The sequence below is a fragment of the Setaria viridis genome, chromosome 9, assembly GCF_005286985.2.
Source record: "Setaria viridis chromosome 9, Setaria_viridis_v4.0, whole genome shotgun sequence".
NCBI classification, from domain to species: Eukaryota; Viridiplantae; Streptophyta; class Magnoliopsida; order Poales; family Poaceae; genus Setaria; species Setaria viridis.
In genome coordinates this window covers 41,397,583-41,539,703 of record NC_048271.2, presented here as the reverse complement: position 1 = coordinate 41,539,703, position 142,121 = coordinate 41,397,583, and the positions used below count along the sequence as shown (strand labels likewise).

The 142,121-nt window shown below is 44.2% G+C and overlaps 9 protein-coding genes, 2 long non-coding RNA genes and 4 pseudogenes across 13 annotated transcripts; 8 read left to right on the top strand and 7 right to left on the bottom strand.

Annotated features, from left to right (window-relative positions):
* Positions 1-20,304: 20,304 nt before the first annotated feature.
* LOC140221213 (uncharacterized) lies at positions 20,305-26,572 on the bottom strand (annotated as a pseudogene).
* A 3,164-nt stretch (positions 26,573-29,736) lies between these two features.
* On the top strand, positions 29,737-32,263 carry LOC117836114 (small ribosomal subunit protein uS2y). Its single transcript, XM_034715489.2, has 5 exons — positions 29,737-29,976; positions 30,599-30,861; positions 30,947-31,144; positions 31,248-31,452; positions 31,901-32,263. The coding sequence occupies exons 1-5, from the start codon at positions 29,829-29,831 to the stop codon at positions 32,014-32,016; spliced, it is 930 nt and encodes a 309-aa protein (XP_034571380.1). The 5' UTR covers positions 29,737-29,828; the 3' UTR covers positions 32,017-32,263.
* A 3,122-nt stretch (positions 32,264-35,385) lies between these two features.
* On the top strand, positions 35,386-42,586 carry LOC117836113 (3-oxoacyl-[acyl-carrier-protein] synthase II, chloroplastic). The gene is made up of 13 exons (XM_034715488.2): positions 35,386-35,892; positions 36,680-36,885; positions 36,980-37,183; positions 37,276-37,386; positions 37,492-37,587; positions 37,663-37,708; positions 37,840-37,919; positions 38,088-38,156; positions 38,250-38,334; positions 38,447-38,601; positions 38,696-38,776; positions 41,641-41,700; positions 42,101-42,586. Exons 1-13 carry the CDS (start codon positions 35,712-35,714, stop codon positions 42,215-42,217), a joined length of 1,491 nt encoding a protein of 496 aa, XP_034571379.1. The 5' UTR covers positions 35,386-35,711; the 3' UTR covers positions 42,218-42,586.
* A 4,732-nt stretch (positions 42,587-47,318) lies between these two features.
* On the bottom strand, positions 47,319-48,671 carry LOC117835671 (uncharacterized). The gene has a single exon (XM_034715016.2). It carries the CDS (start codon positions 48,617-48,619, stop codon positions 47,453-47,455), a length of 1,167 nt encoding a protein of 388 aa, XP_034570907.2. The 5' UTR covers positions 48,620-48,671; the 3' UTR covers positions 47,319-47,452.
* A 9,349-nt stretch (positions 48,672-58,020) lies between these two features.
* LOC140221212 (chaperone protein ClpB1-like) lies at positions 58,021-60,819 on the top strand (annotated as a pseudogene).
* Positions 60,820-63,574: 2,755 nt separating this feature from the next.
* Positions 63,575-67,285, top strand: LOC140221211 (chaperone protein ClpB1-like; annotated as a pseudogene).
* On the bottom strand, positions 65,440-66,050 carry LOC140221413 (uncharacterized; annotated as a pseudogene).
* Positions 67,286-68,089: 804 nt separating the features above from the next.
* Positions 68,090-69,489, top strand: LOC117839574 (uncharacterized). The gene is made up of 2 exons (XR_004636851.2): positions 68,090-68,568; positions 68,997-69,489. It is a non-coding gene; the product is annotated as an uncharacterized lncRNA (long non-coding RNA).
* A 7,784-nt stretch (positions 69,490-77,273) lies between these two features.
* LOC117835056 (uncharacterized) lies at positions 77,274-78,519 on the top strand. Its single transcript, XM_034714406.2, has one exon. The coding sequence runs from the start codon at positions 77,447-77,449 to the stop codon at positions 78,104-78,106; it is 660 nt and encodes a 219-aa protein (XP_034570297.1). The 5' UTR covers positions 77,274-77,446; the 3' UTR covers positions 78,107-78,519.
* Positions 78,520-84,188: 5,669 nt separating this feature from the next.
* LOC117839921 (protein TIFY 10a) lies at positions 84,189-86,742 on the bottom strand. Its single transcript, XM_034720357.2, has 5 exons — positions 86,391-86,742; positions 85,934-86,066; positions 85,015-85,250; positions 84,867-84,924; positions 84,189-84,773 (listed from the first exon to the last, which is right to left on the bottom strand). The coding sequence occupies exons 1-5, from the start codon at positions 86,506-86,508 to the stop codon at positions 84,629-84,631; spliced, it is 690 nt and encodes a 229-aa protein (XP_034576248.1). The 5' UTR covers positions 86,509-86,742; the 3' UTR covers positions 84,189-84,628.
* Positions 86,743-91,890: 5,148 nt separating this feature from the next.
* On the top strand, positions 91,891-94,201 carry LOC140221411 (uncharacterized). Its single transcript, XR_011897187.1, has 2 exons — positions 91,891-92,550; positions 93,372-94,201. It is a non-coding gene; the product is annotated as an uncharacterized lncRNA (long non-coding RNA).
* A 1,377-nt stretch (positions 94,202-95,578) lies between these two features.
* Positions 95,579-98,730, bottom strand: LOC117839090 (uncharacterized). The gene is made up of 7 exons (XM_034719338.2): positions 98,572-98,730; positions 98,312-98,462; positions 97,341-97,423; positions 96,882-96,968; positions 96,602-96,750; positions 96,273-96,404; positions 95,579-95,978 (listed from the first exon to the last, which is right to left on the bottom strand). Exons 2-7 carry the CDS (start codon positions 98,439-98,441, stop codon positions 95,789-95,791), a joined length of 771 nt encoding a protein of 256 aa, XP_034575229.1. The 5' UTR covers positions 98,442-98,462; positions 98,572-98,730; the 3' UTR covers positions 95,579-95,788.
* A 3,306-nt stretch (positions 98,731-102,036) lies between these two features.
* LOC117836785 (3beta-hydroxysteroid-dehydrogenase/decarboxylase) lies at positions 102,037-108,562 on the top strand. Of its 3 annotated transcripts, none has more exons than XM_034716282.2 (9): positions 102,037-102,362; positions 102,799-102,888; positions 102,982-103,019; positions 104,005-104,136; positions 104,785-104,907; positions 105,836-105,915; positions 107,347-107,551; positions 107,654-107,722; positions 108,417-108,562. In XM_034716282.2, the coding sequence occupies exons 1-8, from the start codon at positions 102,092-102,094 to the stop codon at positions 107,711-107,713; spliced, it is 999 nt and encodes a 332-aa protein (XP_034572173.1). In that variant the 5' UTR covers positions 102,037-102,091; the 3' UTR covers positions 107,714-107,722; positions 108,417-108,562. The 3 variants fall into 3 exon arrangements, with proteins under 3 accessions (XP_034572173.1, XP_072147209.1, XP_034572170.1); XM_072291108.1 differs by having other exon boundaries at positions 102,982-103,114; positions 103,977-104,136; XM_034716279.2 differs by having other exon boundaries at positions 102,982-103,115.
* A 16,834-nt stretch (positions 108,563-125,396) lies between these two features.
* Positions 125,397-131,138, bottom strand: LOC117836879 (3beta-hydroxysteroid-dehydrogenase/decarboxylase). Its single transcript, XM_034716397.1, has 10 exons — positions 131,002-131,138; positions 129,994-130,909; positions 129,815-129,904; positions 129,448-129,581; positions 129,031-129,189; positions 127,564-127,686; positions 127,401-127,480; positions 126,440-126,647; positions 126,281-126,351; positions 125,397-125,707 (listed from the first exon to the last, which is right to left on the bottom strand). Exons 2-9 carry the CDS (start codon positions 130,268-130,270, stop codon positions 126,292-126,294), a joined length of 1,131 nt encoding a protein of 376 aa, XP_034572288.1. The 5' UTR covers positions 130,271-130,909; positions 131,002-131,138; the 3' UTR covers positions 125,397-125,707; positions 126,281-126,291.
* Positions 130,919-137,741, bottom strand: LOC117836880 (3beta-hydroxysteroid-dehydrogenase/decarboxylase). The gene is made up of 9 exons (XM_034716401.2): positions 137,460-137,741; positions 137,239-137,328; positions 135,737-135,870; positions 135,310-135,468; positions 134,566-134,688; positions 134,408-134,487; positions 131,527-131,731; positions 131,356-131,429; positions 130,919-131,279 (listed from the first exon to the last, which is right to left on the bottom strand). The coding sequence occupies exons 1-8, from the start codon at positions 137,722-137,724 to the stop codon at positions 131,361-131,363; spliced, it is 1,125 nt and encodes a 374-aa protein (XP_034572292.1). The 5' UTR covers positions 137,725-137,741; the 3' UTR covers positions 130,919-131,279; positions 131,356-131,360.
* Between the last annotated feature and the right edge of the window lie 4,380 nt (positions 137,742-142,121).

The window sequence follows — 142,121 nt, the reverse complement described above, 5'->3', positions numbered from 1 at the left end:
CGCCGCTTTTTCCTCCCCCATTTGTTTATCTCTTCCAGCCTTGGATCTTCTGCCATGGATAATGCTGCAATACTGCTTTCTCTGCGCACAGTCCCAGGAATCAGAGGCGACTAATCCACGGTTTCGCAGACCGGCCGGGATCGGCGAACGGCGACGGATTTTATCCGCCGGCTCCCAAACCTGGAGCACACACGGATTTGTTGGGCAATCTCTGAAACTGCTAGTCCCTGGTTTGCCTAAACAAATACGCGTTGCTGCTTCTTCCTGGACGAAGCACGGCGCCGGCCACATGCACGGCTGTATTTCGCAGTGAATTTATAAATGGGGATCCTGTCGGCGGCATGGTCTGCGCACATGAAGCGAAGGCCATCAGTGTACCCATCTGTATGCTCTTCCGAGAACAGGAATAGGATACTGTTTCTTGGGAAACAAGATGTAAACGGTGGGAAGCCCGTTGCTTGGAAGGATCTAGGAGCATCCTTTTGCATTGTTTCTTGAGGAGCAAGATGGAAATGATAAAGTTTGAGGAAAGGGGTACAGCCTTAGCTGTTCAGAGTGGAGTATTCAAGTCGATGCTTAAACGTAGGAGCATCTTTTTGTGACAAAGAAATAATGTTTGCATGGTATAAACAATGGGCTTTTCGTTGTATTTACAATGTAGCTTAAATCACTATCTTTTAGCTTAAAATCATATGAATTATTTATAGAGAACTATGAAAAGAAAACGTCATGGTAGGCAAAAGCATTAAGGTCTAGAGTGATAAGCAAATTTCATTTTCCTAAAGATTGGACGTCATGTTGCGAGGTTGACATGCATGGACAACCGTGCATCAGAAAAAATTTGATTTTCTATGAATTCAATAGATACCAATGAGAAAAAAAAAGAAAGTGAGATTTGACCGGGCATCAGGACGTAGTAGGGCAAAGATGTGATACGAGGAACACTTGAAGGTGCATTATGTGATGCAAAAAAGCTTGGCCATTACCATAGTAGCCACTGGTAGAAAACTGACCTTCAGTCCCGGTTGGTATGAGTCAAATCTCCCTAAAAACCATCCAAGATTAAATGTTCGAGACAAAAAGGGATCCTTTAGTCCCGGGTCATCCACCCGGGACTAGAGGGTCTCATTAGTCCCGGTTGGTGTTACCAACCGGGACTAAAAATTTTTGAAAAAAATAAACAAAAGTGCCATGCCTTCCGTCTGGCCGCGCCCGCGCTGCCGCTCGGCTGCTGCTGGACCGGCCGCCCGCCGCCGCCCTCTGCTTCGCCCGCCGGCGCCCTCTACACCAACTTTGCCCCTCTGCTCCACCGCCCACGCCCTTCGCTCCGCCGCCGCCCCACCCTGCCCGCGCGCCGCCTCCGCTCCGGCCCTAACCTGTCGCCCGTGACCGCCGCCGCCGTCCGCTCCGCTGCCCGCGACCTCCACTTCGCCCGCGCCACAACACGCCGGCTCCGCCGCCCCGCCTGCCACCTCGGCTCCGCCCCGCCCTACCGCTGACGGCGCCCACCTGCATGGAAAAAGGAAGAAGAGAGGATAAGGAAGAAGGAGAGGATAAGAAAGAAGGAGAGAGGGAAGAGAGGATAAGGAAGAAGGAGAGGAGGAAGAGTACCTGTGCGCTGTGTACTGCCGATTAGTCTGAGAGAAAGAAAGATTGAGGAGGTGGAGGGGTTGGGGCGTGGAACAAGGGGGTGGTCCTTTTCTCCCGGTTAGTTTTCTCCTGGTTGGAAACACCAACCGGGAGTAAAGGGAAGTCTTTACTCCCGGTTGGTGTTTCCAACCGGGAGAAAAGGACCATCAGGGCCACTGGCCTTTACAACCGGGACTAAAGAATTTCTTTGTCCCGGTTGGTGAGCCCCCGCCAGTGGCTAAGTTTTAATCCCGGTTGGTGAACATTTAGTCACGGGCTAAATATTAACTGGGACAAAAAAGGGTGGATGGAAGGTCGGTTTTCCACCGGTGAGCCAAATACAACTTCTAGATCACCAAGCACAGGGTTGGAGGTGCGAGCGCAGGAGCAAAACTTAAACGATCTACCTGCCATGACAAAACCGAGGGCTTGGCACATAATTATTAGTTCTAGTCCAATAACATCACACAACAAGGTTCAAAAGTATGGCTGAGGGTTTCCGTGGAGTGGCCGAGAGTGGTTGCTTTTTCTTTATTATTTTTCTCTAATTGATGATGGTGTTGTAGTGTCATAGAACTATTTCCAATGAGTAGAGTTCAATCTCGAACCAACAATCACCGACTTATTACAATGCTGGACAATAGTGTACAAAGTACTGGATCATCATCGGATACTGGTAACAACTCTCAACAATAGCTTTATTAATACTCCATCCGTCCCAAATTATAGTTTATTTTGGATTTTCTATGTTCATATATTTTACTATACATCTAGACATAATATATATCTAGGTGCATAGCAAAACATATGAATCTAAAAAAAGTCAAAATGACCTAAAAAAGTTAAAATGACCTATAATTTGGAACGAGCGAGTATAATCTTATAGGGTGTGTTTGGTTGCATGCATCACATGATGCATGCATGGATGATCCTGGATGGGGTGGTTCAACCAATTTGCTTATACCATATGGTTCACTCTAATTAGTAGAATAATGTATTAAGTGGGATGGCCTTATCCTGGATGAGTTGGTCCAATTCACCCAGCCAAACAAAAGGATCATTATTATTTTGAATTATTTTATACATGAATCAAATGATACTGAAGGACCGAAACGGCGACCAGAAGGGGGGGTGAATGGGCGCAAGTTCAAAAAATAAAGTTTAACACTTCCCCTTCCTCTCAAAACCTAATTAAATCACGTTTTTCAAATCTGGACAGAATACTGTTTCCTTAATAAAAAAGATATGGACGAAAATCCGTAAGACCGATCAACCTAAAAATTTGACAGAAAAATCCATACAAAATTATGCAACTAACCCAACTGGAATCATGTCAATCGGACTTTCGGATCTTGAGATATTAAAGGAACAAGCAGACTGTATCAGACAATGACGAGAATAGATTAAGCTCTAATAAGATGCCCTAGCATGATTTTAGATGGATCAAATCAATCTTAACCTCAGCACAACATGACGCACAAGCACATAGATTAATTCACTAATATGAAAAATTGAGACAAGTAATGCGCTTACAAAAGTGCATCTAGCCTCCGCCCAAACATCCTCCCTCTCTTAATTGGAGAGATCAATAAAAATCCCTCACTTAGATTGAAACCCTAGGCTAGACTAGAGAGATGAACAGTACCTGCGACGATGAACAGTACCGCGCGTGAACAGTAACCGCGATGAACAGTAATCGCGAGTTACTGTAGCGCCGAGTATTGTAGCGCCGAGTACTGTAGCGCCGCCTGTAGCAAAAGGGCTCAAACTCTCTCAACCCTAGGTGCCACGTATTTATATCCTTAGGGTGGCACGGCCTATTTACACATAACCCCCTACGCTAAATAAATTTAACGTAGGTGCGTAAATTCCAGTTACGTCCTCCATGACAAATTCCGCGATGTCCGCGATTCCTCCATCTCCGTGATGTGATCCTCGCGATGTCGCCGCACGAAATCGTATCGCGATCGCCGGAATTTCCATCTTCGGCCAACGCTCGCCGCACGAGCGTCCCGGTACGATGCATGGCTTTATGGCTCAACCAGTGAACCCCGGATTTTGTGGTGTAATCCGAAAACCTCCCTTGACGTCCTCTCGCCGTGTAGCCAGGTACAGTAGACGTACACCGCACGATCGCCTGTCCCTCGAACGCGAGCCTTGATCCACCCTTCACCGTCCCACGGTTCGTCGGCATGGCATCCTATCCCCGTTCTTCACTCGTCGCCGCATGTACCTCGTCTCCACCTGTCACCTGCAACCACACCTGCCAAGAGACACGTCACACGCACACCGTGTTGTCAATCGCTCATCACCAAGGTACTAGCCCACCGGCATCTCAATCTCCCCCTTGATGAGTGCATTGACAACACCACACCGCACAAATTTATTCGAGCTAAAAAAGAAAATAGAAAGAAGGAAAAAGAAACAATCTTGATCCCCAAAGACATGGGCTAGAGAAAAAACTAGGCTCAACACAATCAAGATAAAAAATCACTCTCCCAAAGTGAATCAAAAACCATATCAATCTTCAAAAAGCAATCTCAGCAGCAAAACTCAGCAGCAAAGCTCCCCCTCAAAACAAGCACGTCAAGTCTCAGCAAAAAACGAAATCAAACTCCTCTTGCAAAAATGAATTTGTGCTACTCACTCTCCCCCTTGTTGACAAAGCACTCCATCAAGATTAAAATGCAAAGAATCAATTTCGAGAACTATGTGAGAGAGCACAAGTAGAAGCTTCTGAGACATATGTCAAATACTTATAATAGCCAACTAACAACACTAGCCATCCAGAGAAGCAACACAATGCCACGACCAATAGAAAGTTAGAATTAAAGTCGTTTTGAAAACCAATTAACCAGGCAAAAGCATGCATATTTCAAAATTAGTGCCAAGCTGAAGACAGAAACATATATCAAGCTCACACGACGGATACACAGCTTCAATCAAAGTTCACTTCAACGCCCACAAATGCACTTGTCATATTTAATTCTGGCTTTTATGAGCATGACAAGCAGGGATATGGGAAGCAAGAATTGTGCTCAGCCAGGTTGTTTAATTTTGCTTATGAGCGAGAACCAGCAGAGACATGGGAAAATCAGAGTTGTGCCCATATGTAAATTCTCAGTAAAGTAAGCAGATCATGAGCGAGATAGCAGAGATATGGGAATTCAGAGTTTTTGCTCACAACCATGGTATGCACTTCCGAGTTAAAACTTGCATTGTGAGTTACATTTGCAGTGAAAAATCATTAAAAGAAGCTGACAACCGAACCATGAGCAAGATATATGTCTAGTATTCAACAAGTCACTAAATCCAGAAAAGCAAGTAGAGCCCAACATAATTTTTGAAGTATATATATATATATGTTGTTTTCAAAAAAAAACTGGTCAAACAAAGCATTTAAACCTCTCCAAAAGCATCGGTCGCAAACTAGCCAAAACAAGTATAAAGCATATGTAACCGAAGCAACTCATAATGATACTAAAATGGGTAACACACCCCGAACTCACCACGCAAACGTGCAAACGTGGTTTGATCGAGTGGTTTAGTTAGAATATCAGCAAGTTGCTGACTAGTATCAATGTATTTTAGCTCAATATCACCCTTCTCAACATGATCCCTCAGAAAATGATGACGAACCTCAATATGTTTCGTCTTAGAATGAAGCACAGGATTCTTTGCAACACTTATAGCACTAGTGCTGTCACACAAGAGAGGAACGCGAGAAAATGACAAACCAAAATCGCGAAGGGTAGCTATCATCCATAAAAGCTGAGAACAAAACTAGCAGCAGCAACATACTCGGCCTCTGTAGTAGATTGAGCAACATTGGATTGTTTTCTAGAGGACCAAGAAACAAGCGAAGAACCCAAAAATTGGCAAGTACCCGAAGTAGACTTTCTATCCAAACGACATCCAGCAAAATCAGCATCCGAATAACCACACAAATTGAGAGTCGAAGCAGCAGAGTACCAAAGGCCAAATTCAGGAGTAAATTGAAGATACCTCATGATGCGCTTCACCGCCTGACGATGAGAAATCCTGGGGGACGCCTGAAAACGAGCACACATACACACAGCAAAGTGTATATCCGGCCTTGTTGCAGTCAAGTACAGCAGTGACCCGATCATGCTTCGATAATCCTTCTGATCCACGGGCTCTCCGTTCTCATCAGCATCCAAAGCCGCGCTAGTCGGCATGGGCGTAGAAATTGGCTTTGCATCATCCATCGCAAACTTCTGCAGGACATCCTTCGTGTACTTTCCCTGATGTACAAATGTTCCTTCCGAAGTTTGTTTAATATGTAAGCCAAGAAAGAACTTCAGCTCGCCCATCATAGACATCTCAAATTCTTTGCTCATCACATCTGCAAACTTTTTCACAAGAACATGAGAGGAACCACCGAAAATGATATCATCCACATAAATCTGAACTATTAAAGTGTCATTGCCTTGCCTGAGGAGAAAAAGAGTTTCATCAACTGAACCCATTTTGAATCCGTTTTTAAGTAGAAAAGTTTTCAATCTAGCATACCAAGCACGAGGTGCTTGCTTCAAACCATATAAAGCCTTTTGCAACTTAAAAACATGATCAAGAAAATTGGGGTGTTCAAAACCAGGCGGTTGTTTGACATAAACTTCTTCTTCTATAAAACCATTCAGAAAAGCACTTTTTACATCCATTTGATAAAGCTTGTAACCATGTGAAGCAGCCAACGCAAGCAAGATACGAATGGCTTCTAAACGAGCAACAGGAGCAAAAGTTTCACCATAATCAATACCCTCCTTTTGACAAAACCCCTGAGCCACTAATCTGGCTTTGTTCCTGACAACATGACCATCTTCTCCTTGTTTGTTCTTAAAAACCCATTTAGTCCCAATTGGTTTACAAGAAGGAGGAGGATCAACCAAAACCCAAACTTGATTTCGTTCAAAATTTTCTAACTCCTCATGCATGGCATTGACCCAGTTAGAATCAGATAAAGCATGTCCAACATCTCGGGGTTCAAAAGAGGCAACAAAAGCAGTATGAGCAAAAACACAATAATTTTTGTTTTTCATACCTCTGTTCCGTGTCGTTCGCTCATTCAAGTTACCTATCATTTTTTCAGGAGGGTGGCGATTCTGAATGTGGCGTGGTGCTGTACGTTCTGAAATCGCCTCTCCTTCAACTGCAGCCGGTACCTGATCAAAAGTCGGTGAGGCTGCAGGCGTTGCTTAGATGTACGTGTAGGCAATGGTCCATCCTCCAAAGTGGTGGAGGGTGCCTGCTCGAGCTGCGCTCCAGGCTCCCCCTGCATCACAGGCGGGGCGTCATCGTCGTCGTCATTGTTGTATCCATCTTCCTCTTGCTCATCCTCAAAAATATCCTGCCCGATCTCATCATCACCTGCACATTCAAAAGCAGAAGAAAAACAAGGCATTGTCTTGTCGAAGGTGACCTCACATGTCTCCTCGATGCGGTTAGTGTCAATATTAAGCACACGGTAAGCACGCCCCTGCAAAGCATACCCCAGAAATAACCCATCAGAAGAACGAGACTCAAACTTATCCAAGTTTCCCTTTTTTAGAATAAAGCACTTGCAACCAAATACTCGAAAGTGGGAAACTTTGGGAGGACGTCCAAATCTCAACTCATATGATGTTTTCTTCAGGAAAGCTCTCAGAAAAATTCTATTAGCAACATAGCAAGCGGTGTTGATTGCCTCAGCCCAGAAACGTCTAGGGGTTTTATGTTCATCTAGCATTGTCCTAGCCATTTCAACAAGCGTGCGATTTTTCCTTTCAACAACACCGTTCTGAGGAGGAACATAAGGAGAAGAAAATTGATGATCAAGACCATGTTCTGCACAAAAAGCTTTCATACGAGAGTTCTTGAATTCCGTACCATTGTCACCGCGAATTGCTCTAACGGCATTATTTGACAACTCATTTTTCAGCTTTAGAACAAGATCATGAACATGTGAAAAGGCGTCATCCTTAGATTCCAGAAAGAACACCCATGAGTATCGAGAAAAATCATCCACAACTACGAGCACATACCACTTCCCACCAGCAGACCGAACACGGGCTGGACCAACAATGTCCATATGTAACAGTTCACCCGGTCGTCTCGTCATCACCTGCGTCACAGGTGCATGGGAAGCAGCAACCATTTTTCCATGTTTGCAGGGAGCACAAATTAAATCTTTTTCAAACTTGAGTTTTGGCAAACCATCAATTAAATCCATCGAACTCAAGCGACAAAGCAAATCAAAGCTCAAGTGGCCCAACCGACGATGCCACTTCCAAATATCAGGGAAACCACGAGCAACCAAACAACGAGTCTGTCCAAAAGATTTAGAAAAATCAACCTTAAAAACTCGTCCAAAGGGAGAAATCATGCAAACAAGGTTGCCAGTAGAATCAAGAACTCGCGAATTGCCTTTCTTAAAATGCACTTCAAAATCATCTTCAAGAAGTTGTGAGACAGAAAGCAGATTATAGTGCAAATTTTGTACTTTCGCGACATCCTTTAGTATGAATTTATCAGTTACCTTGATGCAGCCATGCGCCAAAACCTTACCTTTACTATTATCCCCGAATGTAATATATTCCTTACCGCTCGCGGGGGTGAGGCTGGAGAACCATTTGTCATCTCCGGTCATGTGGCGCGAACAACCGGAATCCATTATCCATATGTTCTCCTCGCCTCCATCCTGCAGTCAATGGCGAACACAAGAGTGAGCTAATGACTCAACACTGGGGTTAGGATAATGCAGAGAAAACCAGTGTTGGGCCACTTGCTCAAAAGAGGCATTAGCAAAATCAAACCTCTCGAAAGAATGACGAGAACCACGAGGGGGAAAACGTGGCCTGTCATTCCGACGTGGGGCAGGAGCACGAGTATGTGGGCGAAAACCAAAAGACCAACTAGCAGGTTCACGACCCAAAATAGGACGATCATGAGTACCACGTGCAGAGTACTGTTCGCGTCTCTCAGCACGCTTCCGACGGAAGCAAAACCCATAGAGATGACCATCACGATCACAAAAATCACAATGGTAATGCTTATGTGAAGGAGCAAAAGAAGCCTTAGCCTTAGAACCAGAAGCAACAAAGTTATGCTTAGGTCTAGCAGTGTGAACACATGGCGAAGTAGATGGCTTAGCGTTCTGTGCAACATTGAAGTGTTTAGGTTTAGGCACCCAAACCTGCTTTTTTGGAACAGATCTGGATGGTTCAACTAACAACCCCTCAGATGTGACACATGGACCCTCTTTCCTAGGAGGTGGTCCAGTGTACTTAGCCAAAGGTGGATTCTTTTCAGAAATAGGAGGTCCACTCTTTTCACCAAAAACATGTTTCAAATCATATCCAGGTCCAAAACGCTCACTCCGTTTAATTTGAGCAATTGACATACCAATCTGAGGTTCACGAATAGAGCACCAACCAAGAATCACTCTCAAATGTTTATTTTCTTCTTCCAAAGTAGAAAACTTCACCCTCAAATCATTATTTTCAGCAACAAAAGTAGGGCAAGTTAAACAGGAAGGCAAAGCAGGACAAGAGTGTTTCTCCAACTCAATAACACGAGATTTAGCATTATTCAATTCAGATTTCAAGGTTGGACAAGAAGCACAAGCGCCAAGTGAAGCCGAACCAGAGTGAAGTTTTTCTAACTCAATCTTAGCATTTTTCAAATTTGTCAACAATGAAGGCATGCTTAGATTGCAATTCAGAAAGTGAAACCATATGCACAGAGCACTCTTCACATTCTACTTCAGCAGGAGTAGCATCTTTTAAGTCTTTTAATTCAAAGATGACTCTATCATACTCAGCCTTAAGTTTTGCTAAAATCTTGTTTTGTTTATCAATAATTTTTGTCAATTCTTTAATTTCTTCTTCTGCTGAATTTTGTACCTCATTGTCAGAAGAGTTGTCGCTGATATTAGAAGCTTCATCATCTTCTAAGGCCATGGTGCACATCCCTCCCTTGATGTCGGCGAGGAAGCAGAGTCCGTCAGTTTTCTTTTTGGGCAGCTCATTCTCGGAGTCTGAATCACTTGAGTTCGAAGAAGCATCTGAAACAAAATCACCAAGAGAAGAAAACAAAACATGTGCAGCCCTTTTAATTTTCTTATCAGTGTACTTCTGGCCATTCTTCTTCATGCGCCTGTCACCCTTCTTATTCTTCTCCCTTGGTTGTTCCTGGCGCCTGGAGTTGTTGCCCTGATCAAATGTTCTCTTGTTCGGGCAATCAGCTGCAAAGTGGCCTCGCTCACCACAGCTGAAACATCCTTCTGAGCATCTTCTGTTGCGTCGGTTCTCATAGACTAGCTTGAATTTGTTGGAGAGCAGCACCAACTGATCATCATCTAGCGTCTCCAACTCATCATCTGCAACATGACACAAAAAAGACAAGGCAAAGCTTGGAGGAACTGGATTAGTGTTAGCGTTAGTTTTACTCCCAGAAACCAAAGCCATAGGAACATCGAAGAAGCGCTAGTGGGATTTTTCAATTTGCGCTTGGAGAGGACATCAATCTCTTTTGACTTAAGCTTACTGAAAAGCTCGTCAGTGGTAAGAGTCTCATAGCCAGCGGACTCAACGATTGCCTCTACCTTCATATCCCACTCATCAGTAAGTGAATGCAACAATCTGAGAGCCCTTGCATGATCATTGTAAGGCATATCCTTATTAAGGGATTTCATTTTGTTTACAATCACTTGAAACCTTGCAAAAAGATCTTCAATAGATTCACCAGGCAACTGAGAAAAAGCATCAAATTCTTTTCTATAAATTTCAATTTTCGTGTTTTCACAGCGTTGGAGCCTTCATGATATTTCTTTAATTTATCCCAGATCTGAAAAGCTAGCTCCTCACTGGAAATACGATCATACTCGGGTTTACAAAGAGAAGCTTGCAAAATGTCAACAACCCGATTATTTGCTTCAAGAAGAGCAACAGCAGCAGGATCAGTAGGGTCCTCTGCAGGAATCACATATGTAGAGTTTTGTGTGATCCTCTACAGATTCATCCCCTTCCCCTTCAAATAAGCTTTCGTACGTGACTGCCAATAGTCATAATCAGTACCATCAAAATGCGGAGCGCGTGTATCGAATTTTCCGGAGGTCGCCATGGTTTTCGTAACCGATTAAGATATAGAAAACCTTAACCGGCTCTGATACCAATTGAAGAACCGAAACGGCGACCAGAAGGGGGGGTGAATGGGCGCAAGTTCAAAAAATAAAGTTTAACACCTCCCCTTCCTCTCAAAACCTAATTAAATCACGTTTTTCAAATCTGGACAGAATACTGTTTCCTTAATAAAAAAGATATGGACGAAAATCCGTAAGACCGATCAACCTAAAAATTTGACAGAAAAATCCATACAAAATTATGCAACTAACCCAACTGGAATCATGTCAATCGGACTTTCGGATCTTGAGATATTAAAGGAACAAGCAGACTGTATCAGACAATGACGAGAATAGATTAAGCTCTAATAAGATGCCCTAGCATGATTTTAGATGGATCAAATCAATCTTAACCTCAGCACAACATGACGCACAAGCACATAGATTAATTCACTAATATGAAAAATTGAGACAAGTAATGCGCTTACAAAAGTGCATCTAGCCTCCGCCCAAACATCCTCCCTCTCTTAATTGGAGAGATCAATAAAAATCCCTCACTTAGATTGAAACCCTAGGCTAGACTAGAGAGAGATGAACAGTACCTGCGACGATGAACAGTACCGCGCGTGAACAGTAACCGCGATGAACAGTAATCGCGAGTTACTGTAGCGCCGAGTATTGTAGCGCCGAGTACTGTAGCGCCGCCTGTAGCAAAAGGGCTCAAACTCTCTCAACCCTAGGTGCCACGTATTTATATCCTTAGGGTGGCACGGCCTATTTACACATAACCCCCTACGCTAAATAAATTTAACGTAGGTGCGTAAATTCCAGTTACGTCCTCCATGACAAATTCCTCGATGTCCGCGATTCCTCCATCTCCGTGATGTGATCCTCGCGATGTCGCCGCACGAAATCGTATCGCGATCGCCGGAATTTCCATCTTCGGCCAACGCTCGCCGCACGAGCGTCCCGGTACGATGCATGGCTTTATGGCTCAACCAGTGAACCCCGGATTTTGTGGTGTAATCCGAAAACCTCCCTTGACGTCCTCTCGCCGTGTAGCCAGGTACAGTAGACGTACACCGCACGATCGCCTGTCCCTCGAACGCGAGCCTTGATCCACCCTTCACCGTCCCACGGTTCGTCGGCATGGCATCCTATCCCCGTTCTTCACTCGTCGCCGCATGTACCTCGTCTCCACCTGTCACCTGCAACCACACCTGCCAAGAGACACGTCACACGCACACCGTGTTGTCAATCGCTCATCACCAAGGTACTAGCCCACCGGCATCTCAGATACAACCAACCAAACACACCCATAGTGCACGACTCATTCACAATGAGCTCTCTTTTCTTTGAGCTAATTAAAAACCCATACAATGTGCATCAACAAACGACCAAGCTGAGAAACCCAAAAGAGGTGTACCCTTTATTTCACGTATGCGCTCGATGGAATTCGAATTTTTGACCTCAATGCTGCATGAGCCCACCTAACCAACATATTTCAATGGATTGTTTACTGGAGTAGAAATGCATTCCTTTTTACTCTCTCTTTGGCATATGTATTACTTTTGCATAAAAACTTCATGCATCATAACTAATCAAAATATATATTTAGTACTTAAGCCACATTTGAAATTTGTGAGTGCATATGAGATATTATCACTATCAGTTCGATTTTAAAACCTATAGTCTATTATCACTGATGATTCCAATTAGGAAGACTCTAACTCCTGGCTCATATTACTAGTAGTAATTTAAGTTTAACAAATTGTTTGTGCTTTACCTCGCAAAAAAATGTCTTTGCTTTATACTAGAGTATGGGTCCAGCAGATGATTCGCTAGATGTTATAGGCAACGAAGGAATGAATACTTGTGCCTCACTCCAACAATAAATTCACCATGCATGCGTGGTGGGGATGGAGTATTTGCTCCCATGCATGAACAGGTGAAAAGGTAGTTGAAATTAAGATCCCCATGTGGGCTTAGCCATCCAGTTGGAGGTTGTTGCTTAGACTTTGGAGCATCTGAAGTTATCCTGACCGAATATCTGTTTCATCATTTGTGTAGTACATAGTGAATTGAATTCTCTACTTGTAATGTTGCGAGTTTCCACACCAACCAATCGAGTTGTATCAATTGAAAAGGTGGTTTGATTTACCACCAATTTTCCAATTCAGTTACACTTTTGAGTAATATAGTTTCACAAATTATCATATGAAATATGAAGTGTTATAACAAAATAATTTGCTTATATATGTCCAATCCAGTTCGAATTGATGAGGTGTTTGTATAGTTTAAGTCGTAGGGTTGTACTTGTAGCAATGCTTCCAAAGAAAAGATCGCACTGAAGTTGTTTGCATAAGAAATTCATTGGTATTATGCCCTGTGCCTGCATATTTAATTTGTTTTTTATTATATTAATATTGTTGAGATTTAGCAGGCGGACTGTTGATATGTATTGCATACATTAGAAATCAGTCCACATCGGTTCTATTTAGGATGACATATAGTGTAGTTCTTGATGTTGATGTAGCACCAACCGGGGAGCTGTCGCATTATTACCAGAGAAATTAACTAATCATTTAGTACTGTAATATTGTGTATTAGCCTATTAGGCCACATTCGGGGACTTTGTGCTGGTAAAGGAATTGGTCTATATCAATCACATTTACCTTTGTGGCATAAAAATGCCAATTGTGGATCCTTAAGTGTAGGGATCCCATCGTGGTGCAAATATTTTGCTTTTCCTTCTCGAGGCAAGAAATGGAAAAAAGACAAGCGAGCTTTCTTGGTGAACTAGGGTTACTTTTATAGCTAGTGATAATTAATAAGATGTCATGTTGCTAATACATTATTAAAGAGCAGGTACTACGATGCTATATCTAAATGTACTAATGTATTTTTATCAACTCTTGTGTGCTTCATTTACCTAGCTACCTTCTTTGAGAATAGGATGTAACTATATCTTGATTACCATGTACGTATGCATAACACATCAAAATGTGTACATCCCTCTCCTTGATGAAGTCATTTGTCATGCTTGCAGACTGGCAGTTTTCTGTTTGTTTGAACTGCAAAGAATCATAATGTTGGGCTCTACATACATAAATCAACATGTCCTTTCATTTTATTCCCTCTTGCCCCCATACTTGTGAGTTGTGACTCTTTGGGGCCCAGTGTATAATCTTCACCTATTACTTTTCAAAAAAAAAAATCTTCACCTATGGGAACCGCAAAGGGCTCAGTGACACATTAAGCTTTGCCTCTTTTTCAGCCTCAAGCTTTAGATAGGGTTGAGTCAAGTGGCATATGCAATATCAAAATCTTAGGAGGGGGAGGGGGATTCTTTGCTTTCTTAACTGAAATTGTAACATCACTAACAAGGCAGGTGACAGCGACTCACACTATTGTTCATTTCGTCAGCATCATCTTGTGTCATCTATTTTTACTATTTCCAAAGCGTGGACCCGCACTCTAGGGTTCACCGGATGTGTTTGAAACTTTTTGAATGTTGATAGCAAAATTATGTATATGGTCAATGAACTGCCATTGGTTAATTAAGATTCAAATGAATCAAAATAATTCAAGAGAGAGAAATTTTAAAAAGACACTTGGTCAAATTTGTTTACTAACTGAAGTGTTATCCGGTAAGAGGTAACATGGTATGTCCTGTTATGAAAGTTACATCCAAGCATAGTCCTGTAACGACTCCCAAAATTCGAACAATACAATCCTATAGGGCAGGCTGCTTGTGTGTGGCAAGGCTGCAAGGGTGTTGTTCATGGCAAATAGTGGATAGGTGGCGGCAGAGGAGCTGGAGGACAGCCATCTATATTTGATCTTAATGGAGTTTTGTTTTAAAGTAACTATTACAAGGCAACACGATGCAAATGATGATCCATCCATAATAAGAGGTTCGGACCTCGCAGCCATCAAATTAAAGGAGACAAATGCAAGCATGAAAAGTTGTATAGAGATATATGTAGGTCATACCATTGTATATAGGTGGGACAGTATACAAAAGCAATGGGAAATGTGTTCGTGGTTGGGGGACGACCGACAGAGGAGTTGATTGTGAAGGAAGATGTAGGTTAATGGGATGTTCTAATATGCGTGTTTCACCGACTAGCAGATTTTTGCTTCACATACAAGTGCAAATCCTATTTGTTCAAAATTTCACTTCAATCAAATTATTCAGAGCGAATAGCTTCGATTTCAAGAAACCGATGGAGTAAAAACATCCTGGGCCGTAAAGCTAGGGGCCCAGCCATGGTTGGATTATAGCTCAATTGCATCTAACACAAACCCCAAACCACCAACTAATTGACCTCTAGATCTAAAAAGGAGGGAGTCAGGGAGCAGCTCGTGGCTCTCCCAGGAGTGAGAGTGGACCAGTTAGGACCCCATATGCTAACCTTGCTTCCTAAAGAGTCTTCTGGATGCCCCAATACAACTCAATGACTTCAAATATCGTCACAATGCAAGGGTCGTCAATTATTAGCTGAGGACTCAATTTCAGCTAAATTGGCCCTTGATACAGAAAGAGTCCTTGCTAGATTTATAAGAGTAAACAAATAGATATTTCCACGGAAGCTAGATCGTACATCTCTTTCTGTTGGTGAGCAGATGGTAGATCTGAACCACCACCAAGGAAGTAATGCTGTACTGTCTGTCATCTTAGCAAGCCTGCAGTGTAGTTTGTTTGTGCACTGCAATGAATGGTTTTTGTTTGAGTAAGTAAGACGTTTTAGATCGAGTGTCTCTAGCTGGTGCACATACACAACAACCAGATGGATTGGTCCCCTTCACCAAGCATTGGTCCTCCTTTTTCTACCATCTCCTTTGAAAAAATCAGACCAAACAGATCTGACATTAGCAGTTCTTTTTCCTATTTGTTTATCTACTGGATGGATGTTTTATGCATGCTGACTGTCCATCCTTATCCACTAGCTAGGCTCCTACAGTCCTATTGGCCGTGGAAACCAAGAGGGAGAACCGAAGGCCTGTTTGGCCATATTAGGTGCAGTCAGTCGCCAGGCATCTACTTCATGGCAGCATTGATCTACTCTTTTGATTCCTTGCACGAACCAATTGGCCTGTTTTTCACCCTGCTATGTATACCTGATGATTAACCTGTATGTGATGTAATACTAGCTAGCTTTAATTGGATCATACCGTGTGTTAGGATAGGATATGGCAAAGTTGGAGGGTATCTCGGCGTGTTATATTTGGAACACTCATGACAACACAACCCGGCGTAATTGTCTCAACAGTGCGGCGCCATCTGAAGTTACGCAGGTGATGGCGCTATGGACGGAGGAGGGCATATTCGTGTGGCATCTCTGCTTCGATCAGGGCGGCACCAACTTAACAAACCTAAAGACTATAGTTATATACATAAGATAAACTTATAAAGGCAACCACTTATCACTGGCGAGAAAGTAGCATCGATCGTGGTCTCAACAAACCCCCTCTATACCATGTAAAGAAAAAAACTACTTCATCTCTGCTTCCGAACGAAAGCTAAGAGAAATTTTATTGCGTATGATGCGCTGCGGTGTGAATTGTGACCTACGCAACGCGAGTGAGCTGAGTAGTGCAGCAGGTGAGAGCGAGGGGGCTGAGGGAAGAACAGGAGCAGAGATCGATGGAGCACGCACCGACACTTGTTACCGGGCAATGCAATAACGCAAATGCTAGATGGAGAGGCCTCTCGATTTAGTCACGAGAGCCCTCTTATTGGTTACTTCCGTGAGGACATCGAAGGTTATTACCGGTGAAAGGAAGTAACTCGTCGTCCTCTTCCTCGGTGAACGAAGAAGGCCACACCTTAGCACCCGCCGGAATTGGGGAAGAAAGATTAGGGTTAGGGCTTTCGGGTTTGGGTTGGGTTGGGGTCGCAGCAAGACTAAATCTGCTGGGCTTAAAGGGAAGCCTAGGGTAGTCGCCTCCATGCAATAATGTCCGGGGCTTAGCTAGCGGCTGGCGTTCGCCGCTGGGATTTCACGATCAAATGAGTGGCTGAGCACAGGCACAGCGCGGTGGGTGAGGTGACTGACTGCCGCTGCCGCACCCCAGATAGATATGCAGCAAACCAACCTGCCAAACTGGCAAAATGCATAGCAACAAAGCAGGCCTGCAGGACGGCAGGGAGGTACAGGACGGCTAGCTGCTAGGACCACCGTTCGGCAAGGGATCTCGCTAAACCTATGGATCCACAAACTCCCGGATATCCGCAACCGCAAGGGGGCCGGGAGAGAAGGCCGGTTGGTGAGCTAATAATGGACTGCACTGTGTGACTGTGTGTCTCCTTGTAGGTGGTTTCGATCAGTTCGGTCTTCTTTCGCGAGGAGTAACGCTACACTGAAACAGCACTAGATGAGAGTAGTATTTCTCAACGGCTCTTTAATTTCTTGCATATCCGCCTTCTTTGCTTGAAATCTGTTTCGTATTTGTTTGGCAGATCCTCTTATTGGAATTATTGGATATTCCTACCTCCAAGAGCTTGTGGAGTTAGGGTTCAGGATAACCAAAATAAAGATGCCTAGCAAGATGTCTTGTTTTCATTAGACTAACAATACATGAAACGGCGCTACTTAGCGCTCGGACTTCCGATGGGAAATTTTCCATCGGACTCTCCGACAAAACATTAAAAATTACCTAGTGCATCATTAGTGGCTACTGTTTGCAACACGAAGAAAATAATACTTAAAAATGACTATGTCGTTCAACTTTAGGATAGAAAATTCCCGCTGCAGCATGAACACTATGTTTCATGCAACCTTCATTGTGAAACATGCAGAAATAATAGTTGCAACATCGATGCTTAACTATTGCAACATATGTCGAGCAATCGGATTTTTTTAAGATTTCGGAAATCTGTTCTATAGCATCACCATACATGAAAACAAAACTTAATTTCCAAATTCAGAGTGGAGTCAGAGAGGTGAGCTGGTGAAGATGTACCAAATGAGCCCTTCGTGTGTCACAACTAGATGAAAAGAAATATCCGTCTTGCTTTTTATCAAAGAGTGTAAAAGGTTGTACCAAAAGAGTCGTAAAAAGTTAGTTTTACCACATTTTAGGGCACCTGCCTTGCTAGATTTAGGGATGGTGGTAGGCCCTATCTCAACCTCTCAATCAATAGGTGAAAGACCGTCTTGTACGCTCGGATGCTTACATTTTCAGCAGCAATTCCCATCCATCGCGATCACCAGTATCACCTCCATAGTATTAATCAATTTGTTGGTATCGTGTCCTTGCTCCCTCCACCACCGGCTCAACAAATTGTTGCTCCGTAGGAGACTATTTCTTATCAATTTAGTATGAAAAATTGCATCGATAGTCCTAAATGTTCATTCCTTTTGCGCCATAGAACCGCCAAATCAATGGTAACATATCAAGAAAATCAATCTTTTTGGAGATGTATTTAAGAAAATTTTACTACTACGTATTGAAGCATTGAGTTACTTATTATCATAAAAAACATTGAATTACTCCCGTGTCAGGTAGTAACACAAACTTTCATTTTTGTGATTGGGCGAATATGCTGATTGGAAGAGCACGGTATATTCCCAGGGGGCAGGAGGCAAACGGTTGATGACTTGATGCGTAGGGTGGGAACAAGATGGCCCGTGCACGTGCAGAGCTGTACGGCCTGGCCTTTCAATTGTCGTGCTCCGGTCACGCACGCGCTGTCGAGTCTGCCGCGAGCCGCAACCGTCCAGTCCAGCCTCGGATGGGTCATTTGCTTCGCACGGGCTGTGCCCAGCACAAAATACGCTCGAGAGGTACAGTACTCCTCTGGTACGGAGTGAATAAGAACCACACATTCTGGATATTTTGCAAAGAGGGCAAGAGGGCAGTTTCTCCTATGTCTTTGTCCTTTGATAGTAATAATTCTAAATTTTTTTTCAAAATGCATATTGTTTTGATGTATAATTTTTGCTATGCACTTAGATATAGTGTATATAAAGATATATAATAATATTTATAAATCTAAAAAAGTCAAAACAACTTAGGGGGTGTTTGGGAGGGGGTGCTAAAATTTAGCACCCCCATGTTAGTCACTTTTAGCCCCTAGTGCTCCCAAACACCTAGGTTAAAATGGAGGGGCTAAATTTTAACCCCCCATAATCCATTAGCCTCTCAAGAGGTGCTAAAATGGACTAAAAGTGCTAAAAGTGGTCCTCATCCAAAATTCCACCCGGTACCCTCCCCTCTCTCCTCCCCCGCGCTCTTCTCTCTCCTCCGTGCCAGATCCCGCCGCCGTCCTTCTCCGCCCGCCACCGCCCGTCTCTCTCTCCCCGCCTCCTTCGCCCGAACCGCCGCCCGGACCTCCGCGTCGGTCCTGCCGCCTCCACCTCGCGCCACCGCCTCCGCCTCGCCGCCGCCACTGCTGCCTCCGGCCAGCCCCGCCGCCTCCACCTCGCCCGCCGCCTCCGGCCGGCCCCCGCCTCCTCCGGCCGGATCCGGCGGTGGCCATGCCGGCGCTGGCCATGGCGCCGGCGTCCGCGGCCGCGGCGACCGGCGCCTCACCGGAGGGCAAGCAGCAGGGCGTCCTCGAGGTGGCGCCGGGCGCCGACGTGTCCGCGTGCGTCGCCGAGTACGCGCGCCGCCGTGGCTGCGGCGTCTACGTCCTGGGCGCGTCGGGCGCCATCGCGGACGTCGCCGTGCGCGGCGCCGCCGCGCTGCTCCGGGGCCGGTTCGAGCTCCTCTCTGTCACGGGCACCGTGCTGCCGCCCCTGGCGCCGCCCGAGGCCGGTGCAGACGGGGAGTCGGGGATGCCGGCGCGAGCATGGGACGGCGTGGGCAAGATTTGCACTTAGAAGGAAGAAATAGAGGAGGGGTAGAAAAGAGGAGAGAAAACAGGGGTAAATGAGTCTTTTATCAACATATGTGCTAAAATTTAGCACCTTACCCAAACACCCCAAAGGGCTAAAATTTAGCACTCTATTTGGGAGGGCTAAAGTTTAGTCCAGGACTAAATTTTAGCACCTTCCTCCTAAACAGGACCTTACAATTTGGAACGGAGGGAGTATACAGTAGAAGTAGAGGTAGGAGTAGAGTAAATGCTCGAGCAAATCCTATTTAATTGGATTTACAGAACGTAAAGAAAAGAAGGGGCATGTATCAGGATCCATGCATGTGTTCCAAGGTTGGATGCAGGGCACAGAGGCAGCAGGTGTACGCGTGCTGATGGCATTGTTGCTCGAAGTACTCCGTATGTTCCAAAGTGCTTGGTTGGCGATGAATACGGCGACGCGCAGCATGGCTTTTGTAGTCTGCCTGGGCATTGGATCTGGAGCTCACGCATCGGAATACAGTCCCGTGAGTGCATAGGCACATGCTGCAGCTGCAGAGGATAGCGACAGGTCAATGATTTCCACTTCCAACGGGGAAAGTGTGCCTTGGCTGAGAGCCTGTGAGATGCTGCATCTGCAGGCGGTGACCTCGGTTTTGCTGGCCTGGGCCTTTAACCACGCTCGGCTGCTGGCTGATCCGGCCGGGTCGGGCCGAGACGGTCGAAATCCGGAGGCGGCTTGCCAGTTTTGCTAGGCCCGCCGGCTGCGGGCTAGCTGGTGCCTCATCAGCGGGGTCGTGTCGGTGCCACGCTTGCAGCTCAGAGGCAGCTGCTCAGGTCCGCGGCACCTGATGGCCATACGGCATGCAGAAGAGCAGCTCACAACGCGCGTGTGCGCTGTCGAAAAGAATCCTACCAATACAATACAGGTATAGTAGTTTGTAGTATTTCAGTACGGCGCGTAGTATATATGCTGCCTGCTGCGCGGAAAGGCACGGATTATTGGAGCATCTATCCTTCTATCGGCTGGTTAAAATTAAGCGACGGATATGCCCGTTCCAGTTCATGTTTTCTTTTTTTTTCCTTTTTTTTAAAAAAAATGAGTATTGTATGCTCTCTTCTCAATCTCAAGCGACTTGTTTACAGGATGTCTGCAGGGAAAAAAGGAATCGGCGCCTACCTGCACCGGTACCAATACCAAGAAATGCTGATGCTGACTGGCAGTATGAGTTTCTGGTTTTTTTTTTTCCACAGCAAGATTTTGTGCTCTCCTCCTCGGATGACCTGTCTGCTTCTGCTACTTGCTACGTAGTACTAAGTACATATTCATGGCATATAGCTCCTTTGCGAGTGTAATTTGTGTGTCTTCCTCTGATTCATGTACTAATATATAAAAAGCCTTCCCCTCTTTCACCTTTTTATCCAAAGCATACCAAAGTGGCCGGATAGTGCCTGAACTGAAACTGAACTGAATGAAGTTCCTCCACCACCGTGAGATGTTGACATGCACATGTAGATCCCTATGCATCTCCAGATACATAGTGCGTGACCACGAGCAACGGCCCTCGATGGTTTCCTCGTGTGATTCGGGGATCGCATTCACATGCTCCGCTCCACTCCATCCATGCAGTCCCTACCTGTAGCTAGCCACCTTGTACATCAGATTCCAAAACAATGAATTTTTTTATTTTTATATATTTTTTACGATTTTGCAGAAATAAATAATCGAGATTTTGCAGAAATAAATAATCGATCAAAAAATTTACAGAAATGGACCAATGCCGCTGGTTGAAACGGTGGTAACACCGCTACCACCAGTTGAAACGGCGGTTGGAGGGCCGGATCGCTGCACAGCCTTCTACCGCCGTGTGAAACGGCGGTAACCTGTTACCGCCATACGAAACGGCGGTATCTGGGCTACCGCCGTTTGAAAATGGCGGCAGGCTCCAAGGGTCTGGTTTAGCCGGGTTTATTTGGGTGTGGGATGCTATAGCCGGTTGAAACGGCTATAGCTGTTTAGCTCTGTTTTAATTTTTATTAGTTATTTTTCGTGTAATTTTGTCTGATATTTTAAAAGTGAAATATGTAGTTTCGTTGCAATATGTAACTTCGTAATTTGAGAGAGGTAGAGTGAATGAACGAAATAATTGAAAATGATTTAACTCCCGACCATTAGATACATAGCTGTTTCCAGCGAGATTACAACAGATAGAAACGAAATTCGTGCACAACTTACGAACAACAACGACTCTAGGGTGGACAATTAATTATAGATTGCAGTGGCATGTGCGGCTGCGGCACGGATGCTATCCTAAACCAGTGCCGTTGCTAAACCTAGCATATCTTAGGTAATTAAAATAGTAGAGGAAAGAGCCATATCTACTTCCTAGTAGAACTAGCTCTGCGAGAACTGCAACGGCCCAGCTCCATAGTAGCCAGCACCTCCAGAGGATGGCGGAGACGGGGGGCGATCCTTGTTGTGGTGGTAGGAGCACTTGCACCATGGATCGGTACAAAATCAAATCACCTGCGATGTTAACCGCCCAAGGATTTGCATCAACTTCGGATTGAAGATCCTCTACCTTACGCTCCAGGTCAAAGATCTTGCACTTGAGGTAGTGGGTGTACTCTTGAATTGGCTCAGGAAGTGGTGGATCAACCCACTTGGCATAGCGGCAGTTTCCTTCATCAAGATAAGACTGAACGTAATGCTAGTTTGTAGCACGAGAAGCTTAGGAAGAGTAATAAAGTAAATACTTGACTCACCAAGCCATACGGGCATCGAAAGAAACACCGACTTCCATCACCGTAGCCATCATAGAGCTGGACGACACAAGCCACGCCATGGTGACACATTGGCCATGCATCATGGCGGTCGTCATAAGGCATGAGGAAGTTTGGAGGGCCGTAGTTAGCCCTATCCTCCAGAGGGAACTCGTCGAGGGATGCCTCATACTCCGTTGGGCCAAAAGAACCTGGCCAAGTGATGGTGGGAATAGGAGCATCCCCTCCTCTTTCCCTCCTCCCACGACCTCTTCCTCTTGCAGATGCCATTATTCTTCCTCGTGCTCAGTGGTGTGGAAGGATACGGGAGAGGGGTGTCGAATATAAGGAGTGCTGAGATGGAGATGCACTGCGCCCCCATGTACTCAGTACCCCGTCGTGTTCAATCATCCTGAGAAATGGTACATATAGGCTTTGCAGGTGCAGGGACGTAGAGGTCAGTGTGGAGTCCTATCCACCTGAGAAGGCTTCACGTTCAGGGTCCTTGCAGTCTATAGTGTAGGTTTTTCAGTGACGATTCACGTCAATAGTGGAAACCACTATTTTAGTACTGTACTGGATGCAGAGCAGTATAATGGGAATAGTGTGGAATCTTAGTACTCGAAGCATGTAGATGAAATGTTTTCACAGTACAAACAACAGTACAATGGCATCCGAGGCGCCCAACATGATAAACCTAAAGAGCACCTTTCCTAGGATAAAATGCCTTAGGTAATGTAAATCAGTGGAGGACAAGTAACGTTCTACTGGGTGAACCGGGGAAGTTTCCCCTTCCTCGCATTTTTGGAGGAACATTCTGCCTCCTGTTTCTTCATCTTCTTGTGTCGCTCTTCTTCCTGTAGGAGTTGCGCCTAACGAGCTTTGAATTCTTCCTCCTGTCATTTTAGTGCTGCCTCTTGAGCACCTAACTGGTCGCGCCTCCTCTGCATTTCATCCTCCTTGCCCTTCAAACGGATCTGTTGTTGGCGGACGCGTCGTTCTTCCTCGAGCCGAGCAGCACATGCCGCGTCTCGAGCCGCTTCCATCCTTCCATAGTATTGGGCTTTCTTCTCTAGCACCACTGGCTAAATGGACACCCCCCTATAGGTCTAGCGTCGATCCATTCCATGAATGTGCATGCCTACATGTTCATTCGTTATTAATTCAAGGCCTGTATACCTGTTATCGAACAAAAAAAATGTTATTGTCAGTTTCTTTCTGTATTTAAAATGGAATGGAAAGCATGTATTCATGACACACCGAGCTCATGTAGCTCTGTACTCGGTGGAGCTGAAGACAGTCCCACTACACTGTAAGCTCGGTACTGGTGCGGACCTGTGTTACGAAATTATACGTTAGTATGAGGAATTGGACAACATTTGGGCAATGCAAAATAACAAAATAACGAACACATACCTGTCAGGGTCACATACTGCAGAACAGTCAATGTGCCGGGGGGGAGGGGGGTTTGCCCAAGATAGTGGACGGGAACAGTCCACAGCCCAGGGGGTGGGTGCATGTGCCTGCGGTGCACAAGAGGAGCTGGGGCACGGCGAACGAACGGGTGTCAAAGAAGACAAACCGTGCTGCTGAGTAGGAGCTAGAGAGGATGAACGGGGGTAGGCAGCCCGTGGTGGAAGCACGACATCCGCATGACCACGACGGCAGCTCACGGCCCTCATGAACCTACTGCAGACGCCCAATGCCCTCCTGTACAGCGTCTTGTGGTCCCTCGTAGTCATGTCCTGAAAGTGCTCGACGTCGTACCTCAATGCCGTCTCTACCTCTGCAATAACGTCATACTTTTGCCAAGGACAGAGTTCAAGTTAGGCACACCACATGATGCAGTTTGAGTAACAAATGATGCAGAAACTTACCGCGACATCGAAGTTCACGTCCCTCGAACGCGGGTAGGTCTGCACCACAGGCGCAGTCTTCGTCGGTGGCTGCCTCGGAACGTACATGACGCGCGCACGTGTCCTCGGCAAGAACCACCGCAAGTACACTGCGAAAGCGTCATCGTCGTGTAGACGGTCCTCATGCACCACCTCCTCCAAAGCGGCCGCCCACATCTCGATTCCACAATCTAAGAAATATAGGAGTCTCTCGATATACAACAAACATCATGAATTACATTACATATGATAAGGTTCACCTAACATACGAGTTCATAAACATGCAACACAACGAGTTCACAAATATACAACACATAAATCACAGAAGCCCATCATTGTTGCTACGCGCACGACAACCCCGATCACGCGCTAGAGCATTTGCGCCACCGCTTGATGGCCCAGCTTGGCTACTCCCGCCTCCATATGTCGTTGCAGAGCAGTTCTTGTAGGTGTGACCAGCTTTATGGCACTTGGAGCATAGGCGGACATCAGGATCGGCTTCAGATTAATCCATGTTGTTCAGGATGCGTCTGTTCTTACGTCGCCCGACCGCTTGGAACATTTCTGGATCAGGGTTAGGAATGTAACGCACGACATTACTAGGATTGTTTATGAAGTTTCCTAGTAAACGATATCCATAAACGTCGTTCCTTCAAGTGTGCCATATAGTTTCCTTCAGGAAGTAATGTGGCACAAATAGACGAGGCTGAAGTCCCCCTACCTCGATGCATGCAGCAATGACATGGGTGCAAGGCCTGTGCAGCAACCTTGGCTTCTGGCAAGAGCAAACACACCCTTCATTGGTGATGATGCACTCTTGTGTGTGCTTCTCGTAGCTCCCCCCAATCGACCTTTGTCCCTGCAAACAACCTCAAACCGCCGTTCCACGGCTCCCACTTCATTAACACGATGCTTATGAGCCTTCTTAATCGCCTCCTTCATGTACTCTGTCATCTTGTACTATAAATTTGTGATTGTCGCGCATTGAGTTATCAGCCACTGCGTACCTTTCCCTGAAGTACTTCATGGTGTGGTACAAGAAGAATTCCATGATACCAACAAGGGGCAGTCTCCAAACACTGCGTAGGACCCAGTTGTAAACTTCAGCTAGGTTTGTAGTCATTATACCTCACCGAGCACCTCCCTCGTCATAGAGTAATGCCCACTTTTCCTTCAGTTCATGCTTAATCCACTGTGAGAAGCTCTTGATGGACCTTCCACATCTTTGCCTGACATTCGAACCATCGAGTCCGACATCCTTCAGAGACACAGGGTGGTCGGCCTCGTTGTTTACGGACCTCTTGCCTAGCTCTTCGGATTGTTTCTTTGTAAGCTCATCAAGTTTCTTCCACATTAGGTTGAATTTTCTCTCCTGATTCTAGGTACATAGCCGCTTGAACATTTTCATAAGGGTCTTATTCTTAAATTGACTATGGAAGTTTGCCCCCATATGCCTCATGCACCACCTACTCTTCATGTTCGGCCATATCGGCACCCTGAAATGCTCCACACTGCCATTCTGTAGGTCTTCAATTGCTTGTAGAATGCCTTTATGCCGATCATGAATTAGACAAACACCCTCCACATCCTTCACAATCATCTGCTTCACCCTCTCTAGGAACCAATACCAACTATCTCCAGACTCCTCCACAAAGGCGATCGCCAGTAGCAACACCTAATTGTTACCATCGGACCCAATAGCTGTCAAGATTGTGCCTTTATACCTTCCAGTCAGAAATGTGCCATCAATGCAAATGACTGGATGACATTGCTGAAAAGCCTCAATGTAAGGATCCAAGGCCAAGAATGACCGCTGCAGGACCTGTTTGCCTGGAAACTGAGCACATGGATAGGCTTTCAGGTCGTAGTAGCTTCCTGGGTTCCTTTGACATATGGTGTGCAACAGGAGAGGGAGATTGTCATACGATGCTTCGTACGTACCCTACTTCATCTCCAACACCTTCTGCTTGGCTCGGTAAACTTTGTGGTAGCTAATCTTGTACTTGAACTTCTCCTCTATGGCACCAACAATCGACTTGGGCTCGAAATTGGGATTCTCCACTATCTGAGGATACATGTATTGAGCAACAAAATTAGCAGTGAGGTTGTAGTGTATTTCTTCCAATTCATCCAGCAAGCATTGGTGCTCAACCACTCTAGTCACCTCCTAGTAATCCTTCCACTTCCCGTTGTATGCATGCACCCTAAACGGGCAATTGCTTCTCACACAGTAGACATCATACACCGTCAGGTTGCTCTTCACTACCCTGAACTACCGCTACAAAGATAAAGTGGACCATCGCTTCACAGCTACCTTCACCTCATCCCCATTAGGGTACAAAGCACCCACGCAGACCTCATTCTCCTAGTACTCCCAAGAGACATTTTCCCCTACATTGACCTATAGGGCAGAATGGTCATAAGTTGACCAGTTCCGCGGGACAGGGTAAGCATCTTCCTCATCCGATGAGTCATCATCCATGACACCATTGGCCTCTTCTCCTTCCTTCTCCACCTGCTTAACTATCTCAGGGACGTCTGATTGAATGATCTCTAGTGGGTTCTATTACCATGTGTACCCAGCCTGCTTCCTTCTTTTCTACCAGGCTCTCTGCTTCTGTCAGTATAGAGGAAAGTCTTCAATCCCTTGAGACTACTTCACCACAGCTACCATGATCATAACTCACTAACTGGAACCTTATCCTAAGGGAATTAGAGGGGTAAAAGGGAGACCCAGAGATCTAGAGCTGGCTTACATAAATGAATTTGTGGACTCGAACAACCGACTCGATTCAAGCCCTAGCCCCTCACAAAGCATCCCATGGTGCGTTACGAGGGGAAAAAGTGCCTTCCCCCTCATCAGCCTCCCCATTTGGCTCACGGATTGCAACATCATCCTCTGCATCTCCCTCTTCCGACCCATCTTCACCATCTTCTTCATTCGGGCCATCAGTACTCTCCACACCTTCCTCGGCTTGAACTTCAGCACCTCCCACTCCTTTCATCTGACTTCTAGACCCAACCTTCGTGAATACTTGAACATACAATATGAGCAGTAAACCGAGCTTCGTGCAACCATTTACATAAGCCCGGTAGTTCTAGATTCCTTCAAGCGGAATCAGCTCCTAAAAATTTATGTCAGGCCGTCGCCTCATTACAGCCCTAATAGACAAATCCATTTGATCTGTATTAAGATCGAAAGCCTTACAAAGCCACTTGCATATTGAACCCCAAGTCCTCTCTCTTGCTCTTGGTAAATTCTTGCAGAACAACTGAAATTCAGATAAATCTACCCCTTCTGAACCATATCTAACCTCCCCTGACCATAGAACACTTGGAAAAATAAACTTTCCGACATGTCTGCCAATATACACGACACGAATAGTGGAAATTACTCTCAAGAATTTAAATTAGTAACTCCAATGACACCTACATTTCAATATAAGGTACAAACATCTAACTCTATCATCGATAGTAATAACCATTTTAGAGTTATCCAAAATTATGAACTAATTCATTTCATTTTACCCGGTCAATATACACGATACTACCATAAGCAATTACTAACTAGTACTAAATTAATCTAACCCTCAACAGCGGGTCAATATACACGACAAGAATAAAAATTCTAACTAATCTAATAATTTCAACTACCCCTAAAACAACTATATTCTGAATACCTATACATAATATAACCTTAACATTGCAAATAATATTCATCTAAAATTAATCTACATAAATCAACAAACTAATTTTACTATCGACTAAATACCTAAGCTAAATCTACTAAACTGACTAAGCTACATTTTTCTATGTCTCAAATCCACTAGACTAACTAAGCTACATATTTATATGTCTCAAATGCACTAAACTAACTACTAGATCTATCTACTACGAGCTAACCTAAACTAGGGAATTAGAAAAAATACCTCTAACGAAGCGAGAAAGTTTAGGTAATTAGAAAAAATACCTCTAACGAAGCGAGAAACGGAGCTTCAATCTTCCCTCCTCCCCCCTTCCTTTCTTTCCTTTCTCCTCCCTCCCTTCCTTTCTTTCCCTTCTCCTCCCTCCCTCCCTTCCTCTTCTCGCGTGGGCTTGCTCTCCTACTTCTAGGTGGGGGGGGGACCAAATGAGTGGGCTTGCGCTTAGGGGCGGCTGCGCCGCACGTTTTAAAGGTGCTAGGGAGGTACCACTGTTTGAACTGGCGGTAGCTTTCCCGCTTCCGCCGGTTCAAACGGCAGGGCCCGCTACTACCATCTCGAACGACGGAACAGCCTCATCCCCGCGCCACTGGAATCTGTGTGCGGCCCGCCGGATGGGAGGGCGGTAAGTAGGATTCCACGCTGATGTGGCGGGTGCGGGGAGCTACTGCCGTTTCACCCAGCGGTAGCTCCTCTTACCGCCGGGCACCGGTTGAGACGGCGGTAGCCCGTTACCGCCGTTTCAAGCAGCGGCATAGGTCTATTTTTGCAAATTTTTCATTCAACTATTTATTTATGCAAAATTGTAAAAAAAATATAAAAATAAAAAAAACTCCAAAACAATCAAGATGCCATACGCCCCGGCCCATGTAAACTGCATGCTTGGGCGGACAGGTAGACAGACAGAGCTTCCATTGACAAGCTTTGTGAGTAATGTAGTGCGTCCCTTCCTCCCCAACGTTCTTTAGCCTCTGTAGTACTAGGTACTAAACTACACATGTTAACAACCTCAAAACCTAGCTGATGAGTTTTACAGTGACCAGTACCCCTGTGGTTCAAAAAGCCACACAGAAAAAAAAATATATCATGAGTTTAAGTTAACTTGACAGCTCTCTGTATGTGACCATCGACGGTAATCACGTCTGAGCTCTTTAATCAGAGGCTTCTTGCTTGGGCCAATGAACAGCCGTTTCGGAGAAGGTGGACGGCTTGGACTTTTTACGGCCCATAAGGCCATAACGGAGCCCGAGGCCTGTCTCGTGGAATGAAAGTCAGCCCCCCACACACACAGCCCATGCGCACACGCTGTCTGAGGTCCAGCCCACGCCTTACCTAGGCCCCCACTGAAGTTATGTTTTTTTAATTAATATATATAATAATACACTTAAAGCACAATGTATAGCTTTTTCTGGATGTGATTTTCAGCTTTGCTATTGCTGGCGAAATGCGAAAAAGAGTGCAAGACATCAAGTTTTAGTTTTGTGAATGACTCAACCGAGTGAAAAAATGGTCTCAGCATATCATCGATTGCATTGACTAATTCTATGAGTTACCTGTAAGCAGGAATATGCTGATGTTTAACTCAGTTCACGGTTAAGTGAAAATTATTTGCAGAATTGCTGCTACTGAAAATCCTCCTTGTCAGCGAGTCTTTCCATTCCCTTTTGTTTTTCTGGCATTGTTAAGCAGAGCAAATAATGGCAAGTTAACCACAAACACAAGTGTTTTTCTAGAGGAAAAAAATAGCATAATAACCACAAAATACCAGGCCTAGGGTTTTAGCAGCCCAAAAGGCCCAAATATAAACCTCCCAGCTCCAGCCCCCTCCCCTCCCATCGCGCCGCCGCCACCTCCTGTCCCCCTGCGCACCCGAAACCCTACCTTCCCCCATCCCCCTTCCGGCGGCGACTGCGACGATGGCGACGGCGGCGGCAGGCGGCGCCCCGCGGGCGCTCTCCCAGAAGGAGCAGGACATCCAGATGATGCTTGCGGCCGACGTGCACCTGGGCACCAAGAACTGCGACTTCCAGATGGAGCGCTACGTCTTCAAGCGCCGAACCGACGGTATATCCACAGATCACGCGTCTCTTCTGTCTTCCGCGTTCTAGATTCGCCGGGCGCGAAACGAAACGCCGTCTTGGCTGATGTGTCTAGATAGATCCGGCTTTGCTGGTGTGTGTGATGCTGAGGCGTAACGTAGTTTTCTCCTGCTTGGCTTGGATGCATAGATTCGTTCGTTTAGGTTGCTGATATTGGCTTATGATCCCGCATACATGTCAGATGCCCTGCGCATGAGGATTAGATCTTCTTAACTATGAGTCAACACAGTAACATGAGTGTTATTTTTCATATAACTGCTGTTCTCTAAGGGGTTGTTAATATGAATGAGATGAAGCATTACTGTCATATTGAGTCTCTTGATTTTAACTATCGAACTCCGACTTTAGAATATGCTAGCTGCACTAGCAGTTCTTCTGAACAAAAAGGTCAGAGGCGAAAAGCATTTCTAAAAAAAATATTTGAACAGGACAAATCTTGGGCATCAGGGAATACCTGATATGATTGTTACTTAGTGAAAAAGATGGTTGGATAGATAACACTAGTCTCTGGTTTTTAACATGCAAATGATTAAGAACCTCCTTTTTTGATTGATTGGGAAATAAATTTCCTTGTAATTTGTGTCTAGGTATTTTTATCATCAACCTTGGCAAGACCTGGGAGAAGCTTCAGCTGGCTGCCAGAGTGATTGTTGCGATCGAGAACCCGCAGGACATCATTGTGCAGTCTGCTAGGCCTTATGGTCAGAGGGCTGTCCTTAAGTTTGCACAGTACACTGGTGCTCATGCCATTGCTGGCAGGCACACTCCTGGTACATTCACCAACCAGCTGCAAACCTCATTCAGTGAGCCACGTCTTCTCATCCTGACTGATCCAAGGACTGATCATCAGGTACCCTTCTTTTGATTGCAAGCTTTTGAATAATGGGTTCTTGGAAATGAGCCGTCTTGTAAATGATGGTTTGGTTTGTGTGCAGCCCATCAAGGAGTCTGCTCTTGGGAACATTCCCACCATTGCCTTCTGTGACACTGATTCTCCCATGCGATATGTTGATATTGGCATTCCTGCAAACAACAAGGGAAAGCAGAGCATTGGTTGCCTCTTCTGGTTGCTTGCAAGAATGGTTCTGCAGATGCGTGGCACAATTCTCCCTGGACACAAGTGGGAAGTCATGGTAATCTTTGATGTCCTTGACTTCTTGATTGCTTGCTGGTCCGCTTATTTCATATGACTTGTTCCTTCATGGTCTAACTTTGGACTTGTTCCTCCTTTTCTAGGTTGATCTTTTCTTCTACAGGGATCCAGAGGAAGCAAAGGAGCTGGAGGAAGAGGAGGCTCCCGTTGCTCCTGACTATGCTGCAGTGGCTGATTATGGTGCTCCTGCAGCTGATACCTGGGCAACTGAACAATGGGGTGCTACAGAGGCTCAACCTGGTGCCCTCCCTGCCGCACCTGTTGGTGCTGAGTGGGGTGCTGCTCCAGGTCAGTTCGTCTTGCTGTGTCTTAGTTATTTTACTTCAGTCGTTACTGAATTTATTTCGAATGGATGATGATGCATTTTTGTAATAAATTTATTTTTCACCTTGATCTGCATGGTTTGGCTGGTAAAAATATAATGTAGTTTGAATGAATAGAGTCAAAGTTGTAGTATGCGTTTGTTGCAAGAACTTTGTTGAGTTTTGGTGCTTTTCCAGAATTTACCATGTTGATCCATTCAATTGTTTACAACTTTTCTGTTAAAAAACAATGTAGCATTTTCCTTGCGCCTTGTACCGGTTCTTTTTTTCTTTTTGAACTGGGCATAGCCTTCTATCTGTTTTAATATCATATTTATGAGCAAAGGCTTGGTTGTTTAATTTTTGGGCCTGATGCACATAGCTCATCAGATGTTGTGACCAGTACCTAAGGCTGTTGTTCATTTGAATTGCAGCTCCTGCGGGTGCTGATGGATGGGATCCTGCTGCTGCTGTCCCTCCTCCAGCTGCCGCTCCAGCTGCCACTGGTTGGGAAGAAGGCAGTGCCCCGGCCCCCACCGGCTGGCAGTAAGCGGTTTCCGCATGGATTGTCCTTCATCATCAACAGGAGGGAAGCAGAGTCACTTGACTTTATGTTTGTGTCGGTAGATCTGTTTTGAGTAGCTCTAGCTATGTTGATCATGGTGTAATGTTTAATGCAAGTCAGTTTTGGAGGTTGACATAGCTGGGCACTGCCAGTTTACTCTTTGTTGCCACCTTTCATGGATAGTGTTGCTGCAAGCGCATTTTGCTAATATATGCCTTTAGCACTGGCGTAATTGTTTTGGTCTTCCACATATCAGTGCATAGCCATCCTATTTCGGAGGTTCTGGAAAAGGTAACTGGAAACAGGGGTGTGGAGGTCATTGAAGATTGCTGCTGTTTTGCATGCTTGGTTTCGTATCTCTTCTAGTCGCAAAATTTAGCGGAAAGATAGAAATGCCTTGTGCCTGGGCGCCTGATCATCGAGACATCCTTTATAACCCACTAATTCTGTTTCATGTTCCCGTACCATCTGGGTCAGGTTTTCTAATCCCATCTGTAGCTTCGCTGGAGTGCTTGTTCCTCGGACTGTCGGAGAGCTGATGTTGGCCAAATCATAGTGGCCTTCCGAACTACTTTTCCTGCCCATTGATTTCCGTTGGGGTCGTCGCAGTCATGTCCATTTTGTCGAGTTCCTGCTACTTGCTTGGACAAGCATTTTAGTGCCTCCTATGTTTGGTGTGGACGTGCCTGTTCATGCTCTTGTCTGCTCCCGTACTCATCAGAATGATCGGACACTAACCACTGTTTGCATCTCCATTTGAATCCTGTACTCTTGGACCAGAACCGAGATGCAAATGGTATTCGTATGAGGATGGGATTTGCCTGAAGGCAGGAACAGATCTGAAGCATGGAGAGGTGAAGTAGAACTGATCCCAAGTGAACGTGCCTGGCGGATGAGATGGTCAGATCACAATGGACCAAACGGGTTGGATAGCGTCGCGTATTTGCTAGGCAATTGAAGATGATCCGATTTGCCGGGACTGGATGCAGGACCGCCTGGGTTTTGAGTTGAGTTGCAAGCTGCAGCTGCAACAACCCAGAGAAGATGTGAGCTCAATGCTCATCAAGTGTGCATGAACCATGAAATGCTGCAAGGTTTCAGCATTGCTTAAGCAACAGCTTTCAGCATAACAGGGAAATCAAATACTGTATGAGCTATCTCTTTTTTGTTTTCATTTTCTGGGAAAGCGAAAGAGTTTGGCTATACCATCTGACAAAGAGGAATTCTTCCAGAGCCGTAAAAATCTGTGGGTTGATTCGGAACCATGGCTAGTAAATACTCCTTTATGGAATCTGATTCGCAGTTGCTAGTATGATGCTTGCAATTTCGACTTGGGCAGGTTACCTGAAACTCGGAAGGCAAGGAGGACAACAGTTACATGTGTTTCTTTTGTTCTTCTGCCCATGGTGTGTAGGTGGTTCTCGTCGTTATCATTTATCAAACAGTGAGTTGGTGCCACTGGTTGTGCAAGTTTGCTCTTTAGCCTCCAAATCTTAAGAACAGATCTAATCACGTTTTCAAGGTGTCAAAAGGTCAAGGTTCAGCATGCCATTCTCTCACTCCTTTTTCCAATTTCGTCCGTTGCAAGCTTGATGTTGAAATTTTTAATGGGTTTGTTTAGTTTTTGTCATGACTCATGAGGTGTGCGAGATCACCATTCTAGACTGTAACCTATAAAATTATGCGAACATATCATATTTAAATAGAGACCAAGCTCAATCTGACTCACTATGTGCTTACTTGCTCGATCCAGTGTAGAATGAAAACGCTGCATGATTCCGTTGTCCAAAAGGACTAGTCATGTTGCTAGCTTAAAATGCGGACAGACGATAAATGCAGCAAGGTGCATGAAGTTTGTGTGGGACATGAAGTCCAAATTGGGCTTCCAACCATATTCATGCTTTTAGCATTGCCAAGAACGCAGCATCCCGATGTGAACATTCGTAACGGCCCCACGAATTTCATGTAGTTTTATGGCCTGCGCTTTGAAGTTTAGGATGTTTACCGAGCACTATCATAGTTCATAGAACTTGACCTCTATACTAGGCAGTAAGCACTACGTGCCACCAGCTTTAACCACTAGTGATTCCGCAGAAAAGGCGCACAGAACTTGATTTGCCCCGGTTGTTCTTGCATTTCATTTCATTTTCAAGAAGAAAACTTTAGTCCCGAAGGAAATTGCAGCAGGCACGGCTGTTAAGAAAGTGGAATTTTAGGTATGAAAAATCGGATGATTGTTTTCCATTTCATTGAAATGAGGAGTACAGATCCAAATTTTTGTGCCAGGCAAGAAAAATACGTAATTGTGCTATTAAATTTCCAAATAATACTCTGCTCATCTAAGAAAGTACTCTGTTTTTGTCCTCTAAAATAATGGCGTTGTGTTGGTGATGCTGACCACTTTGTCGCTGTTCTAGCCACCTTAGGTCATCCAAGATTGATTGAATTCGGTGTCCACACCTGCTCCCCAACATCAAAGATTGATTGTGAAATAGATACTTTTACCTCCTATTTGTTGATAACTTTTTCAAGAACCTTTTCCTTCAATTACAATTTCGTTTTCTTTTACCTCATACATGTGCATAAACTTTCTTTTATTGCTGGCCAAACAACCTTTTATGAATATTTCTGAAATTTTACTATTAGAATATAGGATATATGTATTTGCCCAGTCTACATTAGATAGTAAAATGTGGGTGTTTAGAAGCCTACAATGGCCAAATACATATTCATACATATAATCCAATAATTCCATTCTATTGATAAAGTCGTTGACGCATGAAATTGTTAATGCCATGGCACCAATAAATTATCTATAATTGATCATGATGTCATTTGTATTATTAGTTACATGTAGAAATTGTATTGTTAAGCGTGCATGTTTACTCTGTAATTAGTCATACTTTGGGAAAGGGATATGAAAGCCAGAATAAAAGAGAAAGTTTTATAAATTATTAGTTGTGCACAATATAACTCATGCTCACTTTGTTTGATGTGCCTTACTTTCTCTCTCTCGCACCGCATGTATTATCTAATTCCAATCCATCCATCTCAAAAGCAATTTTGTGGAGCATCCAGAGCCCTAGCTGGCCGCATCAAAATCCCAAACAAACCTCGCCACCCAGTCGCTATCTCTCTCTCTCGATACTCAAGCTTTCAGTTTCCACACACATACCACTACAGGCCAATAGAGAAGTTCTTATAAAATCCCTGAAAACAATCCAAGAATTCCAAAATCTCTGCCCTTGTATTAAAAACCCTCGAGAAAGCTTAAAAACTCCAAAAAGTTTTGCCATCTGTTTTTTTTTTTTGAGTAGAAGTTTTGCCATCTGGCTGTGTTGGATTTCCTCGCTATTAAAACCATCTAGGCTCCGCTTCCCCTCCCCACCACCACCACACCTAGCGCCGAGCACCTGGCAATGGCGGCTTCCGCCCCCTCCGCCACCTCCCAGATGCGCCCAAGCCGCCGCCTTTCTCACTAGAGCCCCCCACCCACCGCCCGCCGCGTCCCCCGCTCCCACGAACTCCCCCGCCTACCCACCCCAACCCTCGCTCGCCCGCCGAACGCATCTCGCGCTCTGCTCCCCGGTTCTTGGCGCCGCCGTTTCTTGGGCCGGTGGATGCGTCCCCGACCCCACCCGTGCCGCGAATCCAGGCCGTCAGGATCCAGGCCGTGAGCAATGGCGGCGCCGGTGGCGCCGCCGCTGTGCACCTGGCTCGTCGCCGCCTGCCTCTCCGCGGCCTGCGGCGCTGGCGAGAAGGAGAAGCATCGAAGGCACCGCGGCGGCGGCGTTGGCGTCGGGGGTCTGTTCGGCACGCGCCACCGCCCCGGCTCGGGGCGCCGTGGCGGGGCTCGCTCTGGTGAGCCCATTTCCCGTTTCCTCTTCTAAAGGCTACTTTCATTGTTGCTTGCCCGAGCGTAAAACCGTGAAAATTCGCTGCAATGGATGGGTTTTACCGCATACCGCATCGGTAGTGACATCGCGGCGATTTGGAGGAGGGTTAAAGGTGCGATTTTTATACGGTTCCAGGTGTCACATCGCTCGTGCGCGCGCCCGGGATGTAAGGGGAGAGAGGATTATACCCTGCTTGATCCTGGCATCTTGGGCTAGTATTTTTGCACGGTTTCGGGCTCGCCGTCAGGTCCTGCTTGTGAGTGAATTGGTGGGTTTGCAATTGCTAGGTTTGGTTGCCTTAGTTGCTTCATACATATCATAAACCAATGATTTTTTCCCCAGCAAGAGTAAAGTGTGTGTACAGGGGAATTCAGAACCTGTTGCAAAATCTGGTGTTGACAAGATAAAGAAAACTGAAATCTGGTTGAGGAAATTGTCCACTCTTGAACTTCCACTAGCTTGCTTTTTTTAACCGTTGATATTTCAGTAATCATGCCTGCTTTATTCTGTGCATCTGTGTAAGCTTACCAAATGAAATGTGTGAACTGTGAATAAACCAACATATATTATCTGATGATTTTGGCGTTTTCTCCTCAATCCGTCACTTAGATGACCAATAGGTGGTACTTGAAGAAGGATCCAAATGATATAAGGGATTTTGTGGGTGACACTGCCTTTTCTTGTCCTCTTCTATTTGTCATACATGCTGACTTCTGATAATGGTACACTAATGAAATTCTCGTGAACTGCAGGAATGTCCATGGCTGTTGCCTTGCATCCTGAAAGGGGAGTTGTGGAAACTAAGAAAGCTGATGTCAAAGAAAGGAGAGTGGTTGTCACTGGCATGGGTGTAGTTACACCATTAGGCCATGACCCTGATGAATTCTACAATAACCTTCTACAGGGTATCAGTGGAATAAGCGAGATAGAGGCGTTTGATTGCTCCAGATATCCCACGGTATTTATTTTCTTCATCTTAAGGATAATAATTTGAGGTTCACTGTGCAATTATGTTGAATGTTGTACTCTTTTGACACATTATGTTCACATAGAGAATTGCGGGAGAAATCAAATCATTTTCAACAGATGGTTGGGTTGCACCAAAGTTAGCTAAGCGAATGGACAAGTTCATGCAATATTTGATAACGGCTGGAAAGAAAGCATTGGAAAATGCTGGAATCACTGAAGAAATCATGAATGAGTTGGAAAAATCAAGGTGTGGGGTTCTCATTGGGTCTGCTATGGGTGGCATGAAGGTGCAGATTCTTGCAGTACATTATGTGCTTCCTTAATAGAGCAGTTTTCCCCCCCTTCTAATTAGCTTCACTTCTGATGATATTTTGATCAGGTTTTCAGTGATGCGATTGAAGCATTAAGGGTTTCCTACAAGAAGATGAACCCATTTTGTGTACCTTTTGCAACTACAAATATGGGTTCTGCCATACTTGCTATGGATCTGGTATGGTACCTTATATGAGTCATCTTCTAATGCTATTTCATTGCTTCCCTTGTTCGTTGATAGATATGATGATTCTTGATTACTTAAATTGCATCTCGTATGCAGGGTTGGATGGGCCCAAATTATTCAATCTCTACTGCTTGTGCTACTAGCAACTTCTGCATTCTGAATGCAGCTAATCATATCAGAAAAGGGGAAGCTGTAAGTAACTTCATTTTCTTGTGATCTTTGCTGCAATGAGTAGTGCCTAATTGCAGTTGTAACCTAAACATACAGGATGTGATGCTTTGCGGTGGTTCTGATGCACCGATCATCCCTATTGGTAAGGTGCACTCTGATTATTTGAGGCATCTTCACTCCCAATTGCTATTGTTTCATTTTGACATGAACCTCAAGTTTTCTTATGCATATATGGAGTTCACTGTTTTGATTATTGAAAACTGTTAAATGCAGGATTGGGAGGTTTTGTGGCCTGCAGAGCTCTTTCACAGAGAAACAGTGATCCAACAAAAGCTTCTCGGCCTTGGGACGTGGTCAGTAAGAATATTACATACTTTTTTAGCCAAATAATTGCGTTATATGTTAGTGATACATTTATCAGTTATACTTACTGGTTTGGTGCATATATTTCTGTGCCTGTCGAAATTTTGGAATCAATTTGTTTCTTATCTGTATCAGTATTCTTATCTTGTGTGTCACAGGATCGTGATGGATTTGTCATGGGAGAAGGGTCTGGTGTGCTTGTTTTGGAAGAACTTGAACATGCAAAGGTTTTATTCATGCAATTTTCTCGAGTCCATTGTCTTGTTGGTTTAGGCTGATATTGTTCAAATGCTAAGAGCTTCTAATTTGGATTTCTGCAGCAAAGAGGTGCACAAATATACGCTGAATTTTTAGGAGGAAGCTTCACATGTGATGCGTACCACATGACAGAGCCTCATCCAGAAGGTCATATTTTTGTTTAATGCTGTGGTGCATTTGTCTTGCATTCTCCTGTGTCGTCATCTTGCTGTCCTGATGCTATTATGCTAATAATATGTTCATGCAAATACAATATCAGGGAGAGGGGTTATTCTTTGTATTGAAAACGCACTAGCAGATTCAGGCGTAAGAAAGGAAGACATTAACTATGTAAATGCCCATGCAACATCTACGCAGATGGGTGATTTGAAGGAATTTGAAGCTCTCACACGTTGTTTTGGCCAAAATCCTCAGGCAATTTTTGTATTTCAGAATCTTATGTTTCAGAACTAGAAAACTTGTGTCCTCAATTTGGCCGAGTAAATGATTTGTCCTATATATATGGCAGCTAAGAGTGAACTCAACAAAGTCGATGACGGGCCATCTCCTAGGTGCTGCGGGTGGAATAGAAGCTGTCGCTGCTATACAAGTAAGGAGGCTAATATAGCTTTTTCTATCAGGGTTGTTTTTTTACTGAAAAGTTGTGCTGTTTGGTTCAGGAACTGTAGTCTATATCTTTATAGGGTCCATAATTTTTATATGTTAGTGCCATCTGCTAAGATATGATCTACCATTCCATTTATCATGGGCAGTTGTTGCACATATCCAGAGTTCCAGACTGCAGTGCTTGTTTTTGTTTGAACCGATTGGTGTTTCTGCACCGTGCAGTGGAGTCAAGTTAGACAAAAAGAATCTTGCCTGTATTAAATCTGAGCACAAACTTAGGAAGCACACTTATGTGGTAGCAGTACGGTAATGTGCAGATGCAAAATTACCAGTCCCTAATACAGCTATACAGTCACTATATACGTAGGAAAAAGACAAAAGGTAGCTGATAGCCTGATAAGCCTGATCGATAATTTCAAGTGTCTACTCTCAATTTCAACCGATACAACTAGGCAGCATAATAGAGTAAATCATGATAGGATGGCCTAGTCCATAGATTACATAAATAAATACAAGGTGAATGTCTAATTCTTGAGTTACTTAGATATTGTACTCCTGAAGATTGATTTTTGCTGGTCACACCATGTGCAGAGGAGTATTGGGGAAGTATCCATTGATATTCTAGCATCAGTTTAGTGTCAAAGGTTTATTACTTATTATATGGTGTCCAATACGGATAAGCTACCTAATGGCAGTATTCGTGCTGAAACTGTGGCATAAGAAAGCACCACACTACAGCATTTTATTTCCTTAGTCATACAATTTCTTGGTCAAGTGGACTCTGATGCATGTACCAAGTTCATAATTCACAATGGTTCGCAAACTATCTAGATCCAGTCTACTGAGACTTTTTGGGTAGACCTGTTTTCTAAATACTTACTACCTCCAGATGTTTTTTTATTGGAGACGAATGGCGTTTTTGACAAACAAATAACTAGTTTTACTTTGTTTTGGTTGTCAAAAAAACCATGTAGTAATGACTTGTGGGAGTACTATTTACTCAGGTACCAGACAACGTGGGTACCCATATTAGTAGCAGAAAGTGTTTTTAGACTATATTGTAAACTTATAACCAGATGTTCATTCCTTCTGATCAGCTTTGTGTGTCAATTAGAACCGCATGATAATATCAGCGGTGTGACAAAGCATTAATTTAACACTCTGGTTTCATAATAGATAACTTAATGCTGTGACTGATATTCAAGTTTCTATTAGATCTAGTGGTTGCCCCATGGATGTTTGGTCTTTGGATTTTCACACTATGCGCATGATGCACCAATTGGAAATGGGGTGGAAGTAGGTGGGCCATAATTGAAAAAGGTGGGGATTTTTTTAAGGAAAAAGTGTATTTTCGTCCCTTAAGTATTGTAAAAGTGTGGCATTCATCCCTGATGTTTCATTTGGTGCAAATCAATCTCTTAACTAACTAGACCGATGCATTTATCATTCCGACCTTTTTTTATCAATGGTTTAGTGTCATATAATATCGGTTTAGGCCATGTAATCATCTTACTAATCATCGATTATCCATGTCTAATTTTGATTCAATTACTATAATATTTCGGTGTGAATCGGTTCTGTTAATTTTTCCAATAAAATCTTTTTGGTAGCCAATTTAGAGCACTAAATTTTTGTGGGCTTTTTATATCTTCAACTCAGCATATACATCACTAAACAGGGATTAGTCAGATGATTACGTGTTATAAACTGCCATTACTAAACCATTATTAAACTAAGGTGGGGATGATTAATGCACCGGTTTAGTTAGTTAAGGGGTTGATTTGCACCAAATGAAATGTGAGGGATGAAAGTCACACTTTTGCAATACTTGAGGGATGAAAAATACCCTTTTTCTTTTTTTAATAAAAATACCCATGAAGATCCATGCGCTTAAAGGTTGACTGCCTATGTGATGCCTTGATAAAATTGGGTAGCACCATCTCACACTAGTCACCATTTTCATCTTTAAGGTAGTAATGTCAATGACCAGCTTCAGTTCTTTTGTTCTATCTATAAAGTTGCAAGTAACACAAATAATCGAAATATTTTTATTTGCTAGTTGTTTGAATTTAGTAAGTTCTTTTGATGACATTTTGTCGTTTTTGGCTTGGGTAAGAAGAGAACAATATTGAGAACATCAATTGTTTTTAGATGAAGTGCCTAAATATATAACATTTATTAGTTCATCATTCGTCATGATATTCTTTAGTCATCTTGACAAACATAATTTCGAAGTAAGGGGTTTTGATGTTATGTTCTTGAAAAGACTATTTTCCAAAGTAAGTACCAAGGTTACTGCCAGGGTTCATTCTATAGTCTAGCCCTTGCAGAGGATGTATGGGTAACTTTTTCCATGTGATTTCTTGTTTGAGCCTCTATAAGAAATGCAATTTTATGCCTCCAAGTGGAAGCTTTTAACTCTTACGGGTTAATTTTTGTTCATGGCATCTATCTCTGGGGTGCCATCATACATTTTCCTTGTCATTTAAGGAAACTGGTATGATGCATGGGCTTTTTAGACAATTCCACCCCCACCACCCCCAAAGATGATAGATTAGGTTTTCATCAAAAAGTACTGAGGTAACTGTTTCTAAAAGCTCCAAACCTAGTGTGTGATGGCCAACAACCAGCATTTTGCTACTTGATAGCATTTTACCATGGATATCGATAACATGTTACGCTTTCAGTTGTTTTTGTTCTTTATTACTCGTGCATTTTTATTATAGGAATATGCTAAGAGTCAACTTTAGTGTACTTGATGCATGTTTTTGTTTTTGTTTTTTATCAATGCTATGCTGGATCTATCATAAGTCTTGATGCAATTTCTATTGCTCTGTGTACTTGCAGGCTATAAGAACTGGTTGGCTACATCCAAATATCAATTTGGATAATCCGGAGAAAAATGTGGTAATTTTCTCTCTTACTGCGAATTTTCCATTCTTGAATGTTGAATCTGTTTTGAATCTTTTCTTTATAACCAAATCTAACATGTGTTGGACCATCTCCATCAGTATATGGAATGGTGGTGCCAGGTTGACGCTGTTCAGTTGGGGCATTCTTGTTTCTAATGAAGTTGAAATAAAAGAAGAAACCTGGTGAATCTAATATGCATAGGTTCATTGAACCAAATCATGTTTAACTTCAGAAAGCATATTTTCAATTCAATAGCCTTGTTCATAAAAGCTAGTCTCAAATCCTGAGCCATCGACTTGTTCAATTAAAGCCTAACATAAACCTGTTTGTGCTGTTCTTTTACCCATCTATTTTAAATTCTATATTTAATATGCCTTTTCCCATCTTGACTTAGGATGTCAGCTTGCTGGTGGGTCAACAGAAGGAAAGGTGTGATGTGAAGGTGGCACTGTCGAACTCATTTGGATTTGGCGGGCACAACTCGTCGATTTTGTTTGCGCCCTTCAAGTGATTTTTGTTGATGATTTTCTTGTGGTTATGCATCATCGAAAAATTAAGACCTTATAAAACCACCAGGCTCAGCCACATTTCTGTACTGCAAATTAGATGAAATCCAAAAGCTTAGTAGGATATATTGCTACACAACCGAGGGAAGATAGCAGTTGGGTTCATTTGTAATAGCAAAGCAAAAATTATCCCGAGCCAGAAGAGCATCAATTCAGATGTTCCATGTACCCCTTGGCTCATTCTATTTTTTGTTTCGGATGCTTATTGTATTTGTCATATAGGAACTTTGGTTGGGGGCGGTATTTTTGGTGTAGCCGTCCGACAGATACAGTTGTTTACTTGCAGATCTAGCACATGTTGCCTAGTTCATCTATTGTTGCAGAGCACACTAGCGCTGTGGCTTTATACTGTAGTTATGAGTTGGTAGCTGTAGCGATCTGATGTGACACGAGTTCTGAGTCTCTATTTTGATTTCCTATTCTCTCGCCCGCATACATAAGCCACAGCGCGCATGGTTTGTTGATTTTCTTTTTTCTTTACTTTTGCTTTAATTTCCAGGATGGGTGTGCCGTGTGCGTCTCTAGTAGTATCGTTGCCAACTATAAAATGCATCTCTTATATGAAGGCATAAAACCTTCCGAGAAACTATAAAACATGCTCTCAACAACCACCAAACAAGAGTTGAGCATATTCTACCCATCTATACACTATATTTTTTTTGTTGGGTCTATTTTGTGGTTTTTTGTAAATAAAGGATTTATTCATTAAAGGCAAGTCACAGATACGAGGCTGAATGAAGTCACCCCCATTGTACATTTTGCAAAACCTGTTGAATTGGGCAATGCATTAGATATGGCTTCAATGCGATTACAAGAGTACAGAGTAGTCAAAGGAGTTGAAGTGTATTTCCATGCCTCCTTGGCTAAGTTATGAGCTATCTTGTTGGTTTTCTCAGCCAATCTTTCTGCACGCGTATTTGTAGCGGGAGAGCTTACCACTATCACAACACTCATGCACTGGCTAGCATTCACGTGCGCAACACATAGAATTACAAGGTTTTTGATGGCTTTTGCAAAAAAAAAGAAGCATCATAAAACATTACAACCTAACAAATTTATGCCGAATTTTGAAAAATGATAAATTTGCAATGGAGGCCAAACAAAAAAAATGTCTCTAACTCGTACACTGCAGTTTTGTGACAAAATAAGATGTTAAAAAATGTCACTAACTCGTACACCACAGTTTTGTGACAAAATAAGATGTTAAAAAAATATACCTGATAAGGTTCACATGTAAGTATGAGGTGAAAAAATAAGGAAGCAAAAGAAAAGGAAAACTGTTTCGCCCAAAGTCAAACTTGTGACCGATTGGATTAAGAGAGAGTGAGTTATTAATTGAGTTGAGCCCTTGCCATCTAATATTTTGTATAATCGGTCAAACTTGTGACCAATTGGATTAAGAGAGTGATTTATTAATTGAGTTGAGTTCTTGCCATCTAAAATTTTGTTTAATTTGTATAACTTTACTAATAAGTGTGGCCCATCTAGCAATTGCAAGTCAGAGCCACAAGTATATTGGTTTTGGACATGTGGTACTCTACAATAATCATAGAGAGATGGTGGCCGGAGTGCTCTCGTGGCATAGCAAGAGGCGTTGATGCGCAGATCTATGACTACCCGTGGTGGGAATGGGTTCAGGTGAGCTCCCAGTTTTATTGCCGCTTCTGGCCCCCACGTGTGGATCCTAGTAACATGTGCAAACCTAGGTCGCTAATCAATTACAAGGTTGTACTATCCATGAATTAGTTATACAAATAACTCTGTAGATTTGGTTATACTGTTGGAGACGTCCTTAATTTGTTGAAATATGGTTCATATGTGGACAAAAACCAAAAGTGGACCACAGGGTCCATGTAGATGTAGGAGTCATAATCTACTCCAGATAACTTATGTATGGAAATTGGGATATCTTGTGCTGCATAAATATAGGAGAGGTGGTACTTAGCTGTACACATCAGATTTTATCAATAATGATATTTCTCTACTATACTTTTTTGCTTTTTATAATAATTTTCTCGGCCTGATAATATTCTACAACAAGACTAAACTTATTTTTCACGAGAATAGACACAACACACTCACACCCTACCTCAGCATCTCTAAGAGGTTGGATACTTTTTTAGAAACGAAGCATAGACATAGATGCTCATATATATACATGCACACATGCCTTACCCTAACATTGAGAGAGACTAGGCCAACAAACCTTAAGGTACTAAATCTCATCGTTCGAATGTATCAATTTCGGTATGTGAACTGACATAAGCAAGCCCTAAATAACAATATTTTGACACTATATAAAGATTTATGAAAACTTTAGGGTAAAGAGGAAAGTTGGAAATTTTGAAGATAGATGTAGTTTTAGGATAGACAAAACTGAAAAGAAATAGAACCATTTTTTATGAAAGACAAAATTGAAATGGAACTCAAAACCTCACCGCACCCCTCCATCGCCTCAAACTCAATCTTGTGCAAATTGAGGGACTGAACCTCAGAAATCTGCCTCCACATTGCGAAGCAAAACCTGCATTCTCGTAACTTATGAAGCAACTCATCCATTGATGCAAAGCAAAGCGCAATTAATTCGAAATTTTATGAGGGCTAGCTATTGATCGAGTAAAAGCCACCGAGACGAAGGAAGAACCCTGTATATTGATTGAGGCCTTTACAATCGCATAGATGCTGCTATGCATGCATTTCCGTTCTGATCACGCATGCCGGCATGCCTCGAGCCCTCCCCATGTTTTTACCTCTGCATGAATTTTTCTGCCAGCATCTGCTCCTCTAGGCTCTACGTGCTTTAAAGTGTTTACCAATTTACAGCCGCCCTGAAACGGCATGCTGTAATATATCTATCAGGAGTGTCAGTTAGGATGCATTGGACGACGGCAACAACGGTGTTTGCATTGACATGCACAAGTCACCAGGGAACTAGAGAGGCATGGTGCAGTTTGCCAAAACCTAGTTGTTCGCTGACATATCCTACGCATGTTGTGGCCAGAACTGGTCGAGTCGTTTGACGGCAATGGAAAAGCAAATCTAAGGCATCTTTTCCTTTTTTCCTTTCACTTTCGGTCCGAAGAAAGTGTTTCGTGCACCTCTCAAATTCTACAAGTATTTTTCCAGTTGGCTACTCCGTGTTCTTTGACAACCCTGTATTTCAGGAGTCACCAGGGACGCAAACCATGATATAAAATGAATAGCACAATTAGCCAACTTTGTTCATGCTATTGTGTGGCGACCGTCATAACCATGGTATTCTAGTGGCGGACCTAGGATTTCAAAGTTGGGTATTCCCAACTCAAAAAGAATGTTAGAGTTCACGGTACCAATATAGCATAAAGAGTACAAAATGTTCAAACTAAAATGCTGACTGCTAACTGCTGAGAGCATCCCAGGCCCAGAGGGGGAGGTGGGTATCGATCCTGGTTGGAGTTGATTTATGAGCCAGGAATTGATGGACTTCTTGAGTTTTAGGCTAAGAATGTACATTATATGTAGCCTAGCTAAAATATACACATGTATATACCCTATGTACCTGATTGTTTGCCAAAAAAGTAGGGTATTCCCCAAGCATCTATACTGGGTCCGCCCATGCATGGTAGCACTTACGCGGTGGACGGTGGCAGTTTCTTAGGATGTGAAAGCCGAATATTGCATAATACTCCTTCCATCCATCTTTACAAGGTATATTTCGTCAACTTAGGAAAATCATTTGACTAACAATTATTCTATAATATACTCTCTTTGTCCCAAAATATATCTACCTTTAGATTTGTCCCAATTCAAACTGCTCCTAGTCTGACCAAATTTATAGAAAAAATATGCACATCTAAACACCAATAAATACACGACTAAAATATATTTCATGATTGATTTGATGATACAATTTGGTGCCATAGATCTTGATATATTTCCATATATCAAGATTAAACCTAAGTTGGTTTGACTTAGGACAAACCTAAAAATAGCTATATTTTCAGATAGAGGGAATATAAGTCCTGTGACACAAAAGTTGATGCTATTAATTCATATTAAAAAATTACTTACCTATGACAATTACTTTGTATCGCATAAATAACATAATACTGGAGTTATTGCCAATCAAAGCATTATCCTAACGAAACTAAATACTCCTTGTAAAGATGAAGAGATAAAGTAATGAAGATAATAACATATTGTTAAGTACATACTGGAGTAACGAAACTAAATACTGGAGTTAAGTACATATTGTTAATTATTAATAAAGAGTTAGTTCATTATTTTTTTGAATTATGCTTAACATATTCCATTTTTCTTAATTTTGTAACCATCAGTTAGAAATTGTAAAGAAAAATACTATAATTGTCATTAGGATTATATTATACCATTCATTCTTATTATTATATTACTATAATTATTATCATCTATTTTTAAAATTATAAAGATTGTTATTTTGAACCTAAATGGAAAGTATCTGACATAAGAAAAGGAAGTTTGTTCAACTAATTGACCTCTTAAAAATGCTCAATATGACTACTTACTTTATGAGAAGAAACAAGATGAAAATACATATTTTACACTTCAAACTTTATATTTCACTAAATTTTATCCATCAACACCACATCTGAAGTCAAAATTTTAGACACAATACCAAGATGATGAAAATACTGCATTTGTTGATTATCGTAGATAACACTGTAAGTACACCAACATGGATCTTACAAAAGGCTGATACCATCTAGAAATGTTCTCAGATCAATGCTACTCAACACATCAAGACACACTCCTCGGGATCAAATTTTTGACATTTCAATCTATTACTACTAGCCCAGCCATTTATTATTAGAGATACAGCAAAAGCATGTCAGAAAGGGGGAGCAATTTTGCTCAAAACTTCGATAAATTGCTTCCCATATATGACAGATCAATCAAGATCAAGAGAACCATTCTGCATCCCATCCCTCGATTTCTCCGATGTCCATACTGCAAATAAGAGTCATATTCATCATATTTTACAAACCAATGACACATCACATACATGTTTCCTTCCTACAATATATAGCAGCTATCGATTCCAACAGATACATTTTTGCATATATGCCTCCTCTTATATAGTGTATATCGATAGGGAAAAGCAGAATACATATAATATTTTTTTGTATTTCGCAATAATAAATATGATATAAACTATCAGTTACTTACCCGGGCAAGGAGACATCCACGTTGTGATGGTAGTAGTCGTTCAAATGCATCCCAGGGGCGTCAGAGCTGCTTTCTTCGTTAGCCTCATGGCCAAAGTTATCGCCAAACCAACCGGGCATGTCCACCAACGGATCCTCCGCCGTGTTCGCAGCACCTCCGGCGTGTGCGCTGGCGTTGCCTTTGTCTTCGATGCTCTCAAGGAGCTTGCTCCACCATGCTGAGGTGACCAGGTTCATGGTGTCGCTCCACTCGATGTCGTGCTGCTCCCCGATGGAGTAGATGGCCGCCATCTCCTCGTCGTCGAGCACTCGGTGCAGTGACGCATCTGCTGCCAGTGAAGTGTTCTCCATGGTGACAGCCGACAGGTCATGGCTCGCCATCGTCACCGACGGAGAGGAGTAGACTGAGTAGGAGGAAGTAGGCGATGGTTGGAGCAACGGAGGATCGAAAGAACAAGCACTGTTCTTGGTATCATCACCGACGAAACTATTGAATCCCTGAAAGCTAAGGTTTAGGCCTAGTGGCTGTGCAGGAAGAGGGACCAGATGATCTAAGTTATGCTCAGAATTAACCAAGGGCGCGACTGGTGTTTGGTAAGTGAGTGGGGATGAATAGCTGCTAGGACTAGTGAAATGTGAAAATGGAGAATTGTACAAGTAATCCGAGTAGGAAGCGTAGCTCGTAGGCGCAGAAGCTCTAGTCGCTGCTTGGCTTTGCTCTTGCAATAGATGAACCTCTTGTTGTTGCTGCAGCTGCAGTTGCATCAATTGTTGTTGTTGTTGCTGCTGCTGCTGCTGCTCTTTGGCTTGTCTCATGGAGGCCCTATGGATCTTGAGAGCTGTGACAATCTCTCTCCTGGCCTCTGCCATGTTGAGCAGCCTCTCCTGGTACGGCCTGCTGGTGTGCAGCCTCCTCCTCACCTGCTTCTTGTGTGGCTGCTGCTGCGGTGGTGGTGCTGTTTGGGCTTGTTGCTGATCTTCTTGTTGTGGTTGGGCATGCGGTTTGGCGCCCATGGTGCCGTGGTCTTTGGATCTTGCTGCAGATGAGGAGCTCAGCTGTTTCACAAGGCTCCTAATGTAAGCTCCTGAGAGGTGTGGCTGCTCCTGGACCTTGTTGTTCTTTGAGGAGGAGGAAGGGGTAGGAGCTAGCTTGTGGTTCCTCATCTCGCCTCCTAGCTATCGATCAGGTTCTCTTTCTTGCTAAGGAAACAAGAGACGTGTGAGAATGGTAGGGTGTAAGCCAGGGTGATGGGGTGATATAAATAGGGTGGTACTAGGAAGCACATAGAGTTTGTTAGGATGCAATGTTATCCTTTTGGCAATGCATGTCATATGGTCTTGTGGTGGTAGGTTGGCAGGTAGTGTAGCTAAAAAAGACAGCACACAACGTTGAGTCATCTTTTTGGTACTTGGGGTATAGCATTGACTCTTGCCTCAAGTCTGCAGGTCGCGAGAAAAAAAAAAAGAAGGAAAATGACTCCGCTCAAGTCTGAAAAGTACCTCCCCCCACATACCAGGGATGAATGGATAGTATAATGTACAAGATGGTCTGGGATTTCATGGTCAAGGTTTTGGATAGATTCCATTGGAAGGAGTTGAGGATTCATATCCTTTTTGTTGGAGCAAATTAAAAACTCATACCAAGAAAACAAAGCTACAATCAATATAGAAATCATATAGCAGCTGCCTACAAAAAGATTGCACAAGTTGTAGTGGATTGCAGGTGGCATCATGCGTGCGCGAGTGAGAACGAAGGTCCATGCATGGAATTCAAATATGGCCAGCTCCTTTTTGTTTTGCTGCCTGGCTGCTGCTGGGCTTGCTAACGGACTTGAGAAGGCGATAAGATTCACCAATCAGTCACATAAAGATAAGCAGGTGGCCTACAAAACAGATAGCAACGTAGATGTTCATGATTTCTTCTTCCACGATAGGAGATCAACACGGGCATTAAATATACAGACGATCGACGGTATCTTTAGCCGCAAGTGCAGTCCGTCCCATCTCTCCTTGTACCCTACACACTGATAGAATGATTGGCTACGTACAGAGCATGGTCGTCGTCGTCTGTCTCTTGAGATATAAAGGGGAAAGTCTACTGTACTGCTCGTACTAGTGATGAATTTTGGTCGAAACGACCAAGCTATCATCAATTTGAGGGCCGAAAAGGAGCTGCCGGCCCATCGCAACTGAAGTCCGTAATTCATTCATTGCATGAACGACCGAGTACGTACATATCCAAAACTGAACAGAGAGGGGGTGCTGGCCACATACATGCAACATACTGTAGCTGTCGTTCAAGTCTGACCGCTAGTGCATGACCCTTTGCATGCGCCGAGCTAGAGAGGGGCGTTTAGTTTGAATCACGCTCTGCATATGCACGTAATGTGAATAATAAAATGATGACGGTCCATTAGTCGGGCACTTCACTTCTTCACCTCTCCCATAGATGACTACGTATGTCTAGCTATGGAACGTACCGCTCAAAAATCACGCTTTGTTGGTACTTTCTGTATTGCGAGCGTGTAACGTATGTCTAGCTACTACGTGTAATAATGTATGGACTGATTCTCCCTTCACGAGGGGTTGAAGCCGGATACTCTTTCCATTATCTAAAAAATTATAAATGATGCAAGTGGAAAAAGGTTCAAAGATAGAGTTAGACGATCGCATGTACTATACCGATCTTCTCTTCAATCCGAACAAAACCTATTGCATATATCTCGACCATATATACCAGCCGCAATGTGATTGATATGCATACTGAATTTATGCACATTGGATTTTCAGCGGTCATATATAAGCACGATGATATTGCATTGGTCGTCGGTCGAGCTCTTTTTCTTTTTCTTTTTTTTTGGCCCAGTCTAGTATGCATGCATGATTAAATGGCCGTGATGTATGTATATTGCGCTCGCCCCGGAGCCTTCAGCTTGAATGATCGGACGGCGTCCTAGTCACGTACAGATCATCATGATGCACGCTAGGTGGCCCTAAGCGAGTGGCTGCTGAGCAAGGTGAGATCACCGAATCAATATGGTAAATTTATCGAGAGGTGTCCTAAGAGAACTACCCGGTCTTAAGATCTACTTCGACCCACGATTATGAAGAGTAGTTATGATTTAGGTTGCATGTGGCAACGATTCCGAACTTTGGTTACAAATTACTTTGTCTATGTTGTGCTTGAATATTTGAAAACGATACGGTAGATTTTGCCTTGAAAAGCACGTAATTTCATGATAGTGTATATTTTCTATACTTATGAATATGTTACAACAAAAAGTAGTAGCCTAAGTTGAGTCTTTGGGGGACTATGTGTCGATGATGATATCCAAAATATCTTTAAAAAAAGTTTCTATCACAATGGATGGAGAATGAACAGGGCGATCTTTCTCGTGTGGTGGACACAGCAGATATCGATCAATTGTGTATGTACTCCCAAATTCCCTGCAACCATCACCAAACATATTGACAGGTCGAAAAAAGTTATATTGCTTGTGGGACGGGGGGAGACGATATACTATAGGTTTAACTTTCAGCCAAGGAAAAAATTGCTTGTGCTTTATTCCCCAAGTTATTAGTTAAAGTAAGATGTTGAATTTCCAACCCTGGTCTCAAGTAACGGTACTGTCATTTTTTTTACACAACCATTCGTTAGTACCCGTTAGCTGTTTATCGCAGCAATATATAAACCTGCAACTCATGCAGTATACTGTCGCAGGATGTAAGGAGGCGACGACATGCCCTCCAAATCCTATACCTAGCTAGTGCTCCTGTCTCCAGAGGATGGTCCTTATTAGACCGTATGTAAGTGTACGAAGGAACTTAACGCAGGCAAACACACATTTATTTTGCTGCCATGCATGGCTCTTTAGCAGGGATGGACGTAACATACTAACACCCTATCTTTAGCTGCACAAGCATCCATATCCTAGCTCGGTTCACTCGTAACATACACTTTATCAATCTCGAAGATCTGTTGACTCAGTTTCTCGAAGGTGCTCAAAGGGATAAGGTTGTGTGCATGTATTTATAGAGTTGAGTGTGTGTATGTACATGTGAGCGTCTACTACTGTGTACTGTGTTAAAAAAAAGGAAAACAAGCAAACAAGCCCGTTAACATTTACCAAAGTTGGCATCAGATGCTTGTATGTATGTTTTGGGATGGCTCATACATAATGTAGCTGAAAATAAAGACTGTGAAATAAAAGGTTTAAACTAACTGTGATGCACTTCGCTCATCTTTATGTCATCTTCACGTGGTCAAATTAGAATATTGCAGTGTTTGCGCCCGCGTGGTGTATATATGTCCTGTGTACACCTATTTTAGTTCGTTGTACTATGTACTTGAAGCCCATGACGATAGTAGCTTGCAAGCAAGATCTATCTCCAGCTAAAGCTTCCTCACTTTTTTTTCCCCTGTTTGTTAGGGATCGATGGTCAATTTTCCAAAAGGGCTCTTCGTCGGCACAATCATTGCGGTTGGCAAATGGAATAATAATTTGACAACGACAACTTCAGATACTAGCCAGCCTAACCTAACAATTTTATATGCTTACAGGATAAAGAATCTTAACGTTTTTCTTAAGTACAAAGTTCCCTTTTCTCTTTTATTTGTTGATTTTGTTTTCTTGGTATAGTTTGTTTATTTTTTCTGAAACGAACACGTAGAAGAGCTGCCGATTATATAAAAAAAGAATAAGCTCAGGTTGAGCAAACAACAAATATAAAAAAAGCAGGTTGGTTGGATTGGGACATCAATACGCGCCGCAAAGCATCGCACTACTCAAACTCAACTCAACTACACAACAATATCGGCCGGTTGGATTGGAACTTCAACCATGCCGCACCAAGCAACTCGTTACTCAACTCAACAAACATCATTTGGCCGGTTCGATTGGGACATCAACCCGTACCACACAACATCGTCATCTTGCCGCAACTCCACCACCGGCGGCCTCGGCAGCTCCGCAGCATCTCCAGCTGCCACTCCATTGGACAACATCCGCTCTGCAGCGCCTGCACCACCACCAGCAACTCTCTCTTCTTCTTTTTTTTTGATTTTTTACTTTGTGAGGAAAGAAAGAAAGAAGAAAAAGAAACGACCCGCCACAGCCAGGCGGCATATGCCGAACCACCACGCTAGAAAAGCCTGTGTTGCCTTCTGGAAGGACACGACGCTAATAGCACCGTCGACACCGGCCCAAGAAGGGTTGGATTTTCACACGCATCATCATAGCATAGTAGAACGAGACTGTGAGGTTTAGAGTGGATGCCTCCAAGGAGGAAACGACAGCCGCAGACATTGCCATCCAGGCTTTCACCTCAACCTCAACCGCCATCCACGAGAGAGTGATGGAAACATGGAGCATGCCTGCCCACGCGGACCAGAGGTGCAAGAGGTGGCTGACGCCGCCAATCCTGCCACCATGGCGTTGCTGAAACGCCTTCGCTTGGCCACAACCAACCACGCCACCACGGCATCGCTGGAGTGCAGTCGACCAAGCCGCTGCCGGCCACGCCACCTCCGCACCTCCGCACAGACTCGGATGACAACAGCGCCGCGGCCATCGCCTCCGTGGCAGCTCCTGGTGCCATCGCTGGCTCACAATCAAGGGCTTCGTGTGCCGTCCCTGCTGCCCCCTGCTGCGAGACACCACGTTGGGTCATGAGCCGCCAGGAGGGGCAGGAAGGGGCGGCGGCGCACCGCTCGCTACGACGCGGGCGCACCATGGCCGCCACACTGGCAACCATGCCATCCACCGAGAAAACCGGGCTGCAAGCACCCCGCACCACAGGGGACGCAATGGATGGAGCCACGCAAGCCCCGGCCGCTGTCCATGGTCCAGCCATCAGTGGAGCCAACACCTCCGCCGGCCACCGGAACTTGGCAAGAACCACGAGCTCCGCACAGATCTGGCATCCTCTCACACGGATCCGGCCATCCCTGAGGAGGATCTGGCCGGCAGCCACGCCGGAGCAGGAAGCGAGGAGGGGGAGGGAGGAGGGGCTTGGGAGGAGGGGGAAGAGCGAGGTGGCCTCACCGCCGCCTTCCTCGCTGCTTGCTGGGCTTTCGACGAGCAGCTCCGGTGGTGGCGGAGGTAGGGAGAGAGGGAGCGCGTGGGTTGGATGGGGGACAGGGGAGCCGCCCGAGCCGCCTAGAGCGGACGACGCGGGGCGATTCGGTCTCGTATAGTTTGTTTATTAGTTAATTAAGGAAAAATCAATTGCCAAGTACAACCATAAAATGTCCAGTGGTCTAGATATCATGTTATAAAAATGAAGTCAGTTTGTCAATTCCATCTTGATATATAGGAACAAAACCCTTGAGGAACGAACCACCACGATTGAGCGAACTGAGTGTAGAGTTTGTTGTTGTGGAACCTATCCACCAGAGTTCGAGCCCTCGACTCGGTACTATAGTGCTCGCATTTTTCTAGATTTATTTCAGAATTTAATCGGTGTCGAGTTTTCGGTCATAGGTGACGTGCCCGTCATAATGCATCAGTGGTGACTTCGTCAATCTCGAGGATCTGCCAGTTCAGTCTCTCAGAGGTGCTCATAGGAGTAGGGTTGTGTGCGTATGTTTGTAAAGAGCGAGGGTTCGTGCGTGTTTGTGAGGTCTACATATGGTATGTACTGTGTTTCAATAAAAAAACGAACCACACGATTGTGTTATAACGCGGTGTTTTTCTTCCATTTTTTTCTTTGAGACGGCCAAACGCGGTGTTGATGTCAAAGATGACGAGCTGCATGCGCATGCGGAGAAGAAACAAGTATATGAATTCCCAAGTCAAACAACATGAGCTGGCAAGCTGAAATATTCGTCCTCGTGTCCAAAAAAACGACACTCTTAGCTTGCTTGCTGAATTCTCAGGCCGTCGATCTCAAAGCACATCTGACATCCATTAGCTGCATGCATGCATGCATTCATGCATCACATGCAGGCTACCGATCGATCCATCAAGGAGAGTCCAGTCGTCTACGTATATAGGCTGAAACCGGCCTACACATAGAGCCGACCTATCGATGACATGTATAACCAAGAGGCATTAACACTTAAGAGACAGAGATGTGGCAGAGTGACAAGACACTTCCACTACCCTCCTCAACTACTACACAGCACGGCCATCGACGACGACGTTCAGCATCTGAGGGATTCTCTCTCTCTCTCCCTCTCTCTCTCTCTGCTGGTGGTCTACTTAGAGAGAGAAAGGCAATGTGATTGGCTACATGGACGGTGGCTAAACTAGAAGCATCCATCCAGCAAAAGTCTACGCCCTACAAAGGTGAGCTAGATTGGGGCTTCCTCTACAGCTCTACGGGCGTGTGCAAAGGAAAGAGAGAGAAGAGGAGAGAGTGACGATCTATAGGGTGGCTAGAGCTGCTAGCCACACTCAGCGTGATGCATATCCTGAAAATTGTATTTACTCGCCGAGATGATTGCCGTTCACCGTCGCATTCACGGTGGCGTGCCGATCGAGCCAATGCTCGCCGTGATCGACTGGTGCACGACGACGTCGAGCTAGCTAATGAGTGCCCTGAGTCGTCGTCCTCTTGACCGTAGGCGAGAACGATGACCGGAGGCGTGTTCTCCGGGAGAGAAAGGGGATGGCGGGGTTGCGTCTTGTCGTCGAGTTGTTCCGCAGGGATCGGAGGTGATGAGGAAATAGCGCGTCTTGCTGCAAACATGATCTAAAGAAACAAACTAGCCAGCTGCAATCCGTCTAACAAACCTACAAACTGAAGATAGAGATATATATGACGCCTCAGGCTGAGCCGACACCGGCTGTTGTGGTGCCTGTAGTCATTCGTGGAAGAAATCTTGATTGACACTCAATATTTGCATTTCCAAAGCATATTTTGGATTTCATTATTCAGAAGCAATTCCAGCAGATCCTCTAAACAAATCCTTACTTAAATTTTAGAAGATGGATGTAAAAAAAGAACTCTAGTTGTCCGATCTACTTTGAAGAGACATCTTATATTCACCCACACCCCCACACGCCTGGATCCCTAGGGGTTGCCATCCATGGGCCCCACACCCAATCGTCTTCTGCCCCTTGTACAGATGCCGTCTGTGCTTCCATCCACTCCTCCTGTGCGCACAGTGCGGATGCAGCCTATGAGCATGAATTATAACCATGAATTAAAAAAGTGTATAGAATAATGTTGTCGCGACTAAATTGCTATATATGATTATCGTGTTAGAATATTTATCAAATAATTAAAAATTTATAATATATTTTAAACATATATTATATGGTGTCGACTAATACCATCCTACAAAATTTTAAATTAAAATTCAACTTGTGTACGGAGAAACAATAAATAAATTGTATTATAGGGTAAATTGAACCAAATAGTATAGTTTAGGGGTAAATTAAACAAAAAAATAGTTTAGAAGGTTTTCTAAAAATTTGGATTTTTTCTAAAAAAATATCGCTAGAGATGAAGAACGTGATATGCTGCCAGAAGGGAAGGGGAAAATTAAAGGGAAAGAAAATATTTGGGCTGGGCCTAAAAGTCCACTCCCAACGAAGAAGCAAGGGACTCCAATTTGGAGTTGTTTTGGTCATGGTCCGGCACAGCCCACGTTAGATGAACGGAATCGCGCAAAAACCTCTCACAGCTCCGTGCTATCCCAAATTCCCCAATCACATCCCATCCGCCGCACCCGCACGCACTTCCTGAATAATTCTCCATCCGCCGCCGCTGCCGGCCTTCACGTGTCGCACTTGAGGGTTAAAGCTCCTCTCGATCTTCTTTGCCCTCTTCTTTGACAACATCTTTGCAAGAAATTGATGCGATCGATGATGCCCTTCATCACCATTCTACAGATCGGATAGAATGGAAGGGTCGTCGTCGACGAAGGAGAAGCACCGCATGACCTACCTCTCCAACGATCTCTCATCGACATCTTGTCGCGGGTGCCCTACAAGTCGTTGTGCCGCTTCAGGTGCGTATCCAGATCGTGGCACGTCCTCTGCTCCGACCACGAGATCGTCAAGAAGTCACCCCAGACCGTATCCGGCTTCTTCTTCTACAAGAGTGACAACATCGACGGAGAACTCCACCTCCATCTCCTCAACATCGACGGTCGGCCTCTTCTCGATCCACCTCTCCCTTTCCTGCGCCATTATGGATGCATCAGGCTTGTTCACTCCTGCAACGGCCTTCTCCTCTGCCAGTGCTGGAGACGCCCTAGAAAGATCACTGAATTTTGTTATGTCGTGTGCAATCCTGCAACGAGCAGTGGACTGTACTGCCCCGTAATACAATGGCATTTCGGGGCAGCAAGCAAGCGTATCGATTGGGTTTTGATCCGACCATCTCCTCCCACGTACTATGTTTGTGTCGGGTTCCGATTGCGGCAGCCCAATCAGAGGGGTGATGATCTTCTCGTCGGAAACTGGACGTTGGGATTACAAGAACAGCAAGTTATTGGCGACACCAGAAGCGTTGCAATAACCGATGATTCACATGAAGTCTTCTTTAATGGCATTCTGCATATGACCAGTGTTCGTGATTCTTGGTTAATCACTGTGGACACAGAGGGAAAGACGTGGAGACGTATTCTTATGTCATACATGATGGATCATCGTTGTACATCCATTTGCCACTCTCAGGGACGTCTGTATGTTATGCATGTAGATCTATCTAATGCCTGCCAACTATCAATTTGGGTTCTCGAAGATTATAGCAGTGAACAGTGGACCCTGAAGAATACTCTTCGCATTGTGGAACTGTTTGGAAGATCTCATCGCAGCAGTGACGAGTTCTATGATGTGATCGCGATCCATCCAGAATGTAATTTGGTTTTCATTATCTGGCGAGCGTTCGAGCGACAAGGTCTTATGTCATACAACATGGACAATCGAGGAGTGCAGTTTATCTGCTCTCTTGATGGAGATTATCTGTTTCCAAGTGCACCGTACCTTACGTTCCCTATTTGGGGGAATTTCAGTTATCAGATGGTCACTAGAAGTTTGGTCTACCTCTCATTTGGCTGAGTTAGCATGGCATATTATTGCTTCTATTAATTAGTAAGATTTTCATGTTTTGACGCTTTTGAGGGAATGTCTTGTCTTTTTTTTTGTCTTCACCTTTTTGCTAATAAGCAGTGCTAACAACTGGCACTACTAGAAAAATGACCTCTTATCCCGAGACTTAGTACCGGTCACTTTTTGACCCGGTACTAATATAAGCATTAGTATCGAGCCTAATAGATAGTCCCCGATGAGGTCCCCGTGACCCCCTTTGGTACCGGGTGGAACCCCCATCCGGTACTAAAGCTCCCATCCCCCGCGCCCCTCCCCCCTCCCCCCTCCTCTCTCTCTCTATCAGCTGACACTCTGTCACCTGCGCGCAGGCTTCTTATCCTCATCTCCTCTATCTCCTCACATTTCATCTCTCTCACCCTCACACACCACACACTTCATCTCCTCCTCCTCCTCTAGATCTGCCTCCCCTCCCCTCCCCCTTCCGCTCGCCCCTCACCAGCGGTGAGGAGCGGTGGCGGGGTGAAGTGAGATGGCGAGGCGGAGGCGGAGGCGGAGGCGGTGATGGAGGCGGATGGGAGGGGCGGAGGCAGCGGTGGAGGCGGAGGAGCGGGCGGGCGGTGGGGAGGGGTGAAGGCGGAGGAGCAGGCGGGTAGGCAGGCGGGGCTGGCGGAGGGGGGCCAGCGGCGGGGGAGGCAGGTCCGGCAGGGGAGGGGGGATTGACTTTTTTTAATTTTTTAATACCCTTTAGTACCGGTTATTTCAACCGGTACTAAAGGACCCCCCCTCTAGTACCGAATTGCTAGTACCGGTTGCAAAACCGGTACTAGAGGGGGGTTACCAACTGGTACTAGAGCCGTTTTCTCTAGTAATATGGTTTGGAATATGTTATTTCGATTATATGTGGCTCGACTTGCTTTCATGTACTGATTACTATGAGCTTGTCGGTTAATGACTAACGTGAGAGAACAACACATTATTTGTGCCCGGAATTTGATGCATTTTTAGGTTATATTTCTTTTCATTTCCTACAGATATGGACCGTCATGGAGCTGCTTTTTATCTGTTTTTTTTATGATGTACATATGAATTTTACCCTTCTTGCTTGCATTATTATTTGTTGATTTGATATGTATCCTTGTGAGTTCAATTTTCTGTTTTTTTCTCGCATATACACCTTGGTTGGGGAAAGGATAGGTTCCTTCCGTGAATTCTGCTTGAATGTTCCATCGGTGAGTTCAACTCTTCTATTAGTGCTAGCATTGCGTGAGATTGTCTTTCTCAAACCGATAGTTCAATGGAAACCGTGACTAGTTTCAATATGATGTATGCTTGGTTCTTGGTTCTTGGTATATGCAAACTGCAAATTTAGTGAACCATTAAGAATAATGCTTACAAACCTTGATATTAATTTTCGTTGTCGTCCGAACCAGCATCGCCAGTTCAACGTATACGGTCAGCTCGTTATCAAAGTGCTAATAAAGTCAACCTGAACTAATGATCTTGTGTTCAGGTTGACTTGACTCTTATCTAACAATCAACTAGGAGTATATATTTTTAGATGGTGGAATACAAGTATTGTTTCTCAGCCTTCACATCAGTGATGCTTACAATTGTCCAATCTTAGTTTATTACCAAATTTCATCATTATTACACCAGTGATGCGTTACATTCTATAGTCTTTAGTGGTCAGAATCTTCGCCTCTAAGGCTATATCGATCCATCATCCCTGGACCTACACGGGACGAGGACCCTCATGGCCTCATCTAAGCATCCAGGCGCAGCGGTACGGTTCAGGTGGCGGCAATGGCCATTTGATGTGGGTGGTGGCCTAGGAATGAATGACGGGCATGCTAGAGGTGAGCTGCAGCTAGGGCAAAGGTAGATGATGCCTGTAAAGGATGCCGATATGTGGAGTAGAAAGTTATGGGCATGCATAGCCTAGTAGCTCAGCATTTCAACTGTGCTGGCACCATTATTTTCCTTAAGATATTGTGGAGTTATTTTTCCTCTTATGATGCATGGTTCTCTAGACGAAAATTCTATTAAAGCTTCATAACCTGGAGAGGTGATTCCCTATGATCGATCAATCAATCAATCAATCAATCCACCATTTGCAGACCAGATGGCAAAGAGGTCGAGGAAGAAGAAGCAGCGCGTACCTAGCCTACCTGACGACCTCATCTTCGAAATCCTATCCCGTGTTCCCGACAGGTCACTGTGCCGCTTCAAGTGCGTGCATGTCTAGATTATGGCACGACCTGTGCTCCGACCCTGACCTCCGCAAGAAGTCGCCGCAGATCTTGTCCGGCTTCTTCTACTATTTCAGCGACAGCAACCTACATGGAAGGTAATCTAAGTCGGACTACAATACACGTTGCGCAATATCCGAGTAGATTTGAACTGTCTAGTTGTCTTGTCTTGTACTCCAAGTAACTTCATGTCCTTGTCTCACACGTCCTAGTCGGACAGGCCCGCTTGTCCGACTAGTATCCTAGTCGGTGGGGACTCATGGTGTACCTACTCAACTAAGTGAACCTGGACACAGATCCTCGACGAAGGCAGGCTCACCGACGCCAAGGGCTACACCGCGACTTCACCAACACCATCATCATCATGACCTCCAACCTCGGCGCGCACCACCTCGACGCCGGCGCGGCGTCCGGCTGCCCGGACCCGGACGCCATGCGCGCCGCGCGGGAGCGCGTCGTCGCCGACGTGCAGAGGTGCTTCCGACCGGAGCTCATCAACCGGCTGGACGAGATGGTGGTGTTCTGGCCACTGTCTGGCGAGACCCTGCGGAAGGTGGCCAGGCTGCAGCTCGACGGCATCGCCGCGCGCCTCGCCGGCAGGGGCATTGGCCTCGACGTCACCGACGGCGCGATCGATGGTGTGCTGTCCGTGTCGAGCGACCAGGTGCCCGTGTACGGCGCCAGGCCGATCAGGCGGTGCCTGCGGAACATGGTCATGACAAGGATCTCCAGGATGATGGTGCAGGAGGAGGTGGACGACGGCTGCAACATCTCCATTGACGCAGACGGCAAGGAGTTCGTGTTCAACGTCGAGAAGCCGGAGAAGATTATCGAAGCACCATCACCGCCATCGCTGAAGGAGACGGTGGGCGGCGACGGCGACGTGTCTGTAGACGCAGACGAGGCCCAGAAGCCGGACGCGGACGAGACTCGAAAGTTCTCGAACTTGAAGAACAAAGCTACGGCCCCAACCTCAGAGTTGAAGAGCGGAACTTCGTCACCAACCATAGGGTTGCAGGAGGAAGCATTATCATCTCAGGACGTACGTTGCTGGCATTCTTGCCCTTGGTACGTGCTCAGTCATGTTTATTTTCCTGTTGTTCCGCTTTGACCTTTGAGGGGTGAAGCGACAAGTGCTTGCGGTGTGAAGGTGTTAAATCAGACATGAATTTTATGTGGAAAGCTCTTGAGGAAACACCATGGGCACTAATCAACAATATTTACTATCTGATGAAAGTACAAGGATTGTTAATTCTTCCGGTGCAGCTGACAAGAGGTGCGTACAACGTGGAAAAAACTGAATAAAATCAAATACAAAAACAAATATTTCTAGACACGATGATCGCGGGTCCTCTATGCAGTATGCACCTTCGCGTGACTCACGATAGAATTCGAAGAATTTTCAACACTAAATCTTAAGACAAATTATGATCTTATAGCAAATGGACAAGTAGCATAAAGAATATTTTGATTTAAAAAATAACCATGCCCGAAAACCATATAACTAGGGAAACTATTCATCGCCGCATAACTTCTGTACAGATGCCATGAAAGAGTGACGCTCAAACTAACAAATCATGAAATCAACACCACAACCCGCTCAGAATTGCATAACTAAGCGCACCACTAAAACAACTAAAATAATTCAAGAACTTAGCAGTGTCCCACCTGTGTCAATCGTAGGACGTAGGTCATCGCTCCTAGCTCGCAAATGCAGCAGCACCGACTTCCTACGAAATTAAACCACAACATGTTCCCCAGCTCTTCAAAATAGCATCATCATCACCCTATGACCATATGGGGGAAGAGCGCCACCATGCCACCTTGCATCATTGTTGGTATGCTCCATTGTACTCCTTGCATCCTTAATATATGATGTTTAGGATTCCTAAATTCAATAACTAACGCCAAAACAACCAACTTGTCCAAACAACTTGGCGCAACAGCGTCCACAATAGAAGGCAAAACTTATTCCTATCAGCTATAGATGAATGTTGAAATGCACCATGAAAGAAGCAAAAGCAGCTAACGACTGGCATTATTGTCGAGGAGCACCAAGGTGCCACCAACAAGCCATACCCAAAGATGGTAAAGTGCGGCATTAGGCTAAGGACGATGTACCTGAAGCTACCATCACCGCATCCTCACCTAGCATGAACAACAGCAACAACCGGTTGCAGAGGCTGCCGAGCAACGCCCACACCAAGTAAGGCTTCTTGCAAACCCCTAGGAGTCTAGGAGACATAGCTCCACCTACGACTAAGCGGGCCCACTATGACGCCTTCTCCTCCCACAGCAGTGCCTACCCTCACCGTTGGTTGTTAATGACCGCTTTGCCTTAACCACCTCTCAACGCACGTCGATCTCAATAGATGGGAGGATGAGAGAGAAGGAAGAGATAAGGGAGAGTATGGGATCCAACATACCATAAAGCACAATACATAGGGGGCACTCGGCTCTTTTTAATTGAGCGATATCCCCGATAGAAACTCTGCCCATACTGAAAATACCCATTTTTAAGGTAATAGACCAACTCTAAAACTACCATTTTTTAAAAGCGACCGCTTAAGCCGATCGCCCCTAAAAATTATTCCATTTTAGACGTGGTTCACTTAAGCGACCATCTCTGAAGATATATTTCACATAGAGTTTATTAATGAAAGTAACTATGTCGATATGCTAGAACGTATTTAAATTTATAATAAATGTAATCTGATATATATGTTTCAGACTTGTTTGGTCCATGTACACACCATAATTAAGCTAGGCGCGTCACACTTGCTTAGGTGTGAGTTTAGTTTACGCCAGAACTAGAACGTGCTAAAACTTTCTAAACCCTATGCACCGTGTTTCATAGAACCAAAGTAGGAGTACTCCGTATATGACTAGCTACGAAACTGGACCTTCCTACTTTGGTTGCTATAATTTATAATTAGAAGACTATCCCTTAATTCTAATAACTTGCCATCCGAATCATCTCGATCAGCGTGATGATTATGATCACGAGTTTACTCCCTCCATCCATATATGTTTGATCGGCGTATTTGTCACACGAAAAGATCCAAGATTTTTCTTGCGGTCGCACGCTGACTGAGATCATGCGTTTGGGTGAAAATCGTTCAAAGACTGAGGACGATGGGCAATGAAGCGTTGAATGATTTGCGTGGGAGTGTTTCTTCTTCCTTAGTCTCCGTGAAGTAACAAATACGCTGATCCAATAGGATGGAGGGAGCATCTGCTTGCATTTTCGGCGGATCATCATCGGCGGCATGTTTCGGCCCTTGGGTCCTGTGCTGATTCGGTGGACCCCACATGCATAGAATCCAAGCAAAATCTCCACCAGATTTCTAGCTTATGCAAATATCTTCCCCGTTATTAGCCATTTTCAGTCAGTTATTATATATATATACGTATAGAAAAAGATCTACGTGGATTAACTTGTACGGCAACAGGCTAAGAAGGAATATCTGCATTGCATGATCAGTCAATCATTGGCCCAGCTAAACCACTGATCGAAATGTTATTTACTTTATTTATGCCGATAAAAAAAATTTAATGTTGGGGTCTTTTACTAAGGAAAAAAAATCTGGTTGAGGAATAGATTTTTTTTTAATGCTAGGGTCTTTCTCTTCATCAGGTCACTACTTCCCGGACAAGGCTATCGACCAAATCGACGAGGCGTGCGCGGCCGTGAGGCTGCAAAAGAATGGCGAAAGAGGCAACAAGGAAGCGACAGCGGATGCCCATGGACGACGACAACGTCGTCGCACCGGACCTCATAGCGCAGGTGCTGGCAATGTTGGGCGATTCTGCATTCTCAATTGCTTCGATCATCACACATGTATAAATAGTACGTGATGTTCTGAATGTATGCCGTGCATATCGTGAGCAAATGGACGGGCATCCCGGTGACGGCCCTGGGGCGGGATGACCGGAAGAGGCTGCTCGACCTGACGCGGTGTCGCGCTCGCGGTCGGGCCTCGCGAAACCCGACTAGCCGTCCGGCTCCTTCCTCTTCCTCGGCCCACGGGCGTCGGCAAGACCGAGCTCACCAAGGCCCTCGCCGAGGAGCTCTTCGGCAACGAGAAGGCGCTCGTCCGCATCGACATGTCCGAGCACGTCGGCACAAGCTCCGTCACGAGCCTCATCGGCTCGCCTCCAGGGTATATATGTTCACAAATCCTCACGACATGCTCCAGCACTTGCACACATAAGAGCAACTCCAAAAGTTCCCTTGTATTACCCCCAAAATCTAATTTAGGAGAAAAATGAAAAAAAAAGTCCCACACTCCCATATTTTCTCCGTAAAGATACAACAACGCGAAAAACTCCCCAATCACCCTGCATATATCCGCGTCGCCATTCCTCCCCAATCGGCCACAGGTCTTCCTTTCCCGCCCGCAGACCTAGTCCCGCCAAATTTTTTCACCGCGCGCGTGAGGCAAGCGTCGGAGGCGCGAGCGGCGTTGCAGCGGCAGCACGAGCAGGCTTCCGTGGCAGCGCGGGTGGCCTTTTTGCTGCGGCGGCGCGAACGGGCCTGCGATGCCTCGACCACGTTCATATGCTCCAGTCCGGCAGGGGCAAGAACGGTGCGGCGGCAACAAGGTGCGGCAAGTCCTGTCTGTCGGCGGCCACCTGCACCAATGGCCCGTCGGGGACCGAAATTTGCACGGGTCCATTGGTGGCCGAACTTGGCCAGACCGACAGTGGCAACTTGGGAAGTGATCTGCAAGGTCAAGGACCGGCGGTGGCAACTTGGGAAGTGATCTGCAAGGTCGAGGACCGGCGGCGGCATCAGTATTTGGTCTTACCTTTTCTGAATCCAGGGACATAGTTTTTGAATCAATTCCTGATGAAAAATTTGCCCAACATGATGATTTGTCAGTTATTGGAGTCGTTTGCCTTTTGGGAATCAAACATACATCAGCTTCCAATCGGGGGTCTCCTACCATGCTCGAGATTATCAGGTAAGTTCATTGGTGTCGTCTAATAGGTGGTCTCATGCATTGACACGTAATCTTGAGATGACTCATCAGGTAACCCGTACAATAAGTTGTCTAGTAGAGCTATATAATTTCTTAATATGTGCATATGAAAAAAGGAAATATTATGAGTTGCATGGTACTGTATAAGATAACCTATACGGCCGCTGACGTGTAGCAATGTACTTGCTGATTGGACAATTATCTTTCTATTGATACATACTATCCCCTGAATGGTTTGCATCGTTTCTGAATCCATACATTCCTGTAGAAAAATGAGCGCAACATGGCGCGCAACTGATTTGTCAATTGTTGTGCTGTGATTTTCCTGATGGGATTGTTGGAATTGTTGAACCCAACAACAGATTTGACGGGCGGAAGCGGTGGCAAACTACTGTGCGGCGCAAGGAGGGGTGATGGGAGGAAGGACTGGCGGCGGCGTTGGAGGGTGATAGGAGAAAAACGTTAAGAGAGAGGGAGTTCATGGAGGAGGAGAGAGGTTGGCCCAACTAATGGGCACGTTAATGCTGACGTGGTCTGTTTAAAATATTGGGGAGGCTAGAGTTTCCAAAAAGTTCTTCCCTATGTATTGGGGGTTTTTTCAAAAAATTTCCTACAAAAACATATCAACTCATAGCAGGTCGCTAATAACTGGTCCCCAATATTTCAAAACAGACCAACCTTCTTTGACTTTTGCTCCCATTCACCGCATCCGGACCGGCCAACCGTAATATACAGTTAAATTTCAAGAAATGTTTGAAGCCAAAAGAAAAGCTGGATCTTTTCGTGTTCATCTCACTCACAAGTTCTTGATTTCCTCCCAATGTTTACTGCAGGTACTACTACAGACGCACCTACAAGGACAACATGAACTGCCCGGCAACGAAGCAGGTGCAACAGAAGGACCACAGCGACCCGCCATTGTACGCGGTCACCTACTACAATGAGCACTTGTGTAACAGCGCCTTCCTCACGCTCTCCCCATCTGAGTTCCAGCTCCAGACCTCCTCGGGAAAAGCCATCTCCGTCTTCTTCGACTCGTCGTCCGGGCCGGCGGCGCAAGAACCGCTATCCACGGCGGCGGCGCCCACCAATGCCAGCAGCGGCTCGCCCTCCTCCAGCGCCGCGGCACAGCGAGGCACACCCCCGGAGATCAGCAACCCACATGTGATGCGGCGCTCAGAGACGTACCCGTGGGGCACGGGCGCTGTGGAGCAGAAGCCAGCGTCCTGCAGCACCAAGTTCCACGACGCGTTCACGGCTAGTGCCGGCGTGGTGCCATCAGGTGGTAGATGCAGGCAGATTTGGGTCCATCAGGTGCGCGTGCCAGGTGATTGGGGAAGGATCGGACCCCCCTCATGTATGCGGGGTGACGGAGATGTTTTTAGCGTCCGAGCAGTTTTACGAGAAGGATTAGTAAGCTGTTGGAGGTAAGTTTTGTTTGTTTTTTCCCTAAATAAGGTTTTGGGGCAATTTTAAGGGAGCTCTCGGAGTTGCTCTGAGATGGTAGATTTTGGAAGAAAAATATTTTTTTAAAAAATCCTAATACAGAGTTTTGGGAAGAAATTTTAGAGACTCTTGAAGTTACTCTAATCCCTTATAATTAATGATTTCGTAACTGCGTGCAGGGCGCCTGGGTACGAGAATGGAGGGCAGCTCACGGAGCAGGTGATGCGGCGGCCGTACAGCGTGGTGCTGTTCGACGAGGTGGAGAAGGGGGACGACGCCTTGTTCAACCTGTTCCTGCAGATCCTCGACGACGGCAGGCTCACCGACGCCAAGGGCCGCGCCGTCGACTTCACCAACACCATCATCATCATGACCTCCAACCTCGACGTGCACCACCTCGACGGCTACCCGGACAACGACGCCGCTCGCGAGCGCGTCCTCGCCGACGTGAGGAGGCACTTCCGGCCGGAGCTCGTGAACCGGCTTGACGAGATGGTGGTGTTCCACCCCCTGTCGTCGTCGTCCGCCGGCGACCAGCTGCTGTGGAAGGTGGCCAGGCTGCAGCTCAAGGGCGTCGCCTCGCGCCTCGCCGGCAAGGGCATCGACCTCGACGTCACCGACGCCGCCCTCGACGTGATGCTGTCCGAGACACGCGGCGAGGTGAAAATGTACGGCGCTAGGCCGATCAGACGGTTCGTGCAGAAGGTCGTCGTGACAAGGATCTCCAAGATGGTGGTGCGGGAGGAGGTGCACGAGGACTGCTGCATCTCCATCGACGCAGACGAGGAGGTGAAGGAACTGGTATTGACCGTCACCAAGAAGCCGGCGGACCAAAAGAAGGAGCTGATGTGCGTAGTCGTCGAGAACCCTGTCGACGAGGTGAAGAATCCGGTGATCACGGCCGAGAAGACTGCAGACGAGAAAAGGGAGGAGCCGGTGTTCACTACCGAGAAGCCTGGAGATGAGAAAAGGCAGGATCCGGTGTTCACCGTCGAGAAGCCTGCAGACGAGAACATGGGGCCAGTGTTGATCGTCGAGAAGCCTGCAGATGAGAACAGGGACGAACCGGTAGTCATCATCGATCAGCAGCCTGAAAGTGAGAACAGGAAGGTCACCTTTGAAAAGTCTGTAGACACTGGCAAGTAGGATCCGGTAGTCACCATCGAGAATTCTGCAAACGAGGACATGGAGCCGGTGTTCTCCGTCGAGAAGCCGGCAGACAAGGAGGAGCCGGTGTTCACTGCCGAGAAGCCTGCAGAAGAGGAGGAGCCGGTGCTCACCACCGAGAACCTTGCAGACCAAGAGAAGATGGAAGCTGGGGGTTCACCGTCCTGAAGCATCGTATGCCTCTGATGTAAACAACACAGAATGACAGGCACAAGGATTGACAAGAATGGTAGATCGTGCTGTAGTTTCCCTTCTTTCTTTTCTTTTCTTTTTTTGAGGGCGTAGATCGTAGTTTCCAAAGGATACCACTATTATATACAAATGTGTCTTTCAGCACGCGCATACATACGTTCACATTTTACCAAAACTTTGTCTATTCAAATTTCAAAATACCCATTAGCTTGTATCTAACATCTCAAGGACCCAACATTTTGGTGTAAGGCTCTGCACTGCTATTATATACCATTGACATTACCAGGATGATCAGTGCTAGGATCCTCCTGAATTATCAGACAACGATGACTGAAAAATGCATGAATGATCGTTGGAGGCCGAGAGCTAGAAGATCAATTCTCCAGCACAGCGAGCCCATCTGAAATTCGGCCCGATCTATAATGCATCCTTTCACACAACAACAAACGGACTGCCTATTACCCAGTTTCAGCCCACAAATTGTATGTCCCTGATTTGCGTGCTTGCTATCGTACTTGCAACGAAAAGACGCCCACTAGTGAAGAAGTATGAAGCGAAAGAGAGGCCTACTTGTCATTACCATTGAAGCAATCCTTTCCAAGAAGAGCATTGAACTGAAGGGATATTTTTTCAACACATCTTCTTCTTTTTTTTGTGAGGAGAAAGAGAGAACTTTATTACTCAGAAAGTAAGTTACAATCATGAGCAATAGTTTGCTCCACACAAGTTGGCGCGTTGAACTCTAGACCGCAGAATGCGCCGCCTCCCGCACACACCCCGGTGCCCGTCGTCCTCCCACGCTACTGCCCGGTCGTGCGTGGACATGGATCCACGGCGTCCTTGCCTCGCGGTCGCGTCGCCCGCTATCTCCGAGCGGCGGTGGCCTAAGCACCCGCGCGCAGCCGTTCCTCGATTGCGCGGGCGCGGCCCGGAGGCTCCGAGCGCAGCCCGCGCCGTTATACCGTCGGCCCTGAGCACTGGCTCTGCACCTGCAGGCACGTGCTGACTCCTCCCAAATTCCTCCAACTCTAGCCCCAAGGTCCTTCACCCATCCACCACCGGCTGCCAAGGTTATTTTTTTTCCAATTTCATTTGTATGATGGCGTATTGTGATGGTACATTTAGCTAGTATTCCCTACCAATCTGCACTATTTTTGTGTTTGGACGTTCTCATCTAAATGATTAGATGATTATGTATGTTGTGCCATTGGTTTGTTAAAGAGCTTCAGTTGGGGAATTCATTTTTTAGATGAATAGCAAACTGAGTAGGAGTGCAAGACAGAATTGCTAGATACTGCAAGCTTCCTTTCTACCTGGGATACAATTATTAGCATGTGCCAAAGTTTAGGCCATGTTAGCTAAATGCAGTCTTGCTATGGCTATAGTATTTGTGCCTCACATGGTACTAGCAGTTTGGGCTGCCCATTTCCGTTTTCCAATATTATTTGTTTGGTTGCATGTTTTCTTATTTGAAGCTGGCAATTTTGCAATATTGTAGATGGCCTTCTCCGATGATGATGACCTTATTGCTTAATGGTGGGAGGAAGAGGAAGAGGAAGAGGAAGAGGAGAAGGAAGAAGAAGAGGAGTTAAACGATGACGACCTTATTGTAATTCTTATGCTTACCGACATGGACTATGAGAGACACAAGAAGAAGCGTCGTGGTTCAGTCCTAGACGTGAGGTAGTTCCAAGGGATTCCGAGGGACATGTCTAGTGGCAATCTGCGCATTGTGGCTAATTATTTTACAGGTCCTCCAATATACAATACAACATTCTTCAGGAGAAGTTCAAAATGTCAAGAGACCTCTTCTTGCGTGTCGTGGATGGTGTGGAGGCACATGACAACTACTTTAGGCAAAAACCAAATGCAACAAGTCTTCTCGGTGCCACGGCATTACAGAAGGTGTTTAGGTCATTTCACATGCTTGCATATGATGTTCCAACTAATTCAATGGATGAAGTTGTGAGGATGATCTGATTTAGGGATCATTGCTGGAGTTTCTAACTGTGCGAGCTTGGTGTTTCAATTCAACACATCCTATAAAGCTACAACTATAACTGTGACCCCTCGAATGAAAAAAGTTCAATATATCAGTACTGAAGTACTAGTTGGTACTAATAAATTCGCTCTGCGCTGCAACTTTAAGTCATCATTTTGTTGTTCTAAACACAAGTTAGTATTTAAACTACAAAAGTAACCAAAGTTCAAACAAGTTCTTGCGTTTGTTCAGTTGGATCTACATTGATTCTACATGAGTCTTAGTGCCTAAGAGAGGATCCCCCATTTGGACTAGAGAAGCGGAGAAACCAAATTGTATGTCTGGAATCAAGGTCACCATTATGCGAATGTAGAATATCCCCCCATACAACAGAGCGCGAAGCAAACAGCATAGTAGACGAAACAAACACTGTTTATCAGGATTCGGGGACTTGCTAGCCAACTGACCCCTATCGGCTTATCAGACTTGACAGATAGCTGAAGCTTGTAAACACACGCAGCTCCTCCTGTCTGTGCAACTTGTTCTGACCTAAATGTGTTGCTTCATCTTGTTGATCTGAATACTTCTAGTTTTATTGTTGAAGAACTTTATGCCATAATCTTTCTTCACCCTCCCTATCAGCCAGCTTGAATGTCAGCAATCTAGGCCATCATTATACAAAATTGTATTGTGCCTTGACGTAGCATCGCTTGGTTTTCTAGGGTACAAGTCATGGAAATCGATATTTGTTTGCGTAATAAGTATATACTCACCACTCAGTTCATTGGTCAGGTATCAACAGTACGCAGAATGACTTGTTTCTGCAAGCAAAGGTCTCGAACGTTATCGTACAAGAAAGCATCGATCAAGGCAAGTGCCAGGGAAGCTACTAGTATACTACCAATCATTCATGATTACAGGGGGGGCAGCTTTTGGATTTGCAAAGCCTTTGTGCCCTTGTCAAGGCTCAGCTTTACATTGCAATGCTCGATGTCGTCGCTCGAGCTGAAAAAGTATGCACGGAGCATTGGCCATTTGGGCATTTGGCCCTCGAACGGCGATCGTCTTTAGCCGCCCGCGCGACGAGCAACGCGAGAGGCTTTTCCGACAGAGTGGAGGGGGTGGGATCCGATGCGCACGCCGCCATGAAAAGATGTGCGAGCGCGGCGAACGAAATTACACATGGAGAATGGAGGGTACTGCGAAAAAAAGCAGAGATGGCTCCCCGGAGATTATTGTACTTAGACGTTAGAATACACGGATACTTCCAGCAGTAGCCTTGGACAGTATTGTAATGAACCCGTCGATTCAGAGCTTTTTAAGTTAATCGTGATTGTGATGCGCGAGGCAGGATAGAATAAGGCTCTGCTGCATGAAAGCAAGGCAGTAGACAGGTCACCCCCTTGGGCCTGAATTTTCATTAGTCCCCAGTTGATCCGATGGCCATCCCGTGCACGTTATACAATGGGCTCTCGGGCTCTATTCTATTGCGCTGCTGATACATGAGATCTTCTGCTATGGCATTGTCCTTATGCTACACAACGGCATCACTCGATCGATTGATCTGCTAACAATTTATATGCGAGCTGGCTTGCTTGCATCCTCCCTTTGATTTGCTTTCATCAGTTACTACCAGAACAATATAGAATAAAAAACAAAGCTTTGAGGATTTGAAACAAGATGAGAGGGAGACTGGGACACAGTACATAGGACTTCATCATGCAACATAAAACCCTAACAAAAGTTGTATGGTTTCCCTCAAAAAAAAAAGAACAAGTTGTATGCGCAAGTGGGAATCTTCAGCCATCAGCATCCTGAACAAGCGATATGCCTGTAGTTGGCTTTTATTTCCCAGGAGGGGCAAGGCCTGATGGCCACTTGTTTTTAGATGATGCATCTGCAGATTTGCTCACCTAAAGAGATCGATCTGGGGCTGGGTCAAATAATCATGGAGTTTATTTATTCCTTCCTCTTCGCTAATCACTAGTTGGACTCCAACAATGGCTAATAATTATAATCAGGTCTCGAATCGATGGGCCATCGAGTGATGGGTATACTACTTAATTCAAAGCACTAGCTGGTTTTGTTTGCTAAGTGGCAACAGATCAATCCGTGTCTAGCATATAATCTAGAGGGGGAGAAAAAGCATTGCACAAACCACAAGTTTTGTTGGGATAGAAAGGCGATCAAAGGAAAAAGGAAAAGATGTCACCCACTACAATGAGTGCCATCATGGCGATCAACTCTCGAATCGCTATCAGTACTGCTTTGATTGTGCTAACTAAACCAATTCAGGAACAATATCATTAGTGGTACAGTCGGGAAAAGCGGGATGAGAGCATCCATATCGATTGTGAATTGGAGACGGGTAAATAATTCATGGACTCGCCGGTGTGCCACTAGTTAGAGGTTTGGTTGCCCCTTTTGTTTCTACAAATGTGCGGTAAAATTCCTTTCACTTGGTTTCGATCAAGCTTCCATATATACTACCTCCACCCTAAAATTTAGATCATTTCATATTTTCTAGATCCATACCTTTCAAGCCATAATATATTCTATGAATCTACAAAAATTAAAACGACCTATTATTTAGGACGGGGAGGGAGTAAGTCCGAAGGATTGATGGCGTCCTTCGTAAAAAGCGCTGTCATGTACGATTTATGTTCTACGAACGGGCTATACGAATCTTATTATTATTCCAAGATTTTTGGCTGATTTTGTATTTTATTGAGTCCATGATCTTTTTCTTCGAAAAAGAGAAACCACAGTTTTCGATCATATGATACTAGGAGAACAAGGGTGTGCATCAGAGGAACAACTGTACCTGCGTTTCATGTTCGACAACCTCTATTATCGTTGGTTCCTTTCACTAGCTTTACCGTTTGCTGTTGGAATCATCTTGGATTCCTTTGCCACTGTGGTAGTAACGTCAGTCGTCACTGAATTGCACTAATCGCCCACTGTACATTGGTAGCAACCGTACTACTGCATCCTGTTTCAAAACCATTCAATACGTTGTCTGAGCCAACCATGACAGAGTCTCTTTAATTTCTTTGCCTCAGGTCACTTTCTAGCTAATGCTAATGCACTAGTAGATTTATTTACTGGAAAAACGTGCTTATGCAGATCAATAATATCTACCTTCACCGGCTTCACCGTTTGCTGTTGGGATCATCTTGGATTCCTCTGCTTCTCTGCCATTCGGGCACCTAGGTAATAGCTTCACTGAAACGCACTAATCGCCCACTGTACACTGGTAGCGACCGTACACAGACTGAACCCCTGCTTCCTGTTGGAGAACCATTGAACGCGTCGTCAGAGCTAAATCATTGAGCCTTGACACAGTCTTTTTAATTTCTTTGCCCCAACGTCATTTTCTGACCACTGCTAATGGGCAGTTGGTTTTCATTCTTATTTTGAAAAAATAATAAAAAATCGAGATTTCCGCTACTAATCATTAGACAAAAGAAGCCATTAGGGGGGGGGGGGGGGGGGGGGGGGGGGGAAGAAGTCTGACGAACCGGAGAGTTTTGTGCCACGGGCCAAGAACATTCTGGTTTATGACATGCGCCTTCCTTCAAGAGTTCTTATCGTGAAGTATTTCGGAAAAAAAAAAGAAAGAGTTCTCATCGTGAAGTATTTCGAAAAAAAAAAAGAGTTCTTATCGTGTGCCGCAATTTGACAATTTTGGTGCCGTTTGTATTGTACTTACATATATGTAACGTCGATCGCTGCGGTACCCCCCAAATTTTGAGGGAGACTCGAAGAGCTTTTCGAGCAGCAGCGAAAGCTCGAGCGATTTCAGCAAGCAGGCACAGCTGCACATGAATGCATGATGGAGCTCGACGGATGATGGATCATGATGGTAATGCCGGGCCGGACCCGGCAGCGTCCCCGTCCGGAGCGGGGCCCACGGTGGGGGCCCCTCCAAAGTCCATCACACGGCTCGTCACGGACAACGACTAGTATACAGTGGCGCAGGCTCAAGGCTCGTGGGCCCACAACCCGTGGGACCCAGCCGCTCGTGACGACAGTGCAGGGGAAATTATTGAATATACAGTGAACGTAGTACTACACCTCACCTACTCCTGTCGTTTTCCAGCCGTGCCACGCGGGCCCCGCGCTCGTACTCGCTACGTTTTCTGGTCACGCCCCTGAATTTCACGTACTCCGTAAGTGCCGGCTCGGCCCTGCACCCTACCACCTCCTATGCTGGAAGTAGTACAAAATTAAAAATGATCGCGAGGTTTTTCCGGATAAAGTAGTTTCCAGGGGTCTGGATGCTAAAATAGCCCCCTTGGGCCCACCGCCGGGCCCCAGGCCCATTTAGTGGGGAGCATGCGTCAACGTCAGGGAGGTCCCCCGCCTGACGTGGTGCGTCCCCCGTCGTCGCGTAGCGGGGGCGTGCGGGCCTGACGCGCCGGCGAATGGCGGGCGCACACGCGGGCGAGGGCCACGTGACCGGGAGGGTGGACTTCCCGGGGGGCCAGGGCGCGTCGCTGTTCGGGCGAGCGGACGAGAATGCCCCCGGCCCTACCGCCACGGCTCCCCTGTCAGGAAAGAGGAACAAAAGGGCTCAAGCGTCTCCCGTTAGAATTCATTTTATCGGATAAAAAAAATTGGAAGAGAAAGATAAGAAAAGAAGGAAGGGAAGCTGATGGATGTGGAAGGCCCAGGTTTTGTGCCTCCCGGTACACAGATTGACGCAAGGCTCCAAGGCGGGTACGCACTTGTCGACTTCCAAAAGTTATGGTGACGAACTGACGATTGATGCGGGTGCAGTTTATTGTTCCTGGCGGAAAGAAATGAAGAGGGACAGGGCATCATGGTGACGGCGAAACAGGAGGAGGCCTGTAGCACCGCTAGTGCAGCGGAGTCCACGGGTTTGATCTGCCGATGGCGAGAGCGAGACCGATCCAGCGGGCGTGTAGTGTAGTGTTTGGGGTTTAAAGATGAGCGGAATATGTGTGGCAGCTCGGTAGGCATGGGGTCTGGTCCGGCAGTCCTCGAGCTCATACGGATATCAGCTAGTCGTCGGAGTGGGGCGCACCCGGTCTGTTCGGACGGAAAATATCAACAGCTGTGTGGAAGCGCTACCTTATACAAACGTCACGGAACAGTACTGTGGTATGCTGTTGGCATTTTGAGCTTGCCTTGCAACGATAGGTTTTCATGCTCTTGCGACCGAGTCAAATTTCCTTAGGACCGCAGTGGCAATAAAACAAGAAAATCAAAGACATTCTTGCATTACGCAGGGGCAAAGCCCTCGAGCCCAATGGAGCTACGATGGGGAGGATACACGCTACTTTCGGATGCAGGACATCGCTAGACTTCTCGAACCAATGCTTCTGAACCCTTCCGCTCAATCCTACGGCTGGCACACTGCATTCGTACTCCTACGGCCGAAATACGCCCACCGGCCCACACCAGGCCCCACACCACTCCACGCGTACAGTAGGCGGGCGTAGGAAAGGGGGGTATTTCCGTCCATCCGGCGCGATCCGCACCGCTCCAAAACGCCATTCATCATGTCCATCCATCATCGCCAGCCCGAGGGAAGGGAAGGAGACAACGGCCGCACCACCACCGAGGGGAATAAAAAGTGGCGGGCCCACCGCGCCGCAGGTGGGGCCCGACCTGCCGGGGGAGCGCGTACGTGGCTCGGCACGTCTCCCGAGGAGACCCCCTGCGTGGCAGCCCGGATCCGTGCATGCGATGCCGTGTGTGCACGGAGGGGGGGACACGAGCGTACGCGTGTCCTCGCACGCGTCCGCCACACGGGCGCAGACGGGCAGTGGCAAGTACCAGAGCTCCGACTCCCAGGCGAGTCCCATCCCTCGCCTGGTTGGCCGGCCGGGTGCCTTGCTTGCGAGTGCGTGCGCCGGGACCCACCTACCAGTCGTGCTGCGCCACCCCCGTTTCTCACTCTCATCGGCTCACTCCCACTCCCCACTCTCGCGTTAATTCTACCACACTCTAGAAGGTTCAACGGTGGTGTTAGTGACCCGGGAGCGTTTTCTAATCGGGGATTAGCGTGTCCAATAGGATTGTTTCGCCCGCTAATAGGCTGAGCAGATGTGGATGCCTATTTTCAATTGACGGGCGGAGAGGGACACGTTTATCTTTTACTCCGACCTCGCAGATCTTTGTCTGTTTACCGCATCTCCGTTGAGGAGAGGAGCTGCCGAGCCGGGGGTGGGTGGTTTTGGTGGACGCACTGCCCTATTGGATTGTACGTTTGACGTCGACTGCCCATCTTTTTTTACCGGTCTTTTCATTCATAGGATTGGCCCAATCCTCGTCCCGTTTCCTGATTTCCGTTCCGTGCACCAATGGCTTGGGTGGGTCGGATGGCTACTGTTCACAAGAGGAGTGAGGAGTATTTCCGGTGCCACGCAGATATCAAGAGTAGATCTACCCTTGGAGGCCGAGGCCGGGGAGTTTGGAATGTTCTCCAAGCTCCGCCTCCCTCACACATTACTTGCACTACTAAAAACCACCCAATAATTTCCATCCCGTTAACCGAATGCTTCCGGCATCCAAGTCACCAAGTGGTATGAACTGGGGAAGAAATTAGGCCAATCTCAATAAAAGTTTCATAGAAATTTAATGAGCATTAATTTTGTTGTCATATTAGCAAAATTTCAAACTTAGCAAGATTATTAGGGAGAGGAGGAGTGGAGTTCCATTCCAATCTGGGTAGCGGTGCAATGAAACTGTGCGCGGCTTAAAGAAAAGGACGATGGGATGTGACGTGATGTATTGGCCGTGGGCAGACTCCCATGCTGCTCCACCTAAAGGCAGCCAGCACACCATTTTCCAAGCCCATAGTTTTCAGCGAACAGATCGTACCCCTCCCTCTCGCTTTCCGCTCGCCCCACAGGCTCACTGCTCCAACGGAGCTGCTTTGCGTACACCGACATCCTACACACGCTTTTGCATCACGTACATGTCCCCAACCACAATGTATGCATCTTAAATTTAATTTAGATCAATTTAAGCCTTTCAACAATAAAATTTACACCTGCAAAAAATATTATAAGACCCCTAACTTGCTTCATGGTTCACGAAAGGTTGTTAGAGCCATAGCCGTGTGCAACTCTACTAATATGACGTGCAAACTGATTTCCGTATAAATTTTGTGTGATTATTGTGAATTTTATCTAAATTCTTTGTCTACTACTTTTATGAAACAAAAGAATCAAAATAATTGAAAATAATTTGAATGTAGTAATCCCATGATAAGGTTTGTACACTGTTTTTTGCGACCTTTGTGTTTATAAAGTTGGATTGATTGAATTAGTTTTTATGTTACTTTTCTCAACAAAGAAGTTGTGAAATATGTCAAAAACATCACATCACGGACACAAATGAAATGTCAAAAAGTTCATGTTACATTTAAAATAGTTGTGCACGCATGACATGTAAATAAGAACAAACATGAGAAAAATTGAGTTGTGGCTAACTTGTTTTTTTACACCATTATTATATTTCAAGTATCGGTGCATTCATTGGCCATTTGTGCGAAGAAATTATGGTCAAATTTTATTGTCATTTGCGTAATGTTATTTTACTATGAATCTTTCATAGTTTATAACTTCAATGAACAGTGTAGCAGCACTAATAAGCTGGCTTTGCAAGTTGGCATACAGATATTGCAACTGCTCCGGGTTCCTCTAGCCGCACATGGAAACCAACAAAACTGCTTTTCTGGAATAGAAATAGCAAAAAATAATGCAGGAAAACAAAACCCACAGACCAAGAAACCGCCCTCGCAAGGGCTACAAATACAGGAAACCGCTCCGGCCTCTCTCCCACTTCCCTCCCTCCCCAACCTCCCTTCCTCCTCTGGACGACCAAGCCAGGGAGGACAACCGATCCAGGGAGGAGCATCCAGCCAAGGACACCGGAGCACGGCAGTTCGGCAAACAAGACCTTCTCTCTTCCTCCGCATCCCGCAGCGAGGCATGGTGGAGAAGGCCAGAACCATGGCGCGCAAGCTAGAGATCCCGCAGTGGAAGTCCGGCGCGTCCTCCGACGGGCTGCCGTCGCCGACGAGCCCGCTGGACCGCGCTTCGCCCCGAGGGTGGCGCCACCGCGAGGCCGTCGGAGGTGTCGGACTCGGGATCCTAGCCGCGCTGGAGGCCCAGCCCTCCGCCTCCGCCGCCGCGGTGCCGAAGGTGTCCGCCCCCGTCTCCATCGCGCGCCGCGCGCGGCTGGAGGTGTCGGAGCTCGGGTGCAGCGGGCGGTGCGCCACCAGCCTGTGCGGCGGCGGCGCGCAGGCGCAGAAGGCCTCGACGTCAGATGGCCGGCCGGGCTCGCCGGGTGCCGCGTTCCGCGTGGCGGAGTTCCTGTCGTGCTGCGACATGTGCCGACGGGCGCTGGACGGGAAGGACATCTTCATGTACCGCGGCGAGCGCGCCTTCTGCAGCATGGAGTGCCGGTACCACGCCATCGTGAGCGACGAGTTCCAGGAGGAGAAGGAGCGGAAGCGCCGCGCGGCCGCCGCCGTGTCCCCGGCCGCCGCCGACGGTCTGCCGAGGAAGGCGGCCGCCGACATGGCCGGGTCGCCGTGCAGCGGCGGCGGCGGGCAGATCTTCTTCACCACCGGCATCGTCGCCGCCTGACGGGCGGCAGATCTTTTCTTCTATCTAGTGACCAAAACAAGGCAGCTAGAGAAGGAACCGGCGGCGGCTGTAACATAAAAAGACAAGAAGAAAAATAAAACAAAAAAGAGAACGAAGAGAAAATAAGGGTGCGTGCGTGTCTGTGTAGAGAGAGGGGGGTGGGGAATTTTTGCTGTTTCTCTTTCTTTGCGAGGAGGAGGAAGCACGGGGGTTTTGATATTATTTGGATCTTTGATTTTTTTGTATTATTAGTAGTAAAACTCTTATGATCATGCGGCGATGGGCGAGATGTTTTCGTAGCAGCGGGATGGAAGGGAAGGGATGATGACAAGTTTTCCAAGGATTGTTGCTTCCCTTTTGTTTCCCCACTGTCAAAAGGAATAAACATCTTGTGTCCTCCTCAGTTCAATCCATTCCATGGCGTTCGGAAAGCTCTGCTCTATGAATGAATCATCATGTTATCGAACTGAGCCTTTCCGTACGGTAAAGAACTGTCAATGTGTTTGATGAACGACGACGCATCAAGAAAGATTGTATCTGACCACAAAACTCTCTCAAAAGCAAAGCACTCGCGTATAATCCAGTTTCATATAAAACCTTTGCAACGGAAGAAAAGAGGCAGCAGGATTCCAGAGATCTCATCTGACGCTGCGACTGTCCTAGGCTTGTTTTCCTGCCCGAACAGAAGCATAGCCGCTTTAATCGAGCATAATGGCTGCCTGGTCCCTGCCGTAGGTCGTCCGTCCTGATGCGTCTGTTGGGTTGGGGAAGAAAGAGAGGAGGGTTTTTGCCAAACCAATCCAATAATTGATGGACGATGCATCTACCATGCCACCGGACTCCATACGGAGAAGAGTGGTTGGGTTTGGATTGGACCTTCCTTCCCATCTACTACTTGTGTACGTACACGTAGCATACCTACTGGGGAGTATGGATGGATCCATGGCCCATTTCTGGCTCGGCTGGCAGCTGGATCGGAGGATGCCGATGGGGATTGGGGAACAGTGATCAGTTTTACTGGCAGTCGGGATCTTCTTTTACTGGTTTACTGCTAGGTGAAACGAAACAGATCGACAAGGTGAAGTGACGCCTTCGAGAAAAGAATCTTTCTGGGTGTTCCCTTCCCCTCCTCGTCAATTGGTCACGGTACGTACTCCTTTCCTTTCAGCGCCAGGCCAAGGTCCAAGGTGACGACCGTGCGCCTGCAGAGCGCGGTCCTCCACTGCTTGTCTCCTCCGATTCTGTACTGCATCGCTCTCTGAACTTGGGACTTGGGAGTGGAGCACGTAGGTTTTGCACTAGCCGTAGCAGCCTGCAGCAACTAGCGCTACGAGGAATCACAGCACGGCTGTTGCCCGTTGCCCGTTGCGGTATATCAGTACATGCTTTACGCGTATGGTTCCTTGAAGGAAACCTGCAGCGCTGCAAATGTTTTGGATTCAGAAGAGAAAGAGTGCTTTCTTTTGCATGCTCAACTACTGACATCGTTTTCAGTTCAGATGCAACCATACGGCAATTCGTCTGAATACTACGCACACGGATGGGCCACCATCTGTAGGTAACAGCACTGTCCAGTATATGAAACAGTTGCGTGGACTTGGATGACCTGCAAAGCAGGACTTGGCTCCACCCTCTTTTTTTTTTCTCTCTTTCAAGAAGAAGAAGAAGAAGAAGAAGAAGAAACTATGTTGCTCTCGATGGGGTAAACAGATTAGATCGCAATCTGCTTGAAATGTCACGGAGGAAAGAGACAGACTTTGTAGTTTATATCTTCGTGATGCAACCTTTTTCTTTTTTTTCCTTTGGTGGTTTGTGGTCAGCCCGTTCCACTGAACTAGCTAACACAGAGATCATAAATTCATATGCAAGTCTGTAAATTCCGATCCTACAAGGACCCAAATCTCGTTAAGTACCCTGATGCATGGGCTAACGGTAGCTGCTGAGGCCTCAGCTCCATGCTTTCCAGGCTATATATGATCGCCATATCAATAAAACTGTGGAATTGAAAGGAGGAGAAAATGTCTTAGCTTCCAGGATCGTGAAACAGGGGGGGCCTTTTACAGATTGCATTGGGTTATCCATCACCTAATAAAGGCCAAAGCTACCAAATGCTGACTGCGCTAAAGGATCAGCTGTTGTTCTCTCCACTACACCCTGACACCTCCAGGTTCAACCGCGTCGCTTTAGCCTGTCCAGTCATCTTCACTTTACGATTTTCGCCTCTCGAATAAGCATTATATATATTCAGTTTTTCACAGCAATTTTAACGAGCTAGTGGATGCATGACGATCCTGAATATACTGATCTAACAATGAATTAGTCAATCCTGCCAAACCATATACTACTACTAACCGCTGTTGTCATCAAAACAGTGACGCGGCGTGCATCGTCATCAGTCGATCGATGCGTGTGCATTTCTTATGCTAGTCAATAGTTGTAGCCGCATGGTTGGAACTCGGAAGAAGAAGAAAATGCAGCAGGTGTCACGGTCGCCGTGTGGCGATTAGCAGCGTTGGATGCCATGCTGATAGCAACCGGCCGGCTCATCTTATCGCCGGGCCCCTCGTGTTTCTTTTTTCCCGTCTCTTGAGTAACACGCCGAGCGCCGTTGTGTGGGTGTCCCGGACGCCATGCACACTCTGACAGAGACTCTATAGGTTTCTGTTCTAATCTCTGGGATTAGTTGGTTTTGCTGTAACTCCGTGCAGCATGACACGAGGCAAGACTAGGTGTTTAGTTACCCAACTTTGAGGTGTCAAAAATACTGTAGCAACACTGTAGCGTTTCGTTTGTATTTGTGAATTATTATCCAAATATTGACTAATTAGGCTCAAAAGATTCGTTTCGCAAAGTACAACAAAACTGTGCAATTAGTTTTTGATTTCGTCTACATTCAGTACTCTATGCATGTACCGCAAGTTTGATGTGATGAGGAATCTTCTTTTTACACAGTGACAAAGTTAGAATTTTGGAGTGAACTAAACATGCCAGATAGATATTCGAAGGGCGCTGATTGGGTGGCCGTCAAGTCTGTTACTGCAGCCAAAACTGCAATTGTAAGGGCAGCTCCGGTGTTGCTCTAAAATCAATTCCGGCCACCGAGCGAAGAAGGCGGTGACGATGAGCTTTGGATGGAAACGGCGACGGGGGCGACGGCTAGGAGTAGAGCTGCACGGAATACAGATCCGCCGCCGCCGAGGCCGGCGACGCCATGGCAAGCAACCGCCGCCGCTCCATCTCCGTCCGGATCCGCCTTGTCCTCTGCAGCAACAATTCCACCCTTGCCTTGCTTAGCCTCACCTTGCCAGGCAAGGATATATGTTTGGTACTAGCTTTAAAATCTAGCTTTGCTTGGCAAGCTAGCTTTGCTTGAGCAAGGATTTCCTTGCTGAGCCAGGCGAGCCAATTTCGCTCTCCCGCACCGGCAAGGCGAGCGCCTGGCACAAAAAAAGCTGCGTACAGCGCATGGGGCTCCTGCATGGCTGACTGATTGTGAAACCAAACGCATGGCTCTTTGCTTGCCTAGCTTTGCCGGGCAAGGTTAGGCAATCCTTGCTCAGCTAGCTTATGTGGGCAAAGAAACCAAACTGGCCTTCCAATGATCCAATCTGCTCACATCTAAGACTAATTTTGTAGATTCATGGCCAAATTGTTGAGGAGCAATAGGGAGGAAGAAGGATGGGAAACGGAGAACGTGAGGCGCTTGTCCCTGAGGAGCATCATCTGCTATTCTGCTCTAGCAGGCCCTCAATGTGCTCTGATTTGCTCTCCTCCATGGATTCTTTGATCCATGGCTGGAGTGATAGAGTTGGGGAAGAAGAGTAGAAAGGACGGGGAACGAGAGATGGAGACGGCGCTGGGACTTTTCCTCTGCTCGCGCGGAGGAAGAGGAACGGAGGGGAGAGAGAATATTTTTTATGGTATGTGGACCCCACGCATCGATGTTAAACACAGGACAGGAGGGATCGAACCGTCCTTCTGTTCGACTTCTGTTCAACAGTCCAGCAACCACGATGGGCCTGTATGCCCAGAAAAAGGACTCCTTCGAAAGGGAGATCGACGGCCTGTTTATCCCCTCATTCCCACCCATCTGATGCAACATGTTGGCCCAAACAGTGAAACGAGCGACAAATTTGTTCGCAGCTGATGTGCCTGTGCTGCACACTTTTTCTCAGAAAAAAGAAAGAAAAGCTGCTCTACTAGCAGGCAAGGTTGCAAAAGGCGCCATGCGCTCTCTAGGCGGTGACCTGTAGCCTAGGCGAGACTAGGCGTTTCAAGATGTTTTTCTAGACGATGCCACATACATACATATATCTCGCCATACACATCATATACCTCTAAAAGAAAATAAAAACAAAGGATCAATGGACCTTCAGTCGAAAAGTAAGTTCATCAAAGAAACCCAACAGCTCACCTCCCACCTTATCTCCTCCCCTTCTCTCGTTCCTGACGCCTCGCCTCCTCTCGTTTCGACCCCACCGCCCCTACCTACTTCGCGCCTTCCCCTGCCTCCTCTGCTACCACCCTTCCTCCTCCTTCTCCTCCTCCTCTGCACCTACCCCTGCCTCCTCTGCAGTTGCCCTGCCTCCTCCTCCTCCGCCTCCGCCGCGCACCCGCCCCTACCTTCTCCTCCGCCGCTACCCATCTCCTGCCTCCGCCGCTGCCAAATGCCGCCTAGGGACCGTCTACCCCCTAGGCGTCGCGGTACCCCGCCACCCAGCGCATAAGCATGCTTAGGCGAACGTGGATCACCGCCTTTTTGGAACATTGCTAGCAGGTGCGGTGCACATTGGATACTTCCATCCAAAGTTTCATTTAAATTACAAATAAATAAAGCTGATGATATAGTATTTATCATTTAGTGAAGGAGTAAATCAATTTTATCTACGTGCAACCACTGAACCACATATATATTCATATATTCTTTCCAATGTTTGGAAATCCTCTTGGTCAAGTATAGGTGACTCGTCTATTTTTTGTTCTTAAGTTGAATCGGTTCGTGCATGCAACTCAAATACCTCCATCTCTATTGTAGCCAATAGATTTCATTTATGCGATCAATGTGGCCAATCATCATATACCAATTACGTACCGCCACAACCCAAATTGACAACATTATAAAACCAAACATTGATGAAGATGAGAGTCTACTTCAACAATACTGTATTTCTTTGCTTATTAAAAGGATGTGTGTGAGGCGAGCTGCCCGCTTGCCGGCCACGATCCTTTCCTTTCCACGGGCAGGCCACATCGGCAGATATTTTTCTTATCCTTCCATTTCCTATTCACCATGCATAACATGCCGCAGGCAAAGGCGACTGGTCGGGGGCAAACTGTTGAATAAAGCGCGGCGGGTGTTTGTTTTGCTAACTTGATACTCCAGCATGTAAGTTATTACTATAAACCGCGGCAGCAGGGCCGGCAGCTCTGGACATCCTTCCTCGTCAGCCCCTGGTTTTCGCCACTCGAGATCTGGTCTGCTCTCGTTTGGTTTAATAAAATTGATAAACAATGTCAATGATGGGCGATACGGTATTGGCATGTGGTGAAATGGATCTGCCCTGCTGCTGCAGGACAGTGGACAGAGTACCATCGGCCATTAACAAAATCTGTTGAATCGGAACGCAGATTCCCGGGTGCCGGCCACGAGCCATCATCGCGGCAATCGAAGCTGACATCGTGTTTCTTTGTTTTAATTTCTGTTCTTTTTTGAAAAGCTCTATCCCTCTCTTGCTTTCTTTCCTTTTGGTGTAGATTTCTCTTTACTGTCTGTGAAGCGGCACTTGCTGCGCACAAGACACGCTGGTCTAGGGCTGCCACAGTAGCTTCACCGCTTGTGTGCTCGATGTTGGCTCAGGCGCGATCAGCGTGCAGAATCCACTCATCCCCTGTAGCCGCTGTCTCGCGGTCGCATTCTTCTTCTTCTTTGGGGCAAGTTGCGTGCAAATGGATCGGATGATAAAATTGGAGTGCCCAAACTTGGTTTGCTCACATCACAATAGCACGATCCTGATCGATCGGCACATTTTCATGGCAGTGCGTATTATTCCATAAGTCAGCAGCCAATCATAAGCTAAGAGTATTAACATGAAGATGAAAAGTAAAATGATCATACGGCATGTATCTCTTTTACAATCACCAGCTCTGTAGCACGCGGCGGTGCCAAAGCCAAACGACACAGGATGACAGGACATCCCGGAAACAAAATACGGAGGAGTTTCTAGCAACTACATCACAGGTTCTTCCTTTTTCTACCATGGTACAGTATGGGTCAGGTCGGCACGGGTTAATCAGCCAACAAACCAGCCCCGGCACCTGTAATAATCCTCACGCACGTTTCATCATCAGCTACTTTCTTTACATCCAAACCACCTATGTATTCGACTATCCGAGCGAAAAGTATCACAGCGAAATCATAGCCCTAGCACAAACACATGATTGGTGAGACTCTGTGTGATCCTGTCCTCTGGTCACAGGAGTATACTTATAGCGGTTTTGAAGATGGTGATGCTGGATCACTGATCACTGGTTGCGTTCCTGGCGCAGGCTCAGGTCGGGGTTGGCGGTCTGAGAACCTAGCCCGAGCCATGGCTGGCTCTCCGGCATCTCCTTCTTCACAGGTGTAGCATCTGAAGGGGAGCCTTGGTATGGTGCTTTGGCAGTAATGCTGAAACAGGGAATAGCGCAAGTTAGATCATCCTCCAAAGACTTGAGGAATCTGAACAGCAGTTGTTCCATCTTAGCAGCAAGAGAAACCTACCGGTCCTTTCGCTTCTCAAGGAACCGGCGAAGAGACGCCTTCGGAGCCTGAGGTATATCTGTAGCACATACATTTTCAGAACAATGAGCAAGACAGAAATTGATCATTCAGATGTCATGTGCTTATGAACAAGGGGTGGACTAACTACCTGCTGCATTCTTCTGGGCACTGACCACAGGAATTGGTGCAGCTGGCACAGCTGCGACCTTAGTGCTGTCAGTAACGGTTGCAACTGCAGGGGAAGGCAGCGAGCCAGAGCTCTGAGCCACGGATGCACCCCTGCCGGCCATCTGCATCAGGTCCTTCGCCTTCTCAGCAGGGAAGTCATCGAACACGAGGACCTTCCCAGCATAGAAGATAGTCAGCTGGTGCTTCTCTTTCTCCCTGACAAGAGTTATGACAAGACAAAGCTGTGAGTCCCAGTTACTAGATCCACAAATTCTGGTTGACATGCATATGTATCATCTTCAGTCTAATAGATAGCCAGCATATCCAGAATAACAGCTTCGCTGGATTGAAGTTTTATGTTCCAGAACTAGGGCTGCACATATTTACCATCCATTTATTTCTCAGCACCATGCTCATGAATAAATTACTTGCTATGTAATAACAAGAAAGCTTGGCTCAGAAGTTTCATAACAAGAAGGTTTGGCACAGAAAACTTCATAACAAGAAAGTTTGGCGCAGAAACTGTGGGCTTGCCAGACTTGCCATGTAAAATTTGGCAAAGTGTGCCTTGCAACCTAACATGCGTAAGGAATTTAACATTCAGTTCAGATCATGTTCCAAAACCACCAGGGAACATATTTATCACAGATTCGTTTCTAGACATCGATCTCCATGTTGCTATGAATGAACCACCTACTTCATACGAAGAATTAGGGCCATGACTCAAACCAAAGCTCCTTCGAACAAGATCTGGTCACTAAGCATTTCCTCCTCACAAGAGTTTGCTCCATTTACTTACTATACAAGTGAATCAACTAACTAGAACAGTTTGCTTGTATGAACAAGAACTACTCTGAACTGAAGCAAATCATATGGGAGTTGTTCGTTTCGTCCAATACCTGGCATCAGGGGCTTCTTGCGCTGCGGCCTCGGTGCCGAACCCAGCGTCCTGTGGAAAGAGGTCCATGGTCTCCTTCCTGGCGTCCCCCTTCTCTGCGTCTGCCGGCGTCCTCTGTGCATCTGCTGCTTCAGCTGAAACCATAGGAGTGCACTTCTTTAGCAAAACGATCGCCAAATGGATAAGAAGCTGTCAGATTCAAGAAGTTCGAGCTGATCGATGCCCAAGTTCTTGACGGAAACCAAAAGGTGGACTTTTGCTTCCAAAATCAGAACTTTGGGTCCAGATCTAACACAAGACAACTACGGGAGCACCTCGAATCGCAGTTTTTTGCACGAACCAAAGCTCAAGTTACAACTTTTCCCCATCCTACAGTTCTAAACTCCAACTGATATAGAAAGCGGACTCAGCTGCTAAAGATTCCAACTCCTCGTCAAGATTCAGGAAACAGGGCTCACCTCTGATGCCGAGGCCGAGCTCTCCGGCAGCGGCGCCGTTCTCCCTGACGTAGCGGCTGAGGAGGCTGCAGGCCATGGCGAAGCTACTGGCCCTCTCCATGGATTTCCCAGGAGCCATCTTTCCCGAGCACACACACCTCAAACTCCACGGGAAAAGAGGTAGAAAACCTCCTAACCAACACGAAACTTGCTTCAATTCGGCCGATCTCTGCCCCCAGGTCAGGTGTCCTTGCTGCTCTCCTGGTGTTTGTTCTTTCCCCTTCCTCGTGTCGTCGTCGTCGCCGGCGATTGGCGTGGCTGGGCACGTATAAATGCCTGAAGGGCTGAGCTTATCTTAGCAACCGCAAGTTGGACCCTTTACCCATTTCTCGGTTAGTTTATGTTTTGAGCACGTTGTTCCCGTGGAGAGAACTGGAGATTGGGCGAGCCGGCAGCTGGCGTGGAGATGCTCCAGGTGGCATGGTTCTGGTGGTTTGGAACGGTTGGTGCTTCGTGTTTGGAGCAGCGCGCTTGATTGCCGAGTGATCGGATCACCGTCACCATCATACTCCCTCCATAAGCGACTAATTAGGTAGAGTTTTCCTGTCTGCCTGTTGTGGGTGCATTCCGTGCGAGAAAATTTCCCAGTTCAATCAATTAGTGCAGCGAGGCGTGAGTTTTGAGGAGCTGAGTTCGATACTTGGTGGGCGTACCTTTTTGCTGGTAGCTTCTATTTGCATGTGCTCGTTTCTGATTTTTTTTTTGCCCTGGCGTACGCGCGAAGGCTGCATGGCGCGCTTTTTTCCCTATTGTGATCGTTTCTGGCGTGTTTTGTCTCCGTTATTTGGGTTACACCATGCCTATTTAAACGGTGTCTTTTCATCTACCGTGCTCCACCTTTTCTCTTCCCACCTCTTCTCTTTCCATCTACAGTGCAATGGTTGATTTTTCCCCTAGCTTTGATCTGAATGTTCCTATAGAAGAAGATGACAACGGCAATCTTACCTTCAATCTCAACGAGTCAATATTGGAGGATCACAACGATAATGGTAATGTGTCTGTTGTTACTTTCTTTTTCATATGATTTGATTTGATACTCACAACATATGAGCAAATTAGTTTCGTTTCTCATATCATTGTTTCCTTTTTTAACAGGATTGGATTTGAACTTGCCACTAGACGAATATGGTGCAGTTGATTTCGATTTTGTACAAAACCTCGCTGGTAATTTTTTGATACTATTAGATTTTTTAAGTAAAAATGCTTTTATTTTGAACATGCTTGTTTTTTTCTTTTACTAGACTCCCATTGAAGTAAACCATCGAAGGAAAGACATGACAGAAGAAGTTACAAGACAAGTGTATCAAGCATTGTTGGCTAGAAGCAAGAATGAGAAACTAGGCAACAAAGATACAAGATTTGTTGCTGATCACTTTGGAGTACACATTCGGTCAGTTCAGCGTTTATGGAAGCGAGGTACAATCTAACTTGCTCGTAACATTTCGGTTGTGGTTGCTAGTCAAATGAAGGGTACATGTGATCGTAAGGCAGTCCCTGTTGATTTGGAACAATTACGCAACATTTCTCTCAAGCAAAGAATGACCATAGAAGATGTGTGTAGCAAACTTAACATGAGCAAATCGTGGATACAAAGGTATTTAAAAAAAGATTTTCTTAGGCGCCACTCTAGTAGCATCAAACCATACCTCACAGATGCTAGCAAGAGATCTCGGTTAAAGTGGTGTGTTGACATGATTGAGCTGGGTTTGTTTGGTGATCCAAGATTTAAGGTATTGTTTAACTTTGTGTTCATTGATGAAAAATGGTTTTACCTCTCTCAAAAATCTGAGAAATATTACTTGCTACCCAAGGAAGATGAACCACATCGCACTTATAAGAATAAAAATTACATCCCTAAGCTCATATTTTTGTGTGTTTGTGCTCGGCCAAGGTTTAGGAATGGAGAGTGTATTTTTGATGGGAAAATGGGTTGTTTTTCACTTGTCACTTATGAAACTGCTGTAAGAAGAAGTTAGAATCATCTTCGTGGAGAACAAGTAATCAAGCCAATAACTTCAATCATAAGAGATATGATTAGATATTTCATGATAAACATAGTGTTGCCTGCCATTCAAGCCAAATGGCCAAGAGAAGATGTGAACAAACCAATTTTCATACAACAGGATAATGCACCTTCACATTTACGTGAGAATAATCCTGTTTTTTGTGAGGCTGCTAAGCAAAAAGGGTTTGACATTCGCCTAATTTGTCAACCACCCAATTCTCCAGATTTTAACATTCTGGACTTGGGTTTTTTCGAACTATTCAAGCGAAGAATGCAAAAACAATACAAGATCTAGTTCCAGTAGTGCAACAGGTAAATGGATCGATTGTTCACACGTGTTTTGTAGGCATTCATATTAATATTGTCCACTCATTGATTGATTTCTTCAACACATGTTTTGTAGGCATTCATAGAATATTGTCCACACAAAGCAAACAGAATTTTTGTAACACTTCAGAGTGTTTTGAAGGAAGCCATGAAGGTTAAAGGATGCAACAAGATCAAGATTCCTCACGTGCAAAAAGAAAAATTAGATAAAGAAGATCGGCTGCCATTGCAAATCTCCTGTGAAGCGTCCTTGTTAGCTGAAGCAATTGCTAGTCTTCCTGCATCAAACAATTAGAAGATGCAAGTTAATTAGGAGCAAATTAGAAGAAGCAATTTAGGAGATGCATGCACCTTAGGTTGAATGAATGAGACATGTAACCTTACTGATCTTTCTTTGCATCTTCCATGGCGCCGTCCACCGTCGCTATCTCCATGGAGGCATCTTGCTTCATCTTCAATTGCTTGTCCAACTTCTTCATAATGTGCTCATGCACAAGTATGGTGTCACCATCCATTTGAAGTTTCTCCATGTCAGAAATATAGGTCTCACAATCAAATTTTTCTATGTCATGCAATATCCTTGCTGCGATATTGTAGTCGCTATGTAGAAGACCGCAACGAGCACACCTGCGAGTGCGGCGGCAAGCTTGGAAGCAGCCTTCATCGTCGTTGTCGGTATGGGACGTGCCGCAGCGAACACAAAGAGAAGGGTGGGACTCCGGCAGCAAGGAGTCTGGCACGAAGGAGTCCGAAGTCATCTCCATGGTGCCGGCAAAGACCGTGGAGTCCTGCTTGAGGCCGTCTTCCATGGAATCCGGAAAAACCTTCTTGGACGAGACGAAGTCCAGCGCCACCAGCATCTCTGACTCCGGTGGTGCCATCTCATCTGACGAGATCGGCGCCACCTCCATCGCCAAGTCCATGGTGCGAGCAGAAGGGAGACTGCTGGATTGGAAGCGAGGCGAGCCGGTGATGCTGCAGTGTGGCGAGGAAGGGAGATGAGTGAAACGAAGCGCTGCAATTAATGCTTTGACCAGCGGAATGGCAGCCGAAATGTATGCCGGGGGCAAACGCGTCCAAATACTCCCCAGCGAGTATAGAACGACATCCTATATGAAAACACCCCACTCGCCCAGGAGGTATGGAGGGAGTATACCACACCAGCAGGATCCGGATTTCTTGTGCCACTCACGGACGAGAGCATGACTGGACTTGGGCTATTAGAGATAAAAAAAACTAAAATAGGTGTTTTGGTCCCTAAACTTTACATCAAGGATCAAGTTTGTCCCTTAACTCCTCAACTTCCATTTTTGGGTCAAATTCATCCTTGTACTGATGTGGTGTTATATCTTAGTATGAGACCATTGTGAAGAGTCCATTTTACCCTGGCTCATGTAGGTCAAACATGCATATGCTCATACTCTCTTGATACATACACACAACAATATATTTTTTAAACTGACAAAAAATATAGTTTCTAAAAATGTATGTACTTGTACATTTTAAAATCATGCATGTGCTCGTACGAATTAAATTTTGGTATGCAAAATGTACGTACTCATAATCTTCCATGATATATACAACTTGCACACATATTCTAAAGTTTACATGCGCTCATATACTCATGGTATGATGTACATCCTCCATGTATGTATTCTCTCGGTAAACACACACACACACACACACACACACACACACACACACACACACACACACACACACACACACACACACACACACACATATATATATATATATATATATATATATATATATTGAACGAACCTGGTAGGAAAGCTTTTGGTTATAATAAAAAAAAAGATTAAGCCTAGACTGGGCAAACAACAAAGAAACAGCACCGAACGGTTGGATTGGGACATCAACCCGTGCCGTACCATGCTAACGCACAACTCACACTCAACTCTGCCGGTTGGATTGGGACATCAACCGGGTCTCTCTCAACTCTGCTCGGTCGGATTGGGACATCGACACGAGCCTCAACGAAGACTCCGCCTAGTCGGATTGGGATATCGACACGAGCCTCAACGAAGACTCCACCCGGTCGGATTGGGACATCGACCTGAGCCTCCACGAACTCTGCCCGGTCGGATTGGAACGTCAACACGGGCCACCATGCAACCAACGCCACAAACGAGATTTTTTTTATAAAAAAAGGAAAGAGAAAGAAAGGAAAAGAAAAAAAGGACCCTCTCGGGAGCCACCATCGCCGAAGCAAACTGCCTTGCCAGAAGTGCCTGGCATCGCCTTCAAGAAGGTCGAGATGTCAAAGATGTCGTTGATGCCAGCCCAAACTGGGTTGGGTTTTTACCCGCCTCATCCGACATGGAAGCCAAATAGGAGCCAAGGCTCGTGCAAGAGATGCCCGATGTCGCCTTCAGGAAGGACATGACGCCAATGGCGCCATCGACACCGTCCAAAGGAGGGATGGGTTTTCACCCGCATCATCACCACGGTGAAAAGAGATGGCCGACGCCACTAGCCCCACCACCATGGCGCTGCTGGTGAGCCTCTGCATGGTCGCAACCAACGACACCACCACGACGACGCTGGAATGCGCCCGAGCACACCATTGTCGGCCACACCACCACGGTGCCACCGACACACTGCTGCACAGCACCTTGGAGCCTGCCCGATGCAGGGGTAGGCCGCGACGCCACTGCGGGCGCCGCCGTAGCCAATCCCCATGCGCCGGCCGCACGCGCCTTCGTGGCTGGGCTGTGCCCAGCCGCGGCCACGCTCGCACCGGCTGTCGACGCCATCGTGGCCCAGCTGAAGCTTCACCGATCGTGGAAGGAGGCCGCCGGCGGGGCATGCCGCCGTAGCCGAGCCGCAGACGCGGCGGTGGACGCCGGCGCTGCTGTGGCCTAGCCGAAACTCCGCCAGCGTGGAAGGAGGCCGCCGACGCATAGCCGAGCCTGCCACCGCCGCCGCAATCCCCGACACACCGAGGCCACAGGGGTGCAGATCCGGCGGTCGGGGGTGCAGATCCGGCTGCGGCCGTTCAACGACCGCCGCCTCCGCCATGGTCGCCACCAAGGAGAGCGCTAGAGGGGAGGAAAGGAGATGAGGAGGGTGGTGGAGCCTCACCGTCACCTTCCTTGCAGGCGACGGAGAGGAGGGGAGGCGGTGCTGGAAAGGGTGGCGGCGCCGATCTCGGGTTCCGCCCGAGCCGCCCCAAGAGCAGCGATGTGGGGGCACAACTTATCCTTTTGCGACGTGGTAAACATGTACATGTTCACACTTATATATTTTGGATAATATTGCTAATATATGGTGGAAATTGAGGAGGGAAAGAAGGAACCTATAACAAAAATAACTTTCCATATTAGTTTAATGCTAATACGGAGTTTCATATCACCAAAAAGACATGCTCGATCAAACTAGGAATGCAGGCGGGGCGGGTTCTTATACGAACCCGCCCCGCAAAATCATCATTTTTGGCCGATGCGGCCCAGCGGCGAAATTCTGGTGGCCCAACATTGGTGAACGTGCTAAGGCCCGCGGACCAGAGAAGAAATCCGCAAAGAACCCGCATCTTCGTTTCTCCTCGCGAAACCTAGCTGCCGCCGCCGTCCACGTCCACGCCCGGCCGCCCTTCCGCTGCTGCCGCCACCGTCAACGTTGGCCGCTAGTATGCCCTGCTACCAATCCCAACCCTAGAGCGCCCCAGCCCCGCCCCATCCTCCGCCGCTGCCACCGGTGTCCGCGGCGACAGCCGCGAGGGCGCGCGAGGAGGACGGGCTCTCTTCCGGCGCCAATGATGACGAGGTGAACTCTCCTGTTGCCGAGGTTTCGTGATTTGGTTTATTAATCGATGATTTGTTGTGGTTGGGGATCGGGGGATCGATCGGTGTCAGGTTTTGCGAGTTTTCTTCGATCTGTTCTCATGACGGTATAAATTGCAGGAGATTTCTTCAAGTCTTTGATTAGGTTTGTTGTGGTTTTCACCTGGATGGGTGGATGCATGTGCGGATCGTGTGTTTAGTTGCGCACGAATGGTCTACTAAACAAAGTTGTATAAGAAACTGCCGCATGATAGTGATTAATCGAAGTAAAGCAAACTGTAACTCATATGTACTTTTTCACTGTTGCACGTTTCGTGCCTCCCCCGAGTTGCCGCTGGCCTGAATCTCATGGGACAGTGCTATTTGCGAGCACTTCAATTTTGGGTATGATAGTTGATGATTTGGGAGAAGTTGTAGAAGAAGATGATACTGTGCAGCAGGACAGTCACCTCACATATACAAAACTAGCTGAAGTTCTCACATTAGCTTCTTAACCTCACTATGATCTATGTTAGGCATTGTTAATTTTTCTAAACTCTAGAGGCTTCTTAACTCTCGGAGGACACACGGTGCTGGATACACATGGGGGCCTATGCAGCTATGCTGAATGGGATGCAGCAGTCGCTACAGGACAGCAGCAGCTTCTTCAACAACTGCTCCCAGCCAGCTAGCGCAGCTGTACTGCTATTTTGGCATGCAGCCGAATGGCTGGGCTGCACAGGCAGCACAGCTGCAGCAGCAGCCGCTCAATGAGCTGCAGCAAAGTGTAATTATGGGTCCAGTGAACTTCTTCTATGAATGCAGACAATACGGAGGCTGCGCAAGGAGAACAGGTTGCTCAAGAAGGAGGACGGCAAAGGAGTATGCAAACAGAGCTAATTTTTTCGATGAATGGTACAGTGGTAATTTCTTTAGCTGTACGGCTCTAGGTACAGTCCTGCCATGTTCTTGATTGATTCAATCTCTAGGTGTACTGTACTATGGCAGTGCTATCTAATTGAATCGCTGTAGTACTAGTAGTAAATTTGAGCTAGGGATCAGGTTAGTTCTACTCTTAGCCTTCGGCCTAGTATCTTCCAAGTGAACAAAAGAGCCTGGAATGTGAATAAGATCAACCAATTTGAATAAAATACCAACTTGTTTTGGTTTTACTGACTGCTTGTATTTTTAGTACTACAATGAGTAGGTTGGCATCCATTATTTTTCTGAACTCTTTGAGGCAGAAATTTTGATTCTGAATATGATGCAGTTGTTTTGGCTCACAGCTAACTGTATTTTGTTCCCATGATAAAACCGTTCCGATCAGAAATCTTGTTTTTTCACTTCAGATTTGAAGAAGGAATGAAGGTGCTTGGAGGATAAAGATTCTTCAAAGTTTATTCTTTTACTTGTCACCATCGTTAGTGTCCAAAGATTTCAGGTCATTAACTTCTATCAAGATTATCACAGTGGCAAGTTAGGGATTTGATTAGTATTCAGAAAACCCTACGAGGTATCAAGTTGAATTGCTGAAGAGCAAGTTGATATACTGTTGTACTGATAACGTTCATGTCAAAATGTAATATAGCTATCCTGGATAATGTAAGATGCCAGATTAATGGACTCTTGACAAGTAATATGCAGTGCTTTTTTTATTGGGCTTACAAGTGAAGCGCTGCAGCCTGTAGTTTGCAGACAAGAAAGCTAGCTAAGTGAGTTTGCGGGTCATGCGGGTTCTGCATATCTGCCGCTAAGCCCACAGTTTGCTTGTGAGCGTCACGGTGGAATTAGTGGCCAGCCGCAAACCCACGTGATTAGTTTGCGGCGAGCGTGAAGTTGAGACGAACTTAACCGTCTTTTTGGAAGTTGAGTTACGAACTTGACCTTGGTGTCTGAAAGTTAAGGGATGACCTTGATCTCGGTGCAAAGTGCAAAGTTCAGGGATCGAAATGGCTATTTTGCCATTAAAAAACAGTGCGCACCCACAGCAAACGTTGTGATTGTGGATGTTACGCCGGTGACCAGAAGCAAACTACTCCCTCCATCACGTTTGTCAAATAAACATGAGAGCGGAGAAGGTATTAAGACAAGGAAATTGCGAAGGGGACATCTAAGACAGTACAAACCAGTACTATACCGTAACAAAAGGAGTCGCATTCACGCTGAAGAATTCAAAGGTGAAGTGCTCTCGAAGAACTGCATTGTTTTCCTTTGTACTCCATCCGTTCCAAATTACAGGTTGTTTTGATTTTTCTAGGTTTATAGATGTTGGTATGCATCTAGATGTATACAAACATCTATGAATCTATAAAAATTAAAATGACCTACAATTTGGAACGTTTGCGGTTTTGACACGGGAAACACAGTTGTCGTGTCCCCCCACAAAAATTAATGAAGTTAATAATAATGTCGACCATTTCAAAGCACCGATTGTTTTAGTTTTTAAATGAATCTTGTAAATATTTTTTTTGACTGAACTCTTGTAAATATTTGTAGGGGGAAAATGAAGAAAAGATGTTGGCAAAATATCCATTTCTTCAACCTATCAGATTCTGCTAATCCGGGAGAGCCAAAGAGGGATGCGTGTAACCGCTCCACTAGGATTTGGAGATGGAAGAGAGGAGTGGAGGGAGGGGGTGTGAGGAGACGTGGAGGGGATGGGCAAGTCTAGTGCCATGCAGATGCGAGGGCATCAGGTTGAGCCGAGTCAGCTGAGAGTTGGGCCTTGGTCCTTCGCTATCGAGGACCAGTCCTCAGTCCATGGATTAAAATGACTAGGCTATTGAAAATCAAGCGGAATATAAAGAGAGTTTTTAGGGCCACGCCAGTCCTCAAGATTCAAGGATTTCTCCCTGATCCTTCGACGAGTTCAGCAATAAGGCAGGAATAGAGTAAGGCTTCAGTGAAACCAAGACGCAGGAAGATTTTCTAATAGCAAACAGATTTGAAAAGCGTGCAAGGGTGACAGCGCTCTGCACTATGTTTTCCACATTAGGCAGCCAAAGATCAAAACTGGGAACAAACACAGCACAGACATAATCAGCGATAGTTCTTTAAAAGGCTATATTTGCATATCCAACGCTCATCACGAGTTAGCAATGCAAGAAAAATGTAATGCCACTAACAAGGTCAGCAGAATCAACGCAAAATGTACTGGACCCAACATGGTCAGCAGAACCTATGAAGGTGTCTTGCCATCAGGTGAATCATTCACAGCTCAGATAAATGATCCAATGAGTCTACTAGGCCTTCACATATTCGCGAATGAATTGCTCAACAGCCGAAACATTACCAGTCAAACCAGCACCTTCAGCAACTGTCACCTTGTTCTGGCATTGACTGAAGTTAAAGGCCTCTCCGGGTACCCCAAGCTTGACTTCATCAGAGATGTCAGCTGATGATATGGCGTTCCTTGATTCCCGAAGCTTGTTTCTACAACATGGGAGAAATCGGCACATGTTAGAATCCTCGTGAACCATAGATTTCACTTCACCTTAGTCCACATGGTTCTGGCAACCACCCTTACAGGTGTTTACGGTCATGAAAAAACAGAATATATAAATAACTCTATTATTTGCAGGGGACAAATACGAAAAAAATGATTGGACGAATCGAAGGTGCAGATAAAATCTAGGCAGAAGCACATTATCATAGCATTTTGTTAAATGACACACTTTGATGCATTATAACAATGCTAGTGAGTTAAATGTTGGAAGTAGTTCATACATCTCTTTTTCCAACTGCTTCTTGATGAATTCCTTTGAGTGAGCTGTAACTTTATCTGTCTTGTTGCAGAATATTAGCACAGGAACCTTTTTCTTCACTACAGAGGCCTTCGTTAGAGTGTCATACAGGTACCTGCGACAAAAACCATGATATGGTACCACAATACCAGCTTTGTTAAGAAATTGATAGGATATGATACAGCCATTTATGAAATGTTTTGACATCATGCTCCTAGTCACAATGCTAATTTCAATTGAGCATGCAATTGAAGGGAAGAAAACAGCTAAATAAACACCAATGATTCTTTTCACTACAAACAGAATCCTTACTCTGCAGCAGCTTGCATGCTAGACAAGAAGTCCTGAGCGTCAACAACAAAAACAATCCCAGCTGCTTTAGGCAGCACTTCATCGAGCTTGGGTTTGAGCCTTGCATGACCGGGGACATCAACAATATGCACAGGTCTCACTTTTCCTTTCTGCTCGAAGGACAAGAGTTGCTGTTAGTAAGTACAAGTTTGTGTATAAAAAGGGTTAAAAGTGCAGCCATTTATTTCACACTTTCACATCAAGATGTCAGAAAAAATTATAGCTTTAAAAATTTCCTTACTCTTTCCTTCTCTGAGTTCAGCACAAATTCATCATTGTTTTCTTCCATTGAAGTCAGAGTTCCTTGATGTGATGATCCATCCCGAAGCTGACAGGAAGATAATGTCAAAATTTGCATGGAAACAGAACATGGTACCCTACTACTCTTACATTGGTACAGCCCAAAATAAATCTGAACTAAAAGGAAGAAAAACAGACATTTCTGTTTTTTAATGGTTAAGTCCTCAGATAGGATCATATTCAGCCAAACCAAATCCAATCACCATAACAATCAGAACTGAAGTCCAGCTAGGAGGCCATAGCCTATTCTTTTTTTTTTTTTGAAAGTCCATTCCCTATTCTATTGAACTGTAATGCATGAAATGGGACTTGGATGGCATCATTTTTGCAAATTAGATATACTTCATTGTTCTTTGCTTGCAAGACCCCAAACACCACAGAGCCAAAAAAGGGCAATTACCTGGTAGAAAAGAGTAGTTTTGCCACTGCTGCTGAGCCCAGATAGCACTATGGTGTTCGGTTTCGAAGATTTCAGACAAGAAGCTGAGGGAAAAAAAAAGCAAACGTATTGCTTATACAAAAGCAGAAATCTTAACAAGTAATGTAACAGGCTTACAAAATATACATGGGGACACTTCACATATACTTTAAAAATTTTATCTCTAAGCAAATACCCTCTTTTCATGACGCCATACATGCCATCATCATATAACTTAATGTTTAAGAACCTGTAAATTCTATATCATCTAAGAGCATTAAAATTTTCTATGCCACACCTGCCCATATTAACAAAACCATGGGCTCAAGTTCTGTTAGTTCAATCAATAGCACTTCACAACTACACGGGTGGCTTGTGACATAATGAAACCAAAAGGTATACACCAAAACTGAAAATTTCTACTGCCCGCTCCCTCCCTTTGCGAGCACAATCATACTTACAAAACTAATAAACATTCACACCCTCCACAGAAGGGCTAGTGCACGCATACATACCAAAAATTGTGTTGTTTCTTGACTAATTAAATGGCCACTATGGATTGCTTTCCTAGCCTTAGTTGCTAAGTTGCACAGATTATAATCTCTTCTTCATTGTCCAGAATGGTTAACCGCAAGATACAGGGCATGGTCATAGTTACACTTCAATTGCCTATGAACCTTGTCACATCATGCTGCAGCTAACTTTGCAAACATCTACGGCAAATAGAAAAGGTCAACCTACCACAATATACAATTCTACTCTTTCCAGCAAGGAAGGAAGAAATTGAGCTGCACCCAAGCGGTTAACTGAAACACATCTATTTCATTTCAATGCCACCTTCCGGATGTTCTTTGGGGCATCGTGCGTTACACCAACTGAACGCAGCAACTAAAGACTCCTGAACCGAGGACACACAATGCAGGGTAACAAGAACTTTAGGTTCGCTACGACACCTGCAATAAGGACCAGGATTGTGACGGCAACCACCACAGCGGCGACGTAGATCTGTTCCGGGGGTTGCTGACGGATCCAGCTCTCCGCTTGGCCTACCCAGGCCTCTGCTTGCCGAATCCACTCATCCATCGCGCGCGCGAGCCCAAGAACCTACTCCGAGACGGTGTATGGATGGAGCAGATGAGTAGGATACACGGCACCAAGCAAATACTCAACCAACAAAGCCAACTCGTGAACAACCAGTCCGAGGGTAACTCACCAACGGAGGAAGAAATCAATCCAATCCCTGATGGATGGGTTCAAAGGCGGTCACACCTACGGCTAGTAGCGAGAACCCCAAGCGCAGCCGGCCAGCCGCAGCGTTGGTTGCCTGCGACGTGCGCCCGTGCGTCGTCTGAGTTGGGGAAGAAGACCCCAGGTCCCCGGCGAAGGCCCAAGGGGCATGTTGCCTATGGGCCTGACGAACTGGGCCAGAAAGATAGAAGGGGAAGGGCCCATACAGCAGGAGATATGGGGCGTTGCAGGAATTTGGGCTGTTCATGATTCTTCAATGAAATTTCTGTCAGAGCTTAATTTTTTGTGCAGCGTAAATGCTGCCCAAGCCTACTACATAGTACAATAGACGACTGGGCTATCTGGACGGGCCAAAATCGGACTAGCCTTTTTTTCCCCTTATAGTATCTGGTCAGAACATTAGATCGTTTAGGTTCCTTCTAAATCAAATTTATATAATTTTCACTAAATTTATAGAAATATTAAAATCTATAATATCAAATAAATACACTAATAAGGCATATTTTAAGATAGATTAACGAAACTAATTTTACGTTGTAGATGTTGCATTTTTCTACAAACTTGAATAAATTAGAAAAGTTTCATTTACGATAAAACTAAAACGACTTGTATTTTGAAGTACGAGATAATTTCCTTTATTAGGCAGGTGTGCTGGCGTGGTAGGTAAGCAAACTTCTGCTTTAGAGCTCTCATGTAATTGTTATGGCCATAGTTCATTGTTTTTCCCCACCACCATAGTTTTTCATGTAAATATGGCCCCCCTTGTCTTTTCAATCTTGTTTGTTTTTCCTGTTTCTCTAAAACTGTATCCTAGCCAATGAGGTTATACTGAATGTCACATAACCGCGCGTGTTATTTGAGGTCATTCTGCTGAATTTCTATAACCTCAAGCAGCAGAGGCGTGACACATGCATGCCAGACATTTCAGCATATATGCAGAATCTTGTCGATATCAGTTTATGCTGTTGAGATCGACATGACACCCAACCAGATGTTATTCACGCATAGATGATATGGAACCATACTGCGCTAGCGTTACGTGGTCGTAATTAGTACACCGATTCATTCTGTTAGTTGTCGAGCAGTTGCGATCGATGCCGCCGTCATACATGCGGAGCATAAAGTGGACGGTGCAACCGTAGATGAGGCTGCGCACGACGATGAGTACGAGGCGCATGTGTCCCTCGCAGTCTTGTAACGTCGCTTTAGGATATTTGTGTCGTTGATTTATGTAATAAATTCAGAAAAATATGAGCACAGTGTATGACTCGAAACTTGATGGGCAGAACCTAATCAACCGAAAATCATCTTCGGAAACACAATATGATCCAAACATACTAGGAGGGATGTGTTAACGGCTGTTAGCAGTAAACCGCAAGCGTACGGAGAACTTATAGCATAAGATCTATTTCAACTAGCATTATTAGTATTAACTTGGCATTTATGAGAGATTCAGATCCAATCTACTAAGTATATACAGACAGATAACAGATAGAGCAAAGGTAACCAATCTAGAGCAACCTAGACTGCATATGTCGTAATTCTGAGCATGGATAGCAAAGCAACGATCTTAGTAAAAAAGCATCTTTAAATTTACACCTCCGGTTCAAATCCCGAAACCCTCCACCTTACACAAGAAAGATCCTGTCACGATCACCTCTATCAGCGCAAGCAGGTTAAAGGCATGATCATAAGAACATGTCATACTCATCGGTAGATTAGACATGCAAATCTGATCACCACGACCACAAGAACACCCTAGGCAATCTATCATTGATTCATAGATTGAAAAGCAATCAAACTTGATAAAGCATAAAACCATCAAAGGAGATACTTAGATTGCTAATAACATAAACACATCTATTATTTCACCACGAATGATTGTACATCACAAGATCACCACTGGAATCCTACCTTGATCTTGATAACTTCTACCTCCAGAACTCCAGCGTGATCTTCCTCGCAGGATGATCATGCCGGCAGAAGTTCGCCTACGCTAGCCCCCGACAACTGCACGGCCCTCAGCTCTCTGGAGAGGTGTCCCTCAAGCTTCTTCTGCTTCTCTGCTGCTTCACATTGAGTATGTCATCTTGGATATAGGGCTCGGTGGATTTTTTGGGGTATTTATAGTTCAGAGAGCGCGTGGCAAAAACTGGAAGGCGAGGGAGCGAAGGAAACCCCAGGCCGATCGGCCTGGGTTCCTTTTAGCCCCTTCGCGTCCTGCTTCATCTCCAAGTCTCCCCTGGTTCTTTGAAGTCCTATTTTCACTTGCATGTGGGCGTGGCACGTCGGTTGCTTCAGGATGAGATTGATCTTCAATGATTTTCCAAATCTTTGCTTGATCTTCTTTGATTCCTCTTTGATCCTGAAGTGATCCTTACCATATCTTCACAAACTTAGCTCTTAACTCATATCGGAGGATTGCTTGCCAAAGATGGGCGTCGGAAGGCTCCAGAAGACCCTAGGCCGATCGGCCTGGGCTCCTCTAGGTCGATGCCTAGGCCCTTCCTGGGCCCATTAGCCTCCGTCTTCGCTTGGTTCGATGCTCATTCAGTGCTTTATCCAAAAATATACTTTTAGGTCCAATTCCCTGCAAAAACAGAACATCCTCCAAAATATGTTGCATATGTGAAAATGACTGGTTTATTAGGTGTAATTAATAGTTTAGGTATTAAATTTATATCATTATTGAAAGATAAATAGGGGTAAAAGTGTGTCAATAGTGAGCGTCAATAGGATGGAAATTGAAGGAAAAATCACTTCATTTTTCACTCCCATTCGCGTGTGTTGGAAGGAAAAGGTTTTATCCAAATGCATATTTCATTTTCCTTAAAAATACAGTGCTATGTCAGCATTTTTCATGAGGGTGTAAAATAATGAAGAGAGAAGAAAATATTTATATACAAGGAAAGTACATGTCCACCGCTTTCAACACAAATACTCTCTTATTTTGTGTTGCACATGAAACAACTTAAATGAAAAAAATACATTGGAAGGACTATTATTTCAAGAATCAATGAAATGCTCTTATGCACATGTGGCACTCTTATTAGAAACGCCAATGTAAAATTCCTTATTGGAAAGATTGGCCTTACGAAGTTCAAGAGGGGTCAAATCTTACAATATTCTTCAGTTTCCTTTCACTTCCAAAGAGAGCTTTCATCTGCCAGACGCAAGTAAAAATGGTGAAGAATTAAAACTCAAAAGAAAAAGGTGAATAAGGGAGGTCATAGCAAGGGCTGCCGACTCTTAATTAGGAGCTGCATCAGAGACAAGGTGGTCCTTGTATATTACAGTTTAACGTCGTCATTGGTGCCAAGGTCCGCATTATGTGTAGGGTAGCGACTTGGCTGATTTGGGATCAATTCATTAACCAACGGCCTTACGCAAGAGTCAGGCCTATAAAGAAATGTGCAAGGGCTAAACCCCGGCTGGGCACATAAAGCTAGCTATAGAGAGAGCGTCCGCGTTCTATAGCCACAATAATGGGCTCGCAGCAACCTGATGGCAGCTGTGATGGCCACCCAGAACCAGAGGCCAGGTGGTGCGCTGTGACCGGAGGCCGAGGGTTTATGGCGAGGCACCTGGTGGCCGCGCTACTTCGCTCAGGAAAATGGCGCGTGCGGGTCACTGACCTCGCCCCCGCCATCGTGCTCGGCCCCGGCGAGGTGGAGGCACTCCTCTCCGATGCCCTCCGCGACGGGCGCGCGGTCTATGCCCGGGCTGATATCTGCAACGTAGACCAGCTTATTGAAGGTGCATGCATCATGATAAAGAAGAGTTTCTCTGTAGGCTCTCTTGCCTATATAGTCATGATCGTTAGTAATAACCTTCTGGATTGGACTTGAACTAAATTACTATCCATTCCAAATTGTATGTCATTTTGGTTCCAAATTGTATGTCATTTTAGCTTTTCTAGTGCATAGTTTTTCTATGCATCTAAATATAGTGTATGTCTAGATGTATATGAGGTTAGAAAAGCCAAACCGACCTACAATTTGAAATGGGGAGAGTACCACAAAACATATTAGCAACCGATAACATAACTGACAATTTTTTTAAAAAATTGCATCTATCCTGCCTGGTTCCTTTAAAAAAAACTGACAATTTCTATGCCCTTCTGTTAGAGCGAGACAACATGATCCAGTTTGTGTCTATTTAATGTTTAATTGGTTTTCTCTTGTGTTTGCAGCTTTTGAAGGGGTAGATGTTGTTTTCCACACAGCTGCTGCAGATCCTGCCAAGAACGATTTGCAACTTCATTATAAGGTCAACGTAGAGGGTTAGTAAGCGTAGACTAATGTCATGCTTTTTTTCTTGCATAACTTGGGTTATATTCACTTATTTGCTTTTGCCTTTTATGCTACATGGACAGGAACAAAGAATGTGATTGATGCTTGTAAGATCTGCAAGGTGAAAAGGCTTATACACACCAGTTCTAGTGTTGTTGTATTTGACGGAGTTCATGGGCTTTTCAACGTAAATGAATCAATGCCATACCCAGATAAGGTCGGATCACAAAATTAATTGGAAACACCATTCTATACATCTTAGATGTTGACTGCTCAATTAGTCAGGTGTACTTCATTCTCAAGCAAAGGGAGATGTCAACTTTACTACCTCAAAGTATGCTAGGAAGCTTAAAAGCATTTTATTAAGTTCACTTGATCCCCCTCTCTTCCCTAATCTTGGGTTACCATTAACATTTTCTAAAAAGCTATCCTGGGAATGGTTTCGCCAGCAGTGATGGACACTTGCACATCTGACATAAATGACTACCTTGCCGGAGGAGTGAGAGTGCTGGTGATTCAGGACATGTACAGAGCCATGGATCACGCCACCTAGGAAAGACCGAAAGAGCCTTGGCAGTTGGTGCCTACGAGTGCTTCTCCCTGTGCCCGCGGGGGGAGGGGGGGGCGGTGGTGTTGGGGGTTGAATCTCTGAACGTCGATGGCCGTGCTATGTAGTGGTTGAGGACGGGACGGTAGTTGAAGTGTGCCATTTGCTCATCTCCTCCATGGATCTCTTGTCACTGCACTCTGGCACATCTCTGTCTCTTAAGTAAAATGGAATTTGTCTACCAATAGAACTGGTGTATATAAGACATGGCATTTCCTCAGAATACTTGAGATAGTAAAATGGACTTCTTCCTAAGAATAATCATTGAATAAGACTCTTCAATACAACATATCCAGTTCATGTATTTTCTTCTTTCAAACCAAATGCTCACAAGATGAGAAAATGCCAACTGGTGTATAGGTTTTCAGCATACGGCCCTGTATATAATTTGCTACTGGAATTTGTCTACCACGCAAAAAATTATGGTAGAGTCCAAACCTATTTTCCTAAATATATGCTTTGCGAATGACTGTTTCCTGATGCATATGCACAAACCAAGGCTGAAGCAGAGAAGCTAGTCATGGAGAACAACGGCATAAGAGAACTTCTAACTTGCTGCATTCGTCCTGGGTCTATTTTTGGTCATGGTGACATCATAATGCCAACCATGGACCGATATGGAAGAACACAAGTAAGGAAGTGTATGACATTGCTTAATATTATAGCACTGACATGGAAAAGAGTAATAATAAGCATTTACCAAATTGTTATGCTAGTTGTAAACATACTCAACATATATGTAGGCATGATATGTATAGGAACAATATTATGTGGAGAAACACGGCATAATGATGGTTTCAATATCCGGCATATATCATAGCATAAGTGTGGTGGAAATCAGGAAAAATTAATGCAACACAACTAAATAGATTAAAATATATAGTATAAGAAATCCAAAAGTAGATGATCTTTTTCTGGATGCACTTTGATACTAGCATTACTATAAAAATAAATATGTAAGATAGTATAAAAATTTCTTCTTGCCATTTTTATTCCATACACTCTATAAACCATATTTTCCAAGGAAAACTGCCTAATCTGAACTATTGTTCATGTCTACGACATCCTTTACACTTGCAAATCATGTGTTACCATGGCATTGCTAAAGATAAACAAAACTAAATTTAAAGTTTGATCAAATGTTCGTATTTGTTCCATGGCCAGACTGTTGACAAAAACTATGTTATATTTGTTGTTATACAATTAATTCTTGTGTACAAATAGAAAGTACTAGGATCATCTACATATGTGATATATATATGACTCTATAATATTGCAGTTCATTATTGGTGATGGAAAGAATTGTGATGATTTTGTATATGTTGAAAATGTGGTGCATGCTCACCTCTGTGCTGAGAAGACTCTTTCTACCGAAGAGGGTGCAGAGACAAGTGGAGGGAAAGTATGCTTTTACTCTTAAACAACAAATTATGATTTTCTATAGTGAAAAATCTGGATTACACCCGCCAAACTATCACAAAAGTCTGACTTTCAACCTTCAACTATAAATCTTCAACCTCCAAACCTTCAAAATTTGCTTACAGCCCAGTTCCTCATGTGGAATAGGCATACGCGTAACATCTCTCTTACACGTTCATCATTGCTTCATGTAAAGGGTTAATCTAGAAGTGCTATGTTTGGAACGGAAGGATTATAAGCTGGCTCTCACCCCCTAAACTTCGAAGATGGTACTAAACCCGCCAACTACAACCACAACTAAGCCACATGAGCCAACAACTTCCACTACTACTATTACTACGGTACATTGGGATGGGGGTATTACTGAGGGCCATCCAACTGTTGAAATTGGGTAAATTTGGTCCTTTATGGGCGATCTAAAAGGCGATTTTCCATTTCTTTGAAATTAAAAAGAGCCTAGATTTAATCTATAGAAATTCACAGATAATCCATTTCCATTTGTTTTTTTCTAAAAATGTAATATCTATGTTGGCACTCTATTTGGATATAATTTATTCATGTTCTTTGTTTATTATTTGATCTATTCAGAATGGGAACAAATAAGATCCAAATAACTCCAAATAGGAAACCAACATATATGACACATTTTTAGAAAAACATTGGTACCTTTTTCATATTTTTATGATTTTAAAGAATCAGTTATGATGTTTTTAGATTAAACCATTTTTTTTGAAAATAACACCTTGTAAACATCCCAAAGGACCAAATTTTATCCAGTTTTAACAATTGAATGGCCTTCGGCATCTGGTTTGTAGTTCAAGGCTAAAAATCAGACTATTGTGCTAGTTAAAGGGTGGAAATGGACTTTTCCCTTTTCTATATAAATTATGTTACATATTTAAAATTTCTAGGCATACTTTGTGACTAATATGGAGCCAATAAATATGTGGGACTTCATATATATGGTTTCTGAAGAACTTGGATACAAAAGGTGATCTTATGTTCTATGGGTGCACTTTATATCTTAAGATTATTTGATCTTCTTTCTAGATTAAACATTCCATGTGCACCCAAAATTGCTTCGTTAGGGGTCGGGTTTGATTAACCGCATCATGCATTTAATTTTTCTACATTGCATTTTGCATGTACCCATGTGTTGTTTTACTCTATTAGATGCCCCGATGAGCAAAAATCTTCTATCCAATTGTCAACAATCCTATATCTTGTTCCATGCACTAATTTTTGGGATGTGCAAAATAATGAACTACACTAGTGTTTTCTTAATGTTTTAGACACGTGGAATGAATAATAACCCTCTTGTCAAATTTCCATTCCAACAAAATATAATAATTACTGGGAGTCTGTACCGGTGCCATATCCTAGTGTGTATATGGAAAATTTATTCTACCCCTCCCCCCAAAAAAAATCTTGCAACATCATTTATCACTTGGACGATAGTTATTTCCTTGCCAACATACATTATAATATAAGAATTTTTAAATAATCATGTTACATGGGGAAAAAAATCCATCTTACTCCACCAACATTATGTTTGTCCACCTTACCACCTCTAACAATATTTTATCGCACTTTACACCCCAAACTATTTAAGATGGACTAGTCCACTCCTAATGATACTTTTTCTATTTTTTTCTATTTCTTAATTTCTAGTGACATGTCTTATTAAGTGTGGATTCCAGTTTAAACTTGTATGGAATGAAATTTTTAATAGTTTTGTGGTAATCAAGTAAGACAAAAGATCCTTCAAGAGGTTAGATGGAAAAGCCAAATAGTTTTGGGGAGTAGAGTGGATTAATTGATAAACTTACAGTTGTGTTACTATAATGCTCTTTAGACATGGTTGCTCATAGCCGAAACCACATCTACCAGTAATTCATTTATTCCTTCACGCCCTGGTGTTATGTAGATGGTTAATGAAAGTCTACACTGATCAATATCACTTTCATTTAAGTTGGTTCAAGATGAAAACAAGTAGTTTTCTAGCGTCATGTATAGGGATTTTGCCTGCACATATGGTTAATATCCAAGGCTTACACACATTTGTTCACTGTAATCTTATCTATATACTATATTGTTCATTTATTATAAAGTATAACTATAGCTTTTTTATAATGTTCACCTTATATATACATTGGGTACGAGGTTAGTTGTGAACATTATCTTCATTTCAAACTTTAAGTAAGTAACTTAATTTATTTGTTGGACTTTAATTTATCATGATAATTTATGCATAACATTAAGTAACTTAATTTATTTGTTGGACTTTAATTTATCATGATAATTGGTATTGTGTGTTTTAAGATGAATTATTTTTACCGTTTGATTGGAGTAAATGTTTCTCATAGCTAAGAATACACATGCAAAATAAATTGTGTTACTAACATGTAAGAAGTTATTGCAGGCCAGTCAAAATACGAATACCTGCACTTGTTGTCATGCCAGTAAGCTATGTGATAGAGTGGGGATACAAGGTACTGCGCCGCTATGGGATGCATCAACCTCAAATGTTAACACCGGCAAGAATTAAATATGTGACACTTAATAGAACATTCAGTTGCAAGAAAGCTATTGAAGAACTTGGCTACAAACCGATTGTGACACTCATGGTTCTTAACTATAACCCTTTTGTGTGTTACCTCCATAATATACTATTTATTGATACATATTTTTCATTTTGTAATTCTCATAGTTTCTTACTTCTGATCTAGGATGGTCTAAAGAAAACAACCGAATCGTATATTCTTTTGAGAGATAAATATTCACCTTGAGAAGAAAAGGTACACACTTCCAAATCTTCCTTATATAATTTTATTTTGATAATGCGAAATTAAAAAGTTAAAATAAATACAACCCCTGAATTTTTAAATCCTAATATTTTAGCCTTTCCTTGGCCCATAGCTAACATGTCCTATGACTATGATGTAGCCAAATCTTATTGTGCTAAAATGGATGGCATGGCTATAAATTGAAGGTTCCGATTTATAAATCTGAATGTAATATATCTTGAAATATATCTTTGATGAGAATATCATGCTTAGTATATATCACCGAACGTGTAAAATATCCCAACAATAAAATGCAACAAGCTAAACTAGTCAATATCAAGATGCATAAGAGAGAAGTATTCAATTAGAAACTAGCCACTTTTAGTTTTGTATACAAAATGATCACTGGAAACTTTTATGTTTAATAAGTTCTCAAACACCTCATCTAGCAAGTGAGTGAGATATATCAATCTTGAGGATAGTAATATTCCCACTATCAAATGTATTTTCATACAAGAAACATAACCAGTACATTTCCAAAAAAAATTATCATTTCATTCTACCAAATATGATATCATTATGTACTACAAAATTTTATATTTGTTTTTAGATGAGCCTAGCTAGGCGGAACACATCTTGGCTAGGCTAGTCGTGTAACATTAGAATGTCACATTGCTATGTACTGATTCTCACATTCCTATATTAGGTTATCATGGTGGCAATGTGTTTTTTGTTGGGATCAAAGGTAACTCTTCAGAAAATATCACAAATAAAGGTCAAAGGGAATGATGTATCTATGAATAAAATGCCAGTGTTTACATTCTTAAATGTTAAGGCAAGCTTAATTTGTAATGGATTGTGATAAACTCTACTCCCTCCATTCCAAATTATAAGTCATTCCAAGAATCTTGGAGAGTCAAAGCATCTCAAGTTTGACCAAAATTATAGAGAAAATTATAAAGATTTATGACATCAAATAGGTATACTATGAAAATATAATTGATGAAGAATCTAATGATACTTAGTTGACATCATAAATGTTATTATATTATCATATAAATTTGGTCAAACTTGAGATACTTTGACTCTCCAAGATTCTTGGAATGACTTATAATTTGGGATGGAGGGAGTATAGGGTAATGATGAATCGTATGTTGCATCATATGCTACTTAATAATTATGTTACATCATTGTTTCTATATATGGCTTATGTCTAGCTTTTGTCGAAGATTTATGGGTTCCAGGGACGGAACATAGCCAACAAGTACCATCTTTGGTAGATTTATTGTCAATTGCCATACTTAAACATTCTTAGAGCGAGTCTAATAATTTAATTAAGGTCTTGCCTATATAGGACTGGTTGCATCACATAGTCTTATGCTTCTATACAACCAACGCTATAAATAGTTTTTATTCAAGTAAAGTGCATCAGCTATTCGTAAACATGTTCATAGGTCTCAATTAGGTCCGTCAACTATTAACACACTTGGGTCCAAAAATTAACTAAGTGGTTCATTCAAGTTCTATAAACCCCTTTGATTGGCATCCATATCACGCCATTTTTAAATCATCCTTCATATAATTGTTCCAAGGATATGCCAATTACTGATATTTTTGACCTTAAGTACCACAATTAACAAGAGTTTAGTGATCTATATATATATATATATATATATATATATATATATATAAGTTAAAAATTCATAGACCTAGGTTTTCCCCAACAAGTTTGAGAACGATAGTGCACTTATTCTCCTTTTTCTTCCATGATCCTATCCTCTCATATTTCGTGCGCTATATCATCGGTCACCGTGTCCACCTACCACACATCGGAATTTTTATATAAAGATAAGTACATTGCTACATATAAAAACAACTGCCTCAAAAGCTAAATTTTAGGACTATGAGACTACTACTTCTCCACTGTATGAGCTGTAGTTTCCATATGACTTATAATATTCCTTTTTTCTATGTAAAAATTAAGGAAATTATAGAGTTATAATTCTGAGACAATTTAAAAACAACCTAAGATATTTGTTAAGCTATCTCAAAATTAAGTCTCAATATTTGAGACTGCCTATTATACAACAATAATGTACTTTAGAGCTCCCAGTGAGCGAGAAGCTCACTTCTCCCTCTCCTCTAGGTTAGCAGCAAAAGTCGATATCCTTACCACATATCGATCTTGACTGTACTTGCAGTGAAAAGTAGTTAGTACAAAATGGCCATGTGCCGTGACATAGAAAATGAGTAATCAGTAAAAACCGATATATGTTTCAAATGATCCCATCCTCTCGGCAGTCATAAGTTTGTGGAGAATCACTATAAAACCACGTGGCCTGATCAGAGTCCATGACTACTTGAAACAAAATACGATATCGTTACCATGAGACAGACTGCGTGCAATGATATGACAGTATGACGCAATACAGACGCGGGTGACAATTTATTTGTTGTTCCTCTTGTCAGCGCAGTAGTTGCCTCTCATCGATGATAGAGTACTGCAAAGGGACCGCCATGGGACCCACTCATCAGTGGGATGGAATCCCTTACATGGGACCCACATGTCAGTACAGTAGAGGAGGTTCGTCTGCTGGGAGGCCGATGATGCTCTTGCTTCTTGGGCCGCTCTGTTGCTGGGCTGTGTTGTTCACTTGCTCTCGGCCGTATGGTGCTTGTGTAGGCTACATATTTACTCTTTGGTGGCTCGGGTGATGCAGAACTCTGACGGCTCTAACTGATTGGAGAATACTTCTCTTCCAACGTCGTCGTTAGGCCGGGTTCAGGCTTGTAACGGACACAGGAGGAGGATCTGTCTATATATCAATTGCTTGAGATTTAACTATCCCTCAATCACTTTATTTTGGAACCGTTGATGCTAAATCCGGTGACTGGTGGTAACCGGCAGTTGTTTTAGTGGTAACGGGTCCACCTCCAGTTTCGTACGCCCGTTATGAGTTCGAACCCGGCGGCGGCGGGCTGTTCCACAGGATCCGATACTGTGTTTATACTTCATTTTCTCATTTGCAAAAGGCCTTCTTATTTGGGCTGCCAGTTGCCGGCCCAGTTTCAAACGGGCCTTTGCTAATTTTTTGAAACACAAATATTTGGTGCTGGTGTAGTAATGATGATAACAAAAAAAAATTAAGACCCAATTAAAGCCATGTTTCCATGACTTCCTTTTCTTTTTTATATACTACCCCGTTCTTTGCTACGGTTACAGATCTCAAATGCAACTCAGCTAGTAACAACAATCGAAAAAGGCACATGTATATGGAGGAAATAGACCGGAGGCAATGATGAAAAACAATGGAAATACCTCTAACCTCGCCGAGGTTATCACCTCTGCTAGTCACTCAACAACGCTGAACCTGATGCTTCCTAAGCTATGTCAGCAGAACATCAAAAATGCTGAAGAAAAGGAAAGGGTAAAACTGTGGATCACCCAACTATTGCCTTTGCCAAAGAAGGTCGGGATCTAAAATGACCCGGGCAACAATTTTCATGAAAGTTCTGCTACTCACGACTCACTCCCTATTGACAAAGCTTTTACTCTCATAGCACTTCTTCTCAGTGGCTTCCTTCTTCTTGTTCCGCTTCTCCAAGAATTAAGAGGGCACAACAAATATGAATACAAACCGCACCAGATTGATGCACCGGAATAAATAAAAAACCACACAAACCCAACATCAAAGAACATGTTGCCAAACATAGTACAAGAGAGAAATATTGATCCCAGGAAACAACCAAAATTTAATGTACACATGCAAGAAGCTTTACTCAAGCAAAAATGCATCAACACAGTATTAGTACACAATAGCTCCCATATGCGCATCACTGATATGAAGAATACGAAATCAAACCACATGCTGCATACTGCATATAAAAGATCACGTTAGCTACCCGGTAAGCTTCATGATTAGCAACAATCCTCCTGATAATAGTACTTGTAGTGATATCCAAAGGACTCTCTAGCTTACGCTAAATGCCCATAGCTATTGGAACAGCATATGGATTTGAATCATCCTGATAAATGAATGAACAACGATGAGTTATCAATGTTGTATCATTTTTATGTTCAAAAGAGAAATGATACACATTAATAAAAGCAAAACTTAATTACCTCCATAAAATCCATGTTCTCAGCAATTGTTCCATGAACAACTAATGAAATATTGAATGTGGTAATCTACACATGGAAAAAGAAAGTAGGATCCTCCCTCTTCCCCAGCCGAGGCGGGCGGCCGGGGATGCCAACGAAGGGGGGTGGGCCAAGGACACCAGCGACGGGGGGCGGGCCGTGGTCGCCAGTGATGTGGGGCGGCGCGGGGACCCGAGGCGACAGGGTTGGGCAGCGACGAGGCGAGGAGGAGATGAAGAGGGGTGCCGTGGTGGGACGACGACGCTGCTTTAGCTGGGCATCCAGGTCTTCTAGTGGTTGCCCTCGGACTCCTGAAGCTCTGCAGCCTCTAGTAACGCGTGCCATCACCGCATCGGGGAGGAGGAGGAAAGCTTGGCAGAGATGGAGCCGTCAGGGGAGATGGCGAGGGAGCAGGCAGCGAGGGAGAGCGACGCGTCAAGCAGGCGCGGGTCCGCGCACGGATAGGTGGATCTGGGGGCGGCGGCTAGGTTGGGGCATGGGCGATGCGGAGAGGGAAGGAGAGAGAGTGAGTGGAGGGACGGGAGGGAGAGAGACAGAGGAAAGGAGAAGCTTTTTCGCCTTAACCCCCTCCCTTCCCTTCTTTTTCCACCCGAGCTCCCCTCTCTTCAAAATTTGGACTGCGGTTTGATTACCAAAATCTCGAGGGACTTTTTTTTGCAAAATTACCACGATGGACGAAAAAAATTTGGCAGAAGCATTACTTGCTTTAATATTAGGTATAGATTTACATGGGATAAAAAACTAGCAGGAAATAACAAAATTGTGCCCTCCAAAAAAGTAAAAAATTACACATGATTTCTCCCCCTCCATCGCCACATCCTATGAGATCCATTCCCTCCAGCTTCCTGTTGGAGAAAACACAACACAAAAAAAATCATGTTAGATCGGTTATTTTTTGGGATAGAAAAGATGCGATGCTTAGTAAAGAGAAAACACACATGTTCCTGAAAACTATGATGTTTTTTTTTTCAATTCATGATCTTAAAAACTCACATAGATGTTGCGGGTTTTTTTATCAGATGAAGAGATCTAACTTTTGTGCTTGAAAACACACATGCATGACTATTTTGTGCTTGAAAAGCCGTGGGTGTACAGTTTCATACAACTGAGATCTAAGTAATATGCTTGAGAACTATAGATGTGCAGTTCCAAACATTCAGAGTCCTTGATGGTGTGCTTGTGAAGCATATATTTGAAGCTTCAAAATGTGCATAAAAAAACTGTAGTTCTTGCTGATGCCTCAACATTCCATAAGAAAAAAACTATTATGCAACCTTATAGCCTTTGGTGATGAAATATTTCCTGATAAACAAAAAAAAATACTAATACATTTCAGAGTGAGGAGATGACAAATGTTCAGGGTTTGGGGGGTCAATCAATATCGCTTGTTGAGTTTAAAACATATGGGGATTACATTTCTGGACACACGTTAACTGAACAGTTAATAGGTATGATCATTTTTTTGGGTGTGTAATTTCACAACATTGGTTCTGTGCATTTTGTTACTAAAAAAGAACATGTATGTGATAAAAAAATGCATAAACCTCTAAAGATGGAACCTAGATAGAAAGATAGCACATAGTTCACTACCTAATAAAAAAGAACACAAAGAAAGCCTGCCAAGAAACTGACCTGTAAAAAAGGACATCAAAAATGGATTCTTCCGGCACTATTCTTGACCAAGGAACTAAACAAGAAAGAACAGCAACAAAAATTTGAAGTCAGCCATTATTAAATAGAAACATTGCACCAAATTGCAAGAGGAGACATGACACTAAAGAGTGCCTTTTATCTTTATTGTTGACTACAGGCATCATATCAACTATATCTGTAGCAAAAACAAAAAAAGTAGAAACAACATTAAGCTCAAATAACAGGGAAGATACATGATACTAAAAGTGTTTTTTAGCTTTATTGTATAACCATACAAAAGGTACACTGTATTTTTTTATATCTAGCTAATACCACACAGCTATGAGCAAAAGAAATACAATTGAATTTTTTTTTCTCGAACCACGCAGGAGAACTGCACGTCATTTCATTAAGGTAGAAATAAAAGTACACGAGTCTAGAAAGACCCAACCCGAGTACCAGGCAAACCCCACAAACACACCCACACACTTACAGAAAACCAAAACTCACGGTTGCACCACAGAATAGCAATACAGACGACCAGCATCCTTCAGAGGTTAAGCTCCAAGAGGCAACGACCTGGACATGAGTTCCTGGAGCTTGGAGGCTCCCGCCATGCACCAGAGGCCACCCTCCATGCTCACATAACTGACAACTTTCAGAATGTTTGGTCTCGAATTGTCAAACACACAATCATTACGGTGTTTCCAAACTTCCCAAGCTATCAGGATAATCAAGGAATTGAAACCCTTTAGCACTTCCTTAGGAACAGAAGAAATTGTTCTTCTCCACCAGCTTGGGAAGCGACTCACTGATGTGTCTGGTGTCAAATTCAACAGGCCTAACTGCTGGAAAACCAGAGCCCAAACTTGGCGAGTGAAGATGCAACCAACCAACAAATGATGTATTGTCTCCTCAGCTTGATCACAGAAGGTACAAGACTCCGGATGGGGAAGTCCCCTTCTCGCCAACCGATCAGCCGTCCAAACCTGATTAAAAAACACCAGCCAAATGAAGAACTTGCAACGTGGGGGAGCCCAGCTTTTCCAAATTCTTCTCCACGGGCCAAACTTGATGGTACCTATAAACAAGGCTGCAAAGGCCGACTTACTGCTATAAGAGCCTGTATGTGTCAATTTCCATTTGTACTGATCTGGCACCTCCTGTTGTAGAACAAGGCTATCCACCATATCCCAAATGTGAAGGTATTGAAACAAAACCTCAACTGTAAGCGCACCTTTTATGTCACCAACCCATCTTCTATTTTGAATCGCTTGGGCCACAGTCCCCCACTTGGCTGTTCTTTTTGTGACTATTTTGAACAGGTTGGGAGCTATCTCAGCCATAGTATGGCCATCCAGCCACCTATCTGTCCAGAACAAGATTTCCTCCCCATTTCCAACTATGGCATCCACTGCTACATCAAACAAAGCCTAGGCCTTGCGAGGGACTGAAGTAGAGAGACCAGCCCAAGGCCTATTAGGATCTGTCTTTTGTGCCCATAGCCAGCGGATCCTTAAAGCACAGCCAAGTAGCTCAAGGTTATGAATCCCTAGACCCCATATTCAATCGACCGCTGGACCTTTTCCCATGCTACCAAACAGTTGCCACCATTGGCCTGCTCACAACCCTTCCAAAGGAACCCTCTCCTCTTTTTATCAATGGCCTTGAAAAACCATTTAGGTAGATTCATGGCTATTAAATGATAAACTGGGGCAGCTGACAAGACCACTCGCACTAATACTAGTCTTCCTACTTTGGTCATTAGGGATGCCTTCCAACCTGGGAGATAATCAGATACCTTGTCAAGTAAAGGCAACAGCACTTCCTTGGTTTGCCAATTGTGAGCGGGAGCCCGAGATAATTACACGGGAAGTTCTTGATGGAGCAAGAGAGAACCCCAGCAGTGAGTGCCAACTCTTCCTCCGAATAATGTATGGGCGAAGCTGAGCTCTTGGACAGATTGGTTTTAAGACCAGAGGCATGTCCAAAAATGTTCAGGAGATGCCTAACAACGGTCAGGTCCATATTGTGCGGCCTCAAGAAGATTACTGCATTATCCACGTAGAAAGAGACCCGATGCCGAGCCTGCTGGATGGCTAGCGGGTGCAACAACTCCTTTACAGTGGCATCCATAACCAATATAAGTAACATAGGTGAGAGGGGATCCCCCTGTCTAAGGCCTCGATGATGAACAATGGACTCTCCTAGCTCTCCATTCACCAATACTTGTGTCGAGGAGGTGGATAGGATCAGGCATAACTGGTCGCACCACCGCTGTCCAAACCCCACATGACGCAATATCTCCAGCAGAAACGACCAAGAAACAGAATCAAAAGCCTTGGAGATGTCCAGCTTAAGGAGAATATGAGCCTCTTTCTTTTTGTGCAAGGACTTCACCATCTGTTGTACTAGAATAAAGTTATCATGGATATTCCTCCCTCTGATGAATGCATTTTGATTTGTAGAAATCAATGAGGGTAATAATGGAGCCAATTGTTTAGTCAAGATCTTGGTTACCAACTTAGCAAAGCTGTGAATTCGGCTAATAGGCTGAAAATCCTTCACCTCCAGTGCATCCATCTTCTTAGCCAACAGTGTAATGAAGGCTGTGTTGAGCAGTCTGAACTTGAAGATATGGCCCCGGTGAATAGCGTCCAAGGCCATCAGCAAATCACCTTTGATAATACTCTAGCATGTTTTGTAGAAGCGTCCAGTAAACCCATCACGCCCAGGGCCTTGTCCAAAGGCAAATCCTTTATAGTAGCCCACACTTCTTCTTCAGAGAATGGAACATCCAGAATTGACAGATCATGATGTTGGATGCCAATTTCATCCAGATCAATAGTATATTCCCTCTCATCTGCACTTCCAAGAATATTTTCATAAAAGTCTAGCACTGCTTCTTGTTTATCCTTTTGTGAGACGACCACCCGATCCCCAACATGCAGCTTTGGGATAAAATTCTTCTTTTTCTGAATCTAGCTTGCTGATGGAAGAAGGCAGTATTGGCATCCCCTTCTTGGAGGTACAAAATTATGGATCATAGCCTAGCAATGGTCTGCTCAAGCGAGACTAAACCAAGACAGTGAAGCTTGAGTTTCTTGCGCAGATAGGTCCCTAGAGTCCCTCTCAATTTCCAAACGGTGGAGGACCTCCTTAGCTATTCCAAATTGGAGTTTGATATTCCCTATCTTCCACTGTCCCCACTTTTGTAGTCCCTTATTGAGGCGCTGCAGCTTCAGAAAAAGACGCTCAATGGCGCGATTTGAATGTACAGGAGCCTCCCAATGTTGCTTGACAACATCCAAGAAACCCGGGACTTTGGTCCAGAAGCTTTCAAAGTGGAAACGACGTTTCCGACTAGTGGTCATCTTCAAGCCAAGAATAAGCGGGCAGTGGTCAGAAACTCCGGCTGTTGAACTCTGCAGGACTGAATCTGGGAAGATACTTTCCCAGCCAACACAACAAAAAGCACGGTCTAATCTAACCAGAGTAGGAGATCTTCTCTCATTAGACCAAGTGTATTTACGACCCAGAAGCGGTATCTCTTTTATCTCAGCCTCATCCAAGAAGCGTTTGAATCTCCCCATCATAGCCCTATCCAGGTTTGCATTGTTCTTATTAGCAGCATGATAAATTAGGTTGAAATCCCTAGCCACAAGCCAAGGCCCATTGCATAGTGCTCGAATGGTTCTAAGTTCTAGCAAGAATAACACATTCTCATCATCCCCTTGTGGCCCATATACGCCAGTGAACCACCAGTTGCGACCTTCCTGTTCTTTGAACAGAACAGATGCCGAGTAAGTGCCCACCCTGGAAGCCATTGCGTGACAAACACTACTCTTCTAGGCAATCAAAAGCCCTCCTCTGGTGCCATTGGTTGGGAGTGCTATGAATTTGTCATAAGCAGTGCCAAACACTGAGAGGAACAAATGTTGAGACATGTTGGCGACCTTTGCTTCTTGCAAACAAACAATGTCGGCATTGTTGGAAAAAATGGCATCTCTAACAGAGTTCCGATGATCCTTCTGATTCAGACCTCGCGCATTCCATATCAATATAGCAACAGGATTCATTTCAAAAAATAAAGATTTGACCTGAGGTAGGAACAAAGCCTCACAAAACTGTAAGAACATCGATAGACCGCACTTGATCCCCTTCCCCAACTGTCCAGCCAAAGATGGCAACAATAGCAGATACATGGGACTCAGATAGTAATGGCTTGTAGAGCTTACAATATCTGTCTTGCGCTTCCGGCTCGATGACCTCCCTATCACTAAAGCCTAGGTGCCGCATCACCCTCTTCTAAGCAACTGTAACCACCAGCCCTGGTGAGCAAGGCCCTGCACCAGCGACCCGACGGCTGCGACGAGGCAAGGACCCTGGCGAGGGCACCTTTCTCTGGCGCTTCTGTATCATGGGCAGAGGAAGAAGCGAGTCAACCGGCTTGCACACCTTACTGAGCTTCTGGATTGGTGAAGCCGGCCTGAGTCCCAGAGGTGTGCCATCCGTTGTAGGTGGATCCAATGTTCTGACTCTGCGCCGCTGCCAAGAGTACACCTTGAGGGGAGTAGGTGATACATCACTGACCTCGAGCTGCGGTGTGGCCGGGGCACCGACCGGTGTCAGTGGAGGAGCAGAGGGTGCCGCTAGGCACTCCAGCTCCTCCGCCTGGGAGCCGCCGCTGGCAGGGGGAATGGTGGGTGCCGTCGGGCTCATCGGCTTGTCCACCCGGGAGCCACCACTAGCGGGAGGGGCGGTGGGCGCCGTCCAGCATGCAAGCCCGCCCGCTAGGGAGCCGCAGAAGACTAGAAGCGAGGCGTGCGCTGCTGGGCTCACCGGCCCGTCCACCAGGGAGCTGCCGCCGATGGGTCGAGGTGTGGGCGCCACCGCACTCATAGGCTCATCAACCTGGGCACCGACGCTGACGAGAAGAGCAGTGGGCGCTGCCGAGCTCGCCGGCTCATCCGCCTGAGAGTCGTTGCCGAGGGGAGCAGAGGTGGGTCCTGCTTGTAGTTGTGGTGGAACACCGTCCCTTAAGCACTCGAGGACTGGGTCCTTGATTGAAATTGCACTGTTCTACACTCAAAGTCTCACCCAAGACCTTTATTGTCATTGAAACAGATACCACTGGAAATTAAAGTTGAGGGATACAAAGTTGATATGATGTAAAATTTACACAAAGATTTTCTAAAATTTAAATGTTCTCTACCAATAAATTTATATAAGTTTTTTTTATTATGTTCAATGGTTATGTCCGCTTTTAGAAAAACCTAGACTGAGACCCTGAACTTGGACAAGATTTCCCTAAGTTATGCAAGTGAAAATAACAGAACTTTTACATTTGACAAGGTATGAAATCTAATAAGTTGGAGTGTAATTACTATAAAAATAACACTGATACATACACAAAACTGGGAATCTTCATTAGTGGAGTGGAGTGAATAATGAATGGGTGATCAGTTGGTGGCTCAAGAGATACATGAAAAAATGTTATGGGAAAAAAATGTAACATCAGCCAAAATAAATATAGCAATTGACAGTTTTTTAGATACATAAAAAAGTACTGGAAAAAATGAAAAAAAGCATGTAAGACAGAAGTAATTCCTTCACAAAATTTATAGAAATTACCTTGTCTTAGGGGGCGGAGGAAAGCAGGTCAGAAAAAGATTTATCTGCACCAAACGTCAATGATATAGTGACTAAAAAAACTAGTTAGTTGCACTTAATTACAAACTATTATAAAAAAAATAATATCACATTAAAATTCAGGAAGCCCTATTTTTTAGCCCTCCTAAAAAATCCAGGGGTTGGACATTTCGTTTTAGAACACAGACCATATAATTAAATCTGAAGTACATAAATGTTCTGTTGTAGCTTACCGAAAGCACATATTTCCTACAGAAAGTTGTAGTGCATGAGAGAAACTAATACATTGTAGTTAAAGATATCAAAATAAAAATTCAGATATTCCACGCTGTAGGGCACACTAATAATCAATACATCCCTATAAGCACTTAATCAACAATGAAATGATGAGATCAGATGGTCAATCAGTAAAATTCTACAGAACAGAGAGAAAAGAGTTGCAGTACATACAGTAAGTTAGAGCTCCGAAAAGGCTGCCAAGAGAAGCTAGAACCGACCCACCCAACAGATTACCTTACAAATCTGTTATTAAGATTGAATTCAAATTAGATACCTCCAGAATGACAATACCGGTATTATACTATGAAATGAAATAAGAAATATTTAGAAATAATCTAGACTACAAAAAATCTACCATGGTACGGAAAACAAATACTTTCACAAAGTAGCTCGGAGTCATAATTTGGTCAAGCGATGCACATTTTTTTTAAAATAACAAAGTAACAAAACATATACAGCTATACCATGGAAAAAAATCTCTAGTTTGTGGTTTTGTATTAAAACTTGGTATTATACCAAAATTTATGAAATGTAAGTAGTGTAATATTACAGATCAAGGCCCCCCCCCCCCCCCCCCAAACCCAAAAAAAAATGCACACAGAGACTAGTTCAAACTAACTGCTGAGTTAACCAGAATCAAATTGAATGTTTCCGGAGATTAGTACAAATTGAATCCTAGCCAAAAGCAAGCAAGCAAGCAAAAAGCACACACAGGTAACATTAATTCGAGACAAATAGAGAAAATGAGTTAAAAATTGAGCAAAGGTTTAGTTACAGAGTTCCAAGAATGAAGCTATGTAACTCAAAACCAACCTTGGCACTAAGCAGTCAAAAATCTCCACCTCAGTTCCGGATGGCAAATCACAAGGCTCCTGGGTAAAAAACACACATAGTTCCATGGCACTAAGCAGTCAAAAATCTCTGCCTCAGTTGTGGATGGCAAATCACCAAGATACTGGGTGGTGCACAGAATCAAAATTAGCATGTCTCATTTTTTCATCTACAATGATATTTATCCCTACCTAATGAACAGGTAAAGGTTCCAAGCTGCTCACTAATTAATCAACAGATGACAGCAATGGATGGATTTCCCTTTCCCAGACAAATGTGTAAAAAAGACACAATAAAAAGGACCCAGAGGGGGAAAACCTACACATTGTACCTTGTTTCCGTTGTATAAGATTTCGTAGACAATCCCTCATCAACTCTGACTTTGTGCCCCTGATAGGCAATGCACTCTGCATACTCAAATTCATATATCAGAGTGATCAGAGTTAATAAAAACGAGATGGAAATTAATGATAAACATTGTAAGAAAGTTATGTTCCCCTAAGAAATTTAGTACTTCTAACAAGTTCATCTCAGCCGCCATAATACTGATAAAAGGCACATAGTGAGCTAAAAAATGGTAAAAAATGCTGTTTACACTATAGCCATCATGGTAAAGGAAAAATTAAATTTCAAAAGAAAATACATTTTTCTCTTCAATGGGAGGTGGTAAAGGTGAACTTGGTTTGGCTGCTCGGTCTTCTCATGGCAAACACCTAGCTTCCTTCTCCTTTAAGCCTGCGATAGGATAAAACATCTTTTTAAGGACCAATTACTAGTATATCCTATATCAGTTAAAAACTTGAAAGAAAGATTCTTAATGATGAGGTGGAGAAACTTGAAAATTATCTTTTTCCAAATCATGTTAGATTTTTTTCCCTAGCTCTTTTCGCCTCTTCTTTCTCAACTCTTCGCAATTCTACTGCCAATGGTGGAAAAAGTAGTCAGAAAGGAGTGCAAGAAAAATTAAATAGAAGCACGCAAAGATAGCAAAACAACCTACGAATCATGAGCCACAAACAAGCAGATTTTAGAGATGGCCGGCCTTGGCACCTTGATCTCAACCCAATCCTACATACAATCAAATATTTTTCAAATTATGAACAGAGTAAATAAATTTTGCATGCTCATAAACACAAGTATCTGTGTAACCATACCTCTAGCTTGGAATCAGGTTTAGAAAGTCTCTACTTAATGTCTCAAGCAATGAAGAAGACAACTTTCTCCACCACTGAGGTTAATCTTGGCAGTCTGAAAGATACAGGACGAAGTAAAATAATCAGAATAAGTTCATCAGTCACATACACACACACAACTGCACACAAGACACAGATCAGGCAAAATTAACTCTCCATCCCCCAGGTGATGTTACCCGTGGACAAGCAGGTTTAAAAAAACAGCAGCGCATTACAAAAATTCATATATACACAGCTCTGTCTATAGGGGGCTGCACCAGGTACATTCCGTTAGCATCATCGTGGTGATTTCAAACAAAAACTTACATTCAGTACAATGTTCCCGGTATGTATGAAGTTTGCACATTTTGTACATTCTATAACATGAATATTTCATAACTTGTTTTTTTCACTAAGGTTCTTGAGACAGGAACAAGGGAATAATTTATGTGAATACTACGTCTGTGAACACATGTACCATTTTGTGAGGAACAAGGTGATATCAGACAATATAACTATACATAAAATAAATCTATTAATAATTAATTATTTTCTAGCTCCTTATATTTAATTATTGGTGTAACATTCACATATTTCCAAATTACAGATGATGCATATTAGAGAAGAACCCTTGGAGAAAGAGAGGCTTTTGACAATCCAAGAAGCTCTCATAGAATTTCTGGTGGACGAGGTGATAAATCTTAATGGAGAATTTTATTACGATGGACATTTAATAGCCGAACCGAGCAACACCACGACGGGAGGATCCTAAGAACTACGATGACAAATTATTGTATATATAGTAATTGTATAAATACTAGTTTGATGTGTATAAACTACTAAGAATTGTATATATAGTAGTAAAAATTAATATTATGCATATACTATCATGAAATATATATACGACATGCATACAATATGAGGGTATACGTGTAAGTAGTATACGCTAAGGATGTATGCGTTTAGGTGTATATATAAGTGAAGCAACAATTAGCATTAATATGGAAAAGAATTTAGGGTGAAAAGAAAAAAAAGTCACCAACCGGGACTAAAGGGGCCACGTGCATGCGCCTGCATGCGCATGCATAGCGGCCCCTTTAGTCCCTGCTGGTAATACCAGCCGGGACTAAAGGAGGTCTTTGATCCCGGATGAATGACCCAGGACTACGGGGCTTTAGTCTTGAAAGATTAGTCCCGGTTGGATTTTCGAGATATATGAGCTAGCTTATCCAACCGGGACTAATACCTGTTTTTCCACCGGTGAGACGGTGGTTTACAGTATGAAATTTCAAGTCGCGGTGCCCCGCCGGGGGAACCTAACACAAGCACACGAGAAATGACACGAGAAATGAGAAGAGGAGAAAGGGGAATGACGGGGAAGAAAGAGAACGGGAAAGCTGCTGGGCAAAACGGGCGCAAATAGCTGCCGTGCAGACCCGTTTGATTGCCGATCCGACGTCCAAAAAATCGATTGACAGAAAGCAAATTCTCAAGCGTTTGAGTAGCAGCAAATCTGAATTTTTAATCGCTAAATTGATGCGTAGCTGCTGGGCAATCCTTGTCAGCTAGCCTGGTACTACGCCTCCACGTTAACTAAACAAGTTGCAACTGTTCGGAAATACTAGTCCCCGATTCTTCAATTATTCCACAACGACATGATATATGTAAAAAAAGACTCCTTTTGTCGTAATCTTGGGATGATGATGACAGGCGGTTCATCTGATCTGTCACTTTCTCGCTTTGCGTGGCTGCAAAATACCAGCTGATCGATCTATCCGTCTATTAACTGTACTTCAGTACTCGTTCCGTACTGTCTATGAGCTTAGCTTGGACACGTAGCGGGTGTGGGTCGTCGGTGACGGCAGTTAGCTGTAGCTTTCATCCACCATGCCGACGTCAGTCGCACGAAGCGCTTTCTATCCGAACAACCTTAATTGCCCTCTCCTCTCCTCGTACAAGATCACAATCACAAATGTGAAGGATTCCGGAGAGACATTACAAGGTACGGTGTTGAAAACAAATGCGAAAGATTCCGGAGAGACAATTACAGGCTATAGAAAACTATTAATTACTGGCAACACTATTGAATAATCACACAATTGCAGTATTAATTTCTTAAAATAATAAAACACAATGAGCACAAAACTAGCATGCAATTCTTTAATAACATACTAGCTATCATGACAAGCATAACTATGACTTAGAAAACATGATTAAAAACTGATTAGAACATTGCACACTTATTAAGCGTTTGCATATGAGAAATTCATGGCTGATGCAGACACGCCGATTTTGGGTTTTAAGAGCTAGCGGCAAAGATGGCGGTACCTCGCAGCGGTCGAGTAGGAGGAAAATGAGCCATGATGATGAATTTGAGTAGTTTCATAGAGCACTTAACAAAAATGTTATTCACCCTCTCTCGATACAAGATTACAAAGAGAAATGGTTCCAGATCGAGAACGGAGATATGCTCTCTCATTCGTAGGTACGTACTAAAATTTGGGACGGAATTCTTAAAGATTCAATTGCTCAGGAAATTCGACCTTGCTCCGTTCCTGGGTCCACGCTCAATACAAACTTAAAAGAATCGTGGATAAGATTTGTCAACTGGTATCCACTTCTATAGTAGGAGAATAAAATCTGTGTCCAAAGTATGATAGCCGGACAACTGCCGTGACCCTGCCGCGTGTAGCCACACTGCCTGCAGCACGTTAAAGCACCAAGATGCGGCACGCAGCCATCCTGTTCCATAACCATAACGCACATGGCATATTTCAGCACGGTCATACCTCTTAGAGTTTGTACAGGCTTAATTAGATCCTATTTGGATCCACTCAGCTAATCATTCTGATAGTACTAGCTACTAGATATTCTAACGATTAGTTGAGCACTAGCTAACCATTATCTCATTAAATATAGCCTATCCCAGCTAAAATCAGCTAATAACAGCAGCTAAGGGATGACAAATGACTAATCGGCCTCTATGACTTTATCCTTCTCATATATGGGTGTACATGTAGCGAATGGTGTTCGGGACCTAGCTATTAGCTAATCCATTAGCTGCCAGATCCAAACACTCTTCAGCCATATATTAGCTACTCCCTCTGTTCCAAATTATAGGTTGTTTTTAGCTCTTTTAGGTTCATAAATATTATTATGCATCTAGATATAGTAGATGCATAATAATATCTATGCACGGAAGGAGTATATATGAAGTACTGGACTTGCAATGCTTGCCACTCATCTCTAATGCGTGGGTTTGGGGCAGAGATGAGAGAACTTTTACATGTCAACTAGCAAACTTTTACAAGCATTTTGCAGGATTTGAAATCGATCAAAACAATAGCTAACCATGCTACCACAAAACTTTGCCATAGTTCGCTTTATCTGCTGAAAAACATCGATAAGTATCTATGTTATCTGTCATCAGCAAAACAACAGTCTTTGTTTGATAGTTTCTTCGGATTATATAACTCTCTTTTTATTGGTACTACATCTCAGGCACTTCAAGGATATTCGGGATGAATCAGTAGTGGCGTATTGCCGCTACTTATAATCATTTCATTACATTAAAACATATGGTCTATGTTATAAGAAAAGTGTGATGTAGGTGGGAGAGAAACGATTCTGGCAGGAACGGTATGGGAGTTGCGGGGAACAATAATGACATGCATGCGCGTCGCATGGTATTGGAGATGCCAACCACTCGCAAGAATATGGAAATAGTGTACGCTCTATTTCATCTCCATAGAGTCTCTCTCTCTCACACACAGTGATGGGGGCGGCGGTGTTGCACGAGAGGAATCGATGGCAGTGGTGGGAAGGAGAGGTAGAGATGATGGCGGGGTGGTGGAGGTTGAGGGGAGGATGCTGGAGCCTAAGATGAAAAAATGAGGTGGCGATTTGAACTATAGTGTCAAATACAATATTTGTCAAATACACACAGGCCAGCGTCACGTAAAAAGGGAGTGCCAGATCAACGTATATTTCATACGAGAAATGCACGTCAAGAGACAAATGTTGACATTATTTACATTTCAGTTGATGTAACTTAAATACATGCTTGATCATTAAGAGGTTACACTCTATCCTTAATCAAAACTAAATTACAATCCACCATGGCTGAGCTTGCCTGCCAAGATTTGCATGTGCAATCGCTGAAATTTATTTATTGGAAACTTCATCACTTCTGACCTTTGCTAGCTTATGACATTTTCTGAATATCTATTTATATCTCCAACAAGAAACATGCTATCTCAGGGTGATAGCCTGGCACAGGAAGAGTGAGAATCAATAAATCGCAATAAGAATGATCCAATATTGCACACATAGCTATGAAAAATTCTGGGTGCATCTTAGCATGATATATCGCACCTTGCTAGGCTTGATTTTAATATTTATATTTATTGCATATAAACATTTTAAAAGAAAATGCTAGAACTGATGGATTAGGTGAGACATACCGTCATAAATGTTATACTATGTTAGTGTACAATAGTATTTTAGGTCCATGAATAGCAAACTTATGATACATATCTTAACCATTTGCAAGAAAGAGGGATTAAGAAGTTACTAAGAATAAGAAATTTCCAGCAAGAATCTTGAAGACAGATTTATGTAATCTGGGTACTTTGTTTTGGTACTTTGCACTCATGGGTAAACCTTAGTATTCGATTACTTTGTGTCTTGGTCCTTGCGTAGTTGTATTGTATATTTATATTGTCAGCAAGAAACATTGGGCATGATATTATGGACTCAGAGATCTAGTAGGCTCAACTTTACATAAAAGTAGGATATACACTGTGATATGAGTACATGAGAAATTGATCTTGAAATTCATACCTTTTCTGTCTCTAATATGAATTTGTATTTCTCAACCGAATATATGATTTGACTGCTATCTTCAGACCATCCTAGGCAATAATTTAGAAACACGTGTGAGCTATACCAATCGAAAAAATGAATTATGAATATAACACCAGAAGAGTTGTAGTTAAGAACCATAAGTGTCACAATTGGTTTGTAGCCAAGTTCTTCAGCAGCTCTGTTACAACTAAATGTTCTATGCAGTGTCAGATACTTGATCCTTGTTGGCGTTAGCACTTGAGGTGGGCAAAATCCATAATGGTGTAGTAGAACATTATATGCCCACTCTACCAAATAGCTTACTGGCTTGATGACAACCAAAGGTATTCTTATCTTGAACAATCTGCAAGAACATCCAACATATTGGAAAAGTGTACACCAACAATGAAACAAATAAACTGTTTATCCTAATTATGGTATAATATTATGTGCATAGGAAAAATAAATATACAATTTCTAGTGAATTTTCTTTATTATTTTAAAAGAAATAATATTTCATGATTTGTATATGATGAATAATGCATCGAAAGCTCCCAATCTTGTATCTATACAGTTCTTTGTAGTTTGTTCTATACGGCATACTTATATAAAATATAATATTTTGAATAATTACAAGCCATTTGTTAGAGCCTAAAACTTATAATTTTCTATTCGAAATCGATTGCAAAGCACAGGCTTCCGGCAAGGAAATAAGAACTATTAGAGATCAACGTAATTCATGTCCCAAAGGTGGCATATATATAAATTCAATGCATCAAATTCAATTTCCGGTGCAATAAACATGAATCTCAAATAATTATTTTTTTTGAGCGATGTATAAACTCTCTAGAACTGTCTATAAACTGTACCGATATGAATAATCTTTTACACGCTATGCACCCCACTCTTCCACCACTACAAAAATAACACTGAAACTGAGAATTGGCTACATGATGATTACTACTTGATTAATGCATCTGATGTAGTATATAGTAAAGGTACTATAATGGCACACAACAAATCAAGCTCAATATTTTTCATGTGCACATTGGAATACTTCTTTTCATTTTCTATATTAATATGAACTTTGAGATATAAATATTAAAAGGAAGAGCACCTTTTGTATCCAAGTTCTTCATGAAGCATATATAGAAAGTCCCACATATTCATTGGCTCCATATTCGTTATAAAGTAGGCCTAGAAGTTTAAAAAGGTAATGATAATACATATATAGAAGTCAGACTGTCAGAGTTTATCATTGATCAGTTGTAAGAACATACTTTGCCTCCACTAGTTTTTGCACCCTCCATAGTAGAAAGAGTCTTATCAGCACAAATGTGACCATGTACCACATTTTCAACATACACAAAATCATCACGATTCTTCCCATCACCAAAAATAAACTGCAGTGATACAAAGCTGGTAAGATCCACTTACAGATAGGTCCTAAAACTTTGAGTTAGTAATTTTGTTGGCTTTGTATTAGTTATGAAGGCTTAACAATGCCTGTTATAGCCAGATATAGGTATGTCAACTTTTTGTTATTTCTATTTATCAGTATTAGGCAGTGCCATGACACACCCTAATTATCTGCCTGGCTCAAGTCATGAACATTTGTTTGGAAATTGAGCCACTATTTTGCAGGAGAATAAGGGCTTGTTTGGTTTGACGCTAAAGCGTACGGTGCCAAAATTGGTGTGCCCAGCCTACTGGGATGTGTGTTTGATTTGGCGTGCCCACGAGCCCATGCCAGCGCTAGTTCTTTTTTGCACCTAGGCATGATCTAGAGGGGGGTGGTGAAATCCTTTGCAAAATCGTTAGCACGCCCCGTGTTGGCATGGGGGCTGGACAGGAACCAAATGTCCCTTGAGGCTTGCTTCCATAGTAGATTCATATAAGATATTAAGATCAATAACTTGGACACTAGTAGATTTCCGAGGAAAAATCCTTACATTTTGTAGCAACTTGTTATTATACCACTATTTACTACCCGAACAAAACTCTAGATCAACTTATGGGAGTAAATCGACCAAGACTTTTGTTCAGGGGTATAGGGTTGAGTCGATAAAGTGGATTGTTTGGGGTAGTAAAATGGACCTTTCCCTTTATAAGAACTAGGGAAAAAAATCCATTTTACTACCCTAACCAATCCACTTTGTACACTTAACCCCTAGGCAAAATTTAGGTTCAATTTACTCACTCAAACTATTTTCAGTTGGTCCACTCTACCCCTAATGAGATTTCTCTTCTTTATTTCTTTGTGTACAAGTTGGATTTAAATTTCAAATTTACAAGGTGATTTATAACATGATTTCCTATGGTAGAAAAATACATTCAGAATTTTTCATGATTACTTTTCATGCGGTTCTGTATTTCTAGGATCAATGTCGTATTAAATCTTCCTCACCTATGAAAAAAACCATAAAAATCTTAATGTATTTTTTTAACACAAGACATCATGTTCTCTATCTGCTAACAAAATTATTTGAAGTTAAAACTCGCTTTGCACATGGAGGAAAAAAAGAAAAAAATCCCATTAGGGGCTATATTAGATGAATTAAAATAGTTCAAAGGAGTAAATTGAGCCTAAATTTTACTTAGTGGTTAAGCGGACTAAATGAACTGATGAGGATAGTAAAATGAACTTTTTCCAATTATAACCATCATTATGTTATTGCTACAAATGGATTATTCCTTGAACTATTTTAGTTAGTTCTTAACGTTAAACGTGGTATATAATTCCTTACATGTGTTTTTCCGCACTGATCCAGAGTTGGTATAACTATGTCACCAGGTCCAAAAATGCTAGCAGGGCGTATGCAACATGTTAGAAGGTCATTAATGCCATTGGCCTTCATAACTAACTTCTCTGCTTCTGCTTTTGTTTGTGCATATGCATCAGGAAACTGCCAATATAAAAACATATTGTCAGAAAATTCCATTTTTGAGATACTTTAATAATTTCTGTAGAAGGACAAATTAATATTCAAAGGAAAATAGTATAGGCAAGATATCTTTCACTTTGTCATCATGTGAAACATTTCTAGAATAAAAGAGATCCATTGGAGGTAGTATAGAAAAAAAATCAAATGCCTGACTGATCGAGTAGACAATATCTAAAATTCTGATATAAACAATGTTTTAAGTTAATCTTGTTATACAACCTTGTCTGGGTATGGCAGTGATTCATTCACGTTGAGAAGTCCATGAACTCCATCGAACACAACAGCAATAGAACTGGTGTGTATAAGCCTTTTCACCTTGCAGATCATACAAGCATCAATTACATTCTTTGTACCTGTGCAGGTAGCATATAAATCAAAAGATGATTAGTAAACTTACATATCCCTTTATGTTAATCTTATAAATTAAATGATAACACATTTATAGTTACTAATTTGGTTAGTTCTCTATGTACTCTAGAGACCATATTTGGCAACTTCTAGTTTTCTAGCCTAGTAGTAGTACAAGTTTGAATTTAAGCTGATTTAGTGTCACGGTGTCCTTGAATATAATCATTCTTCTACTCACCCTCGGTGTTGACCTTATAGTGAAGTTGCAAGTTATTCTTGCTAGAATCCGCAGCAGCTGTGTGGAAGACAACATCCACCCCTTCAAAAGCTGAGTACAAGAAAATCAATTAAAAATCGAGATTGCAAATTACACCTCTTATAAGCTTCTTTAGCATCGGAAGTAGTAGCATTCATCACCTTTTATGAGCTGGTCTAGGTTGCAGACGTCCGCCGAGGCATAGACGGCGCGGCCGTCACGGAGGGCATCGCCGAGGAGTCCCTCGTTCTCGCCGGGGCCGAGCACGATATCGGCGGCGAGGTCGGTGACCCGCACATGCCACTCACCGGAGCGGAGCAGCGCGGCCACCAGGTGCCTCGCCATGAATCCCCGGCCGCCGGTCACCGCGCACCACCGCCGCCTCGCCTCCTCCTGGCGGCCACCATTGTTGCTGCCACCGTCATGCAGCGACCCCATTTAGAGTTCTACAGCAAACACGCGAGACCAAGGCAATAAAGTTCTAGGTATCTACGTGCCCATGGCTTAGCCCTTGCACGTGTATTTATAGTCTGGACGACAACGTTGTACAGGAAGAATGCAAGGGGCGCCTAGAAATTAAACAAAAAAAAAGAAAGGAGGAGGACAACCGTGTTGCCGCTGTCGAGGCACCTTCACCGACGCCTGTGCGCCTGCGAGCTGATGAAACCTCTGCACCGACGCGATCGAGCTTGTCTGCTTGCCCTGCTTGACGTGCTCCGTGACGAACGGCACCTACCTTGCTTGCGCAGAACCTGGCGCTAGCTAGCTGCGCACCGACGAGGCCGGGTAACCCTGCCAAGTTCAAGGGGCTGAGAGCTCCGGATAAATCCTTGCACACGTACGTCTGGAACAGAGAGATGGATCACTCGGTTTCGCCGTGTCCGGACACGGAGACACGCCGGCGGTGACTCGGCGTGGCTTCCGGCGGCCCGACTACTGTCTCCACGTAGCTCGTGCACGCGTCGCCGTGAGAGGAGTCCAGATCGTACTTACTCCGTCCACGCCAAAGGCCATCGATCACATGACGAGTTGGTCCCGATGATGTAATGTGGTTGGTTGGTGTTCGGCGATCTAGCTCTTACAATATGTAAGGAAATAAGTGTAAAACTGAAATAATTGATTTTGTATTCGTACATGATGACAAAATGGATTGTGCATGAGTAGAGTACCGAGTACGTTGTGAGAAAAATCACTAAGACCAGGCTATATTATTTTGTCGAAGTCCGAACTTTTGCCAAATATGCTCAAGCTCAACCAAGTCCCCCTTAACTCTTAAGTTTTATATATACGAGTTTGGTGAGCCTGAATAGTGGAATTTCTTTGCAGTACTCTTGAAAATGCTTCGTGAATATCGTCGTCGTCAGTGATCTCTGGTGGACGGTTGAACAGCTGCCGTGCTTGGAGCCTCATTCAAATCACCAGCAGCATCCTCTTTTCTCTTCTTCAACTATCATGTAGTAGTGTCAACTTTACTTCAAGGAGTATATATAATGTGATGGAGTACATGTGTGTAAAATTCATACCTTTATTACTCTCTCTGAGATAAATCTTTATTTCTCAACTGAGTATACGATTTGACCGCTATCTTAAGGCCATCCTGGACCATTTGTATAATTTTGTGAGTAGTTCAAATAAATAAAAGTGGCACAACAGAAAATCGAATTAAGAAGATAGGCCAAAAGAGTTGAAGTTACCATGAGTGTCACAATTGGTTTGTAGCCAAGTTCTTCAGCAGCTTTGTTACAGCTAAACGTTCTATTGAGTGTCAGATACTTAATCCTTGCCGGTGTTAGCATTTGAGGCTGGCGCATTCCGTAAGGATATAGAACCTTGTATCCCCACTCTACCAGATAGCTTATTGGCTTGATGACAAGTGAAGGCAGTCTTATCTTGAATGGTCTACAACAAACTTCCAACATATTAGCAATATGATCTGGTTCTATCATGAGTACTCTTAAAAGTATCAATCACCTTCAATGAAAAAATAACTGATTTATGATAACTAAGATATTATATTATATGTAACTTCTAGAGGTAATAAAATTACTACAAATCTAATAAATTACTTACTGAAAAATAGAAATGAAGAGAATAATTCTCAATCAGAACCTCTATCTCTAGTATAATTAAGAACTGATGAATATGAGGCAAATATCATTAAGACTTGTAACTGAACATATGTACATAGTGCACCTATCAATTAATGCATCAGTAACAATGCATCAATGTACAAACAGAAAACAAGAATAAGAATATTCTATAAACTTATTTTAAGTAGTTTGATATGCACCACCAAACTTTTGCTATAGAATTTGATGCGTATTGTACTTGGGCGAGGAAATAAATACATCAGTGACCAAAAGCAGTTATTATTCCAATTGTGAAACAAAATGCAATGTATTAAACCCAACTATATCGATGTAGTAAATACGAATCTCAGATAAATAAGTTTGGTTGAGTGTTGCATGTCTTCCACATACCAGTACAAAATAGCGCCATTATAATATATAACATTCTACATTTTAATGTAATACCCTAGCCCAATATACTATAATAGTTGAAGTTGTTGGTGTCCCATGTGATCCAATTGTGGTTGTAGTTGGTGTGTTTAGTACCACCTTGGAGTTTTAGGGGTGAGGGCCAGTTCAAAATATAGCACCTATGGGTTAACCCTTTTACACGAATGTTAGATTGATAAGCCTGGCAGTCCATCAGGGGGTTGCCGAAGTAGTTGCTTTGTAGGTAGAGGTGATTGTGAAACCAAGAACTCGAAGGTGATCACAAGAACACGAAGGAGACACGAGGGTTTTAGATAGGTTTGGACCTCCAGAGAGTAATACTCTATGTTTTGTATGCGTGGATTGTATTGCTTGGTTATGAGATTGGATGAGATGTCCTCGGGAGTGCCTTTAGCCGCCTTATATAGCTGACGACTAAGGATTACAAGTCGGTTTGAATCTAATCTACTCGGTCTTTATATGGAAAGCAATCTGAGTCGGACTACAAAATGCGTCCCATGATGTTCGGGTAGATTTGGACAGTCTTGTTGTCTTGACGTGTACTCTAAGTAACTTCATGTCCTCAGCCCACATGTCTTGGTTGGGCGGGCCCACTTGTCATGTCCGGCCAGTATCCTGGTCGATGGAGACCCATGAGGTACCCATATCCCTCAACAAAGCAATGACGAAAGTGTAAGAGAGGTGCTATGCGTATACGGGCTCGTTCCATGTGAGGAGCTAAACAGATTTTGGAGCGTGGTGTTACTAATGGTATTCGGAGGATGAACCCTTGCTGCATGTGCATGTGTGTGTGTGGCTAGGCCCGCAGTACGACCGTGTACCGAGGTGTGGTTCTAGGAGTCTATTGCGTATGTGGTGAGCTACCAAGGGTGCCAGCCCTTACGGTGGAGTGAATGTAATACTCCAGCCCAATATACTCTAGTAGTAATGGTTGATGGCCCATGTGGTTCAGTTGTGGTGGTTGGTAGATTTTGTACCACCTTGGAAGTTTAGAGGGGGTAAGGACCACCTTATAATTATTGCCGTTTCAAACATAGCACCTTCCGGTTAATCCTTTTACAGAAAATGAGGATGAAAGTGTAAGATAGGTGCAATACGTATGCGGACTCGTTCCACACGAGTAGCTGAGCCGTAAGCAGATTTTGGAGCGGTGTGCACACCCTCAAATTGCTACAATGAAACTAGGATTTTCCAAGAGCAAGGTTTTACTATAACTATTTATGACTGCACCATACCTTACTCTCACCGTTCAGAACGTAAGACATATATTGACTAGACAAAAGTCAAATTAAGTTTACAAATTTTATATTTGTATTTGAAGGGATTTTGAGGTTATATTGAGTCTTTGCATCAATACATTAGCCACTCACCCTACTAGGTTCATACTTTCTCCCGACACGGTAACAAATTTTTTTGCACACTTGCCATTCATGAGAGTCAAGCCTGCGATCTCATGCCTCGCCTTCACCTATAGCCTCCTTGCAATCCTAGTAAACTAATTGACCATGGTAGTCCAATATTTTTTTTCTTTTGACAATGCCTACAAATTTGGTATTACTTGCGCTAAATGAGTTCAAATAAGAAACCACCTAGAGAATTGTAGATATCATTGAAATCTACCATTGTCATATAAAGTTCGATCGGAGTTCGCATGGAAAGTTGTGAATGTCCCAAATTAGTTGAAATTCAAATTAGAAATTTGGGATGGTATGGGCTGGCAGGGATATAATAACTATCAATTCAGCTCATAATAAGTTTGTGTTATTATGAGCTGGCACAAATAGGTGGTAGCATGAGCCGTCATAGATAGTCATCACTTAGGTACTGTGCCAGTCACTTGGGAAGCTTATTGATGCCGGCTCATCTTATCTATATAAACATTATTGATGCTTTATCTATATATCGGTCCCAATTTTCGTCATGGACGAGCCTACAGGGAGGCGTTTTTTTTTGTAGAAGGGGGTAATTTCAGGTTCACATGGAGTAACTATTTTTTAAAACTGAAAAATAAATAATGGTATATTAAGATACAAGCATACATCCATATAAAGCGCACCTTTTGTGTCCAAGTTCTTCCTGAACCAAATATACAAAGTCCCACATATTCATTGGCTCCATATTAGTTATAAAGTAGGCCTAAAAAGTTCAAATAATATTATGTCATAATAATTTGTAGTAGAAAATAGAGTTTGCCATTCAAAAGTAAGAACATACTTTCCCTCCACTTATTTTTGCACCCTGCATAGTAGAAAGGGTCCTTTCAGCACGTATGTGACCATGTACCACATTTTCAACATACACAAAATCATCGCAATTCCTCCCTTCACCAATAATAAACTGCAACAATGATATTGTGTTGGTTAGATTCACATATGTATGGATTGTAAAACATTGTTTGATACTTTCATTGGCTCCGTATCAACTACACAAATAGGGTTAACAATGCCATTTATGGCTTGATATATTGGTGTGCCAATATTGTGTTATTTTAGGCTGATTTAGTATCAGGTGATGCCATAACAGGCTCTAAGTCACCAGCTAGGTTTGCTCGAGCCATGAAGACTATTATGGAAATTAGGCCACTTTTCATTAGGAAAAATACAGATTTCTTTTATAGTAGATTCACACCAATTAATATATATAACCCAAAGTCAATAATAAACTTGCAAGAAAACTACTAGTACTCTAGTAGCATGCATGTTCTCATTACATTATTTATAGTGAATATATAACATTTCTTTAACCATTTATGAGCAAAAGGTTTCCTGCACACTCATTCAGTGAGTCGTAGGTGCCATTGAATATCAATGTAAAAAAAAATCTTGGCCACGGGAGATTGATGTCAAATGTAATAATCATCATTAATTCATTATGTTTTATCTCAAAAACTTATGTTTATTACTTCAAAATAGTTTTTAGTTAGTTCTACAATCTTGAGCATGGCTTGTACTTCCTTACATGTGTTTGTCCATATTGATCCGCAATCGGTATCAATACGTCACCAGGGCCAAAAATGCTACCAGGACGAATGCAACAGGTTAGAAGGTCATCAATGCCATTGGCCCTCATGACTAACTTCTCTGCTTCTGCCTTTGTCTGTGCATATGCATCAGGAAACTGCCAATGAAAAACATTTATATGGTTAAAAAACCATTTTTCACTATACTTCATTAATCTGTGTAGTCAGACAAATATTCAACAGAAAATAATATGGGCAAGCATGCCAAAAACCTCTCCTTCAATGTATCGCTTTATGAACCATTGCCTGAAGAAAACAGATGCAATGGATGTAGTATATAGCAAATTAAGTGTCTGACTGAATAAATAGTCAATATCTATTTAAGAATATGTATAAGAAGTTTTAAATTGAGTCTTGTGATGCAACCTTATCTGGGTATGGAAATGATTCATTTACGTCGAAAAGTTCATGCTTTCCGTCAAACACAACAGCACTAGAACTGGTGTGTATAAGTCTTTTCACCTTGCAGATCTTACAAGCATCAATTACACTCTTTGTCCCTGTGCATCAGGTACCATATAAATCAAAATCTAGTGAGTAACAAATTTATATCCCTTTATGCTACTTTCATGAATGATAACAAATTCATCCTTCTGGGATTCAGTTGGTTCTGTCTACTCCACAGCTCATATTTGTTAGAAGTCCATTGGCTAGCCTAGTAGTAGTACATATATCTAATGTTGAATTTATGCTGAATACCCATTGAAAAGGAAGGATTCCAATTTATGTTTTGACACGGTCTATTCCTTATGGACTGTACAACTTTGGCGATAAAAAACTAATAAAGGCGGCTCTTACAATAATGAATACCACCTCGCAAAAACCTCAGCAACATTTATATGTCAGAGTGCTTCCACCCTCCTAAAATTTTAGCTCATAAAAGGTGATTAAAATGTAACTAAAGAGCCAAACACTCCTTCTAAAAAGTGACTAAAAAGTTTTAGGAGGCTCAAAAATTTTAGTCCCCTCACCCCCTCCTAGAACCTCCTAAAACCAGTGCTGGACTTCGACTACCCCTCCTTTATTGCCTCTGCCCCCGCACCCTCCTCCCAACTGCACCCTCCCCAACCCCGCCGCCGCTCCCTCCCTCCTCCACGCCGGCGCCCGTGCCATCCCCTGCTGGATCCGCCGCCCCCGCCCCCTTGCGCCGCCGCACGGGCTGGCAGTGGCGCCCCCGCTCCTTCTCGGCGCCGGCTGCTCCCCCGATCTGGTCGTCGCTCGATCCGCCATCGACGTCGGCTTCCGCGACCAAGAACCGCCGGCCGGGCGCTCCCCCGCCGGATCCCCGCCGCCGCCGAATCCGGGAGAGGGAGGATCGGGAGGGGGCGGCTGGGGAAGAAGAGGAGGGGAGGGGCACGGCGGCCGGGATTGAAGGGGAGGGGGCGGCGCCAACGGAAGGAGGGGAGGGGGCGGCGGCCTTGGACGAAGAGGAGGGGAGGGGCGCGGCGGCCTTGATTGGAGGGTAGGGGGCGGCGTCGGGGAAGAAGAGGAGGGGAGGGGGCGGCGTCGGGGGAAGGAGAGAGGGAAGGGGTGCTAGTAGGAGGAGGGCGTCGGCCGCCGCCGGCGGGGGCAGTGAGAGGGCTCGGGGCCGGGAGGGGAGGGGCGGTGCGTGTGTGCGTGGGACGGGGTGGGGAAGAAGAGGCTCCAGGCAAAGAAGGAGCAGGGACATGGGGAAGGTAGCATGGTCTTTTTGCCGTAGCATTTTTAGGAGCTGACTAAAAGTTGACTAAAATTTTAGGAGGCTGGAACCAAACAGGACTAAAAAAACTTTCTGAAACATGATGTACTACTTGGGACTGAACACAACACCAAGTTAGAGCAACATAAATAGGTTGTCATGGTGTCCTTGGCATGATTCTTTGACTCACCCTCCACGTTGACCTTGTAGTGAAGTTCCATGTTGTTTTTGCTAGGATCCGCAGCAGCTGTGTGGAACACAACCTCTACCCCTTCGAAAGCTGAAAACAGGAAAACCAGATATCAGAGGGTTGGCGCAGCAGAGGACCAAAGCTTGAGAATGCATTCGACTGTGTTAGAGTGAAGAACGAACGAATAACTCATCTGTAGTCAGCACCAAAGTATTCATCACCTTTGATAAGCTGATCTAGGTTGCAGACATCCACTGCGGCATAGACGGAACGGCCGTCACGGAGCGCATCGCCGAGGAGCTCCTCCATCTCGCCGGGGCCAAGCTCGACGGCGGGGGCGAGGTCGGTGACCCGCACGCGCCACTCGCCGGAGCGGAGCAGCGCGGCCACGAGGTGCCTCGCCATGAAGCCCCGGCCGCCGGTCACCGCGCACCACCGCCTCGCCTCCGGGCGGCCACCACTATCCTTAGCAGGCTGCGACCCCATTTATTTAGAGAAGCACAGCGTAGCTGTAGTTTGCGAATGATGTGTCTCAGGTCCTAGAACATGTATTTATATAGCCAGGGAAGTGCATTAGATCAATTATTAAGTTATATTAGGTGGACAATGCATAAGCAGATAGCGAGGTGTATTTTAGTGTTATTTTCAAAATTGAAATTAAAACTTAAGGTTGAATGTTTCAGTTAGTTATTTACTACTTTCTCTGTTCCAAATTGTAGATCATTTTAACTTTTGTAGATTTATATATATAACTACGTACCTAAAAAAATAAAACAACCTGTAACTTCGAACGAACGGAAAGAGTAAAATAATAAATGACTGCAGCGCGAGCCTCACGCGAGTGCATCCGAACGGGACCCCCAATTTTCAGGAGCCCATACATCAGGTGGAGCATCATTACTTCATCCGTCCATCCGTCCAGCGCTGTACATCACGCGGGCGGAGCATCATTACTTCTTCCGTCCACGGTCCATCCCTCCAGATAGAGAATCTGAGACGCCCATTCCATCAATAATCAATTGGCATCTAATCTATTATCTATGCACTGAGGCGAGGCCAACGCTGGCAATGCGGACGCAGTAGCGCCGCCGCTGCGAGTTGCCCGTTGCCGTCCGTCATGGCTGCACCGCTGCATCATCAAGTCTCCAGGTATATCTTATTGTGATATATATCATATATTTATAGTTCTATTTTTCAGGGAGGTAAGTCTCATTTTAGAGTACTAGTTTGGTACGGAGTCTCAATTTTTGCCGGCTCGACCCTGAATGACTGTTGGTAACCATGAGTCTGTGCCTTGTATAACGTGGACTGAACTTAAATAAGCGCTAACTTGTATTAGCTGTAGGGTGTGCTATTGTTAGGTGGTGTTTGGTTCCTTTTGCTTATTTTTAGCACGTGCCACATCGAATATTTAGATACTAATTAGGGGTATTAAACGTAGACTATTTACAGAACCCATTACATAAGTGGAGGCTAAACGGCGAGACGAATCTATTAAGCCTAATTAATCCATCATTAGCAAATGTTTACTGTAGCAACACATTGTCAAATCATGAACTAATTAAGCTTAATAGATTCATCTCGCCATTTAGCCTCCACTTATGTAATCAGTTTTGTAAATAGTCTACGTTTAATACCCCTAATTAGTATCTAAACATTCGATGTGACGGGTGCTTAAATTTAACTCAGGGAACCAAACCAGACCTTAGGCACATACACACAGATAACTGGAGTTGTTGACCTGTATCTCTTGTGTTGGTCTCCGCAGTTTCACATGTCACGAGTGCAAGTTTCGCGGCGTTAGTAAGGTTAGACAAAGCACAGGTTCCCAGCACAGTCATAGCCATGTGATCGCGCAGTGTGTACCAGCTTTCAAGCCCACTAACGCCATAGTCTCGATGCCAGCACCAGTCTGGTCTCTACTGCCGAACGATTATTCACGGGTTTGTTATGTCAGGATAAGGTATTATCTAAGTAATCAAAAGTGATCCAAAGCCGTTTAGCACATACGTATACTACCTCCGTCATGCCTACTCCACTGTCCTGCTTATCACAGTACTAATTAATTTTGAAAGTTGCAAGGAGAAGTTTATGTTGCAGACTTGCAGTAGTGTCCGATACCTGCCTAGCCTTGAATTAATGGCCACTTCATGGTTGATTCAGGTTAGAATCCTGCATGTTGGAGAATCAGATAGGAGAAGAATAATACTTATTAGCATCTGTAGCGAGATCACAAGGATCTGATTGCATGATCGTCTTGATCGATGGCATGATGCATCTTGCCTCCTTGTTGGTGCTATGTACACCGCACACTAACGACCGCTTCTTCCAAAGGGTGAGCGGCAGTACTACACTTCAATTTCAGGTGGCCACTGTTTGATCGATGGCCGGCCAAGAGTGTGTGCCGTTGCTGGAACTTGGAGGCGGCCTTGCTATCTTGGACCTTCTCTGGAGTATGTGCATTCATTGGTTGTCCATGGCCGTGTCGCAGAGAAAGCGAAACTCAATGAACTGCAATGGCGGCGCTGTCATCTGTTTGAAAATTCTGAACACCAATACAGTGGTGGCCTCACGGCACATATGCAAGTCATCCACCATCATCAGGATTTGGTCCATTGTCCAGAGAAGAGTCCTCCAGGATGACTCCACCAATTGTTAGATCTATTCATCTATATGGAAGTGGTCAGTTCTTAATCAGCCCACAACACTCGGCCTGTACGTTCTTCCTAACTATCGTTCTTCAATAATGGTCGGACGTTTCTTCCAGTTAAACAATTGCGACAGTCAAAACTGTTGGCAAAGTGTAAGTTCTACTTTTGTTTGGATGCTGCTCTACGACAGATGTTATTGGACATCGCAAGACACAGATGCACATTCAGTCCAACCATGGCGATTGGCGCTCTTTTTCTCCCAGTTTCTGCGTAATAAGATCGAGCATTTGCTGCAACTGCAAGGATGTACATCCAAATTCCAAAGGAAGCAGGCTAGGTGCTTACAACATCTCCAGCGGTCTCCCTTTCCCCGATCCAACTGAGAGAGTTGATAAAAAAAATAGTGCTCCAGCAGTCCCCCTTTAACTTTCCCTTTTCCCAATAATTATTGGGACAACCTAATAATTCACCCCAACCCTCCCTAAATAAAGGAGGAGGAGTTGGATTGGATATGATTATTGGAAGACTACAAAATCAACTTTCCCAATAACGGTGAAAGTGATCACTACTAGGGAAAACGCCATTACTACCGGTTGGAAACCTCCATTTAGTACCGGTTTCGCAACCGGTACTGATAGTTCGGTACTGAAGGGGTCCCCAACCGGTCCTAAAAGGTATTAAAAAATTAGAAAAATAAAATCCCCAGCCCCGCCACCCCCTCCTCCGCCGCCAGCCCAAGGCCCCACCGCCGACCTCCGCCCACCCGCCCCGCCCCGCCGCCGCCTCCGCCCGCCCTACCTCTGCCGCCCCCCGCCCCCGCCGCTCCCGCCAACGCCTCCGCCGCCGGTCCCCGCCGCTCCTGCCTAAGGTGTTTTTGTCGCGCGTCCGTGGATGCGAATTGTAACCGCTCTTGGATCTCGGCCATCCGCTCGACTATAAATAGGGAGGCTTCCGCGTCCGGAGCCCCTAAGGCTCGGGTTGTAGATCCTATGGCTCGAGTTGTAGATCCGGTAGGTTTGAGGCTCTTGCTCTTTGCCCTAGGTGGATTGGGCCGCTCCTCATGATGCCAGAAGATCTCTCGTAATAGGTGTTGCACCTGCTTCTCGCAATCTCTTTCAGCATGCCCGGGCGCCACGATGCGAGAAGAACTCTTGTAACGTGGATCTGCCGTGCAATGAGGGGCTGGATGAGAGGACGAGGGCACCGCCTCGGGAGGAAGGGGGAGCATGGCCTCCTTGTCCTCCATGCCGCGCTCGTACCTTGGGCCACCGATCGCCAGAGGTCCTTGTCTTGGCCTGCCTTGCGCATGGCCGCGGCAGCGGTGGAGATATGTAGGCATCAATGGCCACGTGCGGCCTCGAGCCAGTTTACCCAAGGATCCGAAGCGTGGTTCTCATACTCCCTCCTCGCCTTTTCTTCCTGTGACGCCATCACAGCTTCAGCTGACCTAATTTCAAGCTTCGATGTGATGACCTCAAGTTCCTGTTCGCCTACACATCGCTCGGGGGCTTAAGGAATATGGGTACCCCACGGGTTCCCACCGACCAGGATACTGGCCGGACCGGACAAGTGGGTCCACCCGACTAGGACGTGACATGAGATTACTTGGAGTACACGACAAAGCTGAGGACATGAGATTACTTGGAGTACATGACAAGGCAACTAGACAGTCCAAATCTGCCCGGATATCATGGGACGCGTATTGTAATCTGACTTAGATTACCTTCCATGTAACTACCGAGTATATTCGATTCAAACCGACTTGTAACTCTTGGTCGTCAGCCTATATAAGGCGGCCAAGGGAGCCTCCCGAGGCAATCAGATCAATCTTGAGCAATACAATCCAACATACAGGACGTAAGGTATTACTCTTCGGAGGCTCGAACCTGTCTAAAACCCTTGTATCCCTTTGTGTTCTCGCGATTACCTTCGAGTTCTTGATTTCGCAATCGCCTCCACCTACAAATCAACCACTTGGGTAATCCCCTGGTAGACTGCCGGACTTATAAATCCATTAAGGAGAGGAAGAGACGGGAGGATAAAGCGGCCGGTAGCGAAGGATAAGGTGGCGGGGGAGTTTTAGTACCAGGTGGAGCTCCCACCCGGTACTAAAGGTCCCCTTAGTACCGGGTGGAGCCTCCACCTGGTATTAAAGGGGAACCTTTAGTACCGGGTGGGAGCTCCACTCGATACTAAAGGGGGTCACACGGGGCTCCTCGGGGATTATCCGTT

Excerpts from the sequence above, each read along its gene's own strand:
- LOC117836785 (XM_072291108.1), top strand. The coding sequence starts at position 102,092 with ATGGGCTCGCAGCAACCTGATGGCAGCTGTGATGGCCACCCAGAACCA. Across the intron at positions 102,363-102,798 it reads CGTAGACCAGCTTATTGAAG|CTTTTGAAGGGGTAGATGTT; the intron begins GTGCATGCATCA and ends TTGTGTTTGCAG. Across the intron at positions 104,908-105,835 it reads CAGAGACAAGTGGAGGGAAA|GCATACTTTGTGACTAATAT; the intron begins GTATGCTTTTAC and ends TAAAATTTCTAG.
- LOC117839921 (XM_034720357.2), bottom strand. The coding sequence starts at position 86,508 with ATGGCTCCTGGGAAATCCATGGAGAGGGCCAGTAGCTTCGCCATGGCC. Across the intron at positions 85,251-85,933 it reads CAAGAAGCCCCTGATGCCAG|GGAGAAAGAGAAGCACCAGC; the intron begins GTATTGGACGAA and ends AACTCTTGTCAG. Across the intron at positions 84,774-84,866 it reads CTTGAGAAGCGAAAGGACCG|CATTACTGCCAAAGCACCAT; the intron begins GTAGGTTTCTCT and ends TCCCTGTTTCAG.
- LOC117836113 (XM_034715488.2), top strand. The coding sequence starts at position 35,712 with ATGGCGGCGCCGGTGGCGCCGCCGCTGTGCACCTGGCTCGTCGCCGCC. Across the intron at positions 38,157-38,249 it reads AAGAACTTGAACATGCAAAG|CAAAGAGGTGCACAAATATA; the intron begins GTTTTATTCATG and ends GGATTTCTGCAG. Across the intron at positions 38,777-41,640 it reads AAGCTGTCGCTGCTATACAA|GCTATAAGAACTGGTTGGCT; the intron begins GTAAGGAGGCTA and ends GTGTACTTGCAG.
- LOC117835671 (XM_034715016.2), bottom strand. The coding sequence starts at position 48,619 with ATGAGGAACCACAAGCTAGCTCCTACCCCTTCCTCCTCCTCAAAGAAC.
- LOC117839090 (XM_034719338.2), bottom strand. The coding sequence starts at position 98,441 with ATGGATGAGTGGATTCGGCAAGCAGAGGCCTGGGTAGGCCAAGCGGAG. Across the intron at positions 96,969-97,340 it reads AAACTACTCTTTTCTACCAG|CTTCGGGATGGATCATCACA; the intron begins GTAATTGCCCTT and ends TCTTCCTGTCAG. Across the intron at positions 95,979-96,272 it reads AAGCAGTTGGAAAAAGAGAT|AAACAAGCTTCGGGAATCAA; the intron begins GTATGAACTACT and ends CCCATGTTGTAG.
- LOC117835056 (XM_034714406.2), top strand. The coding sequence starts at position 77,447 with ATGGTGGAGAAGGCCAGAACCATGGCGCGCAAGCTAGAGATCCCGCAG.
- LOC117836114 (XM_034715489.2), top strand. The coding sequence starts at position 29,829 with ATGGCGACGGCGGCGGCAGGCGGCGCCCCGCGGGCGCTCTCCCAGAAG. Across the intron at positions 31,145-31,247 it reads GACACAAGTGGGAAGTCATG|GTTGATCTTTTCTTCTACAG; the intron begins GTAATCTTTGAT and ends CTCCTTTTCTAG. Across the intron at positions 31,453-31,900 it reads TGAGTGGGGTGCTGCTCCAG|CTCCTGCGGGTGCTGATGGA; the intron begins GTCAGTTCGTCT and ends TTTGAATTGCAG.
- LOC117836880 (XM_034716401.2), bottom strand. The coding sequence starts at position 137,724 with ATGGGGTCGCAGCCTGCTAAGGATAGTGGTGGCCGCCCGGAGGCGAGG. Across the intron at positions 137,329-137,459 it reads CCTAGATCAGCTTATCAAAG|CTTTCGAAGGGGTAGAGGTT; the intron begins GTGATGAATACT and ends TCCTGTTTTCAG. Across the intron at positions 135,871-137,238 it reads CTACAAGGTCAACGTGGAGG|GGACAAAGAGTGTAATTGAT; the intron begins GTGAGTCAAAGA and ends CCTGATGCACAG.
- LOC117836879 (XM_034716397.1), bottom strand. The coding sequence starts at position 130,270 with ATGGGGTCGCTGCATGACGGTGGCAGCAACAATGGTGGCCGCCAGGAG. Across the intron at positions 127,687-129,030 it reads ATCAGTGCGGAAAAACACAT|TTTATTTTTGGTGATGGGAA; the intron begins GTAAGGAATTAT and ends GTATCACTGCAG. Across the intron at positions 126,648-127,400 it reads GAAGAACTTGGATACAAAAG|ATTGTTCAAGATAAGAATAC; the intron begins GTGCTCTTCCTT and ends ATGTTCTTGCAG.